At 44.2% G+C, this 144,179-nt stretch overlaps 1 protein-coding gene across 4 annotated transcripts; it reads left to right on the forward strand.

The window, feature by feature from the left end:
• The first annotated feature begins 15,692 nt into the window (after positions 1–15,692).
• On the forward strand, positions 15,693–100,228 carry BPIFB2 (BPI fold containing family B member 2). Of its 4 annotated transcripts, none has more exons than XM_029612623.1 (17): positions 15,693–16,097; positions 33,443–33,561; positions 34,219–34,395; positions 43,315–43,522; positions 50,600–50,704; positions 57,585–57,734; positions 60,905–60,965; positions 68,769–68,829; positions 78,347–78,438; positions 80,087–80,272; positions 90,150–90,197; positions 90,948–91,118; positions 91,439–91,506; positions 92,508–92,559; positions 96,271–96,334; positions 98,742–98,818; positions 99,871–100,228. In XM_029612623.1, exons 3-17 carry the CDS (start codon positions 34,281–34,283, stop codon positions 99,916–99,918), a joined length of 1,506 nt encoding a protein of 501 aa, XP_029468483.1. In that variant the 5' UTR covers positions 15,693–16,097; positions 33,443–33,561; positions 34,219–34,280; the 3' UTR covers positions 99,919–100,228. The 4 variants fall into 4 exon arrangements, with proteins under 4 accessions (XP_029468483.1, XP_029468485.1, XP_029468484.1 ...); XM_029612625.1 differs by having other exon boundaries at positions 33,493–33,561; XM_029612624.1 differs by having other exon boundaries at positions 15,693–16,063.
• The last annotated feature ends 43,951 nt before the right edge of the window (positions 100,229–144,179 follow it).

Below are 144,179 nucleotides of genomic sequence, written 5' to 3' on the forward strand. Positions count from 1 at the left end.
AAGCCCTTTCCGCAGGCATCAACACACTTTTTACCTGTGGAAGTGGGAGTTTTGAATATTGCCCAGCTTGCCAGTGAGTAAAAGTATTCATATTCATCCACATGAAGATTATTACCCACAGACTTTGGAGGCCTGGCTGGAGCTGAGCAGAGATGTGGAGGTGGGTGAGGAATTATGTGGTAGGGATGTGCATGGATTATGTTTCATTTTGTTGTTTTTTTTAGTCATGTTTTTTTTTTCATTTTGTTTGGTGTTTATTTTGATTCATTTTGCTTCAGAAAATGAAATGAACACCAGAGCAAAAAAAAAAATAGAAGTGAAAAACTAAAGGAAATGAAGGGTCTCTTCCCTTACAGAAAATCCCCTAGCACTGCTAACATTTGAGAACTGAGCCCCCTTCTATCTCCCAGACCCGTCTCCTGTCCCTCCACCCTCCTAAGATGCCTCTTTTCCCCTCCACAGGGTCTCTGAAGTCGAAATGGGGCAGGAAAGATCCTCAGTACTCCTGCTTCACTGGTCCTGTTTGCAAAATGGCACGAGCTAGCCCTAATGCTTGCACCATTTCGTTGCATGGAAGAAAATTATAACCTCAGTCTGCTGGTGTAATTTACAGTCATAACACTGGTGGGGCAGGAATGACGGGGGATCATTCCTGCCCCATGAAGAGGGAAGATAAGAAGATTTGGGGGGATGGAGGAAATGAGGGAAGACCTGGCCAAGGGTTTGTGGGAGGGGGGGGGGGTTCCCAGTGGAGTGCCCTGTCTTCAAAATGAAACAAATGAAAACAAATGGAATTTCATTGGGGTTTTTTTCTTTTCATTTTAAAACAAAATAGGAAATTTTATTAAAGTTGGCTACTTTTCTGAAGGGATCCTATTACACCCCTGCTAGGATTCAGTCAGGATATACCATTAAGTGGGGAGAAGAAATAATAGCAACATTGTGGGTATATAACTCCCCCAAGTGGAAGCTTGTAAATGGTAGGCTCCTCTGGCACTTAATGCCTTGCCACCATTTTACTGTGTGGATTCCCTTTTTTGCTTTGGAAGAGGCAGCGTGTCTTGACTGTCTTCTCATTTCCTATACTGAGTGGCTGAGTTTCTTTCCATCATAACAGTCCACCCTGTAGGCTTCAATTAATTTATTTAAGTTTGGAGTACCCAGTAATTTGAGATGCAGTTAAGCTAATGTAATCTCTGCCATGCCATCAAATGGGAAAGAGTCCCTTCATATGAGATACCTGTGATCATCAAGATCTTCATATGAGAAACCTGTGATCATCAAGATCAGCCATCCAAAGGAGGAAGAGGAGGAGATGAGGAAAGGAATTGGACCCCATCCAGGGCTCAAGGTAAACCTGTTGGAGAAGAGAAGAAAAACAACTACAAGAGTATCATCCTGATACTGTGAAAGGGAGAAAAGGAGAAGAACTTTTGCCATTCAGGTGTTGGGAGGAAACTAAGGAGCTCAGAGGAGAACACTACAAGAAGGAGGTAGGGGATAAATTACATCACCTACATTGGGAGGGAAGCCATCAATTTGCCATATACCAATGGGAGAGAAGAAATTTATCAGTTTAAAATTGATTCAATTGGCTTTAACATCTTAGATTTAAGTAAGGCTGTAGGAAGTCACAAGTTTATTTAAAAATCTCTTGTATGAGCTAAAAGTGAATTTATCAGCTGTAAAGAACTTTGAAATCATCACTTTGCTCATTATGGGTAATGAGTAATGTTGGAAACCCTCAAAGACTTTTAGTTGTTTCATTTCCTAATGACTACAATGCTAGTAATTTGTGCTATTATCATTTCTCTTATGTAAGGAAGTTTTGGTTCCCTACCCAGAAGAAATGTACTAACTAGCTGGAGAGATTCAGAGATATTTAGTAAACAGAGGGTTGGATTTTGCTCCCCCCATGAGGGAAACTTATATGGTGCTGCCTTACCCTTTTAGACCACTAGGAATCATCTTAGGGTGTGGGATTTTTAATTTTCCTGGAGACAGGACTTCTCTGCTTTCTGTCTGTACATTTTTGTAACTTACGAGAGACATTAGTGGGGTTTTTCCCCTTTTAAGCCAGCCAGACAGGCTGACTAATCTGTGTTTACTCTTTTGGTGCACATTTTGAGATTTTCCCTTTGAGAGCCTTGATACCCCCTTCACAGTGGATTGAAGTGTCCCTGTGCAAGGTTGGATCAAGGGGAAGGGAAGACTCTGGCAGTGTTCTACCGACTGCAGATGAGTTTCCTCCTTCAGCTGGTTTTCTATCATGTTTGAAGCTCTCTTATTTGTTTTCTCAATATTTGGAGTCAAAGAGAAGACTATTATTTTTCCACCTGGAACTAAGTGCACTTGGTACCAGGGAATCTTTCACCTAGAGAGAGCCTAAAAAGTGGAGATTTCATCAGAGCAGAAATGGAGATGAAAGTATTGTGTAAGAACTGTCTGGGAGATGCATCAAGCCATAATATTGCTCTAATGCACGTTAAGCATGACACAGCCGATTTAAATGGGTGAAAACCTCGGGAACGAAGATTTCCCGCGGTTTTTACCTGAACCCGATACCGGAAAAAAGTCCGGTACCGATTCACATCCCTAGTAAATATTCTTCAATCAGCTAAGCCAGGGGTGGGCCAACTTTTTTTTTAAATGGGGTCACATTATTGGTGTCTAGAACTCCATGAGCAGGGGGGGGGGCTGGCAGCGGTGGTGGGCAATCATAGTGGCAAATACACTGCACAGTGAAGACCAAAACAGCAACCATACCAATAAGAAGATTAATTCCAACCAGTTAAATAGAACTACATCTAGATAGTTCAAAACTCATATAAAAATGTTCCCAACACCCATAAAATATTTCAACACAGACACATCAAATCATACCTAATAATTACAACTAAGAGGGATTTTAAAAAATAACCCCACTCTCCATACCTGGGAACTTTTGATTGCCAGATGTCCCGAGTTTGTTGTGGATTAGCTGCTTTGACAGAGAGGAAGGAGGATTTGTTACAAACATACATGCTCTCTTTCTCTCACCCACACATACACACACACACACACACACACACATCCTCTCATACACTCAATGCTCTCTCTCACCCATACACACACAAACAATGCTCTCTCAGCCACCCAAACACACATATATGCTCTCTGTCACCCAACCATGCACATATGCTCTCACACATATATACACATGCTCTCTCGCCCATACACACACACACAATGTTCTCTTACCCATCCATAAACACACATGCTCTCTCTCATCCAGTCATACACACATATGCTCTCTCACCCACCTGTACACATGCATGCTCTCTCACTCTATCACCCACCCACCATACACACCCATGCTCTCATCCATCCCTATACATATGTTCTCATCCATCCATATATATATATTCATGCTTTCTCTTACACACCCATATACCCACAGCACAATGCTATCTCTCATCCACACTCACACATACACATGTTCTCTTTCCCCCCCTTCTGCAGCAAGTGATGCTCCTCTTTTAAGACCCCACAGGCCACACAGTCAATTCTGCTGGGTATCTGACGCTTCTCTTCTTCCTGTCACAATGCTCCTCTTGCTGTCCACCGGCTGCGATGCTCTTGCTAATGCTAAGAGGGATGTCACTGCTGGTCGCTGACATCCAGATTGATGCCATCAACAAAGGTCTGTGATGTCAGGCCATTGTTGATGACATCAATGTAAGGCGTCGGCAGGCCAGTTACAATGGGGAACTTTCATAGAAAGGGCCGAAAAAATTCTATCATTGGGCCAAGTTTGGCCCATGGGCTGTAGTTTGTCCACCCCTGATCTAAGCAAATATCAATAAAGAAGTTGGAAACCACATTGCTTCTCGGTGTGATTTTTGGATGTAAGAGACTGTGACTATTATCAGTGCAGTTTTCAGAGAAGGAAAAAGGGCTTATACAGTGTCTATAGCAAAAGGGTCTTGATGCTAAGCTTCCCCCCACAGGGAGCCTTGGAACTCAGATGTATAAAGCTATCCATGGAGAACTGTGTGCAGATAAGCTCTAACTTACTTTTTATGTACCCTGGGTTCAGTTTTAGGGAGCCACTTGTTTGCAAAGACTTTAATATGGAAGAAACTAATAGCAATGTGAAGGGCCTTGAAAGAAATCTTTTCCCCCGCACAGTAACAATATAGAAGTATTTCATCTGAAATATAAATTTAAGATGTGGCTTCTGGAACTACTATCCGGGTTCAGCCATTACAGGAGTTACATTTCCAATGAATGCAATCCCAAAGCAAAGTTTGAACTAACACTTGTAATTTTGATTATTGCCCCCATAGTAAAAGGTACCTGCGGACTTTGTAGCAATGCAGATAGTTTGAATATTGCCCTCTGTTGGGAAAGAATTGTTGTTGCTATCTTAATCTACTTGGCTGTGTGGATGTAAGGGTCAACAAAGAAGATATAGGTGTGTCCTTTTATTTGGACTAAATGAATACATCTATGACTAGCTTTCCAAGGTTGTCCTCTCATCAACTGTGTTTAAATAGTACGGCATCGTCTTCTAGGTCTTAGGCTATATGCATGTGCCATTACAGCAAAGGAAAAGGAAAAGGGAGAGACTGCCATAGGAGATGAAACAATTAAATTTTGCAGTTGAAAGGGCCTCTATCTGATAATGGGTTTAGAGAGCCAATGTCCTTAAGTCTTTTTGTGCATGTTTCAAAATGTTTGATCATCCTTATTTCAAATGTTTTCTTGTGCACTTCTAAAATTCCCTTTAAATACTGTGATTGTGAAGTTGTTAAGGGAATGGTCTTCTTTTGAGAAGTGTTCACCTACTGAGAGCTATCATTCTGTTTTTCTCTGTAATATTTTATGTTACATCTCCGGATTAATTATTTCCTTAATTTTTAGCTTTTTTTTTTTCACCAGTGTTCTTTGCATCGTTTGTTTTGTGTGGGCAGCCAAGTGAGAATGTCATACATGGCTCTATTTTCTTCATACAATTTAAGTACACCTCTTGGAAATCCTTTTGCAGTCTGGCTAAAAGAACACATGCAATGGAAGCCTGTTTCTACTTGTAAATGAGCAAAGGAAGGCAATATCCAGAAAATACATTTTACCAGGTGAACAATTTACCTGGGTGATTTGAAAAATGTCCTCTTATAGTATAAGTGTAATCTGCAAATACAGTACCATAAAACACTCCATTGCATGAAATGGTCCATTTGCCTTTTCAATATCAAATCTGCTTAATTTAAGCTCCATGCATAGTGTGATATTTATTTTAATTGACAAATTTGAGATATTAAACTGTCCAGAATGATTAACTAAAATGTATTCCTTTCAATGCACAAGGTGATGTAATATGTCTATTTGTCACATCAACAAATGTGATAACCAAAAATAAAAATGGTATAGCGCTAAATGTTCACAGATCCTTGTGATGAGCAAATCAATAAATGACAAGAAGAAAAGAGTAATTTAAGCGTTTCCACCTTTTATTCACAAATTGTTGGAAGAAGGTTTTGGTCTCCCGACATGGACCATGTTTTGCCACATGGGCTGCGTTGGGAGGGACAGAGGCTGAGAACATAAGAACATGCCATACTGGGTCAGACCAAGGGTCCAACAAGCCCAGCATACTTGCCAGGCCATAAGAACCTGGCAAGTACCCAGAAACTAACGGGCGGATTTTAAAAGCCTTGCTCGCGTAAATCCGCCCGGATTTACGCGAGCAGGGCCTTGCGTGCCGGCGCGCCTATTTTCCATAGGCCGCCGGCACGCACAGAGCCCCGGGACGCGCATAGGTCCCGGGGTTTTTGGAAGGGGGCGTGTCGGGGGCGTGTCGGGGGGCAGGATGCGATGACGCTGCATTTCGGGGGTGGGGCGCGGCGTTTCGGGGGTGGGACCGGGGGCATGGCGCCGGCCCGGGGGCGTGGTTCAGGCCTCCGGACCAGCCCCCGGGTCGGAGGACGGCGTGCCAGCAGTCTGCTGGCGCGCGTAGATTTACGTCTGCTTCTCGCAGGCGTAAATCTATGGACAAAGGTAAGGGGGGGTTTAGATAGGGCTGGGGGGGGTGGGTTAGGTAGAGGAAGGGAGGGGAAGGTGAGGGGAGGGTGAAAGAGAGTTCCCTCCGAGGCCGCTCCGATTTCGGAGCGGCCTCGGAGGGAACGGAGGCCATCCAGTGCTCCCTCCATGTGACAGGGGCCGGCCAATGGCACGGATACCCTGTCACATGGTAAGGGCAAAGGCCATCGGCGCCATTTTTATTAGTGGCAGCTGATTGCCCAAGAGCGGGAGATCGCTCCCGGGACCCCCACTGGACCACCAGGTACCCGTAAAATGTTTTTGGGGGGGGTCGGGAGGGTGGAGGAAGCAAAGGGATTAATTTTAAAGGGTCGGGGGTGGGTTTTTTGTTTATCGGCTCGGGTGCAGCCGATAAACAAAACTGCGATCAGGCCCGATGAAAAAAAACCCACATGTGAATCAGAACCGGAATCGGAACCGATTCCGGTTCCGATTCACATCTCTATTGAATAACGGAGCCTTGCGGAGGTTTTCCGAGAAGGGGTAATCTATAAGGGGGCGGAAAAAAGGGGACTGCAGTGAAGATGGTTGAACGTGTTGGATACGTAAAATATAATATATAATATAAAATATCACGGAGCAGAACCAGTAGGCAAAAAACAAAACCTACCGAGCACAGTAAAACACAACCTGCAAATGTTAAAGCAGTCACCATCGGTGTCTGTGCAAACAAGACATTTTTACCTGGTTATTCAAATTATAAAAAAAAAAAGGGAGGCGGGTTCCAAAGCAAACAGTCAGCATTAAGAGACATCTGTTGAAAGGGAGGACAGGGGCAAAAGTTTAACAATTTTTAAAAAGTTGTTGGAGAGAAAGAAGTGAGGGGGCAGGAAGCTTGCCTGAATAGGTAAATAGATATCGTCGCTGCAAGGCCTCTCAATGGTGGCATTACCGTGTTTAAATAAGGGGTGGGAATCGCTGAAAACACGTGAAAGAAGGAAGCCCAAGGAAAAAGTCTCATGGGGCTAAAGAAAGGCATCAATAAAAACTGGGCTAAAAGGAACAAAATTGAGAAATCTCAGTCATGATATTATAAAAGCAGAAAGGGGAACTAAAGAAAGTGAGAGAAAAGAGAGGAGGAAGGGGGAGGAAAGGGGAATGGAGGGGGAAGGGGAAAAAGAAGGGGGGGAAGGGGAGAGGAAGGAAGGGAATGGAAGTCAAAGGAGAAGGAAAGCAGAGGGGGGAGAGGGGGAAAGGGGAACTAAAGAAAGTGGGAGAAAAGAGAGGAAGAAGGGGGAGGAAAGGGAAATGGAGGGGGAATGGAGGGGGAAGGGTAAAAAAGAAGTGGGGGAAGGGGAGAGGAGGGAAGGGAATGGAAGTCAAAGGAGAAGGGGAGGGAAAGCAGAGGGGGAGAGGGGGAAAGGGAAGAAGAACCAGAAAGGATAAATAATTGAATGTCCCAGTTGAGGAAGTAGGGTGAGTAGTGTTGAAAGTGACACATCCACCATTGTTTTCGTTTAATTAACCATTCACCAAAATCACCTCCCCAAGAATATGGGGTAAGGACCTCAATCGCAAAGAAATGTAGATCTTCAAGTCGGTGATGGAGATCGAGCCAGTGTAGGATCAGCAGAGCGTCTTCACAGGTATTACCGATGCAACTCATATGCTTAAAAATGAGTTTATGCTTCAAGGCCTGTGGAAACCACCACTTGTTCCCACATATAATGTCATGCATAGGATTTTTTCCCTAAACCTATTGCAGAGGAAATACCTAGCCTCCAAAGAAAAGTTTGGTGTATGTGTGGTCTGCCAGAAGCTGTTTGGAGGCCAAACAGTTTATAGAAGAGAAATAAAATGTATCTGGTTGAAGTATAGAGAGTTGTGAAGAGGACCTGTGGTTCTAAATGAAATACAGAACACAGGGGGCCTGAGGCTCTAAAACAAAGTACAGAGTGCTGGGGTACACAAAGCATGGTGGCTTGAGAAAGGGTGTGGCTCAGAAGCTACACTGAATAAAAAACCCAAAGTTTAAAAGTTTCAGGTAGAAAGAAAACTGTAAGTGGGCCTGGTTGCAGGAACAGCCAGAAAATGGTAGGTTTGTACCAGCTAACGAGAGAAGCTCAGCTGGAGGTAGATAGGGATTAAAAGTGATTTGGTTATTGCTGGTTATCCAGGCTTTTTTTTTTTTACCTTGTTTTTTGCCTTGAAAAAGACAAGAAGAAACACTGGTGCAGCAAGGCTGTGCTGTGCAGAGTATGACCTTGGGAAAGCTGCCAGAGTGGGCTGTGCATGCGGAGAATGGGAATAGGGTGGGGCCCTCTTCCAGCAAGCAAGCCACTCTGCAAGTCAAGGTGTGCAGCCAAAAGGAACTCTATAATGGAGCAGTCAGGATACTGCAGCACCAGAACGCAGCAGTTTGAGAGCATGACTGAAGAAAGTTGGCAAGTGTTGTTCTAGAGTTTCCTGAAGTGGCAGAGGAAGTTACAGTAGAGCCTCATAAAGCACCAGCATGCCTTAGCTCAAGAGAAAAAGAACCTGGAAGCAAGCCAGGCTCTTGTTGATTCCTGTTTAGAGAGGAACATACATGGCCAGGGTGCTGAGGAAGCTACCTTAGAGAAGTCAGTGGAGGCCCAGAAGCTGAGTGTCACTACAGGGGGTCAGGATGAAGACCCTGTAGGTTGTCCAACACTACTGGGTGTCCAGAGACTGCTCCCATGAGAAGCCCAGAGAAGGGGGCTGTGAAGAACCCTGAGAGAGGAGTCACAGAGAGCCATGGGGAGAGCAACACAGACTGCCCAGGAGGAGGCAGTATGGCGTGACCAATAGGCTGCAGCATAAATAGGCCAGAAGGAGGTTCTGAGAAAGACACCGTAAGGTACCCATTGCTGCCGGGTGCTGAGAGCCAACTCCCATGAGAAGCCCAGTGAGGAAGGGCATGAGAGGTCCGGCGAGAGAGGACATGAGGTGCCAAATGAGAAGCATGGCAGAAAGTCCAGAGGGTGATGCTACAGAGACCCCAATGGAAGGAGCTGCAGTGATCATGGAGGTCAAAACTGCAGAGAGCCCATGGGGAGTTCCTGCAGAGTCTACAGAGGAAGAAACTATGGAGAACCAAGAGGGAGGTGCTGCGGAGACTCCAGCAACTGAGGATATAGAGGGGCTCTACATCAGAGTTACTCTACATCAGAGTTACCAGTTTCCAGGAAGTGGGCATAGCTAGTTATAGAGGAACCAGCACTTATGGTTCCCTAGTCAGTTCATAAAGCCCCATCGGGGTGGAATTCAGACCCGGAGCCAGCAAAGGACTCCGTTAAAGGATTGGGGATGAGCACTGCACAAATGGCATACTGGGTGGTGGTCATGATGCTGTTGAGGGTAACCCTAAGAGATCGGGGTGAGCATGTCACTAGGTCCCCATTCCTAAGCTTAGCTGGTGGGAAGCCAGAGGAAGGGAAATGGGGTGTCTTGGACTCTACTGTGGGATCCAGGAGGAAGTAGGAACTCTTGGCTCAACGGGTCCAAGCTGAGGGCAGGGATATGTGAGATAGTGCCCCTAGTGTTCCTGTCATTTACCTGTGCAGGACCAGGGTAGATGCCTGGTCCAACTTAAAACCCCTAAGGAGAATATGCTCTGTGGGTGGGATCATGCGAGCCAGAGGGAGCTCAGAGGGTGTGACCAGAAACTGGGGAATAAAAGCCTAACTAGGATCAGTAGACGAGGCCCAGGTCTCCAGGAGGAAGGCAGCTCCAGTAAAATATTGCTGTCCAAACACTGAGCTGAGATGAAGCTGAACTGTGAGTAACTTGTTGCGTGTGCTGCCCGCGGCAGGCCCATGTCCAGGCTCACTTACCCCCGACTGCCAGCTCCTGCTCCCGATTCAACCTTCCTCACGCTGTGGGCAGCCGCCTGCACACCCGAGCTTCCTCAATCATCCCCGGCTCCTCCGCAGACTCTCCAGCTCCGCGGCAGGCCTCCCTACGTGGTCTGCGGGGTGACGCCGTCATCCAGTGCCATGCCGCCCCTTAGGCGCACGCGCACCTGCTTAATTTTAAAGGGGCCGCGGCGGGAATCCACCCCGTGGCCCTAGATGATGACGTCACTGGGTCCCGGTATATAAGGCCGGGCCCAGCCAGTGCTTCTTGCCTTGGCAACAGGTCTCCATGCTTGTTGTGTGCACATTCCTGGTTCCTGTTCCTGTCTACGTTCCTGGTTCCTGCTCCTGTACTCGGTCCTTGTCCTCTACCTTCGGATTGACTTCTGGCTTGACCCCTGCTTTGCCTGACCATTCTCAGACTGACTCCTGGTTTTGACCCTAGCTCATTTGAACACCTGTCCCGACCACAGCCTGCTCTCCAATGCCTCTACTGGTTCTACCCTGGACTTGGCCTTTCAGGTTTCGGCCTTCTACAACTCGGCGCCACATGTCTTGCCTCCCGTACTCCATTGGCACTCAGGTCTCTGGAACCCTGCCTCATCTGGACTCCTTTTCTTCTTCCAGCTACCACTGCTGACCTCTGGTTGATTCCAACATCGTACTCTGGGAGTCCTCGGACAGAGGCCACCTAAGACCAGCCAGCCCCGGCACCCAAAGGGCTCAACCTGTGGGGAATGAGGGCTGGTATTGTCGAAGCTCGAGCTGGCCTCCGTCACTCAGCTAGCTCTGCCTACCAACGGTGGGGACCCGTAGGGCTTGCCGTGTGGGTAGCGTCAACTCCACCTCGGGCCAAGGGTCCACTTCCAGTGCAACCTAACTAAGCACACTGTTCTGAAGGGAAGACAGTCTATTGTTGCACAATTGTGAAGCTATAATAAAGATGTGTTTTAAGAAAGGCTGGAATCGGACAAGTTTATGCCTTCTCTTATGTTTTCTCTCTCTCTCTTTTTCATTCACAAAAAACTATGGAAACTATGGCTGAATTTTCCTAGCTGAATCCTGGAAAGTCTTTCTGGATTCAAATCAAAAAGGATCATGAGCAGAAAACCCGGTTATCTACTAGTCACAAGAATAACAAGGATAAGCCAAAAGTAAATTCCCTTTGTATAACGTTTTTGTATTTGTATTTATTAATATTTATATACTGCCTATGTATATGGCCCTAAGCAATGCAGTAGTCTATTCTGCACATCCTTTTAGAAAGCTCTTCTGTAGACTCATGGGATTAAAAAAAGGGAGAAACGCATTAATTAAGATTACTGAATTTAACTTGTCATGGTCATTGAAATAATTAAACAGAGTTGATGGATATTTGCATCCAGGGTTGGCATTCTTTCATCGGATAGACACTCCTAAGTTGAGGCCATTGTGTGATGAGATGTTTGCTATTTTATGTTTATAATATTATATTTAATTATGAGTGGGGCTGCTGTGGTATCCATCCAGCCATGACAATTTCTTTAGAGAACAATTTTTGAGCAGTTTTATCTGGTAGCTATGCAGTTACCTGGATAAACATTTTTCCATTGAAAATCACACCCCACCCAACCCCTTCAAGGAGGTAAAAGTATCTGCTTTGTTTCATGGAGTGAGTACTTTTAGAGATGCTGCAACACAGAGCCAGAGCAGGGAGATCAATAAGGAACAAGGGGGATTTTATTTTAAAATCTTCACGCATGATTCATGGCACCAACTTTGCACCTTTTGCAAAGCAGGTGCAAAGTCTGCAGGTGCTGAAATACCTGCCATATCACCCGCACCAGAGTTTTCAAAGGGAAATCAGCAGGGAGTTTTCCTTTGAAAATTTGCTTCCAGAGCTAATAGGGACAAATCACTTATTGGCCTAGAAGGTCTGCATACATTTTAAAAATTGATTCTTTCATACCTTTGCTGAACAACCCCTTGCAATATTTTTGGTCTCCTTGTCAAGCAATGCAACCAAGCTGGAAGACATCTTTCAGGAAGACATGCTGAATTTTGTCTCCTCTGGATGCTGTGAGAAAGAGATGAAAGAATCTCTTTCAACCCATTTCAAATCATGGTTTGGATATGCCAATATTTTACTCAAATGTATTAGACTAATGAAAATCTGCAATAAATCTGGCAGGCTTTTTATGAAAAAAAAAAAATAAAGCTTGCTTGGATTTATGTGAATATTTGTGTAACCTCCTCTTGGTTTCTGACCCTAATGCAGTGGTTACAATAGTCCCAGGGTCAAAGTTATTGTTCTGGACGTCTCACTCTCCTCATCCCTTTCTCTGCAGTAGTCAGCCGTTGGGAAGCCAGAGTCCAACCAGTGGGGATGGGAAATCTGTATAGTCTTTCACTTCTCTGTTCAACCTCTCACATTAGCAGTTCTCAGCAGGCTGGATCTTAACTTGAAGAAAACAGGCAGAGGCATGGAGTGGTGTTTAAAAAATAAAGTTTACTACAACTTTAAAAATAAGATCCAGGCAAAAATAGGAACACTTCTTCACCCATCCCATTAACATAGTAGTAGAATGATAACCCCTGCTCCCTTATCCACCTTGCAGCCTCTGAGCTCTGGGATGGGATAGAAAATTAAGTCTTTCTCTCTTTTCCAAAACAGGCAAGGAGATGGTGGTGGAAAAATATTTCCTTCCTTCCCAAGAAAAAAATCAGCTTCTTCCTGGGAAGATACAGGCCCCACTTTCTCAGAGCACAGGGAAGTACCACTGCCATTTACAAAGGACGGGACCATTAAAACTCTGTCTAGACAGGACACAAAGCACAGGAACCCCTGTTCTTTCCCCTCAGGCAGGGGTGGCAGCCCTCCTGAGCTGGGAGCAGGACAAAAAAAACCCACTGCAACTCTCTGAAAAGCCAAAATTCCTCTCTTCTGCTCTCTCTCGTGCTAAGGCAGTTCCCTCTAGGTCTGGGAGAGGTCGAGCAGAGCAATTATCTGTGCTTGTTCCACTGGTGCAGGCTGGGCCTACTGGGATCCACCAATAACAAAATCTTCCATTTTAACCAAAAGCTACATCCAATCATGCTTTGAGCATCCTCAACTCCAGTTTAAACAGGCGAGCACAGACCAATTCCAAAAACTGGGGGAATGGCCAACACCTGGGAAGCTGGAAACAGTAAAATATTTGGTAAGGAGGCAAAGCCCCAATGCACAAAAGGGAACAGTTAGTATCCAATTAAAGTTCATACAAAGCTAACTGTCTGAAAAGATCATAACTTACCTCATTTTTTAATCGCTGTTAAAATTTAACTTTATTCAGAATGCATGCAAATTTTAATTTTTAATTTTTGTAAATATTTATGATTCAGAGACAAAAACCTCAGAACTGGTGTAAAAGGGGTCTAAATGACCTCTAATTGTCAAACTAGTAAGTTCAATCACTGGTCTTTATTGTCTCCTGTTTTTTGAGTTAAAATAAAAATGCAATTATTCCAGACTGTTTTTAAGTCTTTATGTTGCAGGATATCCCATCTGAAAAAAACACCAGTATCTCGGCGAGTTGTGACAGAGTTGTATCACACTTTATAACATCCACAGATTTTTCTCCCACTCCCTTCAGGAAATGGTGCCAAAAGTCTTATATTGTCCGGTTGAGCAAAATGCCGATAGGACGGCAACTAACAACGATGTTATATGACAGCGATATTATCCAGCGACTTATGCTCTCATTGTAAGCCCTAAATCTTTATATCTTCTGGCTTCTGAATGAAATGTGTTGTAGTTTCAGAAAAATATTTGAAACTGAAACCTGCCCGACATAACTAAAAGGCAAAATTCTAAACTTGTTGCAATGTTCCTGTTTTGTCAACAAGTCTGTGCTACAAGTAACCACCAAAGCACTTATCTGAAACTTGTTGCGATTTTTTCTTTGCTGTAACAAGTCAGTGCCGCACATCACCGCTTCCTCAGGGCGGGTTCTGTGAAATAATGCAATGAGCACAACAGTAATATTAATCATTAATATCTGTAACATATAAGAATCATTTTGTATATGGTCTGTTCTCACGCTTCTCTCTCAACCTTTGAGAAAATCGGGCTCAATTGAGCCAGCAAACATTGCTACGGCTTTTAAAGTTCTCCTCAACTTTGAAAAGTGACCAATTTAGAATCATGTCTGAACGTGAAACGTGCTTACGTAAAGCGTTTTTTAGTTAATTGAATCTTCTTTAACCCAAAGAATCAAATGCATCTTTCTGCTGGTATATTGATTGATGTCATAAACGTCAAAAGAATGAACAATGGAATTATATAGAGTGACTAGTGAATCAAACTTGTCCACTTGATTTTGCTGTTAAGTCCATTAGGCTCTTCAGAGCGGAGTTTGTAAATCCATTCTTGTTCACGCCGATACAAAATTCTCTCCCGATTACCACCTCTTAAATCTGAAAGTATATGGTCAATTGCAAACCAACGCAATTCTTGTATTTTATGATCTTTAGAAATACAGTGCTCTACAATCGGTGCTGTCAATCTTTTATTTTTTAAGCAGCTCTTATGTTCACTAATACAAGAACTTAAATTTCTCTTAGTTTGACCTATATATATTTTGTTGCACAGACAGACGATTATGTAAACAACAAAATTAGTTTGACATGTGGTAAAATGTTGAAGCTTATATGTAAAGCCAGTCTGTGAACACGTGTATTTCTTTGTTTCAATAGTTTGATTGCAAATCTTACAATGGCCACATTTATAGTGGCCTTGTAAAATCTCCCCATAAACTGTGTTCTTTATCCCTGAAAGTTGATGGACATAAAATGTCTTTCAAGTTTTTTCCTCTCGAGAATGCCGCCCTAAATTCCAGTTCTTCAAAACCAGGAATCATTTGAATCAAATGCCAATGTTTACGCATACTCTGTGTAATTTTCTTGGACATAGCTGAGTATCTGGTGATACAAGTGACCATATTGCTGACTTCATTTTTAGATTGAGGGGATAATAAAGCTTCCCTATCATAATAAAGAGCTCTCTTAAAACCACTGCTTATACTTTTTTTTCGGATAACCTCTTTTCCTTAAATCTGTGCTTAGTTGTGTCGATTGCTGCCTGTAAATCTCATTATTTGAACAATTTCTTTTATATCTTAAAAATTGTGAGAAAGGTAAACTGGTTTTCAAAGGTAACGGATGTGCACTTTGAAAATGTAGCAAGGTGTTTCTATCAGTGCTTTTTTTTTTATAAACACTGGTAACAATATCTCCGCAACCTGGACTGCCCCTGGGATCCACACCCTCCTGGGGGATCTGACTCCACCTCATGGACTGCCACTGGGGTCCATACCCTTCTGGGTGATCTGACTCTGCCTCCCAGACTTCAGCTTGGGTCCACGCCCTCCTGGGGGATCTGACTCCACCTCATGGACTGCCACTGGTATCCATACCCTTCTGGGGGTGGGGGTGGTGTGTGTGAGAGAGTGAGAGAGAGAGAGAGACCATGTGCATGCCCCTCTATCCTGCCTGGTGAAGATAGAATGGCTAAAAAAATAAATAATAAAAAAGACCAATTCAGCAAAAATGGAGCACAAGTGAAAAACAGGCATTTCTGGGAGAAACATGAGCAGCCCAAGGCCAAGAAGCCAGTGAACAGAAAAAGTATCTCTCAGATAAGACACTTGGCAACCTGTAACATTAGCCATAGTTTTAGAGAAGATTCAGTATTTTTCCATCTCTTATATGGAAGTCCCGGAAAAGAAAAAAAATAGTAAAGCACTTTGCCGTCAATGATTGTATATAAGAAAGCTGTATGCCATGTATAATTTGAGTAGATTCTGGGGCAAGTCATTGTTGGAACTGTCTCAATCTACTCCTGAGAACTGACTGCATTTCTCGCATTCTTAAACTGTCTCTTATTTCCTACTGTTACTTAATAAAAAGATAATTGCTTAGTTACAAGGCTGAGAAATTTCTTTACCAGTTATACAAACCCGAGAGGAATGGTCCTCGGGAGGTAAGCGCAGAGAGAAAAGGTCCCCTGTGAAGGACTTTTACCTGGAGACACCTTCCCTGCAGATGAACATTTCTGGCGAGCCCGAGCCAGGAGCGCTGTAAGCCAGGAGTCCAGCACAAGGCGGTCAGCTGAACTCACGGACCCTGATAAGATTGCTGATGAGACATTGGTAAGCGATTGAACTTGTACCTTCCATCACTGGGGTGAGTCACAGCTTTTTTTTAACCTTTTATATTTTTGTACTAAATTTGTGTGTGTTAGTTATAGTTTTGTTGTTCTTTTTATTTTGTGAATTTCCTATCTTTTTCTATTGATAAGAATGCGGCAGTTTTGTAAGAAAGCTTTCATTTCCACACCAGAGGGTCATCAGTCTACACCCATAGCACAGGTGGTGAGTTATCACCGTCCTAATGAGAAGCAAATTTATAAGTGTCATAACAAGTGGACTGGATGGGCTACAAATGACGCTTTTCTTGTCTGGCCAGAAGAAGGCTCATTTGACGATAGCCACCTTTCCCAGATTATGGCATATATTCAACATAAGTATTCAGATAATGACTCAAAATTGAATTTTCATAGGCAAATACATAGTTGGTTTATTAAGACTACAATTTATTTGAAATGCATGCCAGCACCCAGACACTCACACTAACAGAGATTCCAGCCCCTACTGCTCCCCCTCCCCCTTATGTTTCAGCCTACCCCGCTGTTCAGACCCAGAAAAAGTCTTATGAGCCTACTTTCACAGCTCCAAAACAGTCTGACTCTAAATTAGAATTGGAAGTTAAGACTGATGAGTCCTCCTGAACTGCAGGGCACACCAGGGCTGAGACAGAGGAGTATCGTGAACAAGATATAGAGAAAAGATAGAAATATCAGGACAGGTGTTTAAAGAAACTTGATAAAACGATTAAAGAATGTTCTGTGACAATGGCAGAGGATCTTAGTACTCCTGTGGCACTTCGTACTAGAGCTAAGAAAGTTAGAATGTCCACTAGTGCCACATCACATTTAATTGCCTTCACCTTGGTTTTAAAGTCAAAAAAATTATGTGACAACCAAAGAGCAATCTTACAAATTTGTGGCCCCATGGATTATTAATGTAAATGAGCGATCCTCCTTGCTACTGAATGGATTGCCATTTCGAATCATTTACAAAACCTAATTAGTAATCTATCTTTTGTCACATGTTCTTGCAGACTCTGCCTGATAAGGTTAGGCAGCCAAAATATGCCATGGCCCGCTACCCCCGTTTGGTCATCCCTACTGAAAAGAAACCCTAATTTGATATGCGACTGCCGTAGTCTGCCTTACCAAGACAGGGAAGCCCCGCACCCCAAGAATGGGATCCAGATCAAGCTAGTCCTACCCCAGCCCAATACCCTGATCCAATGACTAAGGTATAAGCCTCAGCAATTCAAGCACAGTATCAGAAGTGTGAGTGCAAATTACGGGAATAATATTAGTTTGTGAAGTATTTCTGCATGAATGGAACAGTAGATTAGCACAAGGACAGATTCCTAAACTGCAGTTTCAGTTTTACGCTCCCATTCCCATCCTCCTTCGAGAGCTGAGAATCCAAGTTAACCCTTGGTTAGGCTATAGCACAGGAAGAGCCTCATCTCTTATACTAGTTGTTAGAAGTGAAAAAAAACAAAACATACTTTTTTTTACTTTTTCTATCTTCTTCAGCCTTTCCCTGAGTTTAAAGTGTTATAAATACTAGAGTTACTTCTGCGGTAAGAAAGTTCTTTCCCATCTTTCCCATTTGTCTTTGTACTGCTGAATTAGGTATGGCTATTAGACGATTACAATCTGTGTTACATGAAGTGACGCATGAGCTAGGAATTGCTTTAAGAGCTTTACAGCAAACTGTTGATGAACTTACCATAGTTTCTACATATAATTGACATGGCTTAGATTATATGCTTGCTGCTCAAGGTGGCTTATGCACTGTGTTAAATAGTTCAGAATGTTATACAGTTGTGGTAATTCGTTTTGACATTGTATGTAACGCTATGCAAAAGATACACGATTTAGCTAGACTTCAAGTTAGTGATTTTAAAGGAGGGTTGTCTATATCTTGGTGGGATTCTTTCTCTTCCTGGTTCTCTAGTTTGGCCATTCACCTGCAAGGCCTAGTCGGCTTTGCTATTGGATTCCTTGCCTTATGCCTACTGTTATGTTTCTGTCTCCCGTGCATTTGCTCATGCCTGCAACAACTTCGCCCTAAGATGCTTTATACTGCCAAGATTATGGTCTCTCAGAATAACTACGTGCCTACTCTATACGCTGAACCACGTGTTCTTGAAACTGAATCCCTTATGTAAAACCGATGGTAAGAATAGTATACTGGGCTATGACGGGTAAGATCTGGGTCTCCTATCACTAGGATTGGTGATACTGGGCAACCTAAGACAGCTGGATACGAGCCATCAGGTATGAAGAATTATTAGCTATAATTCTTCAAGAGGGGAATGAAGATAGAATGGCTAAAAAAATAAATAATAAAAAAGACTAATTCAGCAAAAATGGAGCACAAGTGAAAAACAGGCATTTCTGTGAGAAACATGAGCAGTTCAAGGCCAAGAAGCCAGTGAACAGAAAAAGTATATCTCAGATAAGACACTTGGCAACCTGTAACATTAGCCATAGTTTTAGAGAAGATTCAGTATTTTTCCATCTCTTATATGGAAGTCCCGGAAAAGAAAAAAATAGTAAAGCACTTTGCTGTCAATGATTGTATATAAGAAAGCTGTATGCCATGTATAATTTGAGTAGATTCTGGGACAAGTCATTATTGGAACTGTCTCAAACTACTCCTGAGAATCGACTGTATTTCTTATTTCCTACTGTTACTTAATAAAAAGATAATTGCTTAGTTACAAGGCTGAGAAATTTCTTTACCAGTTATACAAACCCGAGAGGAATGGTGCTCGGGAGGTAAGCGCAGAGAGAAAAGGTCCCCTGTGAAGTTATTATGTTAACATGTTGCCCCCTATTTATCCTTTAGGCCCTTATAAATAGCCTACAGTAATTGCAGCACCTTGTTGCACATGTTCCTCTTGTTATCCCATTCTGCCGCTCCTGTTCTTTGTATTTTCCACCTAGAGTTTTAATGTAAACCGATATGATGTGCCTATTAATGTCGGTATAGAAAAACTGTTAAATAAATAAATAAATAAATAAATAAATAGATAGATAGATAAAATCCCTTTCCCAGTCATAGTTCTGTAATTTAGGAGTTTCAATCCTTTGACCTTTTACTGATATTTCCTACAAAATTGCCAGCAGAAGTTCAGAAGGCTGAGATATACAAATCCTCTACCTGAATCTGTGACTCATCTATTCCATGGTCAGTTAAGCACCTTCACAGTAAGGGGTATTTTGGGTTTCTTGGGCTGACGGCTCAAGTTACATAACTGTATTGTTCCTTTTTGTTTTTTCCTCTGCTGCAGTTCACTCAAATGGTTGCATGCTCAAACCTCTGTCTCTTGTAAGTGGGGGTTTCACAAAGCAAAGAAGTATGTAAGTGAAACAACTGAGGATTGATGCAGGATGTGAAAAAGAGAAAAGATGAGATTCATAGAGGCATTCCTAAAGACAGGGTCTGGAACAGCTATGGAGCTCTAGAACAGAGGAGCTGAAATAGCCAGAGCAATGGGAGGAAGTAACTGCTAAGATACCAGTGAATGATAAGGGTACAACATAGGAGAATGAGAGCAATGTAAGACAGTCATGGAGGCAGGAAAGGAAGGAGAGAGGAAAAAAAATGGTGGAGATGTCAGTTGCGTTCCTGTCCTGGGTAGAGATGGATACATATGTTCTGGTCCAGGATAAGGAAAGACTAAGTTAAATCTGACACCCAAAGTATAAAGCAAGATAAGTAAGATCAACAAGGCCATAACCTGTATAAAGAGACCACCTATTAATATCACAGAAATAAATCAGAAACAATATTGTGCAGTGAAAATCATTACCATGAGAATTTTATAAACGAGAATGCAAAGCCAGAAGAAAAAATATAGAGAAAAAATTAAAATCATTGAGGTAGATTTTATAACATGCACATGTTATAAAATCCTGGGTTGACGCGCGCAAGGGGGTGCACAATTATGCACCTTGCGCGCACTGAGCTGCACTGCCTTCCCCCGTTCCCTTCCCCCGTTCCCTTCCCACTCCTCCCCCCCAGCCCTACTCTAACACCCCCCCCCGACCTTTATTTTACCTTTTGCTCCTGCCTCCAGGTAGGCGCAAGTTGTGCGTGCCGGCTAACTGCCAGCATGTGATCCTCCGACAGAGCTGCAATGGCTGCTCTGACGGAGGCCTCTGGCCCTGCCCCGCTCCCGGACCACCCCTTTTGTAAATCCCTGGGACTTACACACTTTCCAGAACTTTACGCGTGCTGCCGGGCCTTTTTAAAATAGGTCCAGCACGCGTAAGCCCTCTGGATTTATGCACGCAACCTTTTGAAAATCTGGCCCACTATGTGTGTAGATATCACTGGTAGACAAGTATTTCAAAGAATTGACACCAAAAATAATGAGAAAAATTCAAAACATGAAGCTGAAAAATGTTGTACTTATAAAAGATCTTTAACACCTTTTTTCAAGTAACTGTCATGGAGCGAGAGTCCTTCAGCTATAGTGGGATTGGTGCTGCCCAGTTAGTGAACCAGCTGGGCAAGGGTGGCTCAAAGCAATCTGCTACCTGAGTTAAGGGAGGAGATGGTGCCCCCTCCCCCCCCCCCACCTGCCCAGAATACCGGTCCCAGAATACCAATACACCACCTACCAGGTAAACAAAACAAACCCAATTGCTATAGATCCGTACACAGACCAAAAGCTAGCAGAATTACTAATCTTGGTCACATGCACAGAGCAGAGACATACCCTCACCAAATACAGAATAAAGGATCACAAATTACAGACAAACTAAAATGGAAACCCCAAGAAGCCAGACTCTGTGTGTAACAATGGAAAAACAGAATCATCATTCCTCATAAAACAAATAAAATCAAGAAACAAAAGCATCATGTATAATAGTAAAACCATACTAATAAAATAATATTTTCAAACTACTGATAAATAGAATAACTTCTATTAATTAAAATCATATACATTTTTTAAAAATTTCCCAAGCACCAATAAAACATTTCAAAACAGCACATATATCAAATAATACCCAATAATTAAAATTAACAAGGATTTTAAAAAAGCCCCTGCTGTCCATACTTGGGAACTCTTGATTTCCAATCAGCCTGAGTTTTTGTGGATTGGGGGGAGCCACTCACACTTCATTCTCTCTCACACTCACTACCATTCTCTCCCTCACACTCATGCTCTCTCACACACTAACTCTCATACACATGCAGACTTTCACACACATATATGCAAACTCGCATTCTCTTTTACACATGAAGGCTCTCTCTCTCTTATACTTGAAGACTCTCTCTCTCTTAAACATGCTGGCTCTCTCTCATATATGCACACAGGCTCTCACATACACACATGCAGGCTAACTCTCTCTCTCTCTCATATACAAATACAGACTTTCACACAAACATGCAGGCCTCGCTCTCTCTCATACATATATGCAAGCTGTCTATCTCTTTCTCTTTCCAGTGAAGAAACCAGAACTGTTTTTTTTTGGTAGGCTCAAGATTAACATGAATGGGTAGTACTAGTGGATAAATAATGCCTTAGGGGTAGATTTTAAAAGGAGCGCGCGCACCGTACATGTGCGCATGCTACCTGGTGCATGCACATGTACGCCCGAGTTTATAACATGCGCGTGCATGTTATAAAATCAGGGGTCGGCGCACATGCAAGGGGGTGCATAATTGTGTACCTTGCGCGCACCGACTCCGCTCCGAGCCGTGCTGCCTTCCCCCTTTCCCTCCCAGGCTGCTCTGAAATCAGAGCGGCCTTGGAGAAACTTCCCTACCCCACACCCACCTTCCCTTCCTCTACCTCCTCGTCCTTTCCCCCCTACCTCTGGCCATGCCCCCTCCCCATCCTTTTTTGCAAGCCCCGGGACTTACATGCGTCGCCGGGCCTTTTTAAAATAGGCCCGGCACGTGCAACCTTTTGAAAATCCGGCCCTTAGAGTGCATCTGACAATGGATTTCTATGTAGTTTGCAACAGCTATTATGCATCATGTGTGAACTTAAAAAAATGTTAACTCCTTATTTCAAGCACATACCAACAGTAAAAAAAATCTTTATTAACATATATTAACTTATTTTATATTTATTGCACTTTATAAATAAACAAGTAGAATATCATGTAAAAAGTAAACAAAGAACATAAAACATAATCAGATCCAGTCATTTAATAAAGCATATATCCAAGTATTCTTTCATGAATCCTCTCTCCAAAAAGGCAGAGATCATCATAACTACAATAAAACAGCAATATTCATAATCATAAGAATAGGTGCAGAACAGAATTAGGACGGTTCATATATATATATTTTTTTCAAATTCTGGTGTCATCTCAACAAAACAAATTCCCTCCTCTGCCAAATATTTTGTGAAGTATGTTGGTGTCCCGTCCATGGTAGGCCCACAACCGGGCCTATTCACCCTTGCAGCTCTGCTCCCGGATCTGAACCATCCTCGCTCATGGCTGTGGGCAGCCATCTATGCCCCCGAACACCTGCTGCCTCCTCGGCAATTCCTGGCTCCTCCGCGGACTTCCTCAGCTTTTGGCAGGTCTCCCCGCATGTGCCATGGGGAGATGCCGTCATCCAGCTTCCTGTGGGCTCTGGCTTAGGCACATGTGCACGCCTCTCACACCTTTAAAGGGGCCGCGGCGAGAAACTAGCCCACTCCCCTGGATGCTGACATCATCAGGCCCTGCTCTATAAGGCAGGACCTGCCACTAGTTCCTTGCCTTGGCAACAGGTCTCCACATTTGTTCATGTGCTCATTGCCCTTCATTCCTGGTTCCAGATCCTGGCTCCGTTCCTAGTTCCAGAGCCTGACTCCATTCCTGGTTCCAGATCCTGACCCGTACCTTGGTCCCTTCCTTGTCTTGCTGGACTGACCTTTGGCTTTGACCCTTGCTACATTGGACCATGCTCAGGATTGACCTTTGGCTTTGACCCTTGTTACATTGGACCATGCTCTGGATTGACCCTCTGGCTTTGACCCTCGCTATGTTTTATCATGCTCTGGATTGACCTTCTGACTTTGATCCTTGCTACATTGGACCATGCTCAGGATTGACTCTCTGGCTTTGACCCTTGCTACATTGGACCTCGCTCAGGATTGACCTTTGGCTTTGACCCTTGCTACGTTGGACCCCGTTTAGGATTGACCTTCTGGCTGTGACCCATGCTCTCTTAAACTCTGTACCTTGTCTTGCTCAGCTGCCTGCCCTGACATCAGCCTGCCTTTGACTATGCCTTCAGTATCTCCATGGCCTTGGCCTTTCAGGCTTCGGCCTTCTATTACCTAGGCGCCACCTGTCTCCGCCCTGTTACTTTTGGCGTCCAGGTCTCTGGATCCTTGCCTCGTCCAGATCTACATTGGTCCCTTGATACCTCTGCTGGTCCTCGGCACTCTTGTATCTCATCTACTGGGAGTCATTACACGGAGGCCCACCTATGACCAGCTGGCCCTAGCACCCAAGGGCTCAACCTGCGGGGAACGAGGGCTGGTATTGGCGAAGCTCCAGTTGGCCTCCGTTTCCTAGTCAGCTCCGCTTCCTGATGGTGGGGACCCGTGGGGCTTGCCCTACGGATAACTTCAACCCCACCTTGGGCCAAAGGTCCACCACTAGTGCAACAAAGTAACTCAAACACCTGCAAAAAAAAGATATCTAGAACTTTGCCATACCATACAATCACAGCATTAATTCTCAGGATTTAAACAGCAGCAACATTATCCAGGAAAAGGCAGCAATACACATATTACCCCAACCTGGAACACTAATATACCATCTATTGACCAAACAGAACAACCTGGATGGCTACAAATCTCTATAGAGAAACTATACCTTAGTCATATACAGGCAGAACACAGACTATCCCTTACCTAATACAGAAATAAGGGACTGCAAATTAGAAACAGAAACGTGTAGAGAAAACAAAAATAGAAATCCTAAGAAACCAGACTGAACAGTGGAACTTTAAAGAAAGAGCAAAATACAAAAAATATAATAATTCACATTCCCAAAGATGGCATATCATAATTGCTAAAAATTCAACATTTTTTTTTTTACCTTTGTTGTCTGATCTTATGTTTCCAATCATTTGGTCCTGGTCTCTTTTTTCACTTTCCCCATGTTGGTCTTCTAATTCCTTTATCACAGTCTCTTCTCTTTCTGATTCTTCACTCTTCTATCTTTCTTCTCTTCCTCTCTCCCCCCAGCACACATGCTACCTCTCTCTTACAAGCTGTTTCATACACACACAAGCTCTCACTCACACATGATCTCTAACACACGGACACAAGCTCTCACTCTCTCATGATCTCACACACACAAGCTCCCAATACACACACAGAGAAGCTCTCACATGCACTCCCCCACACACAAGCTCTCACATGCTTTCGCCCACCCTCCTCTGCCATACACACAAGCTCTCACATACACTTACTGGCCTCCGCAATGATCTCTAATTTAATTCACTTTTGTCGCACCTTGCATGTCGGCCTTGCTGCCTCCTGCCATCTTCAGCCAATGGCAATTTGGACTCTGCCGGCAGCCCTGCAGCTTTCTGCCATCTTCAGCCACCATGGTTTGGACTCCACCGGCGGCCTCCTCCTAACTTCATCCTCTGGCGGTTTGGACTCTGGCAGCGGCCCTGCCCTGCAAGCTCCTGCCTTCTTCAGCCACCAGCAGTTTGGACTCTGCCGATGATCCTGCAAGCTCTTGCCTTCTTCAGCCACCGGCAGGTTGGACTCTGCCGATGATCCTGCAAGCTCTTGCCTTCTTCAGCCACCGGCAGGTTGGACTCCAGTGGGCTGTCCCGCAGCCTGCTCCCTCTTTCGCCATCGGATTCTGAAGGAGGCAACTAGTGCCCTATTGGCTGGTGCACTGGGTGATTACCCGATTGGCCCACCCCTGCTCACATGCATGCTGCAGTCTGTAGCCTGTAGGCAGAGCAGGACTTGAACATCCAGACAATTTCCTGTGTGTTTTAGCGGGAATTCCGGATAGGCAGGCGCAGGCAGTGTGAGGCCGACACTCCAACAGTGTTCTGAGAGAGACATTTGCTGCCTCAAAATTCTGCCGCCTTAAGCAGCCGCCTCACCCTGCCTCATTATAGAACCACCCCTGCAGCTATGCCCCAACTGACAATAGGCAGACTCACTCAGACAGGGACAGAAATTAGGGCTTTATCTGTACCAACCTCTTCCACTGCACGTTGAGCCATTGGGTTCTGAAGCCAGCAGGACTTAGGCGAGGGTCCCGTGGAAAGTGATCAAGCAGAATCAATAGCCAGGCCAAGGTCAGGGCGGGCAGAGATCACGCAGCTTCAGAATCAGGGCAGGCGGCATCAGTAACCAGGTAGGAATCTGGGCAGGTGGAGATCAGGTGGTGTCAGTATCCAAAGAAGAGGTCAGGGCAGGCAGAAAACAGGCGGCATCAGAATCGAAAGCAGAGGTCAAAGTCCAAAGGCAATCAGAGAGAAGGCAAGGGCAGGAAGGAGCAGGGCCAGAACAGAGACAGGAGAGAGGCTAGGTTGGAGAAAAGGCAATTGGAAGGAAGGACTGGAACATGTGGCGACACAGAGCAGGACTGGAGAATGAAGAGACAAGGAGCAGTACTAGGTAAGCAATGCATATTGCAGGCAGTAAGACATGGCAGGATGACCATTTGCTGAAGCACTGGCTGGGATTTAAGTACTCCACCGTACTGATGTCATCACTAGGCACCACAAATCCTGTTCCCTCTGCAGGGCCTGTACAGCTGGGTGAGCAGCGGGGCCGTCCTGGGTTTCTGATAGCGGAGTCCGAGCTGCTTATTGCAGCCTCGGCGTCCTAGGGGCCATCCTGCAGCCAGCCAAACATTACAATAACAAATTGAAAATAAAAGCAGAAACACCAAAGTTGTGAATATACAAAGATAATAGAAATGAGAGACATAAAAATAAACATTTAAAGGTGAATTTTCAAATAGTTGCACATTTAAAAAATCAGCATGTGTAAATAGCATATAAACCTCAAAATACATGTGTAAGTAAGAGTATGTGAGGAAATCTGCCTGTGTGAAAAAGGGGTGGGCTGCAGTAAATTGCTGTTTATAAGTAATTTGCTCATATAAATTTGGCAATTTACTCGCATATATTTACACCTGCTCTATATCTGAAGTAAGTGATTGTAAAAGTCTTAAAAGTAAAATACTGACTGGGTGAGGATCTGGGTGAAATGGGGGAGTTGAGGCTGAAGAGCCAGGAGGATCTCGACCTGCAGATGGACTGGGCTAACTGGTAGACTAATTGATAAAACAAGTAATTTCTAGGGGTGTGCTTTCCAAGGGGTTTTTCGTGCCATTTTGTTTCGGATCATTATCTGTTTGATTTTGCTTTTAAAATGGTTTGAGAGTGTTTATTTTCGGGTTTCCCTAATTTCGGAATTAGTGCGCACTAAAGGAACTTAATGATCACTAACTGGATTTTAGCCCGACTAACTGAAAATGTTATTGAAATATTAAAATGTATCGATTGGGGGAGCAGTTCATTAGCTATTAGTATGGCTCTGCATTCCTACTGGCTGTCTCCTTAGTTACTTATCTGTGTTGCCAAAGTTGCAAGGTGGTATTTGTGGGGGATGGCCAGTGCCTGGTAACAAGTGTAAACAAACACGCGATGAAATAATGCCATCAACTTCTATCAGCAAAAGCATGTATTTTGAGTTATTTCCAGCACTAAATCCTGTGTTGCTGTATTGCATCGGGTGCCACCGACCCTCATTACCATTAACTCCGCACCAAACGTCTCCCATTGGAATACTCAATGTGGAATATGCATTTGCATTGCATTATTTTTCACGTGCATTAGGGCATTAACGCACACAATAATGCCTTAATGCATGCATTTAAGTCGGAACGCAAATTGATAAATGACCCAGTTAGCTTGATAAGTGGTGTTTTAAGAATTATCTGGCTAAGTACTTAGCCAGATAAATCAGGACTTCTCCTGATAAATGCCACTACTTAGCTAGATAAATAAAAAAGTGCAAACCATGTATTTGCACTTTTTTTTTTTTATGTGTGCACATATTGCTGGGAACATTTACATGTATTTTATAACCTGCACATATGTGTGCAGGTTATAAAATACAGCAGTAGACTTTCTCATGCATATATGGGCCGCATGCAGCTGTTTGAAAGTTATCCTCCCTGTGAGAACACTAAGCAGTTCTAGAGGGAGCTAGGAAGGAACATTAATGCTGCTCTTTGTGGGGTAGATTTTATAAATGTACGCACGGGCGTACTTTTGTTTGTGCACCAGGCGCGAACAAAAGTACGCTGGATTTTATAAGATACGCGCGTAGCCGCGCGTATCTTATAAAATCCGAGGTCGGCGCGTACATGGATCCCTTGCGCGCACAGTCCAGGGATCCTTGCAGAAAGCAGGCGTAAATCTGCGCGCGCCAGTGGGCTGCTGACGCACCATCACCCGACCTGGGGGCTGGTCCGGAGGCCTCGACCACACCCCTGGGCCGGCGCCACGCCCCCGGGCATGCCCCTGAAAAGCTGCGTCACTCGCGGCACGCCCCCGAAACGTCGCGTCACTTGTGGCACGCCCCCGACATGCCCCTCCATGCAAGCCCTGGGACTTACGCGCGTCCCGGGGCTTGCGCGCGCCGCCGAGCCTATGCAAAATAGGCTCGGCATGCGCAGGGGGGGTTTGGGGTAGGTTTTCGGGGGGTACGCGTGTATCGTACGCTCGTACCCCTTTGAAAATCTACCCCTGTGACTTTAGGCAAGTCCCTTCATTCTCCATTGCTTCAGGAATAAACTTTGGATGTCATTTCCTAAGAATTGTTCCCATAGATACAGAATGGGAAAAAAAAACCCTTTAGTAAATATAGACCCTTAATATGCCTTCTGAGGATAGGTAAATACCTATAGTGCCCGAATATTATTCACTATGAAGGCCAGAAAAGCAGAATATAAATCAAATAAATAAATATTACCAGCCAAAGCTGAAACAAAGATTCTGGAGAAATTTATATGGGGACCCATAGAGCACAGTAGAGAAGAATGGTGACCTAGCACGCAGAAGAATATGAACATGGCAAACATTGAAAGTATGTGTTATGACCGTCGGTCGCAGACGGCTGCAACCGATTCCACTCATGTCAGGTGTTGCCCTGCTCTCCTCTTCGGGTCAATTTGTGGCTCGGGTTAGCCACTACTGCCGCATACCTCCGGGTTCTTAAGCCTCCTCGTGGCAGCCAGGGCGCCGCCGCCATCCATGCCGACTCTGGGCCTTCCTAGGCACACGCGCGCCACTGGGCCTCCCTTTAAAGGCCCAATGGTGGGAACCTCAGGGGCGTCCCCGACTGATGACATCACAAGGTTAGGATTCATAAGCACTTCCCTCGCCCTTTGCTAGCTGACTTGGCAACAAGTTCTTTCGCTACTGGTGCTTGCTCCTGTCTCCTCGGACCCATGATTCCTGTTCGGATCTACCTGCAGTTATGGAATCTGGCTCGGGTACCTGCTGTTATGGTTTTGAGGTGTTTGAGTGAATTCTTGGGTACTGAGGTGATGACCACTCCCACAGGGAGGAGACCTGTGAGGAAGCACAGTACTAGGCTAGACTCGTGGCACGCAAACACAGAGATTTGTCTTTTATTATACAGCTGAGGTGTTCCACCAGAAGTGGCAGTAGTAAAGTGATCCAGAGGTAGCAGTCCAGGGATCCTCATCAGAGGAGACCCGTCTCACAGAGATGGTATAGGGAGATCCAGATGCAGGCTCCCAGTGCAGCAGAGCTGTAGATGAGACAGACTGAGAATGTTAGATTACTCACTAAGTTGGTAGCTGTATAGGTGAAGATCCCAGCAGGCAGAAGTAGTTGAATACAGGCACTGAGCCAGGGAGAGCAGGCCCTCTAGGAGCGAGTCCCTGATCCCAGATAGGTACCTAAAAGAAAGCAGAGGGCCCCCGAGGAGCGGGTACCCAGGTTAGAGAATACCCTGAAGGGCAGAGAGAGCTTCCAGCGGCAGCAAGGAAGCGGCAGAGTAGCTCACACCGGAGGCTTTTCATCCATTCACGATCCTTGCTAACTCGATGAGCTAGGAAACAAGGGCAGGCTAAATACCTGGATGGCGTGACATCACTCGAGGGGGACGCCTCCCAAGGGTTCCCGCCATGACGTGGATAAAGACATGGATGGCTGGCGCGCACGCTCCCTAGGAGGCCCTCAGGAGAAACATGACGTGAGGCTTTGCCATAGCTGTTCCGGGGATGCTGGAGAGAGCGGCATGCAGACGTGGCAGTAGCCATCTTCCTGAGGCTAGCAGGGAGAGCTCAGAGAAAGGTGAGGCACAAAGGTTGAAACTGTCTGAGACTGACGGACGCAACACCCGCTCCTTGGGGGCCTGCTCGTGCTCCAGTTAGAGACCTTGTTTCCAGGCTGCCCCTCTCCTTGGGGTAGCCCCTGCGCCTTCCAGAGGCCCTGCCTTCCGGCTTCCCTGCTCCTCAGGGTTGTCCCTCAAACTACCTTACTGCTTTGGAGACTCGACTCTGCGCTTTCTTGCTCCTCGGGGCATCGCCTACGCCAGTGACTGTACTCCGTGCTTCCCCACTCCTCAGGGCAGTGCCTACCTTCTACACCAGTGACTGTACCTTGCGATTCCCTGCTCCTCAGGGCAGTGCCTACGTTCTTCACCAGTGACTGTACTCAGCACCTCCCCGCTCCTCGGGGCAGTGCCTTGCTTCTCCACCAGAGATTCCTTCATGCGCAGCCCCGCTCCTCTTGGCAGCTTACGTCACTACTTTGGAGATTCAACTTAGGCTTCCGAACTCCTCGGGTCAGCCTACGTCATCACACCAGAGCCTCTCTCGCTATGCTGTCCCGCCCCTCAGGACAGTCTCTCCTGCATTCCTCCAGAAGTTCCTGTCTCGCGCTCCCTGCTCCTCGGGGCCTGCCTAGTGCTTCTCTGTTGGAGGCTCCTGTTCTGGCACTTGCAGCTCCAGTTCTGCCTGAGTACTGTGGGCTCCCTCAGAACTGTGTCTCTTACCCCGCTCCTTGGGACCCCTCACAGTAGTCTCTCTACAAGCTCCTGCAATCACATGGAAGTGACGCAGGATGCTCTACTTCTCTACCACTACTACTGTATCTCCTGCTGCAGCTGACCTCGCCTCCCGATGGTGAGGACCTGTGGGGCTCCTCCCCGCAGGTGGTATTAACCCTCACCTCAGGTCAAGAGTCCATGAAACCCACAAATCCTAACAGTATGGAATGGCCAGAGATAATAAAAGAGCTAGAAACCATGTTAGATGAGCCCATATTGGAAGATCCCTGGACTTGAGAGTGTGCCCAACTTTTGGCTCAGATATTTAACATCCCTCCATCAAGACCTGGCAAACTACAAAACTCAACTGATCAGACCGACAAAACTAATACTTCCAGGTTCTTGTGGCCTGGTTTTGCCTCTGTTGGAAATAGGATGCTGGGCTTGATGGACCCTTGGTCTGACCCAACATGGCAATTTCTTATGTTCTTATGTCCAAAGGGAGACCCAAGCAACATCCCCAAAAACTACCAACCAATAACATGCCTACCTACAATCTTCAAGGTTTTCACTGCAATAGATGTCAATAACATTATGGTGACAGAACAGAAGAGTGACAAAAGATGGAACCAAAAGTTGATGCTGAATAAAAGTGTACAAAAGATGCCGCTCTGTGTTGAAATCAAGAAGAAGTAATACACCTACAATTGAAAAACAAAGAGTTACATTGATTATAATCTGCTTAGAATGGCTTTTGTTGAAATGAACAAAATTTAAGAAATTGTAAATAAATAAGTATGTAACCCCCACCTAATTCGAGGGTGCACAAAACAGGCACTGAAAATATAAAAAGTCTTAAAATTAGTTAAAAGCCTGCTGAAACATCTTAGCCTTCAACTGTATTTGCTGGGATGGATCAAGGGTAGGGTGGATCAAGGGTAGGGATGGTATCTCCCCTTTTTTTCTAGCCCTGCAGTCATCGGGGTAAAGAAGATATTTTACTGGAAGGATGGGGAAAGTGGAGGAGGCTACGATGGCATGCATTGCCATGGGCTGGAAATGTATCTCTTAAAAATGGTTCCCCCTTGACAGCTCCAATATTGAATAGGGCTGTGGTCAGAGCTTGAATTGAAGGGGAATGGAGGGAACAACTTCCCACAGTTCCCCCCTTCCCCCCCAAAAAAATTCCCCATTATTTCCCCTAAAAGACATCAATTATCTCTGGCATTTCAAAGTGAGGGAAGGAAACACTATATGCAGCTTGGCCCAGGGACCTGGGGGCTAGGGAGGTGCAGACTGCTGAGCTGTTTGGGGTAGCAGGGTGTCTTATGTACTCTTCTGGCTTGGGACTGGCCTTGGCCTGCAGTCTGTGAATGCCAGGAGAAGTGCTGCAGGGGATGGGGGAGACAGGAGCAGTTCCAGAAAACAGAGATGTGTTTGGGCTCAGAATGGTGGAGCAGGGAAGCGACCCATGCCTGTGGAGAAAGGGGGAAGCCCAGTCTGAGAGGTGAGCTGAGTCTGCAAATTATGGGAAGAGAAACATGCTGAGGAGTGAGGAGCAGTGTAAGCGATGGCTGAACCAAGCCTGTAGAGGAGAGTGGCAGGCTAAGGAGGGGTGAGACAGAACCTGTAGGGAACGTGATGGGATAGAAAGAGGAATTGGGAGAGGAACAGAGAAGGATTGATAAAGGGGAAGTGGGGAGCAGAGCATAGTAACATAGTAATGATGGCAGATAAAGATCCAAAAGGTCCGTCATTGTTTTAAGTGGTATAGCATCACTAATTGTTTATTATTCTGACTGCTGGGGATACAGGGTTGGTGATGCAATAATAGAGCCCTTATATTTGAAGGATGAGGCTCCAATGGCATATGCATTAAACCTTGCTAGGGGAGGGGTGGGTCTTGAGATATTGCAAGACCTTACCTACAATAGAAGGGTTAAAGACTTTGATGATATGTGTAAAGATAAGTGCCTTGGGCTGCTCCAATGCTCACTGTTCCAAAGCACAATGAAATTTAGATCTCCCAAATGTTTAACTAGTTTTGTTTTATTGTTGCCTTCCTGTCCTCATATCATCCATGCTTGCTATGACTTAATGCACTTTAGGGTTTTACGGTAAAACTATCACTCCAACTTTCAAAACTCTACACCATTTCAGTGAATAAGTGAACATGTAAAATTTATGCTAGTATTTTATAAACTGTGTGGCAAACTCTGCACAGATTATAAAACAACATATATTTCTGCCACAAGTGCGTGCTTATATTGTAATATGTGTGTATATTTGTAATGCAGGAACATATATACTTTCTCTACCCATTGTAAGAGAATAGGTGAATATATTTGATGCATAAAATAATTGTAACCATTTTTCATAATAAGCCAGAATTTAACATAGAAGCAGGTAATGTGTATTTTAAAGAATGCATGTACATTATTTTGAAAATATTTACATGGCATCACTAGGAATGTGTAACTCAAATGTTTTTGGTATGGTTCGTTTTTTTCATTTTGGGCCTTTTTTTTTTTTTGCTTTTCAGTTTGTTTAATTTTTTTTTTTCAATTTGTTTTGTTTCCTTTTGGAACAAACCAAAAATGGCCTCATTTGTTGCATTTGTTAAAAACAAAAGCATGTCCCTAGGAATCACCAATTCACCAATATCTCCACCATTTCACCCAGACCTTCACCATTTCACCTAGTCTCTCTAGCACATAACCCTGAATCACCATCAGTTAACCCAGATGTCTACCCCAAAAATGCAGACAAGCTTTTCAATGGTATAACTTAATTAGCAGATATAAAAGTGTTTGGTAAGTTTGGTAATATATGAGGGTATATCTCTTACAAAATAGCAACTTGCATGTGTACTTAAGGACCTCACAAGGAACTCTCCTAGAGTGCCCCTTTTTTCCCTGTTAAAATGTATGTGCATTACTTGCAAGTACATGAGTACTCACAAGATTTATAAAATATATACTTGCATATGTGCTACTTATGCATGTATATATTTTTTATGCACATGACCCCTGCAAAACTCTGAAAATTCACCCATATATGTTTACTGCATTACTTTTTCTTATTGTGTGTAGTTATTTCTTGATGTTCATTAAAATTTCTCTTTTATGGAAAAACATTGCTTAGATATGAATCTCGTCACAAGGTGCTGCCCAACTGCACCAGCTCTGTGAAAATCCTGTTTTCATAGATGGAAATTTACATTAACCTTTCTTACTTGCCATATGTAACTATTTGCTTTCAAAATAATAAAACCACAAACCAGGGGACTGCACCCAGTCTTATTAATCTGACATCCTTATCTCTCATGTTTATTTTTCTCATTCCAGATATGGTTTGCTAAGTATATAAAGCTGCAAATTCCCAACTGTCTTTGCAGGGTGAAAAGGAGAGTGGAAAAGAACCACGCAGCAAGGAACCACCAATTACTTACCAGGAATCAACAAAGGTAACACAAAAAATATTGCCTGGGCACTTTCATACAGTTTGCATGTTTAGGTAAGATTTCAACAAAATGGGAAATGCACATGGAGGAAAGTTAATTTATATACAAAAAGTTTTATTATGGATACTAGCTTTGATGAAGACAAACTGCTTTAATTATATTTTGATTTATTATATTTATTTTTTTAAATTTGATGGCTTTTATATGGAATGTTTTTATTCAATTGTGTTTATTGAATTTATGTATATGTTTTATTTATTTTATATTTTGAGATTGTTGTCTAGATGTCAATTATATGCTAATTCGATATTGTACTCTGCCTTGAGTTTTCTTGGGAAAGGTGGAATAGAAATATAAAATAAATTAATAAACAAGAACGTGCAAGTATCCTGATGTAAAAAAAAAATCTATATTATAAGGTTATATGTAAAACTGGTTGTACTGTGTCATTTCAGTAATTGATTTAACATATCTCAGCTGAGGAACATTATCCTCAAAAAAATGAAATTTTTACTTTGGGCAAATAGTCAACTGTTTATTATGAGAACTTGGCATTAAAGAAAGTGTTACTTTCTGTGCACTGTTTGATATTCTAAAAGTAAACTTTATTTCCTCCCTATTTTTCTGAAAATAATGTAAATATTTTTTTTTTGTTTTTAGGTTTTCCCCCCATTATTCAAATCTGCAGACGGCTGAAAGTCTGTGTTACAGCAGAAATAAAGATGTTGAAATTGTGGTGTCTGGCTATTTTGTTGAGCCTGTTTCTTCAGTCTGATGGAAAAGCCCCGTGCTCATGTGGGACTGTGGTCAGAGTAAAGAAAGAAGGCATTCAGTATGGTAAGTCAAAAGCTACCTGAGGATATGAGGGGAGATACGATAGAGGTCTATAAATAGGAAGTGGAATAGAATGGCTAAATATGAATCGCTTATTTACTCTAAAAAAAAAAAAATACAAAGACTAGAGGACTCCATGAAGTTAGTAAGCAGCACATTTAAAACAAATTGGAGAAATTTTTTTTCACTCAATGAACAATTAGGCTCTAGAATTCATTGCCAGAGGAAGTAGTAAAGGAAGTTAGCATAACTGGATTTAAAAAAGGTTTGGACAAATTCTGGGAGGAGAAGTCCATAAACTGTTATTAACCAAGTAGAATTAAGGGCTGATTTTTAAAAGCATTTACATACATAAAGCTGAGTTTTGTACTTTAGTCAAGTAAGTGGTCTTTTGAAAATTGCTATAAAATATGCCATTGAATTGTCCATAGGATTTACTTACATAAGTCCACTTTACACACATAAATGTCTTTTGAAAATTGCTAAAATAGTATGTTACAATTACTTGTGTAACTCCTTTGAAAATTCACCTGTTAGGGAATAGGCACTAGTTATCACTGTGCGATAGCAGCTTGGGATCTATTTACTCTTTGGGATCTTGTTTCTTGTGATCTGCATTGGTCACTGTTGGTAACAGGATACTGAGCTTGATTGTCCCTCAGTCTGATCCAGTATGGCAAGTCTTATGTTCTGTACCTGCAGAAATAAATAAGAGTAAGCCATATTTACCATGACATTTCTTGCCCAGTCATAGCTTTTTCATAGCCGGCACTTAAAGACCACCAGGTCTTCAGTCTGGTCTTTCTCTTCTCCCACCGTAATATCACAGAACCCAATCAATCTCTAGTTTTTAATTAATTTCCTCTTAACTAAGAATCCTCTATGCTTATTCCTTGCTTTATTGAATTGTATTACTATTTTTTCCTTCTCCATTGTGGGGGGGGGGGGGGGCAGCTTTATTCATTTGCCATATTCTCTGTGAAGACATAATTAGTTCCTAATAATACTTCTAGACTACTCACTATGAGCTTCATGTCATGACCTTCAGAACTTCATTTCCACATCAAAAAATGCTTACTTCTCATGCATTATGTATTTCCTATTCCAAAGAACTGAAAGTTTAGCAGGGTCTTAATTAGAGATGTGAATCAGAACCGAAATCGGTTCGGTTCCGGTTCCGATTCAAATCTTATAATTTTTATCGCCCGGCCCGATTGGTTTTTTGTTTATTGGCTGCGCCCGATCCGATAAACAAAAAACCCACCCTGACCGTTTAAAACTGACCCCTTAGCCTCCCCCACCCTCCCGACCCCCCCAAAAAACATTTTAAAATTACCTGGTGGTCCAGTGGGGGCACGGGGAGTGATCTCCAGCTCTCGGGCTGTCGGCTGCACTAATAAAAATGGCGCCGATGGCCCTTTGCCCTTACCATGTGACAGGGTATCCATGCCATTGGCCGGTAGGAGCACTGGATGGCCGACGCCATCTTTAAAAATGATACCATGATAGTGGCAAGAATACCACAAGGAGTTAAGTGAGTCATCTGGTGTATGGCAGCAAGGCAGAGTGGCAGAAAGACAGGCTGGCAGAGTGGAGGTAGTCTGGTCCCTGTGGTTTTGATAGGGGAAAGACAGGCTGGCAGAGCTGAGGTAGTCATGTCCTTGTGGTTTTAAAAGGGGCAAGACAGGCTGGCCCAGGAGAGAGTTCCCTTTCCTTTGTGCAGGAAAGGACTCCCTAGAACGGGTTCGCCCCTAGAGTGGGGTGTTTCCGTTGGCGTCTATTGTGCTCTTGCTGGTCTTTTAAAATCTGGTGGACGTAGCAGATATACAAATGAGAATTTTGAAGGCAGAGGCGGAGGAGGTTTCCATGTGAACAGCGGTTCAACATGGGTCAGCAGATGTTAAGAGATAGGCTGACTACACCCGGGGATAGTTCCCTTTCCTTTGCACAGGAAAGGGCTCCCTAAAATGGATTGTTGGCCCCTAGAGTGGAGCACTACCTTCAAGCATGGAGAGTCGACGTGGAGGAGGTTTCCATGGGAACAGCAGTTCAACATGGGTCAGAGGGTGCTAAGAGATAGGCTGGCTACACCCAGGGAGAGTTTCATTTCCTTTGTGCAGGGACGGGCTCCCTAGAATGGGTTAGTCCCTAGAGTGTGGTGGTTCCGTTGGTGTCTAGTGAATACCCAGAAGCTACTGACTGTACTTATGCACTTCAGCTGATGACAAAGGAACTTGAAGAGCTCTCAGAAATAAGAAAACTGCTACTCAAGTCCAAATCTACAATATCAACCTATGTTGACTTTGTACCCTAGAGTGCCTCTGTAATCAATGGGAACACAGAGGATGAACTAGAGTACAACTACCACCAGTTTTCTATAGCACTAGAAACATTAATGTGGCAACTAAGAAACATCTAGGGAAAATGGCCCGTATTATGAAGGTCATGAAAACTATATCCTAGCTCCAAGCTGGACAAACAGGTACAGCGTTAGAGGTCAAGCCCTGGTAGGGACATAAGGCCTGGATGGACAGGCACAGCGTTAGAGGTCAAGCCCTTGTAGGGATGTAAGGCCTGCATGGACAGGTACAGCATTGGAGGTCAAGCTCTTGTAGGGATGTAAGGCCTGGATGGACAGGCACAGCAGTCAAGGACAGAGTTAAATCCCACCTAAGGACATAAGGCCTGGACGAACAGGCACAGCAATCAAGGTCAAACCCTTGTAGGAACATAAGTCCTGGACAGACAGGCAAAGCAGTCAAGGTCAAACCCTTGTAGGAATATAAGGCCTGGATGGACAGGCAAAGCAGTCGAGGTCAAACACTTGTAGGAACATAAGGCCTGGACTGACAGGCAAAGTAGTAGAGGACAGAGGTCAATCCTACCTAGGGACATAAGGCTTGGACAGACAGGCAAAGTAATCAAGGTCAAACACTTGTAGGAACATAAGGCCTGGATGGACAGGCAAAGCAATCGAGGACAGAGGTCAATCCCACCTAGGGACATAACGCCTGGACGAACAGGCAAAGCAGTTGAGGCCAAACCCTTGTAGGAACATAAGTCCTAGATGGATAGGCAAAGCAGTCGAGGTCAAACACTTGTAGGAACATAAGACCTGGACGGACAGGCAAAGCAATCGAGGTCAAACACTTGTAGGAACATAAGGCCTGGACTGACAGGCAAAGCAGTCGAGGACAGAGGTCAATCCCACCTAGGGACATAAGGCCTGGACGAACAGGCAAAGCAATCGAGGTCAAACACTTGTAGGAACATAAGGCCTGGACTGACAGGCAAAGCAGTCGAGGACAGAGGTCAATCCCACCTAGGGACATAAGGCCTGGACAAACAGGCAAAGCAGTCGAGGTCAAACACTTGCAGGAACGTAAGGCCTGGACAGACAGGCAAAGCAATCGAGGTCAAACACTTACAGGAACATAAGGCCTGGACTGACAAGAACAGTAATCGAGGACAGAGGTCAATCCCACCTTGGGACATAACACCTGGATGAACAGGCAAAGCAGTCGAGGATTTAATGTCACTGAGTAGTGCCTACCACTGCCCACTATCACGGTGCCTGGCTGTGCACTACTATGTGTGGTCTCTTTATTCTGTATTTGGTAAGGATCTGTCTGTGTTCTGCATGTGTGGCCAAAGTGAAGTATTCTACTATTGTGTAGTTTCTGAGTAGGGATCTATAGCAGCCTGGTTGTTCTGTTTTCTTAATAGGAGGTGTATTGATGTTTTAGAGCCTGGTGTCATATTTAAAGTGTTGCCTTTTCATCGGTAGGATTGAAACAGTTTGAGTACTGGTAGTTTGTGCTGTGTTCATATGAAAGGTTTACTCATGACTTTCTGAGGGCTACGCCCAAGCTCAACAGGCGTTACAATAGGCCTTAATATTTATGGATTCCAACAGTCATATTTGTTTTTGCAGGATTTTCTGGTTGGCACCAAAGCAATGTGCATAAATATAATACACATGTTGTTTTACCTCAGAAGACTATACTTTGAATTTCATATAAAATCTGTTATTATAAATGCATAATTTTTAATTGTGTTTGAGGAGGGCAAGACTGGGGGTGGAGGTGGGAGATGGAGAGGAATTCAAGGCTGTGAGACTTGCATTTGGTTCCTAATACAGTTACACCAGCCTTGGCTTTACTGGCACCAAATGGGAAAGCAGGGTTCCATCCAGAGCTGTGCTGCTATAGATCACTGACTCTCCCCAGTTTCGGCCAGAGCTTAATTTACTTTTTTTTGTTTTTAGTCCAGGGAACAGCATGAATAGCTTCTGGTCCTCTTCCCCACCCCCCTGGAGTAGGTATGCAGAGTAGTAGCCTGGGGAACCATAAAAGCAGCAGACTATTTAGTGGCACAATCAATGGGAATGTGCTGTGGTGCAGAGGGGAAGTCTGGTTAAGCCACAGGCACAGAAAGGAAGTGGGTGAGTCAGGAGGAAGTGCATGTGCAGTGCTGGAGAGCTTTACTATGAGGTGACTGGGCTGAGCTTTGAGAGGGGCAGCTGGTTGTGCAACTGTGGGTCTCCTGGACAGTGGGAGTGCTGAGAAAGGTTGGGAATGGGAAAGGGAAGGGCCTACTGTAGCAAGCAAGAACTTTACATATGGGCCGATACAGTACAGTGCGCTCCGATGGAGCGCACTGTTAACCCGCCATTGGACACGTGTTTTCTCTTACCCCTTATTCAGTAAGGGGCCAAAGGGTAAAAAAAGTAAAAAAAAAAAAAAAAATACATTTTGAAGTCGGCCTGCGGCTGTCGGGTCGAAAACCGGATGCTCAATTTTGTCGGCGTCCGGTTTCCGAGCCCATGGCTGTCAGCAGGCTCGAAAACCGACGGCGGCAAAATTGAGCGTCGGCTGTCAAACCCGCTAACAGCCGCCGCTCCGGGCCAAAAGGAGGTGCTAGGGACGCACTAGTGTCCCTAGTGTCTCCTTTTGCCTGTTTCTACTGCCGGGCCTAATTTAAATACTGAATCGCACGCACAGGCCCGCATTCGCCCGCTCTCCCGCAGACTTTACTGAATCGGCCCGATAGTGATGTAGAGGTGCTGGGGTGGGAGGAGGCTATGAAGAGAAGAGCCACAACAGCAGAGTGTGCATGTGTCTGAGAGAAAGAGAGACTGTGTGTGTGTGTGTCTCTTTCTGACACAAAGATGCACACTCTCTCTTTCTTGCTCTCAGTGTGTGGGTGTGTCTTTGTGACTGAGAGCAAGAGAGTGTATGTGTCTTCATGAGAGATACCCACACACTCACAGTATGTATGTGTCAGTGTGTATGTGCCAATAAAGTTTCCTCAATCTGAAAATATGTCTGAGTAACTCTGTGTGTATCTGTGTGTGTGTGTGTGTGTGTGTGTGTGTGTGCCTGACACTGATTGGCAGTGTGGTTGTTTAATTATTTGGCATCTGGTTCAAGATCTGATTGCTTGTCAAGAGATTTTAACACTGTACTTTAGAAACATATTGAAACATAGAAATGATGACAGAAAAGGACCAAATGCTCCCTCCAGTCTGCCCAGTAAGCTTATGGTGATATCGGCTGCGCCTTGTAGGTTACCCCATGCTTATCAGTTTCCCACACCATAAAGGTCAGGGCCCTCGTTGCTTGCTGTTTGAATCCAATTCCCTGTTATGCCTTGCTGTTCAAGCAGAAAGCAATGTTTAAATTACATCAACAGTATCAAGGCTTATTGGTTAAGGACAGTAACCACCACATCGGCAAATTACCCCCATGCTTGTTTCCTCAGACTGTAAAAGTTGGGGCCCTCATTGGTCCACGATATCTGTATACATATACATTTCCCTGTCTGGGGATGTGATGTCATTTAAAAATGACAGAAAAAAAAAGACATTTTCAGTTACATTTTGTGTCTTTTCCCTTCTGAAATGACAAAAAAGCAACACATTTTTTTTTCTCGCTTAGCATGCAAAGTGTCTTTTAAAATGAGTTAAATGGATTTAATGCACACTAAAATTATTTAGCATATGCTAAACCATTTAGCATGAACTAAATGAAACAAATCAAAATAGAAATATAGAGGTCAATATTCAATGCGTGTTCAGCACTGTTTAGCCAGATAAGTTTAACTTATGTGGCTAAGTAGCAGCTGCTGAATATGCGCCTACGTTCAGCAGCACCGCTTAGCTGCATAAGTTACTTATACGGTTAAAACGTTAGCTGCATAACTTGTGGGCGTATGGTGAGCAGATTGGGCACAGCGAGTTAGCCTTATAAGTTATGCGGCTATCTACCGATATTCAGAATTAGCCACATAAGTTATGCAATTGACTTAGGAATTCCATAGAGCAGGTCTAACTTTAGCCCTCTGTAACTTACATGGCTAAACACGAGATATATATACACAAATATTCAGTGACTTAGCCATACCGCTGAATGTACCTTGTAACTTAGCCAGATAAGTTATACCTAGATTCATTCATCTAGCCTCTATGTGTTTTCGCAGGAGGGGTCCCGTTATCACTGGAGCTGTCACTGCAATACTGGGGCCCCTTCTGCAAAAACCATTTTGGCTGTATAGCGCGTTCTTCTGTATCATGGCCAAACACCACGACACAAAAGAAGGCGGCGAGTGGCTCTTTAAAACGATGTCAGCACCAACTTCACAGGACCGCCATCGTCTTAAAGAGCTGCTGGCCCCCCCCCCAAAAAAAGCAGCCAAATGGGGAGGTGAGCAGGGGTCAGCACTGAGCCCTGATTCAACTCGGGGCTGCCGGTTGAGGCGGCCCCGACTCCCTCAAAATAAAAATAAAAAGTTATTTGTGTGCCCAGCGGCGGTAGCGGCCTCACCCAAAGTACATTCAACCTCACCCCCAGCCCCCCCCCACATACATTAACCACACCCCTAACACCCAGCCCTCCTGAAGTGCCTTAACCCCATCCCCCTAAAGTACATTTAACCCGATCCCTGCCCCTGGACCCACAAAATGCCTTAAGTACACCCCCACCCAACCCCTGATTTACATTAACTATACCCTCACCCTCACCACCCAGATCCCCAAAATGCCTTAATCACACCCCTGGTCCCCCGCTGATGTACATTAACCACATCCCCTACCTCCCCCCCCCCAAATGCCTTGAACAAATACCCCATCCCGCTAAAGTATAAACCCATCCCCTGCTCCCCCCTAGAGCCCACCTTACCTTAACGTGGATCCCATGTCAGGGACAGGTGCACCTCCACACCCATCCTGGTTGGTGCCATTTTTCAAAATGGCACCAACCTGACTTTGACCCAGCCTTGTGACTGCGGTAAGGTCCATTGAATGGACCCAAGCCACGTGAGATCTGGGGGGAGGCTGGGGAAGCAGAGAGTGGGTGGGTTTACACTTTGGGGGCGCCGAGAGGGAAAAGGTGTGTGTTAATATACATCGGGGGGGGGGGGGGCAGGGATGGTTAAGGCATTTTGGGGGGCTGGGGGATGGGGTTGAATATATTTTGGGGGGCTGCCGCCATGACCATAATTAAAACTTTTTTTTTCTATCTTGAGAAAGTTGGGGCCACTTCAATTGGTGACCCCGGATTGAAATGGGGTTCAGCACTGACGCCTCGCTCAAACTCCCTGTTTGTCCGCGTTTTTTTTTTCCAGCTGTTTTAAATGTGGATCGGGAGTCTTGGGACCCGTGTTAGGGTCCTGGGCATCTTGTCGCACATCTGAGGCTTACCAAGGTGGTAGTGTTATTTTATTACAGCTGAACACCTTCTCAGTTGGCGGCGATATATTAATGACCTTCTTTGCATACAGCTTGCATACAAAGAAGGTCATTGTAATAGGGGAGGATTTCTGGGCAGGAACATGCAAAATATTGCATGTTTCGCATGATATTCTCAATATAACGCGCGTTAGAACCCTAAGTGGCTTGATGAATGACCCAGTAAGTTACTTAAATGGCCAGCTTTGAATACTGACTTCATTAGAAATGAAAAAAATGAAGAAAAACTAATGAAACCTGATATAAAATGCTTATTTACATGCACACTCCTAGTATACTGGGTAAGATTTGAGATGAGTCACATTAAATCCTGAAGCATCTTGCTTGAAAGGATTTAATGCGCGCTACCGCACGCATGTTATAAAATCCAGGGTCAGCGTGCGCAGGGGGGTGCACAATTGTGCAACCTGCGCGCGTCGAGCCGAGCAGACTGCCTCCATTCCCTCCAAGACTGCTCCGAAATCGGAGTGGCCTCAGAGGGGATTTTTTTCCACCCCCCCACCACCTTCCCCTCCCTTCCCCTACCTAACCCACCCCCCAGCCCTAACTAAATCCCCCCCCCTACCTTTGTTGAGAAAGTTACGCCTGCCCGAAACACCCCCGGGCCGGCACCACGCCCACAGCCCCCGCCCCCGAAACGCCCCCGAATGCCACGCCGCCCCCACCACGCCCCCCCCCCCCCCCCGACACACCTACGACATGCGTCCCAGGGCTTTGCGCGCAGGGCTTTTAAAATCTGCCCCATAGTTTGCAGACCTATTGGAAATTCTGATTCCTTTCTGAGTTGGATGAAACACAACTCAGAAAAATAAAAAATGCCAAGCAGCAGTCAAATCAGATCATAGACAGTCAACATGTTCCTATTCTACGATCTTCTAGAGTGAATGGACGTGATCATTGACTGTGGAGCAACAATTCTGTTTCAAATTGAATCTGAAGACTCATATCTGATTAATATTTTTAACTCTTTTTTTAAACATCTTGAGCTGATATTTTGATAAATGAAATAGTGCCTCATATTTACTACTTCTATTTGTTTTAATGTTTGTCTATACTGTAGCTGAATACCTGATATTTGGCTAAGTATTATACAATATCATATTTATTCTGTGTGTGATGATATCTTTGTTTTAATCATGGTTAAAATAAAAGGCTATTTGTCTTTTATCCCACAGTCTCTCAGAGTCAAAGAGGTCGACTCCATAAGGAATTCACTCAAATAGCAATCCCAGAATATTCTCAAAAAGTGCAGAGTGGTGGGGGTTTGCTTGGCGGAGGATTGCTTGGCGGAGGTTTTCTTGGTGGAGGCATACTTGGAAGTGATGGCATACTTTCTGGGAAGCCTCTTGCAAACATAATTGGAGGTGTCCTAAAAATTGCAGGGTAAGTAAAGACCGTCTCCAACGGAGCAGTTCACCCCCATACAGCAACTGTACTCTTGCAGTCAACAGAAAGGGTTTTTAATAGAACAGAATGCTTGAGAATACCTGGCTCTAAGTTTTTGAAGATGAGATGAGCTAACAATATTACTTTAAATCTCATCCCAAAACATTCTGGCAAATACAGTTTTGATGTTCTCATTGAGGAAGACACTTAAGGGCACTTGTGTACCATAATATTGGATAAATGATAAATGTGCTCTCAACTGTGAAATGTAAAGCCTCAAAGATCCAACCAAAACCAAGACACCAACCAGCTTAAAAAATGCAAAATGCTACACATCTGGTGTATGAACCAAATATGAGGAAAATGACAGTCCAAGGCTTGTGCAAAATCCAATAGCGTTAGGTCCTGATGCACTAAGACCTTTCTCCCATTCTGTATATGCTGGAAAAATGTTTAGTGAATCAGGCCGGCCCTTAATTTCTTGCCATTAAAAGCTTTGTAAATAAAGTTATATCTATCGAAGCCTCTGCAGCCATGGCTCCCAAAATGTTGTACTTACTAGGGATGTGAATCGTTTTTTGACGATTTAAAATATCGTCCGATATATTTTAAATCGTCAAAAATCGTTAGGGCCACGATACAATACCAATTCCCCTGATTTATCGTTAAAAAATCGTAAATCGGGGGAAGGGGGAGGGCAGGAAAACCGGCACACTAAAACCCCCTAAAACCCACCCCCGACCCTTTAAATTAAATCCCCCACCCTCCCGAACCCCCCCCAAATGCTTTAAATTACCTGGGGATCCAGCGGTGGTCCAGAATGGCGGTGGTCCGGAACGGCCCCCTCAATTGAATCCTTTTGTCTTCAGCCGGCGCCACTGAACGACCTCCTGCAGTCGATCTCCTGCCGGCGCCATTTTCCGTACGGAAAACGATTCGCGGCAAGAAATCGCTTCCTGAACCCCGCTGGACTCCCAGAAACTTTTGGCCAGCTTGGGGGGGCCTCCTGACCCCCACAAGACTTGCCAAAAGTCCAGCGGGGGTCCGGAACGACCTCCTGCGTCGAATCATTTTTGTCTATGGCCGCCGCCATTTTGCGGCGGCCATTTTGCAAAATGGCGCCGGCTGAAGACAAAAGGATTCAATTGAGGGGGCCGTTCCGGACCACCGCCATTCTGGACCACCGCTGGATCCCCAGGTAATTTAAAGCATTTGGGGGGGGTTCGGGAGGGTGGGGGATTTAATTTAAAGGGTCGGGGGTGGGTTTTAGGGGGTTGGCTCACGATTTTAACGATTTTTCACGATATTTTTAAAACCCAAACGGCAACAATACGATTCCCTCCCCCTCCCAGCCGAAATCGATCGTTAAGACGATCGAGGACACGATTCACATCTCTAGTACTTACACATTTTCTGGGTCCATCAACCCATCAGCCTCTGAAGTAGATTCATTAAACTTTTCCTCCAGAACAAAAACTTGGAGCAGGTTTACAAGTGAGAATATCACATATAATTTCTCATGAGATCCACATTGCTGGATCAGTTTTCACACTAGAGCAAATTTGTAGGAGATCTTTGCTAAAGCTTCCTGAGGAGCTGAGCTGCAGGTGAGCTGAGCCAGATCCATGGAGTTAGCAATCTGTTATGGTTGAGCGGTGTTTGGGTGGATCCTTGGGTACTGTAGCAGATATCCACGCCCACGGGGAGGAGCCCCGTGAGGAGCCACAGTACTAGGCTAGACTCAGAACGCACAAACAGTGTTAGTTCTTTATTATACAGCTCGAAGAGTGAGGCAGTCTGGTAGTTGCAGTCTCAGGGACCTTGGCAGAGGGAGCCCTTCTCACCCTGTTGGTCTCTGCAGCAGGTTTCCCAGCAAGGTAGTACTGTGGATGAGATAGACTGAGAGTTAGAGTACTCACTAGGTGTTTTCTGTAAGTATGCGATTCCACCAGGTTGTAGAAGAAGGTACAGGCACCGAGGCAGGGCGAGCAGGCCCTCGAGGAGCGAGTACCTGTTCCCTGTAAGGCACCTGAAATAAAGCAGAGGACCCCTGAGGAGCGGGTACCCAGGTTAGCAGTTACCCTGTAGGGCAAAGAGAGAGCTTCCAGCGGCAGCACGGAAGTGGCAGAGTAGCGTAGACAGGAACGGATTTGAGTCCTTGCTAACTCAACGAGCTAGCAAATTAGAATAGGTTATATACCCGGATGGCGTGATGTCAGCAAGGGAGAACGCCCCCGAGGTTCGCGCCAAGGTTGGAATAAAGACATGGGTGGCGCGCATGCACCCTAATAGGTACCTGGAAGGAGCATGGCAGGAGGCTGCACCATAGCTGTTCCGGGGACGCCGGAGAGGTCGGCTTATAGACGCGGTGGTAGCCATCTTTCCTAGGTAAGTGGGAGGAGTCATGAACAAGGTGAGGCAAATGGGGCGAAGCCGTCTAGCACTGACAGACGCATCAGCAGTATTGCCCAGCCTCAAAGAATGCCCGAGCAGATGCCCTCTCCGTGAGTTTCGAAATGGAGGACACACCTGTTGTTCCCCAGTACATTCTGGACCCAGCTAAATTCCTTCTCTCTGCCACAGACATTATACCCCTGGGTAAGACTGTTGTTCCTCTCCGCCTTCGCAGGAAGGTCTTGTCGTGGGCGATGACTCTTTAACTGCCAGCCATCCCAGCAGGGCCCGCATTCTTGAGCTCCTTTCCCGCTACTACTGGTAGCCCCACATGGAATGTGATATCCAGGCATACGTCGCCTCTTGCCCAACCTGCGCCCAGCAAAAACCTTTGCCAGGTCACCCTTGGGGCCTTTTGCAACTGCTGCCTGAGCCCAAAGAATCATGGACCCACATCTTCACGGACTTTGGCCTGGATTTATCAAAATGCGGTAAGTATCGCATGCGATAGCAAAAGGGATGTGGTTTATGCAAATATTCAGTTTATCACAATTTGCACTAATTACCTATAGCAAATTGCAATAACATTATCAGACTTTGTGATAGGAACCAGGCCTGTTGTATTTCCCACATATAACCACTGTGGGGACCATGTTTAGTAGTGTGTGAGAGAGAGAGAGAGAGAGAGAGAGAGAGAGAGAGAGAGAGAGAGAGAGAGCACCTGACCATAATGTCATTTCCCAAGATAGGTATTTGTATCCCTATGGTAGGCCCACCTAGTAGCTCGAGGTGAGGTTTAGGTATCAGTGTAGGGGGTTAGGGGCCCCTTTGACATTCAATGTTAGATGTACGAACAGAACAGTGGTCTCTTATGAACATTTGGTCCATCAAGCTAGGTTGAGAGAACATTGCCCAAATCTCATCTTGGAGTGAGTTTCCTCACTCCGAGGGTCACCAAATGTTCACAAGAGACCACTGTTCTATTTGTACATCTAACATTGAATGTCAAAGGGACCCCTAACCCCCTACACTGATACCTAAACCTCACCTTGAGCTACTAGGTGGGCCTACCATAGGGATACAAATACCTATCTAGGGAGAGGATATTATGGCTAGTCTCTCTCTCTCTCTCTCTCTCTCTCTCTCTCTCTCTCTCTCTCTCTCTCTCTCCCCTCTTCTCTTAAAACTACTAAACATGGTCCCCCCAGTGGTTATATGTGGGAAATACAACAGGTCTGGCTCCTATCACAAAGTCTGATAATGTTATCACAATTTGCACTAACTTAGCTCTTCACATAGGTAATTAGTGCAAATTGTGATAAACTGAATATTTGCATAAACCACATCCTTTTTGCTATTGCATGCGATACTTACCGCATTTTGATAAATCCAGGCCTTAGTTCGGGATAGCAATTAAATCTAGATATCCCTTGCTAGTATGTTTGGAGGTATCCAGAGAATGTCTTTTTTTTATGTGCAAGAACCAACACTTTGGAGCACACTATCACAACTCCTCCAGAATGAAACAATATTGACAACATTCAGAAAGATGTTAAAGGCTTTCCTGGTTGCCCAAGTCTATAAAAAATATTTCAACTACTATTGCTATTTATGAAGTCAGCTGAATCCAATTTCCTTTGCTATTTATGGAGCCAGCTTAATCTAATTTTTATCAGACTTGATTTTTATGTATTTATTTTATCTGTATGACATTTATATATATAGATATATATATAGATATTTTAAATTCTTTATTATCAAATTTTTGAAAATTACCCAAGAATATAACTGTTGTACAGAAAATTAGATGTTGGTGCAAAGAATAAAACACAACATAGGCAATCTTTTTTTTTTAACAACAATATCAATACCATACTCAACATCAAAATTATAGGAATTTGTGAGGAGGCAGAAAAGGAGCGTGATATAAAGCAATAATTAATTATAAAGGAAAAAAGACTGTATCATCTAGTAGTGCTACAGCTATACTCAATTTATTTGAACTGAGTAAGGGCTTCTTGGGAGTGTGACTGCAAGAAGGCTCTGAGCTGCTCAGGCTTATGAAAAATATACTGAGCATTTGGATATCTTACAAAACATTTGCATGGGTATTTTAAAATATAAGTAGCCCCTAGCTGAAGGGCCTCTGAACACATTATAAGAAATTCTTTGCGTCTTAATTGAGTTACTTTAATTACATCGGGGTATATCCAAACTGGACTACCGAAGAAAAGTAACTGCCTATTTCTAAGAAATAACCTAAGAATATGATTACGTTCAGAAAAAAATGCAAAAGAAATAAGCAAAGGTTTTCTTTGAGTTATTTGTGTCCCAATGGATGATTCCAGTAAATTAGTTATATCCAAATTAGTAGCTGTTTGAGGTCCCACTGGCACCGGTTCTTCAGCTTGGGTACTTTGTTGCAAGTAGTATGCTTTAACAATAACTGGGGTAGCAGTCTCTGGAATTTTTAAGATCTGCTTGCGATACATTTTTTATTGTCTGACTTTTTTTTATTCTAGATTATGAGTGTTTTTTGTAACTCACTTAGGATTATTGATAAGCCATAAATAAATCTGTAAATAAATAAATAGACAGATATTCAGACTCCTGATTAAAACAGGTAAACATTTTTTACCTGCGTAAATCAATTAAAAAATCTATCTTCATACTTATCTTCATGAACAGTTTACTAATTTGCAAGCCTTGATGAGTTGTCACCTACAAACAGATCTCATCCTATTATACTGTGATTACTAAAGGCAAGAACCTCTGTCATGATAGCTCCTCCATCAATGGAGGAGAAAAGTAAGCAGTTTCAAGTAAGGCTCTGGTAAACTGGCAGAATCTACAGTAACATAGAAACATAGAAAAGACGGCAGAAGAAGACCAAACAGCCCATCCAGTCTGCCCAGCAAGTTTTGCACTTTTATTTTTTTTTCTCATTCTTATCTGTTACTCTTGGCTCTTAGTAACCTTTTGATTCTATTTCCCTAATCCCTTCCACCTCCACCATTAATGCAGAGAGCAGTGTTGGAGCTGCATCTATGTGACGGACCATCTCTTCCACAAGAGGATGTGTGGGTAATTTGAGTTTGAACCAGGTGAATTTCAGCCTGGATTGAGCTCAAGGGTATTTTGGGATTTTCCTCAGGTTCACTGGGGAAGCTTGCAAAAATTGTTCCTAACACATTTAGGGGCAATCTGACAAATCTGCTGCAGATTTGTGGGATTCCACATTGAATCAGACCATGGAGGAATCTGCTCAGGATTAAATTCATATTAAACAAATTGAGAAATCGACATAGGAATGTTTCAATAACAAATGTGTCTAAATAATTTGCTGATCCACAAACTTCCCTGGGAATATATCGAGCTAGTTAGCTATGCAAATTTTAATAAAATATTTTTGTGCATCCTAAAAAATATTTGCTTTCTGGATCTATATACAGACAACAACCAACAAGGACTGAATCACATAGTCTGGGTAAACAAATAAGCATGGGTGTAGCTTGCTTATTGCGGCAGTTACTACCCCTAACTAATTAAGCTAGATATTCCACTTAGATGCAGCTCCAACACTGCTCTTTGCATTAATGGTGGGGGTGGAAGGGAAATAGAACCAAAGGGTTACTAAGAGCCAAGAGTAACAGATAAGTATGAGGAAAAAATTGCGAAGCTTGCTGGGCAGACTGGATGGGCCGTTTGGTCTTCTTCTGCCGTCATTTCTATGTTTCTGTTAATGAGTAGTACAGGAAACAGCTCTACCTAGAAGAAATATAGCCTCTGCAGTTAGGGGTAGATTTTTAAAAAATGCATGCGTGTCCATGTGCACGCGCTACCTGGCATGCACACATGGACGCACAATTTTATAATATGCATGCTCCAGCGCACGCATGTTATAAAATTGGGGGCGGTGCACGCAAGAGGAGTCAAATTTGGGCACTTTCGAGCGGCAATACATCGGGCCTTCCCCATTTAGGAGAGGACTGGGAGGGAACTTTCCCTTCCCCTTCCCCTCTCCTCCCCACCCTCTAAAACCCATTTTTTAATTTTTTTAACTTTTGTTTCGCAAGTTGCTGTCCCGGGCCGCCCCAGCCTGCCCCCTTTTGAGGCCCTGACAGTTACATCCCGGGGTTTATGCGCATGGCCGGGCCTTCGCTCTCCGGGCCAATTTTCAAACACGCCGGGGTTTTAAAATCTGGTCGTTACTGTATTCTGTAAGATTGTTCTTGAGGTGTCTGTATTAGCAGATTGCTGTTCATATCAGAAATTTCTGCTGATATTCTAAGCTGAAGCAAGAGCATCTGGTAAAGTCAATACTATAAAAAAAAACCTGGGCAGATGGCAAAACTTAAATCTATCGGTCAGTTGTAAATTAAGAGCTAGGAAATCATAAAAGTTCATTAAATGTTGTTTGCAGAACCTTGATCACAATGGTGTCTCCTTTACAAAACATTGCTAAGCACCAAATTTGACAGTCAGACATTTTTTCTATAGAAGTGGGGAGATATGTTTCAGAAGTATGTTAACTGTAAGGAAAGTTAGGGATCATATTATATCAATAAAAATTGTTTTCTTTCTTTTGGAAAAGTAGGTTCCAAAGGAAAGGATGGAAGAAACAAGAATTTCACTTCTTTCATTTTCTTTCTATTTGCATCTTATTTTTCAATAATCTAGGATAAGCATTTTGAACGTTGACCTCCCACATATCGATGTGAAGCTTATGCCTTCAGTTGGATTGCAGATCACAATTGGCACTGGTCTGCACATCAAAGCCAGCATGTAAGTAATACTAATGAGCTCTAGATATGGTATCTTCTGGTAAGGCATTGTTAGTAGGAGTATTGAGCCATTTCAAGGACTTCCCAGGTGGTTTTTACATTGATTTTTAGGGGCAATATATTTTTTTTCATTTTAATAAACTTTGTAAATAGCATAAACTATTTACAAATTTACAGGGTCATTTTCAAAGGAAAATGTAAATGTAGGGTCGGTTCCAAGATGGCCGCTTGGTAGAGCTGTGCGTTTTTTGAGCTCCTGAGGCTGTTTAAAAACTTTTCTTGCTGTTCCTTTACCTTATGGGGAGGAAATGAAAACCACAGGGGGAGCCTTTCCCTGCAGCCCCCCTCGCATCGACGCCTGTCTCCGGTCCCATGGACGCTCACATCGTGCGCAGAGATTCGAATGGGGGAAGAATGCAGCCACTGGAGAGTGGGGGAGGGGAAGAGGAGCTCCCTTCTCTCCCAGGCTCGATGTCACCCTTTAGCCCTGCAGAAGGACCAACGCCGGGAAATCCTGCGAGGAGAGAGCTGCCCCCAAACCGATGGAAACGCTGATCAACCAAAGTGCCAAAGGGTGGATTCCAGCAGGGATTGGAGGGGCAATGACATCAGCAGGGAGCCCAGGAAACATCTAGGGGCAGACCGGTGTTGAAACAGGAACATCATTGGAAGGACAGGCTGCTACTGCTGTAATATTCCCTACTACTTCTATACCATAGGTGATAAGACCTTTAATCTTTACTTTAGAGACAATAGGGGGCGGATTTTAAAAGGGTTACGCACGTAGGTTACGCGCGTAACCCTTAAAAACCCCCCCCTGCAAAAAGGGTGGGGTGGGGGGGCAGGGCGGGGGCAGGGCAGGGCCTGAGCCTCCAGGCACAGCAGCCATTTGCCGCTGTGCCTGGGATCACGGGCTGGCTGTCAGCCGGCGCGTGTAAGTTACGCCTGCCGGGAGGCAGGCATAACTTCTTCAACCAAAGTAAGGGGGGTTCTAGGTAGGGCTGGGGGGCGTGTTAGGTAGGGAAAGGGAGGGGAAGGTATGGGGGGTGGAAGGAAAGTTCCCTCCGAGGCCGCTCCGATTTCGGAGCGGCCTCGGAGGGAACGGAGGCAGGCTGCGCGGCTCGGCACACGCAAGTTGCACAATTGTGCACCCCCTTGCGCGTGCCGACCCTGGATTTTATAACATGTGCGCACAGCTGTGCGCACATGTTATAAAATCGGGCGTAGATTTGTTCACGCAGGGTTGGGCGAACAAATCTGCGCCCGCACGCAGGTTTTAAAATCTTCCCCACCGGGAATCCATTGTTGAGATGAGATCCTCTATTTTGCAGCAACTTAACCCAATTAATGAAAAAAATTAAATAGAGGAAAAAGTGGCAGTGTTGAGCCACACTGCTATGGAACTGGAGCACCAAATAGTGACGAACAGACAACAGATATCTGAAATAAAAACAACTCAGGCAGCTATGATAAAAGAAAAAAACAGCACAGCAAGGAAAATGGAGAATTTGGTTAAAAACAGGAACCTACGGTTTATAAATTTCCCACAGGTTCCTTTAAATTCTCCAAGAGAATTATTCAAACATTATCTTTTGGACCCTTTGCAAATAGAAGAAAATGCTATACCCCCGATTACAAAAATATTTTATGTACCCAAGCCTAAAAGAGCAACGGCGCAGTCGGAGGAAGGAATTTCAACTGAGCCAATACAGAATCAGGTACTGAATATTTCAAATCTATTGGAGACTTCGGACGCAGAATTGGCAACTCCAGCGACATTAATAGTGACGCTCTCACTGGAGCATGATAAAGAATGGTTATTGCGACTATGCCTTCGTCATAGAAATGATTTATTTCTTGGCTGCAATATTAGAGTTTTTCCGGATGTATCGCGGGAGACACAGAAAAGAAGAAAGACTTTCCTTTTATTAAGACCTCAGGTACTGCAAATTGGAGGGGCGTTGTATTTAAAGTTTCCTTGTAAATGTACTATAAAGTATAGAGATAATAGTTATATTTTCTTTGATCCCTCTCAATTGATGCAGTTTTTAATAGGGAAATATACAGTGATAACAGCAAGTTCTAATATTAATGTTGTAAGTACCTCATACATGCCCCTCAAACAATGGTTCAACTGGTCAAACTCAATTTTACATAATCATATAGCCAAAATCAAAATTATATATGTAGGCCCCTTACTCTAAGGGTCCGTGATTGACCACAGACTCTAATACGGTATAGGGTCACCTTGCTTTTAATTATAACACCTTTTGTATATATTTTTTATATTTTTTGTCCATTTTATAAAATATTGTCCTCAACGTGCTGTTTACAAATTTAAACCTTTTACTCCAACTTTGGCTCCCAGTTTGCTATCTTTTAAAGGTTCAGATACAGAAAGAACTTGAACTTGAATACTCATCCATTAGAAGTTACAATCCCAACACGATCGTGTTTCGGACAGAGTCCTGCCTCAGGGGAATGACTTCTGTATCGACATAGCAACCATCCAAAGCACCATTCCTTGATTCAGCACTTCACACATCTGGCTTCTATCTTCTTTTTCATTATGCGAGGTCTATCTCCAGACCCGCTCTTTTCTCAACATGGCGGTTCCCCAGAGAGCTCTTGAAACGCCTTGTAACCAGAAGTGACATCATCCATCAGCAGTCTCCTATCACGTCGGATACATCTACTCATCAATGCGGCTACACAGAAGCTCACTGGCAGCCCTTAGATAAATTTCCCGGATGTCAATGTCATGTTGCATTTTTTGAAAAAATCTACACAAAAAATACGGTGAACTCTTCCTAGTAATTTCAACCGCAATACCACCGTCATCTGTCAGGTCCGCTTCTATATACATTCATGCACCCGCACATTATCACAGTCCTCTATCAGGTCCTCTTTTACCTACGGTGCAAATCCTATAGCCCGCGATCTTTCATTGGGTCCTCTGTTTATTTACAACGTGAATCCTGTAGCACTTGATCTTCCTTTAGATCCTTATTTCCACACCAATAGCTGTCCCAAACTCTTATTCGTATGTTTTCACCTAGACAGATCCAAACCTTTTTGATCTCTTAACACGTCAGATTCCTCTACTCTTCAGTATGGCTACACAGCACTTCACTGATGGCCCTTGAATATATTTCCCGAATATCCATGTAATAACTCATTTATGCACAAACGATGCGATGAACTCCTCTTCAGCCAACACAAATCCTTATTTTCCCACTAACTGTATGTTCCCACCTAGACCACTCGACATCATTAATAGATTAGTGAATACCAATTTATCTTTTCATTCAAACCTAGGGGATCTATTGTATGTAAAGTATATATCCAATAATGTTCGCGCTTATTCAGGCGCAATTGGATATCTCCCCCCCCCCCCCCCCCCCCCCCCCCGAGGACCAACCTGTACTTGTTCCAAAACCAACCACTGTAAATCGGTAAATGTATGATGTAATTGAATACAATGCTGCACTAATGGAGCTGTAAGTTTCAAAGTTTTTATACAGCTCCTGTGCTCTATTAACCTTGTTCTGATTTTCCTCTTAGTCCGTCCTATGTATAGCAGTTTACATGGACATTGTATGACATAAATCACACATTCCGAATCACAAGTGGTGACCGCATTCAATTTGATGACCCTATCCGAATTCGGCACATGCCACTGGTCACCCGTAAGGGTAAGAGCACACATGTCACAATGCCCACATTTCTGGTGGCCCCCCACCTCTGGGGCCCTCCCCATGGGAACAAAGGTGGATTTCACAACCATATCACGAATGTTTTTGCCCCTAAAAAATGCAAATCTGGGGCCTGTTTGACTTACCGAGTGAAGAGCTAGAACTTGCCAATGGGACCGGATAATGTCCACTACTGCGCTAATTTGTCTGGAATATTGTAATGTGCATGTCAAGTGTTGTGAAAACGGACGTTGCTGGTATTGCAGCAATAAAGATCTATTTGCATAGGGCTCTTTTGAACGCTTTCTTAATAATTGATTTGGGATATCCTCTCTGGGCAAATCTTACAGACAAAATAGATGATTGTGCAAGGAATTCTTCTACGGTGGAACAAATCCGCCATAATCTTAGAAATTGAGAAATAGGTAAACCATTTTTCAATCTCACAGGATGGTAACTCGAATACTGTAAATAATTATTACGGTCTGTATCTTTCCTATATAACGTAGTGCTAATACTCCCCCCATCTCGCTGTATTAAGATGTCCAAAAAAGCAATGGATCTCTGATCATATTGTGCTGTAAACTGTAAATGCATGTTCAAAGTATTCAACCATTCAAGGAATTGCTTCAGATTTTCTAAAGAGGATCCCCAAATGAAGAATATGTCATCTATGTACCGTTTGTATAACACTGCATGTTGGAACCAATGTGATACGTATAGTGATTGTTCCTCAAACTGGGCAACATATAGATTAGCAATGTCAGGGGCAACCGTCGCCCCATTGCTACTCCTTTTATTTGCAAATAAAACGTGTCGTCAAACTTAAAAAAGTTTTTAAACAACACTAATTCTAGCAGGGCAAGTAAGAAACCCGTAGGAATTGTGTGGGGGACGTGGATGGGCCTGAAAGATGTTTTTCAATAGCTGAAAAGCTTCCTGTTAGGGAATATTAGTATATAGCGAGGACACATCCAGAGTCACCAACCAACAATTTTCAGGCAAACCTGATACATCCTGCAGAAGCCGCAGCATATGGGATGTATCTTGAAGAAAAGATGGTGCTTCTTTAACATACAGTTTAAGGAAATAGTCCAAAAATACTGATAATGGTTCTAAAACTGAACCTCTACTTGATACAATGGGACGTCCTGGTGGGGTGACCATACTCTTATGGATTTTAGGCAGGGTATATAACACCGGAACCACCGGCTGCCTCACCCTCAACACCCGGGCTTCTCTTGATGTAATGAACCCTTCTTGCACCCCTCTTTCTACCAGCCCATCAATTGTATCTTGTAGGTCTGGTGTTGGATCCACTACCAATATTTGATAATAATCCTGTTGTTCTAATTGATGGTGAATTTCCAATACATAATCCTCGGTGTCTTGGATAACGATAGCACCGCCTTTATCGGCGAGTTTTACTATCACATCTGGATTCACAAATAACTGTTTTATAGCACAGTATTGATTGTATGACCAATCTGCAGCCACATTATTGCTATACATCCTCCCTTGTTCTTCCAACAAGGTAAGATCCTTCAGAACTAATTGCATAAACGTGGCAATTGCAGGGTCTACCGGGTCTGGGGGAACCCACGTCGAACGTTGAGTAATAATAGAATTGTCACTTCGTTCAGTATTTACATCTGTGAAAAATAGCTTTAATTGTAACCTTCTAAAAAAACGATATAAATCAATCCACGTTTGAAATGAATCATATCTACAAAAGGGCACGTACGATAACCCCCCTCGTTCGCAAAATCTAGCCCACATGTCTTTAGATTGAATTTTAAATTCATCCAAGGAACACAGCCTTCTGAGATGAAGGAATTGACTAATCAGCAAACTGTCCTTAAATTGTCTTGGATGACAACTGGAATATTTCAAAAACTGATTCTGATCTGTTTCTTTGTGATACAATGTCGTGGATAATCGGTCACCAATTTTCATGACAGTAATATCTAAGAATGCTAAGGAAAAAATACTATATTTCAAAGAAAATTTCAGATGGAGATTTTGATCATTTAACCACATCACAAAATTATGAAGATCTTCACAGGAGCCTAACCAAGTAAAAAAGATGTCATCGATGTAACATTGCCATAACTGGATTTTTTTAAACCACTCAGAGGAATATATTATGCTTTCCTCAAACCCCCTGAAGCAGAACGCTATCGAAACATGGCCATTTCAGGGTCACTCAAGATAAGTTTTGAAAGTTCTTTGCTCTCCTGCTTTGGTTGAAATTCTTGCAGAGTACCTGACCTGGGACCTTCATGATATATTTTTAAAAATTATAAAAAGAAAAACAAAAAATAATTTTTTTGAATTGTTGATAATAAAATAAAAGAAAGTTGGACCAGAGGTTTATGGCTTGCTGACATTTTCAAGTTGTATTCATGAAGGTCCTACAAACTCAATAATGGAAAAGTTATAAAAATCTACTGGGGAATTGGTGTTTTGTGTTTGGTGATAAACTCTATAACACTCTAAATTTATGCGGCAGTTAGCCCTATAAATTGAATGGCTAACTCATTCCATCCTGATCCACCCACAACTTATGCGGCTAACTTTATAGTCGTATAAAAGATTTATACAGCTAAACAGCGACTGCTGAGCATGGCCGCATATTCAGCAGCCTCTGCTTAGCTGCTTAAGTCTCACTTATCTGGCTAAATAGCACTGAATGCGCTTTGAATATCAGGCCCTGAATAATTTGTGTTCATTCAATTTTGCATTAGCACTACATTTAAGGTTTGTGTATATACTCACACAATTTCTATCACAATGCAAAGAAAACAATATAGAGAAAAATAAGCAATAATTAAATCATTTTGATGCACAATTGAAAGAGTGCAATTTTTGCTCAAGGCATTTGGTGCTAATATAAACTATTTCAAAATACAATATGTGCATGTTAAAAGATAAGTTAATAGAACTGTGAGGTTTTTATCCGATCCCTAAACCTGGCCCTAGATTGTAATCATCATGTAACAATGATTCCAGACACTGTTTTTTTAATCTTGTGTGTAAACCTGCGGGTTACAAGATCAGAAGTAGTATCAGGCAAAATTAACTCCCTTCAGATCACCTGGCAAGGCCTTGTTTCTAGCAAGAATTCAGTTATGCTGTTTTAGAGTAGTAAATGTCACACTTAAGATACACTTTCTTTTTGTGCAGCATACATCTAACCGATGTTGAACTGAAAGTAGCATCGTCCATACTCTTAGATGCTCGCATATCTCATACTCCCAAAGGCTTCCCTATAATCTCCGTAAGTGCATGTAAGACCATCCTGGGAGATATTGATGTAATACTTGGAGGACACAGGTGAGTGGTTTAACTTTTCACCCACAATTTTGTAGACAATATTTTGTTCATGTCTCACAGATAGAACTCTCAAGAAGACAGGCCCAGGAATTTTTTTGATTTGTTAGCATGTGAATTTCAGGTCCAGGTCCACAAAGAACTTAACTTTTCTGGAACATTAGCATAACCAGAACTCCTTTTTATATGCATGATCCAACTAAAGATGGGCAGAGTAATTTTTTAATCTTTTAATTCACATTAAGTATTTACCTGCATAAAAAGCATGCTTGAAAATTCCCCTCTTCACTCAGAGAGGGTACAAGTGCGCGTGCTTTGAACATTGGTTCCAAGCCTATTGGTAAAAGGACTTGCAGTCTTTGCACATCTGTGGCAGCTGGAAAATTGCCCTTGATATAAATATCCATTTCTAGAAATTCTACAACAATGTGGATGAAATCTGATTTCACCTTCACTGTACTAGTCTGATTTAAGACTGATCTCATTTTAACTAATCCGGATCCTCTAGACTGGGGACAGACAAACCCACTATACTGGGTTAATGATAATGCATCTATTATCACCCATTAAACATCTGCATTATCTATACAACTGCACTATTAATTTGTGCTTCAATAATTTACATGTTAAAATCTATGCTAATGAGATAATGAGATACAAAAAAGAAGAACTGCACCGCAGAGAGGTATTAACATTTGGGTTAAGGTCTGCATTGATATGCAGACTTTAATCAACATATATTTACACTTGGGTTAACAACCTCATTTACATCTCATTAACATTAGTCATTAACGCATGCCCAAAAAAGACTATAGGCCTGTTTTTCAAAAGCATTTTCAAGCTTAAAAACTGGATTTTACATGTATAAATGCACTTTGCACACATTAAGGGGCTTTTGAACTTTGCTGTAGGATTTATTCACGTTAAGTACACTTAAGGTGGTTAAATAACTTTTGAAAATTGCTAGGATAGTATGTTACATTTACATGCATAACTCCTTTGAAAATTCACCTGTAAGTTAATACACATGAATGTCCAAAGTCAACAAATTTTAGTATACTGACTTCTGAATTAGCAGAAAAAATGTTAGTGGCTAATTTGAAAAACTTGTGGAAATATCTGCAAGTTAATTAAATCAAATAATAATATTAATAATAACAATAACAATAATAAATTGTGAGAAGTAGCTCCAATTACTATCCATTCATGCATATTTCATATAAATTACTAATTATTATTATTTATTTGCTTAACTGTAATATTTTACCAAAATAAATCAAAGTGATGAACATAAAAATTGAAATTACAAATTAAAAATACAATCACAAAGATAATTCATAAAAATGTCAGTTAATGACATAACATATAAGCAAACATTAAAAATAAAACAAATCCTAAATATAATAAAAGTAAGTGAATATAAAATAACATAAGAAATACAATAAAACAGATCTTGATCAGAAAACCAAAGATACAACTTTTCATAAAAAATGAATTCACAATTTTCATAAGCTTTAACAAAGAGGAAAGTCTTCAGGACTATTCTAAATTTGATGTAATCTTTCTCCAGTCAAATGGCCAATGGTAGAGAATGCCATAAGCTAGGTGCAAGATAAGAAAAACTTCTTTCTCTGGTAATTTAAGCATGTGCAGAGGCAACATTTTTCTTTCAGTTTATTTATTTGTTTCATAGGTCACCTCAATTTGTTTCATTGGTTTCAAACAGAAAAAAAATGTTGTTTATTCATTTCATTCATTTACCATTAAAGGCAAAGGGGGAAACATTACAGCCTATTTTGAGCTTCAAAATTGGGCTTTTCTAATCAATTCTATAGAATCTTGTAGATAGACAACATCATAAGGGGAAAGAGAACTCCAAGGCACCAAAAGTGGCATGAACATCATAAGGCTCCATTAAGGGGGAACAACGTAGCAAAGGTAGAAGAAAAAACCCAAGCATTGACAGAGGGACAAAGCAACACAAAGAATAGCATGAAGACTCCAAGATTACATGAGAGGTGCAAAGCTGTCACACACAGTGGCAAGAACACCCCAAGATGTAGAGTTTGGGGTATGGCAGCAAGGCAGAGTAGCAGCAAGACCCCTAAGGTGTAAAGTCTTTGGTTTGGCAGCAATACTAAGTGGAAGGAAAGCCCCTAAGATGTAGGAGAAAGGGTATAGCAGCAAGGCAGAATGACATGGGAGATGCCTGGCTTCCTGTTGAAGCACTTGCCACTTGTCCGATTTAGAACTAGAGGATGATACGTCATCAGTATCATTTTTGTGGCATAAGCATTTATTAAATTCCCTATTTGATTTTCTTGTGTTTCTTGTGAAAGTTTCTTTATGATTGAAACTTTTCCCACAATCAGAGCCTGACAGTGGTCTCTCATCAGTGTAGCTTTCCTGGTGATTTGTGAGATTTGCTTTGATAAGAAAGATTTTCCCATATTCTTCAGCTGAACACAGTCTCTGCCCATTGTTGAATTTCTGGTGTCTCTATTCCTACTGAAATCTTCCCACATTCAGAATATGCAAAATGTCTCTCCTTTACAAGTTTTCTGTTGTGCCTGCATTTCTTTCTTCTACCAGATGCTTTTTTCTATAGTCTGCATAAGTATATTATCTGTCTTCAGTATGAGATCTCTCAAGGGCTGGTGCTTTGCTGATGAGGCCACAGAATGGCTTAAAATGAAACAGCCTCAAATCATTTGTTAGCCTGGAATATGGCGATGACCCCAAGCATTCAAATTGGTTCTTGGGAGGCTCAAGATGGGTTGCTGGGAAAGGCCCAGTATTTAGGAAACTAGATGGATGAGGGCTGCAGAATAGTTCAAAGTGGTACATCTGGAGCATGGCAGTTAGGCAGAGTAGCAACTATAGTTACTAGTTAGATCCTACCTGCACCTGCAGTTTGCTCATAGTCTATAGACTAGAATGGACCATAGACTTGAATGAAAAACATAAATGAATGAAACAAAACTTTAATTTCATTTGTGGGTACTTTCTATTCATTTTGGGGGTCCATGAACAGAACAAAAACGGAATCATTTCAAACAAATGTGCATCACTTTATATCATCTATATAAAGTGAAGAATATTTCTCTCACTTGGGTCAAAAATGGCTTTGAAACTTACATGTCTTTTTGCTTTTTTGTTTTACTGTCATCCAGCTTGATCCCAGATATATTAAAGATTCTAAAGCAACACATTCATAAAATGTTGGTTGACAAGGTGAGTAACCAGTGTATCTGCTTTCAATTTTTATGCCCCCTTTTAAATAGCAGACAATACAAAATAAGGGGATGTTGCATCAAGCCTCGATAGTGCTATAACACACTAAAGATAGGCATTCAGGAGAAATGAAATAGAAAATTAGACGAAATTTTCTATTTTGTTTCATTTCGTTATCAAAACGAAACGATTGAAAATCCGATAAAATTTTGTTGGTTTTCAAGTTTTGTTTTGAAAACAAAATTGATCTGTTGGGCCTAAGCCCAGGCCCAAAGTCAGGGCCTAACCTTTGGAATAGGCTGAGAACCAAAGCAAAGGCCTCTTCCTAGTCCCAGGTGTGACTCCGGGGTCTTAGTCGAGGCCTAGGCCTAACTCCGGGGCCTTTACCAAGACTCCAGAGAGTCTTGGTAAAGGCCCTCCAGAGATCCAGTGTCTTGAAACCAACTGACGCTGTCCTCTGAGGTCGCACCAGCACATTCACCACAGCAGAAGGCACCATCTCGAATACCTTGACATTTATCAGGATCCATGGTAAAGTCACGGTTGGAGATGATGTATCCCAGGAATGGAAGGTGGGTCTGCTCGAAAATGCACTTCTCTAACTTTGCGAAGAGGTGATTGTCTCTGAGGCATTGGAGGACGGTCTGAACGTGTGAGCAGTGGAACTTCAGGTCTTTGGAAAAGATCAGTATATCGTCCAGATATACCATGACAAATGTGTATAGTAGGTCCCAGAAGATCTCATTCATCAAATGCTGAAAGACTGCAGGGGCGATACAGAGTCTGAAAGGCATTACTATGTACTCGTAGTGGCCATCCCTCATACTGAAGGCGGTCTTCCAGATGTCCTCTGGCTGGATTCTTACAAGATTGTATGCCCCTCGGAGAGCTAACTTTGTAAAGATCTGGGCTCCTTGTAAACGATCAAAAAGTTCGCTGATGAGGGGCAGAGGGTAACGATCCTTGCGAGTCATGGCATTTAACCCATGGTAGTCTATGCAGGGACGTAGACTGCCATCTTTCTTCACGAAGAACAATCCGGCTCCTGCCGGGGAATCAGAGGGCCTTATGAATCCTTTATCTAGATTCTCCTTTTTGTGTTTGTGGCATTGTGGACCCTTGGTTGCAATTGAGATGACGCCGCCCATGGGGAGGGGCCCCGTGGGGAACCACTGCGATAGGCTGAAATCAGATAGCAGACACAGTATGGATAGAGGCTTTATTGTACTGCTTGTAGATAGATGGTAAAGCAGGAATGTAAGGCACTGATCCCAGAAGTGCCAGTACGTTCAACAGGCTCAAAAATGAAGTCTCACCCAGATGTTTCACGATGGCAGAAGCCCGCAGTGCGGGTAACGTCATAGCTGGTGGATGGAGCTGGAGCACCGGATCGTAGAGGTACTCACAGAAATGATGGCATCTTCCTGATGGTGGAAAGTTGGGACCGAAGGTCTGTGGTACAGGATATAATGGTTGGTAGGCCTTCCAGGAGCGAGTACCCGATGGTCTGATATCCTGAAATTTAGAAGAGAGAGAAAGACCCCCGAGGAGTGGTTGTCTAATTAGAGAGGACCCCGAAGAGTAGTTGGATGCAAGAGACCCCCGAGGAGCAGCTTCTACTGGAGCGAGGCCCTTGGAGAAAAGCAGCGTCTAAGCGTGCAGCTTAGAGCAGTCAGAGTAGCTTAAACCGAAGTCCTTGCTAACTCATGGTGGTAGTGAAAGTGGAGGCTAGATATACCTGGAGGTACTGATGTCATGCGGTGGGGCCGCCCCCGAGGTTCCCACCATGACGAGTATTTCAGCATAGGAGATGTGCGCACGTGCTCCCTAGGAGGCCACGGGAGTGAGCATGGTGGATGGGGACGCCCATGCTGCTTTGGAAACATCAAGGCCCTTGGCACCGGAGGCAGTCATCTTGCCCAAAGAGAGAAAAAGGGGAGAAAAAGAGGTAAGGCAGAGCGGTCGCATCTGTCTGCGACCAACGGACGCAACACTCCTTAATGTACTCTGACATTGCTTGGGTTTCCAAAAGCGAGAGGGGGTAGGTTCTGCCCTTGGGAGGCGTGGTGCCTGGTAGGAGCTCAATGGGACAATTGAATTTTCAGAGTGGAGGAAGGATGTCAGCATTTTGTTTGGAGAACACATCTTTGAAGTCAGAATACGGAGCAGGTAACCCGGAAAGGGTTGCAGAATTCAGAATTGTGACCGCTGGAGACAACTGTCGCAGACAGCGGTTCTTGCACTGGGGACACCACTGAATTAACTGCAGGGATTGCCAGTCGAAATGAGGTGTGTGTACTTAGAGCCACGGAAGTCCTAAGATTACCGGGTGTGTGGAACGCTTCAGGACAAATAGCGAAATTTCTTCTTCATGGAGAGTTCCCACAGTGAGGCGGAAGGCCACGGTGCGATGAGTAATGCATCCAGGGAGGTGCTCTCCTTGGATAGATGCGATGCGGAGAGGTACTTCCAGAGGTTGAAGTGGGATCTGGAGTAGAGTGACGATGTCCTCCAGAATAAAATTGCCACTCGCCCCAGTGTCCACGAGTGCAGTAGCGGCAAAAGAGTGAGATTCCCTAATGAGGGAGTAGTAATTGGGGGCCAGTAAAAGTAGCGCCAAAGCTCGGGACCCCCGCCGGGCTTAGGCTTTGTAGTTTCCCGGCCGCACGGGGCAGGATTGCAGAAGGTGTCCAGAACCACCACAGTATAGGCAAAGGCCTTCTTTCTTTTGTCAGAGGCGCTCCTCAGAGACAAGTGCCTGCGATTGATCTGCATCGGTTCCTCTGGTGAAGGAGGTGGTGCTGGTAAGGCCTTCAATTGGGGGCTTGCAGCATGAACTGGGCATACGCCAGTAGGTCGGAGGACCTTTACCTCTTGCTGTCGCTGGCGTAGGCGGTGGTCAATCTTGCCAACCAGGGAAATCAGGTCCTCAAGAGACGTGCGAATCTCACAAGCAGCCAGCTCATCCTTGAGGGCAGGAGACAGGCCCTCTAGATAGATTGCCCGTAGGCAGTCCTCTTCCCAGCCCAGTTCGGTAGCTAAAGTCCTGAATTCTACCGTGAATTCAGTGAGCGAATGCGAACCTTGACAGAGGTGAAAAAGATGGTGACCTGCAATCGCCAGTCGGCTGGGATCCTCGAAGGTCCGCTTGAAAATGGAAATGAAGTGGGAGAGATGATTGAGGATGTCATCAGAATGCTCCCAGAGTGGGGAATCCCATGCCAGAACTTTCCCTTCAAGGCGTGAGAGCATGAAGGTAATCTTGGTGGTCTCACTTGGAAACAATACAGGCTGCAGTGCGAATTGCATAAAGCACTGATTGAGGAAGCCTCGGCAGAGGCGCGGATCCCCATTGAAACGGAGTGGAGCTGGAAGGGCCAATGATGCCCACGGGGGCAGGGTTTGAGAAAAAACCCCTGAATTGGCCATAGCAAGATCCTGTAGTTGAGACCATAGTCTTTCCACAGATGAAGCCAAAGCTTCTAGGGTTTGCTGTTGTTCTCGGACATGGGCAGCTATGCCAGGAATGGCCTGCATGGCGGGAGACTCCACTGAGTCCATGGCCTTGGCAATCTGTTGCACTGGAGGTGGACCCTTGGCCTGGTGCAGGATTGGTACGGCCTTCTGGTCGGACCCGGAAAGTGCCTGCTACCAGGAGGTGGAGCACAGGAGGAGACAGAGGCTAGCTGGAGCTTCGCCAATAACAACCCGGGGTTCCCTCAGGTTGAGCTCTTGGTTACCCGGGCCGCCTGGTCTTAGGTGGGCCTCGCAGGGTCTCCTAGAGAGGAAGCGCAGGGGAGTGCCCACCATGGACAAGGGTTCAGGCAAGAATGTCCAGAGGTCGCAGGAGACCAGAAGAGAGTATCCAAGTGGATATCAAGGATCAAGGCCAGAGTATCAGTCCAGAATGGTTAGCCGAAGCAGGGTTCAGTACCTGTAGTCAGTCCGGGAGTAGTCAGACCAGGCAGAGGTCAAGATCCCGGCAGCGATCAGGAATAGTCAGTAGACAGGCAGAGGTCGGTTCCAGGCAGGAATCAGGAGTAGTTGGAGAACAGGCAGAGGTCAGATCCAGGCAGCTATCAGGAGTAGTCAGAGATCAGGCAGAGGTCAGTACCGTGAGATCAGTTCGAAGGGTACTACCAGGGATAGAGAGATGCTGGAACAGGAGACACTGGAACAGGAAAACTAGAGAACACCGGAGTGTACGACCCAATTGCCAAGGCAGGGATCATTGGTCTGAGCCCTGCCTTATATATGATGGTTCTGTGATGTCATCAGCGTGCGCTTCCCAGGGTTTCCCAGTGTTTGGCCCTTTAAAGGGCTGCAGGTTGGCCGTGCATGCTCCTAGGGACGGGGCTGAGGACACGGAGCCCCAATGGCAGCTCCGCTGTGAGGCCTGTATGGGAGACTGAGAGCGGGGGAGCCAGGGAAGCCGCGAACTGGCTGCAGCTGTGGAGGAGGAGAGCCCGGAGCTCGTGGATGGGAGAGCAAGGTGAGCAGGGCCGGCCGGGGAGCGGACGTGGCTGGACACGCAACATGATGAACCAGGAGAAGGACTGGGCAAATTGGTGAACTAATTGGTAAAACTGGTAATTTCACTCATGCATGTATGTTAGAAAATTTGCAGACATACATGCATAAAAAGTGACCTACCTGGGTAAATGCTACTTAAATTTTATGTGTATAAGCTCTACGTACATATTTTTAAAATATAAAGTAAAAAAATGCATGTATAGCAGTTCAGTGCCACTAAGCTGAATGTCTTAAAAGTGCTATTTATCCAGCTCAATAAAAAATCTGGATAAGTCTCAATGTTACTTATCTGGATACTTAGCTGGATAAGTAGCGCTTTGTAAGACTTATCTGGTTAACTTCAGTATCTACTGATGCTTATTTTTGAGATACACACAAATGTTGCAGTGAAAAATTAGGTGTATTTTATAACCCACGCATATATGATATGTTCTGAGTGACTTATAAAATATTGGGGTAGATCTGGATGTGGTCATATACACACATATATGGGTGTGTGCACAGGTCTTTTAAAGTTATCCTCCTTTTTATGGTATTAACTTAAACAAATCTTAAACTCAAAAAAGGAAGGCCTAGGCTCTGGAATATTTGTTGGGTGGGGATGATGAAGAGGCCTGGCTCAACTCAGCTGGGTAAGCCCAGGACCTGGCTTGCTGGTGGGGCTACATTTTTTTTTTATTTCTTAGCAAATAGTGTGCACTATTTCCTAATAACACATTGGGCCTCATTTTCCAAAGCTATCGCAGGCTTACACTGTTAGCGCAAGCCTGCGATAGCTAGCGAAAGTAGTGCAGGCCTGCGCTACTGAAATCGGGGCGGAGTCGGCCCCGGAAGAGGAGGAGTCGGAGGCGTCACCGGGGCCGACTCAGTGAGGATGGCTCGCAGAGCGGAAAGGTAAGGCCTTTTTCGCTCACTGTTTCGCGCCCAATAACTACACCTTCTATGGAGTAGATATTGGGCGCGATGCCGGAAGCGATTGCACCGCGGTGGTGCGATCGCTGCCGGCTAGCGCAGGACCACCCCCCCCGCCTGGCCCCCCGCCCCAGAGTAGCGCAATTTTCTAAAGTATCGCAGGCCTGCGATACTTTAGAAAATGAGGCCCATTGTTTGCTGAAATTAAAAACTTTTGACAATTTGGGGATTTGTCATTGGGTCTTGCATTTGTTTTAGGTAAAACAAACCAAAAGGGAAATGAGCTGTTTTCAGGTCGTATGACCCATTTATTTTAAACAAATGTACTTCCCTATTACCATTACCTGTTATTTACTATGGAAATGCAATCTGTGTATATTAAATGTTCTAGAAAGTGGAAAATAATTGTAGAAGTCATGAAGAATCTCCAAGGAGTTACTCCTGCCTTATTTTCCATAGAAAAACTACCTGAACAAAAAGTATGCAATCTCTTTGAAAACTGGGGCAAAGTCCATGGGTAAAAAGCACTCACATACTTTTCCACCAATGTAAAATGTTTGAAAACTGAAATTATGAAATTTTGAATTTCATAAGAACATAAGAAATTGCCATGCTGGGTCAGACCAAGGGTCCATCAAGCCCAGCATCCTGTTTTGAACAGAGGCCAAAACCAGGCCACAAGAACATGCCAATTACCCAAACACTAAGAAGAACCCATGCTACTGATGCAATTAATAGCAGTGGCTATTAGGGATGTGCAGAGCAAAATTTTATGTTCATATTTTTTATGTCCGAAAGGGGGTCCCACTTGCGGCCAATATGGACATAAAAAAAATCCAATGAGTTGGGTATATGTACATATGTGCAAAAAAAAAATGTAAACCCCCTCACCCTCCTTAATCCCCCCCCCAGACTTACCACAACTCCCTGGTGATCGAGCGAGGAGTGAGGACGTCATTTCTGCAATCCTTGGCGAGAAGCATGTGACGTCGGTGGCACGTCGAGTGACGCGGCGTCACGTGATTCCCGGCTCGTTCGCGCCGGACGGCTCGTTCGGCCCAAAAAGAACTTTTGGCCAGCTTGGGGGGGCCTCCTGACCCCCCCAAGCTGGCCAAAAGTTCTTTTTGGGCCGAACGAGCCGTCCGGCACGAACTCGCCGGGAATCACGTGGCGCCGCGTCACTCAGACGCGACGTCACGTGATTCCCGGCAAGTTCGCGCCGGACGGCTCGTTCGGCCCAAAAAGAACTTTTGGCCAGCTTGGGGGGGCCTCCTGACCCCCCCAAGCTGGCCAAAAGTTCTTTTTGGGCCGAACGAGCCATCCGGCGCGAACGAGCCGGGAATCACGTGACGCCGGCGTCACTCGACGTGCCGCCGACGTCACATGCTTCTCGCCAAGGATTGCAGAAATGGCGTCCTCACTCCTCGCTCCATCACCAGGGAGTTGTGGTAAGTCGGGGGGGGGGGGATTAAGGAGGGTGAGGGGGTTTATATTTTTATTTTGGCTCAACAATCGCGATTTCCCACATATCGAACATATCTATGTTCGATATGTGGGAAATCCGATCGTTTATGTCGAATCAATTTTTTAAGTAAAAAAAAAATATGAGTTGCGTTTTACTAATGCGGTCAATCCGAATGCACACCCCTAGTGGCTATTCCCTAAGTATAATTGATTAATAGCCATTAATGGACTTCTCCTCCAAGAACTTATCCAAACCTTTTTTGAACCCAGCTACACTAACTGCACTAACCACATTCTCTGGCAACAAATTCCAGAGCTTTATTGTGCGTTGAGTGAAAAAGAATTTTCTCCGATTAGTCTTAAATGTGCTACTTGCTAACTTCATGGAATGCCCCCTAGTCCTTCTATTATTCGAAAGTGTAAAGAACCGAGCCACATCTACTCGTTCAAGACCTCTCATGATCTTAAAGACCTCTATCATATTCCCCCTCAGCCGTCTCTTCTCCAAGCTGAACAGCCCTAACCTCTGCAGCCTTTCCTCATAGGGGAGCTGTTCCATCCCCTTTATCATTTTGGTTGCCCTTCTCTGTACCTTCTCCATCGCAACTATATCTTTTTTGAGATGTGGCGACCAGAATTGTACACAGTATTTAAGGTGCGGTCTCACCATGGAGCGATACAGAGGCATTATGACATTTTCCGTTCTATTAACCATTCCCTTCCTAAAAATTTCAGTCAGAAAGGTCTCACAGTAGCCTTTGTTAGTAAATAGGTTAGAAATACTGTATATGGAATTGAGTAAAGGATGAGAGGGAACACACACACATGAGTGTAGGATAAAAGTTATACATTTACCTGTTAGCATATTAATGCAATGTTATAACTTTATTGCAGTTGTGTCTTACCGTCTCCAATGTCTTCATCGGGATGAATGCAGAGCTGGGGCTGTTAGGTGGTAAGTATTGTTATGCAGATATAACTCTTTCCCCCCAGAGGGTCACATCAAAGTTCCAGGGCCACGCTTTCAATCCCAGACCTCTTACACTTTTCTCACACCAGACTTCAGGCCCTGGGAGCTGGGATTCATTGGTGAGGAGAAGAAAACCTCTAAGATCATCAGTGCAGCAGGGGAATAGATCCCCAGTTATTTCCCTCTCTAAAGTCCTTTTCCAGAAATTCCATGGTTACTCGCTGTCAGGCTGATACAGTACAGTGTGCTCCGATGGCGCGCACTGTTAACCCGCGTTTGGATGCGCATTTTCGACGCGCTAGCTTTACCCCTTATTCAGTAAGGGGTAATAGCGCGTCGAAAATAGCGCGTCCAACCCTCCCCCCAAAAAAAATATAATAGCGCCCGCAACATGTAAATGCATGTTGATGGCCCTATTAGTTATTCCTGCGCGATTCACTAAGTAAAATGTGCAGCCAAGCTGCACATTTTGCTTTCAGAAATTAGCGCCTACCCAAAGGTAGGCGTTAATTTCTGCCAGCACCGGGAAAGTGTACAGAAAAGCAGTAAAAACTGTTTTTCTGTACAGAAAAGCAGTAAAAACTGTTTTTCTGTACACCCTCTGACTTAATATCATGGAGAAATTAATTTGGAGGTCCCAAAGTAAAAAATAATAATAAAAAAAAAAGTGTCCCTAGCACCTCTTTTTACCGCGGTCCCTCATTTAAATACTGAATCACGCACACAGGAGAGTGGCCTGTGCGCATGCCGAGAGAGCAGGCGCTTGCCCGCTCTCCTGTGACTTTTACTGAATTGGCCTTTGTGACAACAACAGACAGGCTGAAAGAAATAATTCAAGAGTCATCTGACAATGTTCAACATTAAAAAAAAATAAAGTTTATTGTAGCTTAAAAAATAATATCCATGCCAATATGGCAAATCATGAAAAGAAACAGGAAGATAACAACTAAAAAAAACATCAGTGTTCTTAACCCATCACCACCTTTCCTCTTGTCTTCCTTTTCATAGCTGAATCAGTGTCCTTAGGACTCTCCCTGTGGCGGGAACTTCTGGCTCATCCACAATCATGAGCCACAAAAAATGGAATGGAAAAACATGACTCTTGCCCAAAATATCTCTCTCTACTGCTAATAGATGTAGAGGGTCAGATAGCTGGAATGTAATCCCTCCTGGAAGAATGATGTATTCTTCAGGTTGAGACCTGTCAGACTCCAAAAACTCTCTTCAATAAAACTCTCTCAGTTCTCAAAAAATTCTCCTCTATGGCAGTACTTGAGGCCTACCCCCAAAAAGAGCAAACTCCAGACCTCATGGGACAAGGCAGGACTCCGTTTACTCTACAACTCCCTCTGCTGCCTTCTGCTCAAACTCAGAAATGCCAACCACTTTTATAGGAAGGCTAAACCCATTCCCAAAAAGGGTTTTATCAAGCTTGTGGGAGGTTAAAAAATGCCGAAATTTCCCATAGTTGGAAAGTGAATGGCAAAAACTGTGCAATCATCTTAGTGTCACGGTAGCTCCCCTCCCCAATTGATCTGTTTTGGGCCTTGGTATAAATATCCTCATCATGTCCCCCTGCTTTGTTATATTCCTCATCAGCATTCCCATGTGACCGACATCCTTGTTAGATGTCGTCACCAGCTCGCCAACGCGTAGCACGTCGAAGAAGGCTAGTGTAAAAGCTAATCTAAATAACTGTGTCTCGAATGTTGAATGGCATACGTCACTCAACCTATGCCATATTAATATTAATAAATCATGGATTATGGGATGCCGCCCGACCCTCTGGGCCCCTAATCTCCTTAACCAACCGTTCAACATTTTTCAAATCAGAAATCCTTTGGTAGGGTCCCCCTAACCTTGGGCTCCTATGAAAAATGCCAGCCCAGCTAACTGCTTCACTACCATGCCCCTGGACAGTTCCGCATCCTTGGCCCACGATATGTATGCCACAATCTGTTCCTCTGCCACCGGTCTTTTTTTCCAACCATGTTGTCTCAGGAAGGAGCACACTCTCCCATATCCCCTGCAATAAGCATCCCACGTGGTGGGAGCCACAGATCGCCGCAACAGTTCTAACGTGGTTGGCGACCAATTGCCCATAAATGCTCCAGTACTGGAGGTGCCAGTTCATCAGTGTCGGGTACCTGTTTGTGGAACAAAGACCATTTAGCATGAGATAGCAAATCTGCCACATCATTACAAGCCCTTGGAACATGCCGTGCCTTTATAATGGTATTAATGCGCAAACTACTTAGGACTACCTGCCGAAACAGGTCCGCCACCCGTGGATATTTGGCTGACTGTCTGTTAATGACTGAAACCATGGCTTGGTTTTCACACCAGAATATAATGTGTTTGTTCCGCAAGTGCTCCCCCCAGATTATCAATGCCATCCATATGGGGAAAAGCTCCAGGAATGTTATATTTGCTGTTATTCCTTGATTCACCCATTCGGCCGGCCATTGCACACCCTGACAGTACACGCTGAATCCCCATCCCCCAGAAGCATCTGAATAAATGTCCAAGTCACAGCTTGGGATCGGGGGTTCCTGTCAGACTGATATGCCATTGTAACTGCTCAGGTACAAGACCCATATTGCCATGTCCTCACGTACAGGTTGTGATATCCTGATGAAATGGTGCAGATGTCATACTCCTGCTATTGCCGCAGCTAGTCTGCACAGGAAGGCTCTGCTCATAGGATTACTCGGCAGGTGAAATTAAATGCTCCCAACATTGTCTGCACTTCCCGGAGTGTCATCTTCTTCGCCTTGGATGCCTTGTCCAGTAGGTCACGCAATTTTTGCAGTTTGTCCATTGGCAGTCTGGATATCATCCTCTTAGAATCCAATTCCATGCCGAGGAAGCACGTGGTGGTAGTTGGCACCTCCGTCTTCTCTTGTACAAGCAGAATTCCAAAATCCTACGCTACCTCCTGAAAGGTCTGTAACAAGTGAGCCGCCGTCTCTGTTCCAGCCGGGCCGATGAACAGGAAGTCGTCTAAGTAGTGTATTATATTGTCTGACTGGGCCCTTTTTGCCGTCACCCAGCGTAAAAATGAACTGAAGGCCTCGAAATAGGTGCAGGACACGGAGCAACCCATGGGCATGCACTTGTCGAAGTAAAACATCCCAAGAAACTTGAAGTCCAGCAAAGGAAAACTAGATGGGTGGACTGGCAGCAGTCGAAATGCCGATTCTATGTCAGTTTTTGCCGACTGAAGACTCTCCTCACCTCTGAAGAAGAGTGATCGCACTGTCAATTGATGCATATTGTACGAAACATTCTTCCTGTGGCAGGTGGTCGTTGACCGAGAGCCCCGGTGGGAACGGTAGGTTTTGGATTAGTTTGTATTTGCCTGGCTCCTTCTTTGATACTACCACCAGGGGAGATAATGTCATATTTTGGAATGGGGGTGCCACAAAAGGGCCTGCCATTCTACCCAAAGACAGCTCAATGTTTAACTTGGCTTGTACTATTTCAGGATGGCTCATTGTTGACGCTACATTATTGGCTGTAAACTCCCTGATCTTTCCTTGGTAAAGAATTTGGAATCCTTCACTAAAACCACTGACAATCCTTCCAGCATCCTCTTTCTTTGGGTATTTCCCAAGCCATTCTAACATTCTGTCCAGTCGAATCGGTGAGGCTGCTTTTGCCATTGCCTTGTTTCATTTTCTTGGGGAAGAACTCCCCGTGGCCATCTTCTTTGTACATTTGTTGCTGGATGAGGTGCCGCACAAATCAAGCAAAAGTGCTTGAACCTGCAATCTTTGACCGTGCAAGATGATTTGTTGTATCTCCAGGAGGCGTTATTTTGATTGTTTGCCGATCCACCGTAGGCTGCTCCCATGTATGATGTCCTTGTTGCTGCTCTCCCGCGCCCCCCCTCCCCCGACTCGGTGGCCTTGTTCATCATTTGTTTTAACCATAAGTCAACATCGTGGGTCACCCATGACATCGTTCCGGAGTCCTCCATCTTGTCCCGGAAGCACTCGTCGTAATTTATCCACGCCCAGCCTTCATAATGCTCTTTTGCCTCCAAAATTGTGTCTGCGTACCTGAGTATTGGTCCCCATTGGGATGGATCGTCTTTTGTTATGACACTCATCAGTCTGAGATATGCTCTGGTCCAGGTCCATATGTGTGGTCTTGCTGTCCTCTGGCAGTGCATCTCTGCCTTTTTTCTTTTTTTTGTCTCTTGAGCTTCTCCTTCCTTCCATAAGTCGGAAGATGTCGATGTATTTTCTCTTTTTAATCCTTTTTCGCAGCTTCCTTGGCATGCTTAACCATAGAGGAGCTACGCTGTTCGCCGGCATCGAGGTTGTTGCCGCCTCTTCATGTGTCAACTGTGCTTAGGTTAAGCTGTCCTTGTCTGCGCTATTGGAGTCCGAAGATGAACTACTATCACTGGAACTTGAACTGTACCTTCTCCTTCGCTTTCCACTTCCTTTCTTTTTTGACGCATGTGCTATCGCCATGTTGGCAAGGGGCTGTGGAATTGAAACATTAGGCTCGGATAATTCACCCAGCTGTTGTTGCTTGAGCCCAGCTTCTGCTGCAACTGCATCCCCCGCACGCACCTCCGGTAGTATCATGTCCTCTCCGTCGCTATCGGTCATTGCACCGGATTGTCTCGCTGCGTTGGGGCTCTCCTTCGGATTGTCTATTGGCCGCAGTGTTACTACTATTTCTTCTTCTTGCCGCACACCCACTGTGCCCTGCTGCCGGTAAATTCTCATTGTCTCCCCCTTGGGCCTCTTGGTTGTTCCGCATGCCCTGCTGTCCCAGCCAATATCCCCATGGATATACTGGGTAGGGCATCCCTCCAGCATAGGCCATTTGTGACCATTGCGGGAATGTGTTAAGTCCTGGGCTGCTGCTACTGCCGTCAGTGCTGGCTGGCGGTATCCAAGGTCCGCAGGCCCAAGGTGGAGGGAACCCCGGTAAATAAGGGAAACCCATAGTCTGTGTCTGGTCCCCTGTGCCTGGGTTCGCGCCTGCAGTGCTATTCTTGCGGTTTACTGCCATCATACACCACCCCCTGTTTCATTGTGGGACCCGTGTCCTCAGCGCCACGATCCACGTTCCGCCTGTTTGTACGCTCGGTACCGCATTGCGGGGGGTCACTTCCACAACCTTTCCCCTCTTCCGTCCTCATTCCACTTTGGATCTGAGTGTCGAGTAGAGGCGGCTCTCTGCCCCACGTAGCGGGTTCTCGGTCCCCTTCTCATTGGGAACTCACTGTTCCGCTGATCTTGTTCTCTTGTGCTTGATAAGAACAGAAGAACATAAGAACATGCCATACTGGGTCAGACCAAGGGTCCATCAAGCCCAGCATCCTGTTTCCAACAGTGGCCAATCCAGGCCATAAGAACCTGGCAAGTACCCAAAAACTAAGTCTATTCCATGTTACCGTTGCTAGTAATAGCGGTGGTTATTATCTAAGTCAACTTAGAACTTATCCAATCCTTTTTTAAACACAGCTATACTAACTAGGGATGTGAATCGTTTTTTGACGATTTAAAAAAATCGTCAGATATTTTTTAAATCGTCAAAAATCATTAGAGTCGCGATACAATAGAAATTCCCCCGATTTATCATGAAAAATCGTAAATCAGGGGAGGGGGGGAGGGCGGGAAAACCGGCACACCAAAACAACCCCTAAACCCACCCCGACCCTTTAAAACGAATCCCTTACCTTCCCCCACCCTCCCAAACCCCCCCAAAATGTTTTAAATTACCTGGTGGTCCAGTGGGGGGGGGGGGGGGGGGGTTCCCGGCACGATCTACCGCTCTCGGGCCATTGGCGCCATTTTGGCTGCCACTAATAAAAATAGCGCCGATGGCCCGATAAAAAAAAAAACCCACCCGACCCTTTAAACTGACCCCTTTAGCCTCCCCCTCCCTCCCGACCCCCCCCCCCCCCAAAACCTTTTAAAATTACCTGGTGGTCCAGTGGGGGCGCGGGGAGCGATCTCCCACTCTCAGGCCATCGGCTGCCACTAATAAAAATGGCGCCGATGGCCCTTTGCCCTTACCATGTGACAGGGTATCCGTGCCATTGGCCGGCCCCTGTCACATGGTAGGAGCACTGGATGGCCGGAGCCATGTTTAAAGATGGCGCCGGCCATCCAGTGCTCCTACCATGTGACAGGGGCCGGCCAATGGCACGGATACCCTGTCACATGGTAAGGGCAAAGGACCATCGGCGCCATTTTTATTAACGCAGCCGATGGCCCGAGAGTGGGAGATCGCTCCCCGCGCCCCCACTGGACCACCAGGTAATTTTAAAACCTTTTTTGGGGGTTCGGGAGGTGGGGGAGGGTTTTTTGATTATCGGATCGGGCGCAGCCAATAATCAAAAATCCAATCGGGCCGGGCGATAAAAATTTTAAGATTTGGATCAGAACCGAAACCAATCAGATTCCGGTTCCGATTCACATCTCTAATACTAACTGCACTAACCACATCTTCTGGCAACAAATTCCAGAGTTTAATTGTGCGTTGAGTGAAAAAGAACTTTCTCCGATTAGTTTTAAATGTGCCACATGCTAACTTCATGGAGTGCCCCCTAGTCTTTCTAATCCCTTTGCTCCTGGGTGGGGGCAGCTGCCTGGCATGGAATGTTACCCTGCACTCTGGTGGCTTCCTTTTCTTCTCTTGATCAGGGTCACAGTTCTTTTAATGTTTACATTTTTTTTTTTTTGCCACTGTGTGAACTCTGTTTTTGAGTCACACATGACTGCTGTCCTGCTTGGCTGTTCCCGGGTCTTAGGCTGCGGTCTGCCTGGGTTTTTTATTTTTTAATTATTTTTATATTTTGTTCTCGACGAAATCGCCGCCTCCGTGAGCAATTTCGTCACGTGGTCGGCGATCCGGGTCACGCCGCAGCCATGCCTGTGTTGTTGGTCCCTGGGGACAGGAGAAAGAGGCCGGCTGCGGCGCAGCTTGCGCCTTAAGTACGCAGGCCGACATCATCAGGGCCGGCCTTGCCTGTCCCCGATGACACCAGCCCTTAGGAACGCCCCCCGATTGCGTGGCGATGTCACCGACGTCATCAGGACGCGCCGGAGTGCCGGCACAACCCGACGACACCAGCCCACGCCACCATCGAGTGCAGGAGCACTCCGAGGCCATTTAGCCAGCGCCGCTCCGCTCGCGAGTCGCCGCCCAACTTCGGCCCACGACCACAGGTAAGCCATGGGCCCTTTGCATACGTCGCGAGCCCACCTAGTAATTTTAAAGCCAAACCTCTTGCTGTTCCTTGGGTTCCTTAGGGAGCTCTGCCTGGCTCCTTACTTGTACAAACTGCACTGGCAAGTTACCACCAGCTCTGCTTAAACCTCTGATATCAGCCTCATTCAAGGCGATTAAAACTTCTCCGTCCTGGGGCTGCCCCATCAGACCTGCAAGAAGACCTCCCTCGAAGGCCATTTCCCCTCCAAACGTCGTTCGCCCGTGGGTTAAGGCCGGGCCTATTGCGCTGGAATGGGCAGGACGTGAAGGAGTAGCCGGTGCTCCGGGGCTAAGAGATGTTTCGCTGAGCAGTGTCAGAGCCTGCTCCTCCTCTGGTGCTGCAGCTGATTCTCCCGGAGCAATTTCCGCTGTGGCGTAGAACTCCTGTATCTTCGTTTGTTGTAAGGTAGGCTTCAGGGGGGTCAAGGTCCCATCCCTCATCTTGCCTTTTTCTTTTTGTATGCGGCATTTTCTTCAAAAAGGCAGAAAATCTTAACGAATCAGGAGCACCTTCTCACCGCGTCTTTCTCTCATGGCGCTATTTTGTTCTCACAACAATATCAGAAATCAATGGTACCACAAGTATATTTTAAACACCTCAGAAATTTGTGCAAACCAAATATATGTAGGCCCCTTACTTCAAGGGTCTGTATTGTGCAACAGACTCTACTATTGTACAGGGTCACCTTGCTTTAATTTAAATTTTACCAAATGTCCGTTTTTGTTGAAAATTTTTTTGTATTATTATAAAATCAATCAATTGTCACACATTCTCCGCAAGTACAGGAAAAGGGGACACGAATACTCATCTACTCCATCCTGGAGTAGATGAGTATTCATGTCCCCTTTTCCTGTACTTGCGGAGAATATGTGACAATTGATTGATTTTATAATACAAAAAAATTTTCAACAAAAACGGACATTTGGTAAAATTTAAATTAAAGCAAGGTGACCCTGTACAATAGTAGAGTCTGTGCACAATACAGACCCTTGAAGTAAGGGGCCTACATATATTTGGTTTGCACAAATTTCTGAGGTGTTTAAAATATACTTGTGGTACCATTGATTTCTGATATTGTTGTTAGACAGTTTGGTACACTGGAATACAGTGGTTTTTGGGCGATTAGGTTGCTATTTTGTTCTCTCCATAGTTTCCATTTTAACATCTCTGCTTGTTGTTTTCCTGAGAAAAAAAATAAAGCACCTGCTATAAAAGCAGGGGCCAAATGTCCATCGATACTTTGCCTCCATGGCGAGTTTTGAAGCAGGAGCAGGTACACCCATTCCCTTTGAAAACTGGTACAAAAGCCTGCATGTATTACAAAAAAGCACACATGGACTTTGTCCCAGGGTGGACACTTCAAAAATTGCATCTGCTTTTTGCCACCTAGGAAAAAGGGATATTGGGGGTCAATTCTGAGGCACGTTCGGAAACTAGGCAAGTACAATGAAGGGGGGGGTGTCAATGTTTTACAACTTCCTGCTCTGGTGCAATGTCTACGTGCACAAAGTGCACGTAGACATGCATTCTTTCCCTCTGGAAATGAAACCAGATAAAATAAGACCCGCATGCGTTTGCAACCTCATTTTGGTGGGTTTTGATTTTCCAAGAAAAACTCCAAGCACGCTTTGGAAAATTCAAAAGTAGGTGCCTAAAGCCCTTCCCGAACCCCGCCCTCCAGAAAGATCTCTTCCTAGTGTAAGTAAAAGTAAACACAGAGAGGCCCTACATGCAAACTTTTATCTGGATATGGACGGGTCATTTTCTAAAAGCCGCTGGTAAAGCATTGTTTAATCACAGAAATGGCTCTGAAAAGGACTCTTTTAGAGGTCCCTTTCAAAGGGATCCAGCTGGAGAGGTAGCTATTTACCCAGGGAGATTGTCTTAGCAGAAAACAGTCCACTCCCCTCTCCTTCTCCCCAAGACTGGCAAAAAAAAAAAAATATGGCAGCTACAGTGTACATACTTTTAGCTTCATTAAAACGTGGCATTCCCATGGGTACGTTTAGATTGGATAAGTCAAGTACACGCGCAGAATTACATTTTCAAATCCATGTACATGCTTTTCCTCCCTATTCCATTGGCTGAAGAAAAAAGAGATGCAAAGCATATGGGGAGGGTCTTTTGTGTCTGCATATCCATGTAAGCATATTTTGAAAATCAGTTCGTTTTTTGCCACTTTAAATGTCCATGTTTACCTCTTGCAGTTAGTCGCCTTATTGAAAATGTGCTCCTTTTATATATTGGATGTTTTTTTAGCTGTCACTCCAGTGGATGATCAGGTCAACCTTCAGTACACTGTGCCAAGTGAACCTGTAATAACAGACGACTATATGGACATAGATATGGACGTAAGTGTGGCTGGTAATTGTGTCATTTAATCTATGGCTTGAAGCACATCACAATACAGATAAATGAGGGGGACGGGAAGGTGCTGCCCAGTGGAACGTTTTGCTTTTCAGTACCTACTTGACCCACTGCCTCTTATTAATACAAAGCTAGAAGGCCTGATCTTCCTTAGTTCTCATACAATATGGTAGAGAGGGAAATTGTGATCTTTCCTGCAGTGCTTGCAAGCCTGCAAGCTCATTTTCAAAGGGAAGCTCCTTGTGGCGTTTCCTTTTGAAAATGCAGTTGGTGAGCATGCCCTGGGTACTTTTTCACCTACATTGAAGTGGGTGCAAGATACGCACCTGAAAGCACATGCTCTGATTCAAATTTGCAGCCACCGCATGTATGTTCCCTCTCCTGATCTAATTCTGCCTACATCTTTGTGCAGGTAAATGGAGGGAAGGACAATTCTTAAACTGCTTCTTTATGCAGATAAACATGTTTGCCTTTTGTAAAAAAAAAAACCTGATTGAATACTGCCCTATAACTTCTAAGTTTACCCTGTGTTGTATACTGTATATGGCGTCCCTTGTCAATGAAAGCAGAAATACGCCAATAAGAATTAGCAATAAACACTTGGGAATGTCATTTAGAGCTCGGGAAACTAGCAAGTTTGATATGGAATAGGATGGGAGTACTGAAGAATGGTAGGGAAGCATTTAGTAGGGGTGTGCATTCGTTTTGACCGCATATGTAAAACGCAACTTTTTTTTTTTAAAACTTAAAAAAGTGATGAGGCGAAAATGATCGCGATTTCCAACTTATTCAACATAGCTATGTTGAATAAGTTGGAAATCGCGATCGTTGATCCTAAATAAAAATTTAAACCCCTCACCCTCCTTAATCCTCCCCCCCCCCCAAGACTTACCAAAACTCCCTGGTGGTCCAGCGGGGAGTCAGGAAGCCATTCCTGTATTCATTTGCGAGGAGCACATGACGTCCGCGTCACTCCGACGTGACGCAGACGTCACGTGGTCCACCGCGGTTCTGCTCCCGGACTCCTCGTTGGACCCAAACGGAACTTTTGGCCAGCTTGGGGGGGTCAGGAGGCCACTTGGGGGGGTCAGCTTGGGGGGGGTCAGGAGGCCACCCCAAGCTGACCCCCCCAAGCTGGAACTTTTGGCCAGCTTGGGGGGGTCAGGAGGCCCCCCCAAGCTGGCCAAAAGTTCCGGTTGGATCCAACGAGGGGTCCGGGAGCGGAACCGCGGTGGACCACGTGACATCCGCAACACGTCGGAGTGACGCGGACGTCACGTGCTCCTCGCAAATGAATACAGGAATGGCTTACTGACTCCCCGCTGGACCACCAGGGAGTTTTGGTAAGTCTTGGGGGGGGATTAAGGAGGGTCAGGGGTTTAAATTTTTATTTAGGGAACCAGTGCACATATGGACATAGCCTCAACTTATGGAATTCTACATATGTCCATATTGACCGAAATTGACCCTCACCTTCGACTTATGGACATAAACTTTTTGTCTGCACATCCCTGGCATTTAGTAATGTCTACAAATAGCTCTTTGAGTTCTTTCAGTGCTGGTAATAGAACATGTAAATTTCTTTCATAGAACATGGTACAATAGTTTTTTTCCTGTGGTTTTTTTTCCCAGGCTCAGTACACATTGAATGATCAATTAATCGAGCTTCCCGTGAGCGAAGAACATTTCACCCTGCCATCAGATGCCGGCCAGAGTGACTCCATGGTCAACATGGGGTTTTCTGAAGATTATTTCCTCTCTGCGTTTACAGCCATGCAGAGCTCTGGAGCTTTGAACATGGACATCACAAGTCAAATGGTGCGTACTATAGCCATTCTTGCTATCCATGCATTTTCTGTTATTAATACTATTGTCTCCTCCCATAGCCACACCAGTAATCGCACCCCTACCAGTGATTCTCACATCTGTAGTGATCCTTATAGGAAGAGAGGTTGATTTGCAGGAATTCACAGAAACCTGCTTCCAAAGCACAGAAAAGACATGGCTCCTACATTTATTTATTTATTTATTTATTTTTAATTTTTATATACCGAGGTTCTTATAGAGACTATAAATCACTCCGGTTTACATATAACGATAAACTGCCCAACAGAGATAAGGGGGCTTTACATAGAACAGAGGTACATATGGAACATTATAACTGGATGACAATTTAACATAATGATAATAAATAATATAGAATAGTTTTACTTGTAATTAATAAAATTATGTAATATAAACTGTATAATTTAAATATTTAACTTGGATATAGTGACATATTAACCATGCCAAATATAAATAATAAGATAAAATGAATTTTGAACTTAGAAATTGTAGTCCAGTTGCAGAGGAAAATATAAATAAGATTAATTTTTAGAACTCAAAGATTGTTGTCCAGTTGCAGAGACCTGAAGGTAGGACTTGGTATGGTGACCATAATTAGGGGATACTTCTTATTTGTTATTTTTTTTATTATTTTTATTATTATTTTTATTTATTATTTATTTATTATTTATTTATTTATTTATTTATTTATTTATTATTATTTATTTATTATTATTTTTATTATTATTATTTACTTCTTATTTCCTACATTATCAGTTTCCACAGGAATTGCACAAAGGTCATGAAAGGCAATGGATAAGAAAGTGTCATGTAAATACTGAAAAACATTGAGGTGAATTTTCAAAAGATGTGTGCTTAAAGAATAGCACGTATGCCCGCAAAACAAGCGTCTACGCGAGGTATGCTAGCATCAAAGCCGCAAAATATGCACATAAATCAGGGTCTGTGAATAGCTTTGTGCGGATAAAAAAGAGTGCCAGTGCATTCTGGGAGGGGCTAACATTTACGCGCATAGGGGTAGATTTTAATAAAGTACGCCCGCTCGTACTTTTGTTCGCGCACCAGGCGCGAACAAGAGTACGCCGGATTTTAATAGATACGCGCGTAGCCTTTAAAATCCGGGGTCGGCGCGCGCAAGGCTGCCTAAAATCAGCAGCCTGCGCACTGAGCCGCGCAACCTGCCTCCATTCCATCCGAGGCCGCTCCGAAATCGGAGCGGCCTCGGAGGGAACTTTCCTTCCAACCCCCGCACCTTCCCCTCCTTTCCCCTACCTAACCCTCCTCCCCAGCCCTATCTAAACCCCCCCTACCTTTGTTAGAAAAGTTACGCCTGCCTGAGGCAGGCGTAACTTGCGAGCACCGGTTGGCCAGTGCGCGATTCCCCGGCCCGGAAGCGGTTTCGGAGGCCTTTGCCACGCCCCCCAAATGCTCCCGGGCCGGAACCACGCTCACGGCCCCGCCCCGGATGACGCGCCGCCACGACACGCCCCCGAAATGCCACCCAGGAAAGCCCCGGGATTTACGCGCGTCCCGAGGCTTGCGTGCGCAGCTGAGCCTATTCGAGATAAGCTCGGCGCGCACAGGGAGAGCTTGGGGCAGGTTTTCAGGGGGCACGCGTGTATCTTACCCGCATACCCCTTTGAAAATCTGCCCCATAAAGTGCTATTTTAAAACCTGACAAAGTGACATCGCTTAAGTCTTTTATTTGCGTTTATTCACACCTGCTCAGTTTCTGGTGCAAGTAATCGTAAATATCTCAACTGAAAAAGTGACTGGCTGGAGTCTGGGTGAAATGAGGGGACTTCAGACTGCTCTTCATGAGCTGCAGATGGACTGGGTGAACTGGGGAACCTATTGGTAAAGCTAGTAAGTTATTTGCCCTGACTTATGCATGTGAAAGCTGATTTATGTGGTAAATGCGCCTACATAAAATGCACATATAAAATCTATTTGCGTATCCCCTTAAAAATCGAAGTACAAATTTGCAGGTATATCACTTTCACACATTTTTCCGGCTAAGTTCTGACTTTTCTGGATAAGTAGCACCTTTACCACTGCTGAGACGGACAAATTTGAACTTATCCAGATAAAAAGTGCTTTTATTTTAGATTTTTTTCTGCTATCTTACATACCTGGATATTAGACATGCTTTTCACAAGGAGTGCTTTTCAGACTTAACCGGTTAAGTGCCGTTACTTAACTGCATAAATAGGAATTTACCCGGATAAATACCACTACTTTTCTAGATAAGTCTGAACTTGCGCAGCTCATGCTTTTTACACACATGAGCATATGTGTGCACAAACGTACTTGTATTTTATAGCCTGCACATATCATTCGCATGCAGGTTATAGAATACGGTCGCCAGAATACTCACCAACACTCATAGAAAAGACCCCATCACGCCCATCCTAAGAGACCTCCACTGGCTCCCCATCTCCTCTAGAATCCTCTTAGTCTTGGCTTCTCAACCATTCTCTTAAGGACAACTCTCAATGACTTTATACTATAATCCCATTAACTGCCAACTTTAAATATTCCATTTGGACAATCTCTACTGAATCAAGCCACTGATGCCTCCTTTTTGAAGAACCCAGTTATCTCTGCCAATCTATTCAGTGTATCTACCCTGTTTACACTATGTTCTTTGTTCATATCTCTTCTTTTGGTGCCATTTCCCACTATTGTTAAATTTAAAGTTTAAAATCTTTCAATGTAACAAGTTGTTCTATATGTAAACCGGAGTGAAGGCAACTATGCTATACCTCGGTATATAAAAAAATGCTAAATAAATAAATAAATAGAATTCTCTACAAAACCCTCTCCCTTATACCCAAGACCATATATAATTGCCTAAACCACTCACTCTACTTCAAAACATCCAACTGACCAACCAGATCTGCCTATAAAGGAACCCTTCATATACCCTCTCCTAAGATCACACAACGCTCCTCCACTAGGGACAGAGCACTCTCAATAGCAGGTCCCATAAACTGGCACTCAGTGCCACCTGACCTCCGCATGGAACCTTGCACACAGAAATTAAAAAAAACTAAACTAAAAACGTAGCTCTTCAAGCTAGCCTACCCCTAACAACCCCCTCAACCCCTCGCCCCTGGCACCGTCCCCCCTCTCCACTGCCTTCCCTCGTCCTCCAACCCACCCTACTCCACCCCCTTCTCTCCTCATGCTTTCCTCGCTCCCCCTCCATATCACTTCTTAATGTATTTGTACACTACTCCCATTCCCCCTCATGTAAACTGCTAATTCTCCGCTCTGAAAATTACCAATTCTTCCAATCTTATTTAGCACTATGTCCAAAGTTCCAGTTATTACTATGTTTTTAGTTACTACTATATTAACAGTTATTTACCTTTCTCTTATCATGTTATATACCTCTTCTTATCATGTTATGCAACCAAATTGTTCCATGTAACTGTTACTCATTGTTATTTAACTAAACTGTTCCATGCAAACCGATATGATGTGCAAATGGTTATCGGTATATAAAAACCTTTAAATAAATAAATACATTATTTATCTATCTATTTATTTATTTATTTTTTACTTTTATATACCGACGTTCCTGTATAGCATACACATCACACCGGTTTACATGGAAACTGAACGGTCGCTTGGGAGCGATACATGGAACAAGAGCTACAAGAGGAAAACATTAATAACAATGCAGCAATTCAGCTTGGCTGAATTCAATTAAAATGTAGCATAAATGGGAGAACTGTTTAATGCCAGTTCATCGACTAAGACGCAGGATAAATGAGTAATAACTACTTAAGGTACTATCAGTTAAATTACAGCAGAACTGGGAAAAATGTTGAATGCCAGATTCACCATTTAAAAAGCATGATAAATGAGTGCATTCGAAAAATAAGTGATCTGATAATTTACAGGGTTAATTAAATAGAAAGTTTGATGCAAATTAAGTGTCTAAGTATCCGGTCTGATAAACTGTGTAGGGTGAGCTGGACATGCTGGGTGGCAGCCAGGGAGGACTGATAGATAGCAAGGCGAGAACTGGTCCGAATAGATGGCTATAGAGGAGTGTTATCTTTCCGGTAAAGCTATGCTGAAGAGCCAAGTTTTAAGCTTTTTTTTGAATGCCAGAAGGCAGGGTTCTTGGCAGAGGTCCGGGGGAAGCGCATTCCAATGAGTGGAACCCGCATTAGATAGGGCTCGCTTCCTTAAGGAGGTTTTTGCAGGGGGCGTAAACAGTGTGCCTTTGTAGGTACTTCTGATGGGTCTGTCCGAGATGTGAGGTCGTAGTTGGAAGGTTAGATTGAGGGGGGAGATGTTGTAGATGGCCTTGTGAATCATCATGAGGACTTTAAAGAGAATCCTGGATTTGATGGGTAACCAGTGGAGTTTCTGAAGAATGGGAGTGATGTGTTCTCTATTATTAGAGTTGGTGAGGATCCTAGCTGCAGCATTCTGAACCATCTGCAGGGGTTTAGTGGTGATTGCTGGCAGACCCAGAAGAAGGGAGATGCAATAATCGATTTTAGACAGGATGATGGATTGGAGTACCAGACGGAAGTCTTTGAAGTGAAGTAGGGGTTTCAGTTTTCTAAGCACCTGCAGTTTGAAAAAGCATTCTTTTGTGGTGTTATTTACACATTTTTTTAGGTTTAGCTGGTTATCAAGCAGAACCCCTAAATCTCTTACAAATGGTGCGTGAATGATAGATGTTTTAGCAAAATGGGAGGAGCTTGGGGAGTTGAGGAGAACGTTGTTTTCAACTTGTGATATGATGTGAATCTCCGTCTTATTGGTATTGAGAACGAGGTTGAGGCTGGTGAGAAGACGGTTGATTTCTTGCAGGCAGCTGTTCCAGTGGAGCCAGGTCTTGTGAAGGGAGTCTTGGATTGGGATAAGAATCTGGACGTCGTCCACATATAGGTAGTGAGTAAGTTTTAGATTTGTAACTGGCAGAGTGGGAGAAGGTAGATGTTGAAGAGGGTCAGCGAAAGGGATGAGCCCTGTGGGAATCCCAAGTTGGATCTAACTGGGTGTGATTCTTTGTTGTTGATCCTGACTTTGAAGAACCTGTTGTCTAGGAAAGATTTGAACCAGCTGAGCACCAATCCCTTGATGCCTACATGTGCCAGCTGCTCTAAAAGGATTGTATGGTTCACAGTGTCAAAGGCTGCAGATAGATCTAGGAGAGCTAGGAGGTAAGGTTGTTTCTTTTCCAGGTTTAGGATGATGGTGTCCGAGAGTGATGATAGGAGAGATTCAGTGTTTAGAGTTTTTCGGAAGCCAAACTGCGATGGGGCTAGGATATTGTTTTACTCCAGATATTCAGCAAGTTGTTTGTTTACAATTTTTTCCATAATCTTAGCAATCAAAGGCAGGTTCGCTATGGGGTGGAAGTTTGCTGGATCCATTGGCGATAACTTAGGTTTTTTTAGTAGCGGTTTAAGCATTGCGAGCTTTAGTTGGTTTGGAACTAACCCTTGTGCGAGGGAGCAGGTTATGACCTCTGCTATGGGCTTGGCTATAATATTTGGTATGGAGAAGAATAGATTGGGGGGTATTGAGTCCGATGGATGTCAGGAAGGTTTTAGCTTCTTGAGAATATTTTCAATTTCCAGTGATGAGGTGGACTCAAAGGCCTCAAGAGAAGTATTAGGGCGAGGAACGGTTGCGAGCAGAGGAGGGGAACTAGGAATGGCAGTCGTGAGAGGTGTAATGAGCTTGGTAATTTTATTCTCGAAGTAGTAGGCCAATTCTGTGGCTTTGCTGAGGGCTAAGTCATCCGGTATGATAGGGGGGGATGGTTTGGTGAGCGCTGAGACATAGGAGAACAAAGCTTTGGAATAAAAAATGATGGATTTTTTTGGAGAGAAAATCTTTCTTGGTTCTGAGGATAGTGTTCCTATAGGTGTTCAGTAGGGATCTGTAAGCCTCTAGAGTCGAGGTGAAGGGATTTTTGCGCCATGTGTGTTCTTTTCTACGTAGATCTTGCTTAAGGGACTTCAGATCTGGTGTGAACCAAGGTTTCCTGTTGTCCCGTGCGGGATGTAGTGTTTTGGAGATCGTGGTGCAAGATAGTTCTGCAACTTTGTTTGTGATTGAGAACCAGGAGGTAGTCGCTGTGCTGGCATCTGTGAGGTCGAGTTGGGCTAATTCTTTGGTGAGCTGAGCGCTGAGGTGGTCTATAGGACAGGGTTTTCTGAATTGGATTGTGGTTTTTGGGAAGGAATGGGGTGGGTGTTTTTTAATCTCCAACACTGTGGAAATGGTCTGATGGTCTGACCAGGGGACCGGAGAACAAGTTGGGTTGGAGAATATGGAGATGCCCTGATTTATGAAAATGAGGTCCAGCGTGTGGCCCGCTTTGTGCGTCGGGCTGTTGATGATTTGTCTGAATCCCATGGGGCGGATTTTCAGAGCCCTGCTCGCGTAAATCCGCCCAAAACCGGGCAGATTTACGCGAGCAGGGCCCTGCGCGCCGGTGAGCCTATTTTACATAGGCTCACCGGCGCGCGCAGAACCCCGGGACTCGCGTAGGTCCCGGGGTTTTCGGAGTGGGCGTGTCGGGAGGCGTGTCGGGGGCGGGGCCGGAGCGTGCGGCGTTGCGGGGGGCGTGTCGGCAGCGTTTTGGGGGCGGGTACGGGGGCGTGGCTACGGCCCGGGGCGTGGCCGCGCCCTCCGTACCCGCCCCCAGGTCGCGGCCCGGCGCGCAGGAGGCCCGCTGGCGCGCGGGGATTTACGCCTCCCTCTGGGAGGCGTAAATCCCCTGACAAAGGTAGGATGGGGGTTTAGACAGGGCCGGGCGGGTGGGTTAGGTAGGGGCAGGGAGGGGAAGGTGAGGGGAGGGCAAAGGAAAGTTCCCTTCTAGGCCGCTCCGATTTCGGAGCGGCCTAGGAGGGAACGGGGGTAGGCTGCGCGGCTCGGCGCGCGCAGGCTATACGAAATCGATAGCCTTGCGCGCGCCGATCCAGGATTTTAGCCGATACGTGCGACTACGCGCGTATCTACTAAAATCCAGCGTACTTTTGTTTGCGCCTGGAGCGCAAACAAAAGTAGGCTGTTCGCGCTCGTCTGAAAATCTACCCCCATGTGGTTAAGTGCAGATAGTAAAGTTTCGCAGTTCGGGGATTGAGGTGAAACGTCCACGTGTAAGTTAAAGTCACCCATCATGATGGCTGGTTTGTCTGCGTTGAAGTGTTTGGTGATGAATTCGATCACAGGAGAGGGGTCCGAGTCAAGTTTTCCTGGAGGTGCATAGATTAGGCTGAGTTGAAGATGATCAGATTTGAAGAAGGCTAGTTCGAGATTGGTAGTGGAAATAGGTGTAATTTTAAGGCTAGACCTTTTTTTGCAGCTAAGAGAAGACCTTCTCCTCTTTTTTTGAGTCTGGGGATTACTGTGCGCACTTCATACACACGCATATTTATTTATTTATTTATTTATTTATTTCTAGATTTTTATATACCGCGGCACGTATTGCACATCACCTCGGTTTACAGCAAACAGTAATTCAGCCATAGGCTTTACAATGAACATAAGTGGAAAAAGCAAGATGCTTATTTAACAGAAAAACTAGGAGTATACATATCAAATACATATGTGTAACAATGTTAACTAAAGTCTGTCTTGAAGGGAGATATTTCTAGGGAATAAAACAGGTAGAGAAAGGGGGAATCATAGAGGTGGGAAGGGAGCAAGACCCACTCCGCTGGTCTGAATCCCTTACCCCCCCATCCCCCAATGTCAGAGGGGGAAGGGAGTTCGGGGGGAAGGGAAAGGCAAGGTAGAGTGGAGGAATCAGGAGTAGGTTGAGCAGCGAAGTATGTAATTTGCATGAGTCCCAACCTTCAATGGAAGGCTTTTCTATGGGTATACGCAAGCAGTTTTGAAAGTTGTCCTCTTGATTTCTAGCACTGTGGAATTCTAATGGCTCCTTAGCAAAAACAGAATTTGTCGTGGCTCCAGTGCATCTAGACCAGTGGTTGTCAAACTTTTTTCTGTCGGGACACAACTGACAGATGGTTCTCACATGTGTGACACACTGAACACATGATCATGATGGGGCTGAATGCCAACATACACTCTGCGTCCACAGGAACACCCCCCCCCCCCCCCACACACACACACACACACACGTCAATGGGTGGAGAGCAGAACTAGGACATTCCCCGTTCAATTCACCGTACAAAAAAATATATTTCTGGTGTCATCTCAGTAACAGCAACACAAACTCCCAACTATCAGGCGCAAAAGCCCTACTTATGAAAAGACAGCAATTTACCACCAATGCCTGTCCTATTGTGAAAACACAACAAATAAGACAGATACTAATACCTACATGCTAGTAAAATACCTCACCTCGGTCACACACACAGAATCGATCTTCATCAAGTACAGAAAGACCACAAATAACAAATATGGAGACAGAAACTGAAATGAAAACCCCAAAAAAGCCACTCTGCATGCAGTGAAACCTGGAAAAATGGAAACAGAAATATAGCATCTAACATATTCCCAGGAACGGCAATAATGCACACAAACTAATCCATAAAAGTTACACCTGCATTATGGAACACACTCAAACAGTAACAACCCTATCTATGAAAAGGTAACGCTACAAATATTAAACCAGGCCCCAAACACCAATATACCTGCTGTTAGGTAAACAGTACAAGCCAAGCTGCTATAGATCCCCAAACTGCAAGCTTGCAAAATACCCTTACCTGGGTCACACATGTTAGAACACAGACAGACCCTCACCAAATACAGAATAAAGTGACCATTAAGTTAATCGTTTTAATTTTTCATTGTTGCACTGCCTACAGAATATGGCTTTTTACTGTTTCCATTTCAGATTTTGTCTGTACATTTCTATTTATACATTCCTCAATAAATATAAAATAAAAATTCTAAAATTATACTAATAAACAGAATAAATGTATCAAAACAGCTGAATTGAATAAATTCCAATCATTAAAAACTCATAAAAATTATTTAAAATTCTCCAAACACCAATAAAATATTTCAAACAGCAGACACATCATATACCCAATAATTAAAATGGCAGTCAATCAAGAAAAATAAAAAAACTCAAAAAGTCACCTTTACTTACTATCTCTAGCAACTCTCCTACTCCTTTCCCTTGTAGGCCAGTAGCATCGAAACCAACAATGGCTGCAGAAGCTCTGTCTTCATGGTACTCTTCCTTAGAGCCCACAGCCACTCTCTCTGTCTCTCTCACACACACGGAAACAGACCAGTCACACACCCACAACCAGTTTCTGTCTCTGACATACCAGTAACCTCCCTGACCAGTCTCTCTCTCACACACACACCAGTAACCTCCCTGACCAGTCTCTCTCTCTCTCTCTCTTACACACACACACACACACACCAGTCACCTCCTTAACTAGTATCTCTCTCACACACAATCACCTCACTGACCAGTTTCTCTCTCACTTACACCAGTCACCTTCCTGGCCAGTCTCTTTCTCTCTCTCTCACACACACACACATGTGTAACAGGCATGCTTGATGCCATCATTTGACACTGCTTAAGTGTACATGTCACTTAGCAAGCAACTTTTCAAACCCAGTGGATGTGGGCATCTTGTGTTTGAGAATCGGGTGGTTTTGTGTAGGATGAAAAGTAGATACCTAGATTGAGAGTTCGGTGTCCTATTAAAAAATTGCCTTTAAATCTGCCCAGTGAAAAAGCACTAGATGAGCTCAATGGAGCACTAACTATAAGCCAGAAATTTACTAAATACTGACCATATGGGCAAAACATATTTTCTGAATTACAAGACACATAAGTCATCCATATTATATGACCACAATCTGTTCTATTTTACAGTTTGCTGATCAACTGACCACCTCTGCCCTGGGATCTTATATTCCTAAGGTTTGTAATATATAAGTTATTTCTTTCTGCATGAACATTAGCAATACAAACTCCCTCCCTCTCCCCTCCCCTCCACCAGGGATCCATCCGCTGTGACAGCGGAGGCAACGGACAGTGATGCTGACTGAAGATTCGCTTTTGACAAGAGCAGGGGAAGGGGGAGGCTGGACCCCAGACCCTTAGTTATTTTTATTGTAAAATGCGATCAGAGGGTAGCCTTTACCCGGAGGGCCCCACGCTTTACTGAATGGGTGGAGGAGGGGGAAATGTGCTTTGGGCTGTGAGGCCTCATGCCGGTCTTTTTTTTTTTTTTTTTTAAACAATAAAGCCAATAAATATATTCCTTTGAATATAGCTAGTTAAGTTTAAAGTTCTCCGGCCAGATAACTTTAAAACCTAACTGGTTATGTTTGAACATAGCCGGTTAGGTTTTAAATTTATCTTGCTACATGCAGCCGGTATAAGTTTAGATGAGTATATTCAGTGGGACGCTTATCCCTCTGAATATCTGGGAAAAGTTATCCAGCTAACTTTAGCTAGATAAATTGTCTGCTCGCCGTCTTACAGAAGAACATTGAACTCAATGTGTTTTTAGTGAAGACAAAAACTGTTTCTTATCAGAATGTATCTAGCATGGGGTATTTCTTAATTTCTGTTAGTCATATCTATTTATGTATGAACTCAGGGTTCCCAGCGTATGTATCTTAGAATCTTTCCATCAGCTTTTTTTTTTTCATTTAATTTACACAGGTTACTGCACTATACCCTCAGTCATCACCTTTGTTCATAAAGTTCTTAATCAGCAAGAAGCCAGTGGTCACTTTACAAACAAACAAGGTGGTCTTGGATCTCTTCCCTTCTCTTGAGATTTTCGTGATCTCTGGGAAGACTGCCAGAAAATCTCTTCTCGTTCTTGGAGCTGTGAGTATAACTGTGCAGCTATCAGGGCTTCTCACGCTATACAGTGTGCAGCAGTGAGAGACAACCTAACTCTGTAATGCATGAAGTAATAATCATCAACCAATGATATGCCAGAAGGTACAGTTACTGGCCATATCCGCATGGATCTTTTCACAATAAGGAGCACTCAGCTGTCTTAACTTATAAACCCACAAAATCTGCAGCATCTTATTGTACCTCCAGTCCTAGTAGCACCACTGCTGAACAGGGGGGGGCGGACATCATGGAAGACATAATGGAGGTTCTCCTTTTGTTGACTGACCTGATGTTTGTAATTTCAGGAAGTCACTTTGGCTCTCAAACTCGATGTGTCCGAAGCAAAAATCAAGGCAACTGCGACTCTGGATGGGTATGCAAACTTCTGGGAATCATTCAGAAGAATGTTCCTAGAAGCATGACCAGATCTATATTTATTTATTTATCTAGATGTTTTATATACTATGTATAATTTATCTGATTGTTGTTTTGATTCTGTAAACCGTTGTGATGGCTAAACCGAATGACGGTATATAAAAACAAACAAATAAATAAATAAATAAATAAATAAATAAATAAATATACTGTACCGTCGTTCCAAAAGGAAGATCACAATGGTTTACAAAATTAGTATTCATATTCTTGGTCGATATTCACATTCTGGTTGAAAATTCTTTCAGCATTGTAGCAAATACATATTCTAGTGCATATTCATACATCTTCTAGGTCAACATGACTAAATACAAATTCTAATTCTATCATTTCACAATACGTCGTTAAGTGCATATTATTCCTTATACTATCATGAATTCTGTTAGTGGTAGTGTGTTTATCGGCATATTGGTAATTTATGCTAAATCATATGCATATAGGCTCTCTCTCTCTTCACAAACCTGAGTTTCCTTCTCTGCCACAGGTTCTGCTGCTTTGCGTATATTCCCATAAATTCACAGAAGCCCGAAATGTTAGACTATGAGCAAGAGGGGATAAAAACAGTGTTAAATGATCCTATCTTTCATTTTAAGTCTCTGCCTTTACTTTGTGTGTCACTCACTGGAGGCTCTTTTTTTTTTAACTACTAGACCTTCATCTTTAGGCCAGGTGCAGACCATACAATAATGGCATGAGGTCTTACAAAATGAATTAGAAACAATTTCTAGCACTCATGGGTTTAAAATGTATGGCCTCAGAATAGAAGAAGTGAATAGGAAATTGTGATAAATGTGTGAGTCTTTATGTGGGAGAGAGATTCTGATTTAATTCTAATTTCTCATGCCTCGCATTCATCTGCTGGATCGCTTGATTAATTTGGAATTTGGAATTTTACCCTGTAAAATCAGGTCTGAGCTGACCTGAGCATGTTTCTCTTTCCAGTGCATTACAGCTGCAATTAGTTTCTTCCTCCATCAGCAACTGCCAGTGCAAAGTAAGTTAGCATTTTGTTCCTACTCAAACAACATATCCTAAAATGATGAGCTGGTAAGACAGGGAGTGCTATTGCTATGACTCAGGTGTTGCATTCCTTTTTCTTTGCCTCAGCAAGTCCTTCACATTGAGCTGGCCAGGTGCTAATGCATTAACTAGAGCAGGCAATTCCCCCCTTCTTTATACTGGAACATAGGCCACAAACAAAGCATTCAAAAATAAGGGCCCTCCTTACAATATTTCTCTAGCAAGCACCAATTCAGATTCCAAAAATAGCAGCAAAGACATGAGGCTTTTCTTATCCTAAATTCTTGATTAATTAATGCTAACAGCTCATGGGTATTGGGGATGGCAATAATCAAAGTCGTTTTCACACTTTTATCAGCAGGAAGAAATTGTTTGCTTATTGCCCATCCTCTACGCAGGCAAAGCTATGTGCACGACACCAAATGCATGTACAATTTTTATATATGTATTTTGTATCCATTCCCCGAAGGCAGGGTTGGGCGAGGAGAAGCAACTAGTACGTACCTAGTTGTGGATATTCAAAACTACACACATTAATTTGCTTTAAAAAAAAGTAGAAATGCACAATCATTTCATTCATTTTGTTTCCTGTATGCGCATTAGGGATGTGAATCATGTGATCGATCGTCTTAACAATCGATTTTGGCTGAGGGGGGGGGGGAAATCTGATCGTCATGGTTTTTTTGGTTAAAAAATCGTTTTATCGGGGGAGGGCGGGAAAACTGGCACACCAAAACAACCTTAAAACCCACCCCGACCCTTTAAAACAAATTCCCCACCCTCCCGAACCCCCCAAAATGTTTTAAATTACCTGGGGTCCAGTGGGGGGATCCCGGCGCGATCTCCCGCTCTCGGGCCACGGCTGTGTTAATAGAAATGGCGCGGTGGCCCTTTGCCCTTACCATGTGACAGGGCAAAGGTAGCGCCGGCGCCAGTTCCTGGCACCCGACATCACGAGTGCAGGAGATCGCTCCCGGACCCCTGCTGGACCCCCAGGGACTTTTGGCCAGCTTGGGGGGGCCTCCTGACCCCCACAAGACTTGCCAAAAGTCCAGTGGGGGTCCGGGAGCGACCTCCTGCACGCGGGCCGTATTGCCAATATTCAAAATGGCGCCGGCGCTACCTTTGCCCTGTCATATGATAAGGGCAAAGCGCCACCGGCGCCATTTCTATTAACGCAGCCGTGGCCAGAGAGCGGGAGATCGCGCCGGGACCCCTCCACTGGACCCCAGGTAATTTAAAACATTTTGGGGCGGTTTTGGGAGGGTGGGGGATTTGTTTTAAAGGGTCGGGGTGGGTTTTAGGGTTGTTTTGGTGTGCTGGTTTTCCCGCCCTCCCCCCTCACCCGATTTACGATTTTTTGATGAGAAATCGGCAGAATTACTATTGTATCGCGGCTCTAATGATTTTTGACGATTTAAAATATATCTGACGATTGTTTTAAATCATCAAAAAACGATTCACATCCCTAATGCGCATACATTTATTTACACACGAAGAATTTTACCAACATGCATAAAGCAAGACTTTACATCTGTAAAGCAATGAAAGGAAAGAAAGAAAGGAACAAAATGAATGAAATGAACCAAAAGTAAAATTTTTGCTTGAGCATAACCCTGTGGGATATTCAGCCGCATAGCCGTGCTGCTGAATATCTCATTTAAGTTAGCTGGATAAATCTTAACTGGCTAACTTACTAAGAATGCTGGTTTTGAATACTGAAGCCAACATGTTTATTTATTACTTACTTACTTTTGTTTATCACCTAACCATAAGGAGCTTGTGGACACACACATACATATGCTAATCTATTCTAAATATTTGACCAAGTTTCATTTCTTTGAAGCTTGTTTAATCCCATTTCAAAATTTAGCAGAACCTAGGCATAACATCACAACTCCGGTCATTTCTCTCTCTAACACACAAAAATTCTGCCTTCCTCCCCTATTCCCCTCTCTCTCACATGGTAGGAGCACTGGATGGCCCGCGCCATTTTTAAAGATGGCACCGGCCATCCAGTGCTCCCTCCATGTGACAGGGGCCGGCCAATGGCACGGATACCCTGTCACATGGTAAGGGCAAAGGCCCTCGGTTCCATTTTTATTAGTGGCAGCTGATGGCCCGAGAGCAGGAGATTGTTCCCGGGACCCCCACTGGACCACCAGATACCTGTAAAATGTTTTGGGGGGGGTCGGGAAGGTGGGGGAAGCTAAGGGATTCGTTTTAAAGGGTCGGGGTGGGTTTTTTGTTTATCGGCTCGGGCGCAGCCGATAAACAAAACCGCGATCGGTCCGGATGAAAAAAAAAACACGATGTGAATCGGAACCGGAATCCGAACCGATTCCAGTTACGATTCACATCTCTAGTGGTTGTTCCCTATTGATTAATAGAAGTTCATGGACTTCTCTTCCATGAACTTATCCAAACCTTTTTTAAACCCAGCTACATTAACTGCCTTAAGCACATCCTCTGGCAACAAATTCCAGAGCTTAATTGTGCATTAAGTGAAAAAGAATTTTCTCTGATTTGCTTTACATGTGCTGTTGTTAAGTTTATGGCATGCCCCCTAGTCCGTGTATTAACTGAAAGAGTAAATAACCATTTCACATTTACTCGGTCAAGTCCTTTCATGATTTTGTAGATCTCTATCATATCCCCCCTCAGCCGTCTCTTCTCCAAGCTGAACAGCCTTAACCTCTTTAGACTTTCCTCATAGAGAAGCCGTTCCATATCTTTTATCATTTTGGTCGCCCTTCTCTGTATATCTCCAGTGCAACTATATCTTTTTTGAGATGTGGTGACCAGAATTGTACACAGTATTCAAGGTATGGTCTAATCATTGAGCGATACAGAGGCATTATGACATCTTCCATTTTATTTGCCATTCCTTTCCTAATAATTCCTAACATTCTATTTGCTTTATTGACCGCCATAGCACACAGAGCTGATGATTTCAATGTAATATCAACTATGATGCCCAGATCTTTTTCTTTAGTGGTAACTCCTAAAGTGGAACCTAACATCGTGTAACTACAGCATGAGTTATTCTTCCCTATATGCATCACCTTGCACTTGTCCATGTTAAATTTCATCTGCCATATGAATACCTAATCTTCCAGTCTCGCAAGGTCATTCTGCAATTTATTACAATCCACTTGTGATTTAACTTCTCTGAATAACTTTGTGCCATCTGGAAATTTAATTACCTCACGCATCGTATTCCTTTCCAGATCATTTATAAATATATCAAAAAGCATTGGTCTAAGAATAGATCCCTGAGGCACTCCACTGTTTACCTTTTCCCACTGTGGAAACAGACCATTTAACCCTGTTTCCTGTCTTTTAACCAATTTGCAATCCACAAAAAGCATCCCCTCCTTTCCCATGACTTTTTAGTTTTCTTAGAAGCCTCTCATGAGGAACTTTGTCAAACGCCTTCTGAAAATCCAAATGTACCACGTCTACAGCTTCACCTTTATCCACATGGTTATTCACCCCTTCAGAAAAATGTAGAACATGATAGAAAAATTATATTGTGTATTCACAACACAAACTAGGTTGATACTGTAATAAGGAATTGTAAAACTCAAGGTATAATTAAATATGATAAAAAGTCATTGTTGTGTAGCTGTAACTAATAACTTAGAGTAATATTAATTTTACTCTCCCCAACTTTCTTTTGCAGGCCTCAGATCTTTCAGGTTACATGATGTCCATTTTTAACAAAATAATCATGGCAAACCTAAACGGTAAGACATTGTGAGAGATGCAAGTCATATACCAATTGATGCTACAGTACAAAAGAACATTTTATTATGCAATTTGGCCTTTCAGCCTTCAAACATCCCCTCGACTCTCTAACTGGGTTTTAGTATTGAGGGCTGTCAGCAAGATTCCCATGGAGGATTTATCTCAGAGACCTCCAAAGCATTGCTATCAAAGGGAGAGACCTTATAAAGACAGGATGATAGTTCTACTGGCAACTGAATACATTGAAACCTATAGCTTAACATGTTAGCATTATAAGACTCTAAAGCGCTATCTTTGAAAGTGACGCGCGCGCTCACATGTGCGTGCGTTTGCTGGCACGCGCACATGGACACACCGATTTTATAATGTGCGCATTTATGCAAGCATGATATAAAATCAGCTGCCCGTGTGTACGATTTTATATTGACGCGTACATGTGCGTGCGAATGCCATCTCAAGCGCGCAAGTTGGGGGGATTTTAGTAGATGCATGCGGCAACGCATGAAGCCTATTTCCCAGTTCGCCCCAGAAAAAGAGACGACTTCCTAAACCCCAATCCTAACGAGCATCCCTTTTCCCCTACTAATCCCGACCCTTAAAATCCCACCAACTACCCTTTTTTAAAAAAATTAAACCTACTTACACGCAGTCCATAGCAAAAGCAAATTACGTGGTTGTGGGATCCCGGCAGGCGCTAGTGCACGTAACTGACTGTATGGTGCAGTCCCAGCCTGCCCATGCCTCGCCCAGACAATGCCCACGTCCCATCCCCTTTTGCCAAAACTTTATTATCCACATATTGGGAGATATGCGCGTGGCCGGGGCATTTTAAAATCCGTGAGTCACACGCGTATCTCCCAGTTTTGCCACATGCAACCCTTTTAAGATCTACCTCTAAGCTAATCAAGTAATACCATAAAGCTGGGCGTCTGCTTCTCAGCTGTGAAGTGACCGGGGAATGAAGACAGAGAGAATGCTATTGACATTATCAGTAGTGGCATTGCAGATGTTCTAACCCATGAGATTTCCTGCAGATTACCAATGATTTCATGAGAAAGTTTGCTACCAATAGAAATGAACTAGATAGTAAACTTTCATGTAAACAATCTTATTGTTTTTGCAAAAACTGGCTCACGAGGATATGAACAAATGAATATGCCATACTGGGTCAAACCAAGGGTCCATCAAGCCCAGCATCCTGTTTCCAACAGTGGCCAATCCAGGCCATAAGAACCTAGCAAGTACCCAAAAACTAAGTCTAATCCATATTACCATTGCTAATAATAGCAGTGGTTATTATATAAGTCAACTTAATTAATAGCAGGTAATGGACTTATCATCCAGGAACTTATCCAATCCTTTTTTAAACACAGCTATACTAACTGCACAAACCACATCCTCTGGTAACAAATTCCAGAGCTTTATTGTGCGTTGAGTGAAAAAGAACTTTCTCCGATTAGTTTTAAATGTGCCCCATGCTAACTTCATGGAGTGCCCCCTAGTCTTTCTATTATCCGAAAGAGTAAAAAACCAATTCACATCTACCCATTCTAGACCTCTCATGTTTTGTGCACATCGGTTTCGCTGAACTTCAATGAAATTTTAAACATAGCAGAGTATGGGCCAGATTTTTAAACCTATGTGCGGGCGTAGATTTGTGCGCGCAACCCGGCACGCACAAATCTATGCCCAATTTTATAATATGCACGCGTAGCCGCGTGCATATTATAAAATCCGGGGTTGGCGCGCACAAGGGGTTGTACACTTGTGCACCTTGCGTGCGCCGAGCCCTAGGGGAGCCCCGATGGCTTTCCCTGTTCCCTCCAAGGGAACTTTCCTTCTGCCCCCCCCCCCCACCTTCCCCTACCTAACCCACCCCCCAGCCCTACCTAACCCCCCCCCCCCCAACCTTTGTTGACGAAGTTGCACCTGCCTTCGGGCAGGCGTAGGTTGCGCGTGCCGGCCAAGTGCCAGCGCGCCGGTGGCCTCGGTCCCACCCCAGGCCCACCCACTCCCCGCCCATTTTTTCAGGCCCCGGGACATACACGCGTCCCGGAGCTTGTGCGCGTGCAGGAGGGGTTTTAAAGGGTTTCGCGCGTTTGTTATGCACGTAGGCCTTTTAAAATCCGCCCCTATGTGTGCAACTTTACTATTGAAAGAGGAAAATCTGTAAAAACGTTGACTAAAGGGGCTTTATGCAGTATTTGGGGGATTTCCATTTGCTTTTCTATGCAAAGCAACTGTTTGCAGTAGTTTCTGCAGTTTAATGCATAAGCCTCTAGATGTCAGAATTAGCTGGGGCCCATTAGAAAGCCTCTCTATTGAGACATAATTCAAGTTGCTGTGAAGACTGGAGCACCAGTACCAAGTTCTAATGCCACTGATTTTAATTTGCTTCTATTTCAGCACAATTCGGGCTCGGTATCACCCTGCCAGCCATGCCTAACATGCACCTTGTTAAACCTGTCATGGATGTCACACCGGTGAGAATCTGAGCACTGTGCAGCAGCTATGGCTTACCATACAATACAAAGAACAATGAAGAGCCGTTGAATCCCAAAGACTCAATCAACAACAAAAGGGAGGGAAACAGATCACAATTTAGCATGTATCAAGGCGTCAGCAAGCTTATCAGTGTGCCCTTAAATACACAGTCCACTCATTCATCCATCTTGTGAGCAATTGTAGAAACAGAGGAGTTTTTTGAGGTTTCTTTATATATCAACTTAAAAAATGTCTGTACACAACCAGTCCCCGAATCAAACATAAACTCCAAGCCCAACACAATCAATGTTTCGCAGTGTAATGCTTCTTCAGGGACTATACTCAGTAATCCATGCATGATAGAGAATCATGTGACTTTGAATCATGTGACTGTAGTCATTCTGTGGACTACAATCACATGATTCTCTATCGTACATGGATTAATGAGTATATCTCCTGCTACATTACACTGTGAAACATGGGCCGTATTGGGCTTGGACTTTATGTTTGATTCGGAGACTGGTTGTCTATAGACAATTTTAAGTGCATACTGCATATATAAAAAAAAACTATCAAAGAAATCCTCTCTTTCTACAATCGCTCACAAGGTAAATGAACGAGTGGACTGGGTGGCCCATGTATTTAAGGGCACACTGACAGGCTTGCTGATGCCTTGATACATTCTAAGTTGTGATCTGTTTCCCTCTCTTTCGTTGCTATTTACTATGCAATACTCCATTTCATAGCAGATTCAAATCCAAAGGGATAATATGTTAATTGAGTCTGATCCTTTCCATTGCCTTCAAACTAGACTAGATGACCTCCAATTTTCACAGGCTCCCATGAATACCTCAATTTAGCAGATTTCCAGAGAAGCAGGAATGTGTCAGGAGATTCAGTATCATGTATTGCTACTTTTAAAAGACTGCAAGTAAAAACTATTGACAAAAAGCAAGAACATTTGGATTTCTGCAGGAAAAAATAGCAAACACGATACAGTACATTTTACAGAAGCCAGCATGCAGGTGTAATATATTTTCTCTCCTTCCAGGAATACGCTGTGATGTCCTGCGACCTTGACTACCAGCAGAAGATGTAAGAGATAAACCCATGTCAGAAATGATATTCAAAGGTGATGATTCAGAGAAGAAGAGAAGCTCTGGACAAGCTCATGGAGCACCAAATTATTCATGTGGCAATATCTGGTTAATATGAAGGAAACAAAAGCTGTTTTCAATGTAAATCTTTTCATACTTAGGGGAAACTTTGAAAATAGAATTGCATTGTGGGTAATTGTTTTTATTTTATTTTTTTTGCACATCTCATCAAAGATCTTGGCACTCAATGGGTTTTGACGGTGTAGAGGTTTGATTCTTGTCATTAAAATATTTTGCTACACTTGTGCTCTATAATATGTTTGGTGTCTTCTTACTTCATGTTAATCCTGGCAGATTTTCCCATTACATAAAGTTGCATTCTATTGTCTACCAAGAAAGAAAATAATTGTAACACTGAATCATTAAGAGCCCGGTAATTCTAATTAATTTTCCCACAGATAGAAAGGGGGTTGATATTCAAAAGCTTCATGTGGTTAAAAGTGTCTTTTAACCAGATACATCTAACAAAACAATCTGGCTGATTGCTGGACGTGAGGCAGCATGGAATCACCAGGGGTAGGTCCTGTCAGACAAATCTGATAGATTTATTTTGATTGGGTGACTAGAGAATTGGATCAAGGAAGAACACTCGATGTGATCTACTTGGATTTAAGCAAAGCTTTTGATACGGTCCCACATAGGAAGTTTGTGAATAAAATGAGAAGCTTGGGAGTGAATGCCAAGGTGGTGGCATGGATTACAAACTGGTTGACTGATAGGAGACAGAATGTAATGGTAAATGGAACCTACTGTGAAGAGAGAACTGTGTTGAGTGCCAGAGGGATCGGTGTTGGGATCAGCTTTGTTCAGTATCTTTGTGAGCAACATTGTGGAAGGGATAGAAGGTACATTCAAGATAAAAAACCTGCGAGGGAGTCATTTTGACCATTAGATGATCAATGGATAAAAGGGCACTTAGGGATGACAAAAGCCATAGCAGAGAGACTAAATTAATTCTTTGCTTTAGAAGATGTAAGAGATAAACCCATGTCAGAAATGATATTCAAAGGTGATGATTCAGAAGAGCTGAAACAAATCTCAGTGAACCTGGAACATGTACTAGGGCAAATTGACAAATCACCTGGACCAGATGGTATGCATCCCAGAGTGCTGAAAGAACTGAGAAATGAAATTGCAGACCTGCTATTGGTAATTTGTAAACTATCAGTAACATCATCTATGGTACCTGAAGACTGGAGGGTTGCCAATGTAATGCCAATTTTAAAAAGGGATCAAAGGGTGATCTAAGAAACTGCAGACCAGTGAGTCTGATGTCTGTACCAGGCAAAATGGTAGAAACTATCATAAAGATTAAAATGGATGAATATATAGATAAGCATAGTTTAATGGGACAAAGCCAACATGGATTTAGCCAAGGGAAGTCTTACTTCACAAATGTGCTACATTTTTTTGAGGGAGTAAATATGTGGATAAAGATGAGCCAGTTGATATAGTGTATCTGGATTTCCAGAAAGCATTTGACAAAGTTCCTCATGAGAGATTTCTTAGGAAATTAAAAAGTTATGGGATGGGGGCAGTGTCCTCTTGTAGATTGCTAACTGGTTAAAAGATAGAAAATAGAGAGTAGAGCTAAATGGTAAATTTTTCCAATGGAAAAAGGTGAATAGTGGAGGGCCCCAGGTGTTGCGCTGGAGGTGGAGCCTTGGCCTGGTGCAGGATTGGTACGGCCCTCCAGTCAGACCCAGAGAGCGCCTGCAATCAGGAGGAGACAGAGGCTAGCTGAAGCTTCACCAATAGAAACCTAGAGTTCCCTCAGGTTGAGCCCTTGGTTACCTGGGCTGCCTGGTCTTAGGTGGGCCTCGCAGGGTCTCTTAGAGAGGAAGCGCAGGGGAGTGCCCACCATGGACAAGGGTTCAGGCAAGAATGCCCAGAGGTCGCAGGACACCAGAAGAGAGTATCCGAGTGGATATCGAGAGAAAGTTCAAGGGCATGCCCACCACGAACAAGGGTGCACAGTCGGTGTGCAAACAGGGAAGTCCAGAGGTCACAGGAGGCCCAAAGAGAGTGTCCGAGTTTATACGAGGATCAAAGCCAGAGTATCAGTCCAGAATGGTCAGCCAAAGCAGGGTCAGTAACAGAAGTCAATCCGGGTGTAGTCAGGTCAGGCAAAGGTCAAGTTCCAGGCGGCGATCAAGAGTAGTCGGAGAACAGGCAAAGGTCAGTACCGTGAGATCAGTCCGTAGGGTACTACCAGGAATGGAGAGACGAAGGAACAGGAGACACTGGAACAGGAGACACAGGAGATGCTGGAACAGGAGACACTGGAACAAAGGAACTGGAACAGGAGACACAGGAGCAAAGACACTGGAACGCAGGAAGGCAAACTAGAAATACCGGAGTGAACAACCAGATTGCCAAGGCACCATTCAAGGGAACGGTCCTTCCCTTTTATACATAGGGAGTGTGATGTCATCAGGGAGTGCCGGGTTCGGGTTTCCCGCGATTGGCCTTTTAAGTAGATAGACTCGGCTGCGTGCGCACCTAGGGGCGGGGTCGAGGAGCAGGAAGATGTGGAGCCCCTCTGGGAGCTCCGCTGTGAGGCCAGCTTTGGAGACAGTGAGCGGCGGAACTGGGGACACTGCGAACTTGCTGCAGCAACAGAGGGAGTGAGCCTGAAGCTGGTAGACGGATGGGAGAGGTGAGCAGGACCGATCGTGGAGCAGATGCAGCCGGGAAGCACAACACCAGGGATCTGTTCTGAGACCACAGCCTTTTAATATACTTATAAATGACCTGGAAATTGAAACAAGTGAGGTGTTCAAATTTGCCAATGACACAAAATTATTAAAGTTGCTAAATCGCAAGAGGATTGTGAGAAATTGCAAGAGGACTTTGCAAAACTGGGAGTCTGGGCATGCAAATGGCAAATTAAATTTAATGTGGATAAGTGCTACAAATTATAGCTACATAGTGCAAGGATCCACATTAGGAGTCACCACTCACGAAAAGGATCCAGGTGTCATAACTGAAATTATGTTGAAATATTCTGCTCAGTCTGTAGCAGAAGCAAAGAAAGCAAATAAATTGCTAAGGATTATTAGGAAAGGAATGAAGAATAAAACAGAGAATATCATAATACCTCTGTATAACTCCATGGTGCGACCTCATCTTGCGTATTGTGTGCAGTTCTGGTCACTACATCTCAAAAAAGATATAGCAGAATTAGAAAAGGTACAGAGAAGGGCGACCAAAATGATAAAGGGGATGGAACAATTTCCCTATGAAGAAAAGATAACGAGATTAGGACTTTTCAGTTTGGAGAAGATACAGATGAATGGAGATGTGACAAAGGTCTATAAATTAAAAAATGGAAGGGAACAAGTTGTATACTCTTTCGAAAAGTACAAAGACCAGGGGAGACACAATGAAGTTAATAGGTAATATATTTAAAACTATATATTTAAAACTAATAAGAATTTTTTAATTCAACATATAATTAAGCTCTGGAATTTGTTACCAGAGTATATGGTGAAAGCTATTAGTGTAGCTACATTTTAAAAAGTTTGGACAAGTTACTGTAAAAAAAGTCCATGAACCATTATTAAGGAACAGTTGCAGAAATCCTTTACTTAGGCTGCTGTCTTTCTTCACTGCTTACCTGCTAGCCTGTGGGCATTTGTAAGTTTGTTTTTTTCTTCTGCTGGACTGTTTCTTGTTGCCCTCTTGGAGCCTGCGGGCTTTGCAGCTGACGGTGTTTCTCTGCATTCCCTTCCGGTTTCTGACGTCAGAGGGAGGAGCCCATTCAGACGCCCATAAGACCGGCGTCTGAACGGCGCGTTCGCCGTCGGCGCGTGGCTTTGCCGGGCTTAGCCGGAGCTCGCAGCAGATTGATGGACTATTTTGGAATTTTCTGAGAAATTGGAAAAGAATTGGTGTGTTGGAAGCAGCAGCCAACGGAACCTGGCAAATTGACATTGTGTTTCCAAAGGATCCTTCTTGTCTATGAGGTACAATTTCTTTTATCTTACTGTGGACCCCTTCCTCTGGGTAAATGCCACATACTAAGAGGAAGGGGAGAACGGTTACCTCAACACCGGTTGTAGGTAACAATCAACCACGGATTCAAGATCTGTTCAGTAGAACCATTATAATAACACCAGGAGCAGAAGTCGCTGGAGAGATAGTCCAGGAGCAGGGACTTAACTCCTTGACTTATGAAACATCTTTAAGCCCTGGTGCTCCCTTAACACCTGATCCACCAACGGGAAAAGTGGGAGGAGAGTTGTTACTTGAGGATTCCAACCTGAATTTTTTGTCATTGTTATCTTCTGATAATCAAGTTATTAAAAATCAGGAGCATAGTACCGTTATGGATTCTAAGGTAGGAGGGATGGAAGAAGGACAAAGGGGGGTAGTGGTTATGGAACATGTAATTGAACCTACTAAGTATACTCTGGAAGGCATTGGGGCCATGATTTTTGCAATGCAAAAATCAATTAGTGATTTAACTAAATTGGTTCAAGAAGGTCTGAGTAATAATAAAATCTTACAAACAAGAGTTGAAAAGTTAGAAGGGTCAGTCCAAAAATTAGATTCTAAAACCAGTGAGATGGAAAAAGTTCAATTAAATTTAATAAAATCAGATAAAATCCACTTAAATAAATTAGAGCAATTGGATAATCAAATAAGAAGAGTAAATTTAAGAATCCTAAATTTCCCTAGGACTCATTTACTGTCTCCTAGAGAATTATTTAGAAGTTATTTGGTAAAAGTTTTGAAATATCCTGATACAACATTACCTATAATTTCAAGGATATATTACATCACTCAAAAATCAGTAAGGGGTGATCTACCTGAACAATATCAGGAAGATCAGAAAGATGATACTAATCTATCAGAACTTCTTGAGAAATCATCTGATATGGAAATTAAAACCTGTGCCACTTTGATTGTCCAATTTGCAGAGATTTCTCAATGAGATTTAATTCTTAAACTCTATTTCAAATCTCAGAACCTTCCTTTTCATGGCTATCCAATTAGAATCTTCCCTGACGTTTCCTTTGACACACAATTAAGGAGAAAAGAGTTTTTGAAAATGAGAGAAAAGGTTATACAAAGAGGAGCTAAATTTATATTGCAATTCCCTTGTAAATGTGTTCTTCTACATCAGAATACAAGGTATATCTTTAATTATCCAGAACAACTACATACATACCTGGAATCCTAATTCCGTCCTACCCTTAGTTTGTTGGGAGGAATTGACAATTGATATGGTTCAAACACAATATTAGTTTTGATGTATTTTTGTTAATTACTGCTCTTTTTTCATTAGCCAGGATCTGAAATTTCTAATGTCAATTCTGTGGTTTTTCACAGAAAGTAAAGGTAAATTAATCTTGAATGTTATTTACAAAGTATTATTGTTTATATTTCTGTGTAATATCTGTTTGAAAACAAAAATTCAATAAATAAAAAATGGGGAAAAAAAAAGAAATCCTTTACTTATTCTTGGGATATGCAGCTTGGAATCTATCTACCCCTTTGGATCCTGCTAGGTACTTGTGACCTGGCTTGTCCACTGCTGGAAACAGAATACTGGGCTTGATGGAATCTTGGTCTGACCAAGTTTGACAAGTCTTATGTTCTAAAGTTTGTCTATTTGCAGATGATACTAAGATCTGCAAGAGAATGGAGAAGCCTGAAGGAGTAGAGAGAATGATCACGTGGTCTCCTCTGCTCCTGCTTGCATGAGGGCGTCGCAAAGCTGTGTCGCGGTGACGAGCCCTGCAGCACGAGCAGGATAGCTGCACAGCAGCAACGCGCCCCCCCCCCCCCCCCCAGAGTACCCTTGCAGGAAGTGAGGTGTGATTCATGGGCAAACCGCTAGGGCAGAAAGAGTGCATCCCACACCAGAGGCGCTAAGCGCTGGTGGGGAGGCCAGGTCCCACCAGTCAAACGAGCATCGGGGCTGACTTCGGAGTGGCCCCAATACTTGTTTGGCTGGCAGGTCCTGGCCTCCCCATCAGTGCTGAGTGCCTCTGGTGTTGGGGCTGCTCCAAAGAAGGCCACTGATGGGGAGGACAGGCCCTACTAATGAAAGAAAAGCATTAGGCCCAGCCCGGACAAGAGCCACTAGTGGGAAGGCCAGGCCCCGCCAGTGAAAGAAGACCCAAAGGAGGGGACCATGACCAGATGACAGAGAAAGCAAGGAAGTGAGGTTAAGGGAGAGAATGAGAGGATTGGGAGAATGCTGAAGAGTGGAGTGAATGAGGAAGGGAAAATAAGGCAGAAGGTATGGAATATGAGGCCTAAATGAAGGGAGGGGAGAGAATAAGAGGGAAGGTGGGAAGGGAGTGAATGTGAGGGAGGGAATATGAGGGGTGAGTGGAGGGAGAGAACTTAAAGAAGATCTGAGTGCAAGCAGGGTTCTCTCCTCCCTCCACAAAAAGACAACCTAAGAAGAGGAAGAACAGTGCATGAGTGGGAGGGGGGATAGGAAAGGGAAAGGTGATGTAGGTGAGAAGGGAAGACAGAATTAGGCCTGGCATTACCCGGGGCTCATAGCAGTAATGATAGAAGAGAGGGAGAGCCCTGGTGGGGCCATCACAGCCAAAGTAAGGAAGGAGAGAGAGAGAGGGCTGGTAGCCAAAGAAATAAAGCCCATCCAGCTGGTAGCGGAAGGAAGGTGAGAAGAGAGGCCCTGGTATGAATGTGTGTATGAGGGAGGTAGCATGTTTGTGTTTGTGTATAAAAGAGAAGGGAGTGCATGAAAGAGTGCCATATTTCTGAGTAGGAGAGAGAGGGTGATAGTGCTTGAGGGAGACTATGTATGTGAGTAGGAGGGAGTACATGAGAGAGGGAGGGGGTGCATAACAGAGAGCATACATATGAGTAGAAGAGGGAGGGAGTGCTTGAGAGAGAGCATGCATGTGAGTAGGAGAGAGAGGGAGGGAATGCAAGAGAGCATGCAAGTAAAAGTGAGAGGAAAGGAGTGTGCGTGAGAGAGAGCATGTCCATGTTAGAGTGTGTGCCTATGAGACAGAGGAGATAGTTTGTGGGTCTCTCTCCCCCCACAAGTCCATGACAATCTCAGGGTGACAGGAAACCAAATGTTCCCAGGTATGGAGAGTGAGCAATATATTTAATATTTATTAATTTGAATTATTGGGTGTTATTGTTTGGGTCTGCAGTTTTGAAATACTTTATTGATGTTTGGGAAATTTTTTAAATTGTTTAATTATTAGATGTTCCGTTTGTCACCTGTTTTAAAAATATGTATTCTTTTTATTAGTGTAGTTTTACTGTTATGATTGTTTTATATTTCTTGATTTTATTGTTTAATGTTTTGTGAGGAATGGTACTGTTTCAGTTTTTCCATTGATGCACTGCATACAGTGTCTGCCTTGTTGCAGTTTCCTTTTCAGTTTTTGTCTGCAGGCTTCTATTTATGCTTCATGGTCTCTTTTTATTCTGTATTTGGTGAAGATCTGTCTGCATTCTGCAAGTGTGCAGGGATCTACAGCAGGTTGGCTTGTTCCGTTTCCTAATAGCAGGTGTATTGGTATTTTAGGGCCTGTTGTAATATTTGCGGTATTGCCTTTTTCATAGGAAGGCAACACTGTTACTGTTTGAAGGCTGACGATTAGCGCTGTTTTAGTATAGGAGGTTTACCATATTGTAATTCAATTTACTTATGGCTGTCTAAGGGTTATGCCCACACCCAAAATGTATTACAGTAGGCCTAATACCATATGAATTCCAAGTGTCTTTTTTGAAGCATTTTTTGGCGGGTACCTAAATAGTGCATGTAAATACATACAAGTTTTTGTAAGTGATTTTTTCCTCAGAAGACTGTACTTTGATGTCCTTTTTCATGTAAGCTCTGTTATTAATGCATAATTTGTAATTGTGTGTGGGAAGGGCTGCGGGTGAGGGAACAAGGCTGTAAGGATCACCTAGGGCACCACACACATATCCCCCACCATTCACCCATCTCCCACTTTCCCGGTGCACAGATGCTCTGGAAACATGGGAGATAGGTGGTGGGCTTCCCGAGGGTGTGGCTGGATTGCTAGATTCCTAGAAATATTATCACTGACACTATCTGCGCTCCTCTGGGAACGTGGCTGTTCGAGGGTTGAGGTGGGAGCTAACCAGACGAGGACACTTTTTGCTGGTGCCGCCTTACTATTTTGTTCCATGCCTGGCTCAGGCCCTGCCTAATTGTGGAATTGCGTGGTTCGCAAGTATGGAGCATGGGATGGGAAATTTCTTTATCCTTATTAATTTTAAGGTGTGTGTGTGTGTGTGTGTGTGTGTGTGTGTGTGCGTGCATATATATGTAAATTATATTGTGTATGTAATTGGGTACCCATGGGCCAGTATGGAGAAAAATCCACCAGGCCAATATTTTCTCACAATCCACCCATTTGGAGGGGTATGGGTTAATGGGGGGAAATGCAAGCTAAAAACCAAGGGGATCTTGAGGACCTAGCTGTAGAATGGGCAAACTGATAGACAAATTGGTGAGACTAGTCATGGCCTCATCACGCTCCTGTTTAAATTCCCTTCACTGCACATCTCAAAGCTGACATTTCCCTGCTGTGCACGTACATTCCTAAAATTAGGGAACACATGCATGCACCCTCCCTATTTTATAAGACATGCCATACTGTGTCAGAGACCAAGGGTCCATCAAGCCCACTGTTCTGTCCCCATTAATGGGTACATATTTGTGTTTGTAAATAGTGCAGCTCACCTGTGTTTACCACAGCCCCTTCCTTCCTAGTAATGTGACACTTTCAGTAACCCAGCAGAGAAGTCTGAAAGCCCTGCCTTAAAAGGGAGTATGCCTTTAACAAAAGCCCCCCTCCCTTCATGTTTCCCCTCCTGAGTCACTGTGGTCCTGGGCTCTCCTGCTATGGCCTGCTCTCGCCCTTACCTCAGCTGAGGAGAGTTTTCTCCGGTATTCATTGCCGTGACGGTGGGTTGTCCCAGCCAAGCCAGCAGCAGACTTACGTGCCTGTAACCATTGTACAGAACAGCTTTTAAGTTTCCTCCTACCGCTTAAGTATAAGACTAATCAGCCTCAACACCACGTTATCTTTCCCTGCGCCCCAAAGAATCTTCACCTTCCTTCCCCTGCTTCACCCAGCTACAAGGATCTCTGCTAGTGGCACAGACGTTTGAAAGCAACTCTTGTAAGTAGTTTAAATTAGCTTTACAATAAAGATTTCAAACTTAAAGATCTTTGTTTGAGGAACTGATTGGGTGGAACGTTAACTGCTTTGAATGAGGGAACTTGGAAAGTTTCTGTGAAACAAAACAGTATAAAGCTGTACAGTGAAATACTGTACAGTTGAGAACTGTACACCCATATCCTGTTTTCCAACAGTAGCCAATCTAGGCCATAAGAACCTGACAGGTACCCAAAACTAAGTCTAACTACCCCATGCTACTGATGTTAGTAATAGCAGTGGCTATTTTCTAAGTCAACTTAATTAATAGCAGGTAATGGACTTCTCCTCCAGAACTTATCCAAACCTTTTTTAAACCCAGCTACATTAACTTCACTAACCACATCCATGGCAACAATTCCAGAGTTTAATTGTGCATTGAGTGAAAAAAGAACTTTCTCTGATTAGTTTTAAATGTGCTACATGCTAACTTCATGGAGTGCCCCCCTAGTCCTTCCTATGATCCGAAGAGGTAAACAACCGATTCACATTTACCCGTTTCTAGACCTCTCATGATTTTAAACACTCTAACATATCCCCCCTCAGCTGTCTCTTCTCCAAGCTGTACAGTCCTAACCTCTTTAGTCTTTCCTCATAGAGGAGCTGTTCCATCCCCTTTATCATTTTGGTCTCCCTTCTCTGTATTAGTTATTTATTTTTATATATCGATGTTTCATGAGGACATATCACATCTGTACTTTCTCCATCGCAACTATATCTTTTTTGAGACGTAGCAACCAGAATTGTACATAGTATTCAAGGTGCGGTCTCACCATGGAGCGATACAGAGGCATTATGACATTTTACGTTTTATTCACCATTCCCTTCCTAAAAATGCCGAACATTCTGTTTATTTTTTTGATTGCTGCAGCACACTGAGCTGACTATTGTTATGTATTTTCCATTATGACGCCTAGATCTCTTTCCTGGGTGGTAGCTCCTAATATGGAACCTAACATTGTGTAACTATAGCATGGGTTATTTTTCCTTATATGAACTTATCCATATTAAATTTCATCTGCCATTTGGATACCCAATTTTCCAGTCTCACAAGGACTTCCTTAATTTATCACAATCCGCTTGTGATTTAGCTACTCTGAATAATTTTGTATCATCTGCAAATTTGATTACCTCACTCGTTGTACAGATCCCTGAGGCACTCCACTGCCCATTCCCCTCCACTGAGAAAATTGTCCATTTAATCCTACTCTCTGTTTCCTGTCTTTTAACCAGTTTGTAATCCACGAAAGGACATCAGCACCTATCCCATGACTTTTTACATTTCCTAGAAGCTTCTCATAAGTAACTTTGTCCAATGCCCTCTGAAAATCCAAATACACTACATCTACTGGTTCACCTTTATCTACCTGTTTATTAAGCTCTTCAAAAAAGTGAAGATTTGTGAGGCAAGACTTGCCTTGGGTAAAGCCATGCTGACTTTGTTCCATTAAACCATGTCTTTCTATATGTTCTGTGATTTTGATATTAAAACACTTTCCACTATTTTTCCTGGCACAAAAGTCAGGCTAACTGGTCTGTAGTTTCCCAGGTCGCCTCAGGAGCCCTTTTTAAATATTGGGGTTACACTAGCCACCCTCCATTCTTCAGGTACAGTGGATGATTTTAATGATAGGATACAAATTTTTACTAATAGATCTGAAATTTCATTTTTGAGTTCCTTCAGAACCCTGGGGTGTATACCATCCAGTCCAGGTGATTTACTACTCTTCAGTTTGTCAATCAGGTGTACCACATCTTCTAGGTTCACCATGATTTGGTTCAGTCCATTTCAATAATTACTGATGAAAACCTTCTTCAGAATGGTTATCTCCCCAACATTCTCTTTAGTAAACACCGAAGCAAAGAAATTGTTTAATCTTTCCACGATGGCCTTATCTTCTCTAAGTGATCCTTTAACCCCTCGATCATCTAACGGTCCAACAGACATCCTCGCAGGCTTTCTGCTTTGGATATATTTTTAAAAGTTTTTACTGTGAGTTTTTGCATCTTCGGCCAACTTCTTTTCAAATTCTCTCTTATCCTGTCTTATCAATGTCTTACATTTAACTTGCCAAAGCTTATGCTTTTTCCTATTTTCTTCTGTTGGAATCTTCTTCCAATTTTTGAATGAAGATCTTTTGGCTAAAATCTTCCTCACATCCTGCTGAAACCATCCCATCTAAACTCCTTCTTTCCATTCCTAAAGCTATCTCCAAACCTCTGTCTGACATGTCCAACTGCTCCCTACTACAGGGCACGGTCCCCGACTTTCTCAAACAAGCTGTAGTCAAACCCATACTTAAGAAACCCAACCTTGACCCTTCCTCCCTCTCCAACATTCGACCCATTTCCAATCTCCCCATCCTGGCTAAAATCCTTGAAAAGCTTGTCAACGCTCGCCTCTCTGACTACCTTGAACTTCACAACATTCTACCCTCCACACAATATGGTTTTCGTAAACATCTGAGCACTGAGACCTTACTACTCTCCCTTTCTGACACCATAATCAAAGGAACTGATTCTGGTACCTCTTACCTCTTTGCTATGCTAGACATCTCTGCCACTTTCGACACTGTTAATCACACCATACTAATCAACATCCTCAGTAGCATCGGTATCACTGGTACTGTGCTCGCATGGCTCAAATCCTACCTACAAAATCGCCTTTTCACAGTCCTCTCTGATAACTATGAATCTGACCCTATTAGTTTAGATCAAGGTGTCCCTCAGGGCTCTTCCCTATCTTCAACCCTATTCAACATTTACATGCTTCCCCTCACCACCCTCCTAACTAACCTTAACATCAAACACTTCATCTATGCAGATGACGTGCAAATCCTCCTCCCCTTCTCTGACTCCCTCCAGTCCGCTCTCCTTACCTGGGACTCATGCCTTACCACTATCAACAAACTCCTCACTGACATGCATCTTTCCCTTAACCCTCAAAAAACAGAGCTTCTCATTATTTCCTCTAAACTCCCTCTTCCGCCTGTCCCCACATCTCACTCCTCTTTCACCTTCCACTCACACACCCGCAACCTTGGTTTTCTCCTTGATAACCAACTCTCCTGCAAACCCTACATCAAATCCCTCCTACATGACTGCTACTTCAAACTCCAAACTATAAAAAAACTCAGGCCCCTCCTACACCTCAGATTTTTGCACTGTTCTCCAGTCCATCATATTTTCCAAACTCGATTACTGTAATGCCCTACTCCTCGGCCTCCCCGCCAACCACACCAAACCTTTGTAACTTCTACAGAATGCTGCTGCCCTTATCCTCTGTAACACAAGAAAAAGAGACCACATCACACCAACCCTCATCGAACTCCACTGGCTACCAATTCAATCACGCATCCTGTACAAAACATTATCCCTCATCCACAAGAGCATCACCAACGATAACCTCCATTGGCTCTGCCCCCCTCTCCTTCCTCGCTCCTCCACCAGACCCTCCCGTCCTGCCCTTCAAGGAACCCTCCGCACTCCCTCTATCAAACCCTACAAACTTCTCTCCACAATGAATAGGGCTTTTTCCCTCACCGGCCCTACCATTTGGAATTCCCTCCCTCCTGAACTGCGCACAGAGACAACCACCCCGAATTTCAAAAAGAAACTCAAAACATGGCTTTTTCTTCATGCCTACCCGTCTGCCAATTCGTCCTCATAATTGCTAACAGATCCCATATGCATTTGTCTCTGATTATTTTGTAAATACATGTAAATTTATGTAAATTTAATCTCTGTACACTAGTTCTCCCTTATTTGACTACTGTTTCCTGTTCCAATGGTTTAAGTTCAGTTACTGTTCCTTGTAAAGGCCTTTGCCTATCAGTTCTAAGTTAATTGTAAACCGATACGAAGTGCAAACGGTTATTGGTATATAAAAATGCTAAATAAATAAATAAATAAAATAGCCTCTTTTACCTCAACTTTTAATCATGCCGGTAATCGTTTTGACTTCCTTCCACCTTTCTTAATGTGTGGAATACATCTGGACTGTGCTTCTTGGATGGTATTTTTTAACAATTTCCACGCCTCTTGCACACCTTTTACCTTTGTAGCTGCTCCTTTCAGTTTTTTTCTAACTATTTTTCTCATTTTATCAAAATTTCCCTTTTGAAAGTTTAACACTAGAGCCATGGATTTGCTTACTGTCCCCCTTTCAGTCATTAATTTAAATTTGATCATATTATGCTCACTATTGCCAGTGGTCCTACCACCTGTTATGGTTAAGCGGTGTTTGGGTGGATTCTTGGGTACTGTGGCAGATGACCACGCCCACTGGGAGGGACCCCATGGGGAGCCACAGTACTGGGCTAGACTCAGGACACACAAACACAGAATTAGATCTTTTATTGTACAGCTTGCTGTCTACCACCAGAGGTGGCAGTAGTGAGGTAGTCTGAATGTAGTAGTCTCGGGACCCTCGGCAGAGGGGACCCTTTTCACCCCGTTGGTATAGGGGAATTCTGGTGTAGGTTTCCCAGCAAGGCAGTGCTGTAGATGAGACAGACTGATAGTTAGATTACTCACTAGATGGTAGCTGTAGGTATGCGATTCCACCAGGCTGAAGTACCGAGGCAGGGAGAGCAAGCCCTCAAGGAGCATGTACTTGATCCCTGTAAGGCACCTTAAATAAAGCAGAGGGCCCCGAGGAGTGTGTACCCAGGTTAGTCAGTACCCCGAAGGGCAGAGAAAGAACTTCCAGTGGCAGCATGGAAGCGGCAGAGTATCATTGACCGGCCGAGACTAATCGTTGCTAACTCAACTAGCTAGCAAGATGGGACAGGCTAAATACCCAGATGGTGTGACATCACTTGAGGGGGATGCCCCCGAGGGGGATGCCCCCGAGGTTCACACCAATGTTGGAATAAAGATAGGGCTCACACGCACGCACCCTAGTAGGGTCTTGGGAGGAGCATGGCGAGAGGCAGCACCATAGTCATTCCGGGGATGCCGGAGAGGGCAGCTTGCAGACAAGGCGGTAGCCATTTTTCCAAGGTAAGCGGGAGGAGCCATGAACAAGGTGAAGAAAATGGGGTGAAGCCGTCTAGGACCGACAGATGCAACAGTTCCCCCCTTCAAAGATCGCCCTCCAGGCTTCCTACTGGGTCTTAGTTTCTGAGGATACATTCTGTGGAATTGTTGAAGCATCTCTTTATCCATGATATTAGCCAAAGGTTCCCAAGAGTTTTCTTCAGGTCCATAACCCTCCCATGATAGGAGGTATTTCTATACTCTGCCTCTTTTTCTTATGTCAAGGATTGCATCTACCTTGTATTTGATGTCTTCTTCTGCATCTACTGGAGTAGGTTCAGGTGTCTTGGTAGAGAACTCACTAAGGATCAATGGCTTCAATAGTGAGATGTGTAACGCATTATGAATCTTCAATGCTGGTGGTAGCTTCAGACTATAAGTGAGATTGCCTAATCGTCGGAGAATGGGAAAGGGTCCAACGAAGTGTTGAGCAAAGCGAGCTGAAGGTAGTTTAAGTCTTAAGTGCTTTGAGGATAGCCGGGCTTTGTCACCAGGCTGGAAATCTGGAGCGTTGCAGTGATGAGCATCGTATCCTTTCTTTGCTCGTTGTCCATAGTTGTTGAATATCTTTGGCAGTAGATTGAGCTGCCAGGGTCAACACTGACAGTGGAAGTGGTAGTGGTGGTAATGGTAGTCGTCCGTAGACCACTTCGAATGGTGTTGATCCAGTAGATGTTGCTGGATGAGAGTTGATGGCAAATTCAGACCAGGGCAACAGTTCAGCGCAATCATTCTGGCGAGTGCCCACATAGGCACGAATGAACTGCTTGAGTGTCCTATTCAGTCTCTCTGTTTGCCCATTAGACTGTGGATAGTATGCTGAGGTGAAGTTGAGAGAGATATCAAACATCTTGCACAATGTCTTCCAGACCTTAGCTGTGAATTGGTTTCCTCGATCGGAGACTATATGCTTAGGTATGCCATGTAGGCAGAAGATGTGCGTGATGAAGAGCTTAGTAAGCTCCATGGCTGTGGGTAAACCAGGGAGAGCCACAAAGTGAGCCATCTTTGAGAATCGATCAACAGTTACCCAAATCGTGTTTCCTCCTGAGAGTGGTAAGTCTACCACAAAGTCTGTAGCAATGTGTGTCCATGGCTCGTCTGGTACTTGCAAGGCTTGAAGTAGGCCCCAGGGATGACCGGATGGCTTTTTCTGTCTGGCACAATTAGTGCAGGAAGCAACATAGGAAAATGTATCTTCCTTCATGGTGGGCCAAGTAAAATTTTTGCAGTCGTTGACCATGGTGTCCAGCCAGTTTGGAGTCATGAGCCCAAGCTAGCAGCTTTTTCTCAGGTTCTGGGTACAATGATTTACCCGCAGGTACAGAATGAGTAGCTGCCAGGATAACTCTTTTCGGGTCGATGATGTGTTGCGGTGCATCTGGAATGTCCTCAGTGAGGAAGGAGCGAGATAGGGCATCTGCTCTGATGCTCTTCTCTCCAGGGCAGTATTTCAGCACAAAGTCAAATCTGTTGAAAAACAGAGACCATCTCACTTGCCTATGGTTTAGGTGCTGTGTGTGGCGGAGGTACTCCAGATTTTTATGCTCTGTAAAGACTGTGATCTGATGTTGTGCTCCTTCGAGCCAAGGGTGCCATTCCTCGAATGCCATCTTTATTGCCAGGAGCTCTTTATCTCCTATTCCGTAGTTCTTCTCTGCTGGTGAGAAGCGATGGAGAAGAATGAGCATGGGTGTAAGGCCTTGGAACCACCTGCCTGACTTAGCATGGCCCCTACACCAAAGTCTGAGGCATCAACCTCAACGATGAAGGGCTTAGTTGGATCCGGGTGTCGGAGGCACGGCTTGCTCGAGAAGGCGTCTTTTAGTTTCTGGAATGCTGTTATTGCCTCCGTAGACCAATTGGCAACATTGGCACCTTTCTTCGTCATGGCTGTAAGCGGAACAGTGAGTGAGGAGTAGTTCTTTATGAATGTTCTGTAATAGTGGTGAAACCCAGGAAACGTCTGACAGTCTTTAGACCAGTGGGTTGTGTCCATTTCTTAATGCTCTCTAGCTTCTGTGGGTCCATTTGGAAACCTTGGTTGGAAACAATTTACACCAAGAAAGGCACTGATTCCTTGTGAAACTCGCACTTAGACAACTTGGCGTATAGATTATTATCTTTTGACATCCTCCAGATGAGTGGTCATGTCATGGGAGAATATCAAGATGTCCCTCTAAGTATACAATGATTTATTTGTAGAGGAGGTCTCACAAGATGTCGTTCATTAAATTTTGGAAGACAGCCGGGGCGTTGCACAGACCAAATGGCATCACTAAATATTCAAAGTGACCGTCCCAGGTGTTGAAGGCTGTCTTCCATTCATTGCCAGCGTGGATGAGAACTAAATTGTAAGCTCCCTTAAGATCAAGCTTGGAGAATATCTTGGCTTCCTGTAGTCTGTCAAATAGCTCTGAGATGAGTGGTAAGGGGTAACGATCTTTCACAGTTATCTCGTTGAAACCCCTGTAATCTATACATGGATGCAATGTTCCGTCCTTCCCCACAGAGAAGAAGCCTGCACCAGAAAGAGACTTGGAGGGTCTTAGGAAGCCTTTTTGGAGGTTCTCCTGAATATATTCGGACATGGCTTTATTCTCTAAAACAGAGAAACGGTAAACCCGTCCTTTGGGTGGTTCAGTGTTAGGCTTCATAATGATGGCGCAGTCATAGGGTCTGTGTGGCGGTAGTACGTCTGCAGCTTCTTTTGAAAAGACATCTTGAAATGATGCATATTGAGGTGGCAACCCTGGCATCAATGGGGCAGTTGGCATGCAGGGTAAAGGAGAGACCTCCATCAGGCATTTACCATGGCAGTCTGGACCCCAACATGAAAGCTCCAGAGTGGCCCAATTGAATTGAGGCATATGCTGCTGCAGCCACGATAGCCCCAGTACTATAGAGTGCATGGCCTTCTCTAAAACAAAGAAGGAGATGGTTTCAGAATGGAGAGATTCAGGACGCACAAACACAGAATTAGATCTTTTATTGTACAGCTTGATGTCTACCACCAGAGGTGGAAGTAGTGAGGTAGTCTGGATGTAGCAGTCTTGGGACCCTCGGCAGAGGGGACCCTTCTCACCCCGTTAGTATAGGGGAATTCCAGTGTAGGTTTCCCAGCAAGGCAGTGATATAGATGAGACAGACTGATAAATTACTCACTAGATGGTAGCTGTAGGTATGCGATTCCATCAGACTGAAGTAGATGGTACTGGCACCGAGGCAGGGAGAGCAGGCCCTCGAGGAGCGAGTACCTGATCCCTGTAAGGCACCTGAAATAAAGCAGAGGGCCCCTGAGGAGCAGGTACCCAGGTTAGTCAGTACCCCGAAGGGCAGAGAAAGAGCTTCAAGTGGCAGCACAGAAGTGGCAGAGTAGAATTAACCGGCTGAGACCAATCATTGCTAACTCAACTAGCTAGCAAGTAAGAGCAAGCTAATACCCAGACGCCCCCGAGGTTTGCGCCAATGTTGGAATAAAGATGGGGGTCGCGTGCATGCGCACCCTAGTAGGGTCTTGGGAGGGGCATGGCGAGAGGGAGCACCATAGCCGTTCTGGGGATGCCAGAGAGGGTGGCTTGCAGACACGGCGGTAGCCATTTTCCCAAGGTAAGCGGGAGGAGCCGTGAACAAGGTGAGGCAAATGAGGCGAAGCCGTCTAGGACCAACTGATGCAATACCACCGTTATCTCTCTCCCCAAATCCTGTGCTCCACTGAGAATTAGATCTAAAATTACTCCCTCTCTCATCAGTTCCTGAACCAATTGCTCCATAAAACTGTCATTTATTCCATCCAGGAACTTTATCTCTCTAGCATGTCCTGATGATACATTTACCCAGTCAATATTGAGATAATTGAAATTTCCCATTAGAACATAAGAACATAAGAAAATGCCATACTGGGTCAGACCAAGGGTCCATCAAGCCCAGCATCCTGTTTCCAACAGTGGCCAATCCAGGCCATAAGAACCTGGCAAGTACCCAAAAACTAAGTATATTCCATGTAACCATTGCTAATGGCAGTGGCTATTCTCTAAGTGAACTTAATAGCAGGTAATGGACTTCTCCTCCAAGAACTTATCCAATCCTTTTTTAAACACAGCTATACTAACTGCACTAACCACATTCTCTGGCAACAAATTCCAGAGTTTAATTGTGCGTTGAGTAAAAAAGAACTTTCTCCGATTAGTTTTAAATGTGCCCCATGCTAACTTCATGGAATGCCCCCTAGTCTTTCTACTATCCGAAAGAGTAAATAACCGATTCACATCTACCCGTTCTAGACCTCTCATGATTTTAAACACCTCTATCATATCCCCCCTCAGTTGTCTCTTCTCCAAGCTGAAAAGTCCTAACCTCTTTAGTCTTTCCTCATAGGGGAGTTGTTCCATTCCCCTTATCATTTTGGTAGCCTTCTCTGTACCTTCTCCATCGCAATTATATCTTTTTTGAGATGCAGCGACCAGAATTGTACACAGTATTCAAGGTGCGGTCTCACCATAGAGCGATACAGAGGCATTATGACATTTTCCGTTTTATTCACCATTCCTTTTCTAATAATTCCCAACATTCTGTTTGCTTTTTTGACTGCCGCAGCACACTGCACCGACGATTTCAATGTGTTATCCATTATGACACCTAGATCTCTTTCTTGGGTTGTAGCACCTAATATGGAACCCAACATTGTGTAATTATAGCATGGGTTATTTTTCCCTATATGCATCACCTTGCACTTATCCACATTAAATTTCATCTGCCATTTGGATGCCCAATTTTCCAGTCTCACAAGGTCTTCCTGCAATTTATCACAATCTGCTTGTGATTTAACTACTCTGAACAATTTTGTGTCATCTGCAAATTTGATTATCTCACTCGTCGTATTTCTTTCCAGATCATTTATAAATATATTGAACAGTAAGGGTTCCAATACAGATCCCTGAGGCACTCCACTGTCCACTCCCTTCCACTGAGAAAATTGCCCATTTAATCCTACTCTCTGTATCCTGTCTTTTAGCCAGTTTGCAATCCACGAAAGGACATTGACACCTATCCCATGACTTTTACTTTTCCTAGAAGCCTCTCATGAGGAACTTTGTCAACGCCTTCTGAAAAGTCCAAGTATATATGTATCCCATTATTACTGTACTATCAATTTGGTTAGCTTCCCTAATTTCTCTTAGCATTTCACTGTCCACTCACGATCTTGGCCAGGTGGACGGTGGTATACTCCTATCACTATACTCTTCCTCAACACACAAGGGATTTACACCCATAAAGATTTGATTGCACATTTAGGCCGGGATTTTCCATTCTCGCAGAGAATGATGAATCCCGGTGGGGGTCGGGGGGGGGGGGGGGGCGAAGAGGGGGCCAGTCTGCGAAAGCCAGCAGTGATCGCATCACCGCGGTGTTATCCCTGCCGACTTTCGCACCCAATAGCTCCACCGTGAAAGGTGGTGCTATTGGGCACGCTACTGTTGGCGATAACGTGTCTTACCTTATCGCCGCCGTGTAGATAGCGCTGTGTCCACCTCCTCGCCGCCCTGACTCCGCCCCCGGCAAGCTATTGCACGCGAAAAGAGACTTTTCACATGTGAAAAGTCCCTTTTCGCGTGTGATAGCCTTAGAAAATAACCCCCTTAGTCTCATGCAGGATGTTTATCCTGTTGGATTCTATGCCATCCCAGACATAAAGCGCCACACCACCTCCCGGATGCTCCTCTCTGTTACTGCAATATAATTTATACCCAGGTATAGCACTGCCCCATTGGTTATCCTCCTTCCACCCATGTCTCTGAGATGCTAATTAAGTCTATGTCATCATTTACTGCTATACATTCTAATTCTCCCATCTTACTTCTTAGACTTCTGGCAGTAGCATACAAACATTTCAAAGTTTTTTGTTTGTATTTTCATTCTGCTTTTTAATTGATAGGGTTAAATTGGAATTTTTTAGCTCAGGTGAGTTTTTAGTTACAGGCACTTGGACTACTTTTCTTATTATTGGAACCTCACTGTCAGGATGCCCTAATTCTAATGCATCATTAGTATCCTTTGAAGATACCTCTCTTTAAACCATGTGCTGCTGAGTAACTGTCGGCTTTCTCCTTTGTGGTAGTTTAAAAACTGCTCTATCTCCTTTTTAAAGGTTAGCGCCAGCAGTCTGGTTCCACCCTGGTTAAGATGGAGCCCATCCTTTCGGAAAAGGCTTCCCCTTCCTCAAAAGGTTCCCCAGTTCCTTACAAAAGTGAATCCCTCTTCTTTGCACCATCGTCTCATCCACGCATTGAGATTCTGGAGCTCTGCATGCCTCTGGGGACCTGCACGTGGAACAGGGAGCATTTCAGAGAATGCTACCCTGGAGGTTCTGGATTTCAGTTTTCTACCTAAGAGCCTAAATTTGGCTTCCAGAACCTACCTTCCACATTTTCCTATGTCATTGATGCCCACATGTACCACAAGAGCCGATTCCTCCCCAGCACTGTCTAAAATCCTATCTAGGTGACGTGTGAGGTCTGCCACCTTTGCACAAGGTAGGCATGTTACCAGGTGATCCTCACGCCCACCAGCCACCCAGCTGTTTACATTCCTAATAATCGAATCACCAACTATGACGGCCATCCTAACCCTTTCCTCCTGGGCAGTAGCCCTGGGAGACACATTCTCAGTGCAAAAGGACAATGCACCACCTGGAGAGCAGGTCCTTGCTACAGGATCCTTTCCTGTTGCTCCAGGTTGATGCTCTCTGATCATGAGACCTTCTTCCTCCAAGGCAGCACCAGGGCTGCCAGTCTGAAGTTTGGACTTGGCTACAATGTGTTGCGTTCATGCCTGTTCTCGCCCTTGCCCCACCCTCTCTACCTTTGTGGAGACTCCCTTTGGGTCTGACGGACAGATGCTGCCGCGGCTTCTCCTTGCCGCTTCTCCCTGGAATCCCCAGGCTGGCCTGACGCTGCGGATCCACCAAGTTCCTGATGACGTAAAGGTGTGCACGCGCTCCAGAGTTCATACCGGCAAGTGCGTGAACCTCGGGGGCGTTCCCCCGTAGTGACGTCATCCACTTCCACCTTAAAGGTCTTTGTTTGCAACTACGAATCGAGTTAGCAAGGGGAATTCTTTCTCCGCTGCTCTGCATCCACAAACTTACCTAGGGTACCCGCTCCTCTGGGGCCCTGCTCCCTCTTCTTGATTTCAGATTGCTAAGACAGGATCCGGGACTCGCTCCTCGAGGGCCTACGTCCCTGAATGCTCAGAAGACTCCGTACTGCCTGGATGCGATTGCAGACGTGAACACTGTGAGTTCTTTTACAGATAGGAACCGGTACTCGCTCCACGAGGGCCTATGTTCCTAATCTTCGAAGACTCCCTTCTGTCTAAGACGTTATCGCAGGTACAGAGATCGTGAGTTATTATTGCAGATTGCAGATAGGAACCGATACTCGCTCCACGAGGGCCCATGTTCCTAAAACCCTACAAAAACTCTCTTCTATCTCAGAAGCTATCGCATACCTATATCTGGTAGATTACTATTTCATATTGCAGATAGGAACCGGTACTCACTCCACAAGGGCCCATGTTCCTAAACCCTTCACAGACTCTCTTCTATTTCAGAAGCTATCACATACCTATATCTTGTGAATTACTATTACAGATTGCAGATAGGAACCGGTACTCACTCTACGAGGGCCTATGTTCCTAAAACCCTCCAAAGACTCTCTTCTATTCCAGAAGCCATCTCATACACAGATATTGTGAGTTCTTATTCCAGACTGCATATGGGAACCAGTACTCACCTACGGTTCCTGTTCCTGAATATACTGAAGACTCTCTGTTGCATAGAAGCCATTACAGATCTCTACAATTGTGAGTGTATCATCTACTACTGGTTATGTATCCAGCATATTACCTATAGTCTCTCTCTACAGCTCAGCAACCCAGAGACCGCAATTCCAGTATCTGAGGGACTTCAGCCCTTCCGGGCACATCAGCTCACTACTGCCACCTCTGGTGGTAACCATTAGCAATGGTTACATGGAATAGACTTAGTTTTTGGGTACTTGCCAGGTTCTTATGGCCTGGATTAGCCACTGTTGGAAACAGGATGCTGGGCTTGATGGACCCTTGGTCTGACCCAGTATGGCATTTTCTTATGTTCTTATGTACTTCCTGTCTAATAAAGAACTATCTGTGTTTGTCTCCATACTCCAGCCTAGCCCGTGGTCCCTTTCGGGATATCCTCCTGGGGGCGCTGTCATCTGCCATCGGCCCAAGGATTCACCAATTTACATTAAGTGTTTATTCCTTACACTGCTGAGCAGTATCATACAGACTGCCACTCTGTGGGAGCCAACCCACAACAGCTCATTAACTCCGCCTACGGAGTATTACAAATTGCTAGCTCCTCCCCTTGAGGGAGCAGCATTGTACAGATTGCTAACTCCTCTCCTTGGTGGGGTGATCCATAATAGACTGCTAACTCCCTAGCGGATTTATAACAGATTGTTACTCCTCCCCTTTGGCGGGGTGATTTATAACAGATTTCTAACTCCACCTCTCTGGAGGAACTGATCTACAACAGATTGCTAACGCCACCCCTCGGGGGAGCAGATCTTCAACACTGTGTCCCTGAAGGTCTCATCTATATACCTCTCTGTCTGCCTCAGCTCCTCCAGGTCTGCCACTCTAGCCTCCAGAGATCAGACTTGTTCTCTGAGAGCCAGGAGCTCTTTGCATCGCATGCACATGTACAACTTCTCACCGGCGGGTAAAAAATCATACATGTGACACTCGATGCAAAAGACTGGGAGGCCCCCCTCTTGTTGCTGGACTGCTGCCTTCATCTCAAATTTGTTCAGTTCCTAGTTAAGTTTTAAGTTGCTAAGGGAGTAGGGATGTGTCTAATTAGCGACCTTTAAATGTATTAGTGTATTCACTATGGGCCAGATTTTAAAAGCCCTACGCACATAACTCCAGAGGATTTACGCATGTAGGGGGGATTACGCGCGCAGGGCCTATTTTAAAAAGGCCCAGCGACACGCATAAAGCCCCGGGATGCATGTAAGTCCTGAAGCTTTACTAAAGGTGTGGTCCGGGGGTGGGGCGGTCCGGGGGTGGGGCGGGGCCAGAGGCCTCCGACCACTGCGGCCATTCCACTGTGTCAGAGGATCGTGTATCGGCAGGCTGCCGGCGTGCGCAAAAGGTAAGATAAAAGTCGGGGGGGGAGGGTTCGAGTATGGCTGGTGGGGGGAAAGCTTAGGGGAAGGGGTGGGAAGGTCAGGCTAGGGGGAAGGGAATGGGGGAAGGCAGCGCGGCTCGGCGCATGCAAGGTGCACAATTGTGCACCCCATTGCGTGCGCCAACCCCCAATTTTATAACATGCGCATGCCTGCGCAGGCATGTTATAAAATCGCATGTCCATGTGTGCGCTCCGGGTAGCATGAGCACCTGGATGCGCTCGTGCAGCTTTTAAAATCTACCCCATATGTCTGGTAGTGGCCTACAGGGGAATGATCAAACTCTCAATAAGGTGTGGGGAATTCGTGAGGTGAAGTTAAAAGTGAAGTTAAAAGGCTGTTTTTTTTTTTTTAGTGTGAAAGTGGCACCTGCCTATAAATTAAAGGATGAGGTAGGGGTGGGTGGGAGGGTTGGGAAATACAAACACACTAACGTCTGCTTATTAACTGCCTTACTGACTGACTATTTAAAAATAAACACACTAACTTCGGTTTATTATCTGCCTTACTGACTATTAAAAGCACAAACACTTTAAATAATATACCACAATAGTTTACTTCTCCCCAATACTTTAAAAAAAAAATTCCCAAGCAAAACTTACTGATTCCTTTCAGCCACCAGCAAGGTGATCCTCTCCTCTTAGTGCTCCCATGCACAACATAAAATTTCAGCCAATCTGGCAGTGAGCCCATACACTTGTGTATATGGGCGCCTGCACGCCCATTTTAAAGTTACTGTGATATTTTTGTATTTTAAAAAGTATGTATGTAAATGAGCCTGCACAGGTTATGCTCTGTGAAAAGCAGTTAGCTTTTGTGCAAGCTAATTTGTGAATGTACCAGGCCACTTACTCACAAATTTGGTGTAAGAAGTACCTGCAAATTTTACCTGAACAGGTACAATTGTAGAATTGAATTACCTTCTAGATGTGGGAGGCTTAAGTCATCTGCTTCACTTACTATCTTTGCATACTGTATTAGATATAAATCTGGAAATGTGGAAAATAATGTGAAGCGTCAGATTATGTTCTTTTGAGAAATGTTTTCCTACTACTGTTTTTGTCCATGAAAAGGACCACCCAATGTGGCTACCAGCTCAAAGGTAATTGGGGTTGGTATCTGGCCCCTTGAAATATCTGGGGATCTTTCCCTTATTTTATATCTAGGAATTTCATTTTCAGTTTTTATTTTATTTTCTCTGGGAATTTCACAGTGGGTATTTATTACAATAACAAAAATAATATTTACCTGAAAAAATAAGTCATTTCTTTTCCCCATTGATTTCTCTCATGTTTGTTTTCCTTTAATAAACATTGATAAATTCCCAAGGAAAATTAAAATATCAACTGAAAATGAAAGCCCCTGTTTATACTCCATTCCAATTCACTTAGTCCAGTCATGACAGTGATGCACCAGGACTCCTGATATCCTGAATTGTAGGCCCTAAGTGTAACCACTAGGAATTACTGCTGGGTGATGATTGAGAATCCCTTCCCCCAAGATGCTGCTATTGCTGTGTCCCCAGCCCTCACTGACCCAGGGAGCAGACCTGGCCCCGGATCCAAACCCAGGTCCCTCTGAATCACAGTGAGACAATGGGCCAGCTCTCTATGAGATCTTTTCTTTTAATACCTGCCCTGGCATCTTCAGCACACGCACCACAGGGTAGGATTTTCATTTCTTCTTCTCACTAGAACTGCATGATTTCCTATGGGATTGCTAGCGGTATATTACATTTAATAAATAGTAATCCTCAAGAGAAAGGTAATATATTAGGACAAACAGGGAGACTGAAGAAGAAAACTTATCTTTGCTGCTCTTCTCCTTCAAAGGGTAGTGATTGCTATTTGCCATATTTAGGTAGAGACCCCCTGGGTCTCCTCTAGATGCCACTAGGTCAAGGCCTGGGTTAGGACTTGGGAGTGGAGGGGACAGACCATCCTTAACCAGCACCTCCAGTGAAGCTGCTGGAATGGTCAGCCAAGCCTCTATTTACTCAGGCAGAACAAGAAATCCCCCAGTCTCTAACATTAGGCCCCACAGCCTGATCCCATGGAGAGGGGGAGAGACATATTCCTGTCCAGTGCCCAACCAGTCTGAAAGGAGTTATCTTAGTATTCAACGACTCAAAAAATAGTCCAACCCTAATGCATACAATGCAGTGACCAAATACAAAAAGACATGTGCATGCCAATACTCAATATCTTATTGGTGAAAAAGGACCATCATACCACCCTGTGGTATCATACATTTGAAAGTTCCAGCATTCAAAAAGCTGCAACCGTCATTCCAGTTATTTATAAAGAATTTACATCGGGAGCCCCTGAAGCAGTCTACCGTGAAACATGATGTCATGTCGGGCGTTTCTTTGATGGACTGTTTAAACGAAGTATACACTTGGGTTCCTTTCTATTGGGTTCTCTTGGATTGTTCCATTTTAGACAACTGTGATAAGCATTTCTAAAACTTACTAAAATAAATCTCTTTATATGGACATTTACCATCTTAGGACCGATGATTATAAGTGACCCTGGTCAGGTATTACTATTGAACTAAAGTTTAAGTCCAAATACTGCAGGGTGGTATGACGGTCCTTTTTCACCAATAAGATATTGAATATTGGCATGCACACGTCTAAGAGTTATCTTAGTGCCATTGTTCCTCAGGGTCCACCTTCAAACTCAACTTCAGAGCAAGCATCAGCCTATAAAGATGTAGAGAAGATTTTGTGGAAGACGTGCCTAATCTAGAGGCATTTTAAAGTGAAGGAGGACCTGCATTTTGCTCAGTGTATTCACCGCAGTATAGATATATGTCGAAGAAAGAAAATGGGGCATCTGATAAATGCTGGTGTGCAGTATCACCTGAAGCAGAAGCACCCACTAGCGCTGGCATAATGGTAGTGTGGCAGTATTAACATGGGTCCCCTCGGGCCAGTCAAGTAAAAGCCAGAAGAAAGGGACTGAAAAGGGGAAGACTTTTCCCCAAGCTGATCCCTTGGCCCCTGCCAAGCATCTGCAGCAGCAACCCACCATAGAGGAAATAGAGTGGTGTCCTGGAGCAAGAGGCAGGCAGCATCTAAAGTAGTAATGAGCAGATAGGGATGTGAATCGTTTTTTGACGATTTAAAATATCGTCCGATATATTTTAAATCGTCAAAAATCGTTAGGGCCACGATACAATACCAATTCCCCCGATTTATCGTTAAAAAATCGTAAATCCGGGGAAGGGGGAGGGCAGGAAAACCGGCACACTAAAACCCCCTAAAACCCACCCCCGACCCTTTAAATTAAATCCCCCACCCTCCCGAACCCCCCCAAATGCTTTAAATTACCTGGGGATCCAGCGGTGGTCCAGAACGGCGGCGGTCCGGAACGGCCCCCTCAATTGAATCGTGTTGTCTTCAGCCGGCGCCATTTTGCAAAATGGCAAAATGGCGGCGACCATAGACCAAAACGATTCGACGCAGGAGGTCGTTCCGGACCCCTGCTGGACTTTTGGCAAGTCTTGTGGGGGTCAGGAGGCCCCCCCCAAGCTGGCCAAAAGTTCCTGGGAGTCCAGCGGGGTTCCGGGAGCGATTTCTTGCCGCGAATCGTTTTCCGTACGGAAAATGGCGCCGGCAGGAGATCGACTGCAGGAGGTCATTCAGCGGTGGTCCGGAACCCTGTCTGAAGAACAAACCAGATGTTCCAGATTTAATCTGTGTGCTCCCACACACACAACTCACTACACAAATAAGGAATGTGCTTATAAAATACTGGCATGTCCTTAGTCCCTACCCAGAGTTTAATCATGTACCTATGTTCTCATATTCAAGAGGTCGTAATATACGACAGCATGTCATTAGGGCAGCACTTCCGGAACCAGTGAAACCAGTTACCACCGGACAAACCATCTGTGGTAAATGCATTTTCTGCCCACAAGCACATCTGGGCACCACTTGGAATCATCCCAGCACAGGACAAGTAGTCAAATTAAACAGTGATGTTGACTGTAATACTGATCATGTCATTTATGCATTACAGTGCCCCTGTCCCAAGGTTTATATAGGTAGAACAAAAAGGAAAATAAGGATCAGGCTGACGGAGCATAAATGCCGTATTAACAACCAGGATATTAAAGCTCCTATGGTGCAGCACTGTATTGATTTGGGACACACATTTGGAGATTTAATATGGACAGTATTGGAGCATGTTCGATCCTCATGGCGAGGTGGTGATCGAGACAACATCCTCAACAGAAAGGAAAACGAATGGATCTACCGTCGCAACACCTTGGAACCAGACGGGTTGAATGACAAAATAGAGTGGTTCACAATGATCTGAAATATGACAGCAACGATACTAGCACCACTCCCACGTCATCAGCATTGTCTCCGAACCGCGTTAGCATCATTTCTACGTCATTAGGACAGCCTCCAAACGTCACGATGTAGCTTCGGAGGAATCCCTTTAAAAATGGCAACTTCAGAGCGGGTTCCCGCATTAGTAAAAGGAGCCGCTCAGAACCAGCCGTCAAAAACACAGTAAGTACTATATACCCAAACAGGCCGACAACGTCCCACTCATTAATCTATCAGGAAGCACTGCTTTTAATAATGAAAAGGATCATCATGCATTTTCTGTATGCATTTTTTAGCGGAGCATTTCTGATCGCACAACTAACGTCAAGTCCACAATATTGAAACTGCCGCGATTGCAAGTATGTATCGGTCCGGACGTATAGTGACCACATTAAGTGACACTAAAAAGTCATTAATTTTAGGATGAATGCTATGGTATGTTCTTTATGTTATACAGAATTCCACAGTGCCTTAGCAGTCTCTCGCCACAAAGTCCCGCCCTTGAAGAAGGAGCCTCCGCTCCGAAACACCTCGGTGTCGGCAGCACGAGACAGACTGTGTCAACAGGAGATAAGTGCAATACTCGTGGACTATAACATAATTTAACCATCTTGTAGAGGTACCTAATGATTAGAAGCCATTCACAGGCTCATAGACACGATAGCAGAACCCCTAGGGGTTCGCATCGTATGAAGATACACTCTATTCTCATCCATACATGACATGTATTAATTTATTGTATTTATTATCATGTTATAGATATTGGGTCCATATTCTAGTACAGTTTCCCTAAATACAGCATTCCATTATGGTAGCTGGCTCTTCCTCCTTCTTCTTTGGCAAACCATTCAGGACCACAGACTGAAATGCTTGCAAAATCTCCCGCAGTGTGCTATATGATCCGATGCAGTTTTTGGTCAGTGACAATCATATAACCTACTTGATTGATTTGTGCAGTGCCTGTTGCTGTTGCACCCAGCAAACTCTGAGTCGTTCAGGCCTTACACTGGACTACTAATGCTTTTTTGGTATTTCTCTGCCAAGTGCTTTGGGGCCTGGCTTGTAAACAACATTGAGGTTGTAATACTGAAATGTAAGCAGCAGGCTCCGAAGACATTTGGGAGAACACGATAGGGGCTTCCTGAAAATTGCTATCAGTGGCTTATGGTCAGATTCTATTATAATTATATTGTGGCCTTAGAGGTAATGAGGAAAATGTTGGCAGGCAAGACACAATGCTCAAACTTTCCTTTTCGATTTGCTCATGATTCTGCTCACCTGGGGTGAGCACCCTAGCAGCAAAGACCACCAGCTGACCTTCTTTCATGAAACAACATCCGTCCATTTTTCCTAGCATCATTCTGTATCACTACAGGTTTGGTGATACAGAATGGTGCAGACAGGGGCATCCATGACCCAAGCGCTTTGTTTTCCACATGGAGAGGTCATGATTTGGAAGCCATTGCTAAACGGTATCCATCCAGAAGTCTTCTCAAGGGCTCACAGACCTCTGGCAGGAGTGGCATGGATTTTGTTAGGTAAAGTCACAAATTCAATGATCTGAAAAAATGCTAGTGAAAAGGTGCCAAGTTGTGTTGTATCTCCCAGCAAGCAACACAAACATTTAAAGAAACAACAGAAACAAGAAGTGGAACAACACACTGAGATATAACAATCAGCCACAAGGTGGCATCAATCTATAAGCTAACATCTGTAATTTGGGCCCGAGCATTGGCATACTAAGCAACCTTTTAGAACAGAACTAATTATTGTTTTGCATAAACCCTTATGCTTTTCACCTGGAGCTGATTTTCACCAGAATAAACAAAGCATAAAAATGTCTTGGATCAGTTTCATATGCAAAGCTTTTAAGAATCCACAATAGAGATATGTGGATTAAGTGAGATGATAGCTGATAGCACTATAAGAATCATTGTACATTGTTTAAAAGTATAGTTTGTCCTCTTGTACAAATCTGTACCTGTTTTAAGAAGGAATAAAACAGGTTTTATCGTATAGGTTTAAGGACTGATTAAGTTACTTCCACAAATACAGCTTTGTGGCATGACCTGCACTTAAGTTGTTATTCACTGCAATGGATGGACAGTTAAGTGACGTTGAATTGCAAATCTTTATTTCCCGTTTGATATACTCCATTGTTGAAGAATGGAATTAATAATGTCTGACAAAGCATCAAACTGAAGATTTTGGCAAAAAAATATCCACAGGAAAGGATTCTGTTCTGTGAGAGGCCTCTGGGAAGACACATGCTCTCTAAAATTAAGGAAAAAGCTCAGGGCCAATGCAAGAGTGTTTGGTGCCCTAAGCAAACCTTTGGGCAGCCCATCCCCTCTTCCAACTTACCTGCTGGTGGCAGTTCTAACATATAATGCTCCTTCCTATCAGCGGTACTGGCTCCAGCACAGCACTCCATTCTTTGACAGTAGGCTCCGGCACAGCACCCCTCTGGGTCCTGTGCTCGTGGGAGTTTGCCACTCCCAAAATTCTGGCACTCTAGGCAATTGCCTAGTTTTCCCAATGGAAGCACCGCCCCTGGGAAAGCTTTGGTGTTTGGATAAAATGGTGATAATCCACATTCAAGTATCAAATGATGCCATCAGAGACGACATAGATGTGGCAGAAAGAAATATTTTATTTATTTATTTAAAAAATTTTCTATACCGTCGTTTAGTAATATACCATCACAACGGTTTACATTTCGGCACGAAATAGGTTGGTTAGGTTTCTAAGTTATCCATGGTGTGCCAATATTTTACGGTTACATAGTTCAGTAATATACTCTAAATTGTTCTGATTGTATCCGGTGCTGCTGGCCTGATTAAAAAGAACTTCCAGGTGCATCTAGACACGTTGCTTGTGAATATAATGCCCTATGAATGCTCTTTAGCACAATGCAAGTATGCAGTAAATCTGAAGACTCGGATGAGACTCAGCCTACCTTGGCTTACGAGTGAAATTCATTATTGAAGCATGAGCAAAATCAACTCATTTGTAAACATTGCCACACTGTGTAATTGTGTGTGTGAACAGTTTTGTTGCGATAATATGCAAAGCAGACTTATGTGCGCAAGTCTGCCTTGAAAACTTATGCACATTTTTGCCAGCTAACCTATGCATGATGTTACAAATTTACCCCCAAAGACAGACATTTTCAAAGGGACTTCTGTGGTTAAATATGCGGCTAAACTTATGTGCCTACAGTGTGTATTTATTTATATATTTATATATTTATGAACTTTTAATATACCGACATTGGTATAACACATCACGCCGGTTTACATTTAACTATTAGAAAGGAAAATTAAATCGAACAGGGGAGGGGCAAGGGGGAGCAGGAAGGAAAAGGGATAGAGAAGAGGTTCTGGGAGCGAGAAAAGATGGAGGGAAGAGCAAAGGAAAGAATAGAGGAGGAGAGAAGGGAGTAACCATAATAACTTATGAAACATTACATCAACGGATGTGAATATACAATGATTAGGTTAGCTATACACATAGATATAAATACAAGGTGCTTTCTGCAAGGCAGGGGGGCAGGGGGGAGGGGTACTGTCTATGTTTGGTTGGCATCTGGGTAGGCCTGCTTGAAAAGCCATGTCTTGATGCCTTTTTTGAAAGTGTGTAAGGAGGGTTCAAGACGGAGTTCAGTGGGAAGGGAATTCCAGAGGGAGGGGTCAGCAATAGAGAAGGCTCTTTCTCTGGTGAGGGTAAGGTGTGCAGTTTTAAGGGATGGGGTGTGAAGGGTGCCCGCCAGGGAAATTCTGGTGGGGCGGTTGGAGGAACGGAGGCGTGGCATTTCCTCAAGCCAGGACTGATTGTTTTTATGGAGTGTATTGTGTAAGATGGTGAGAGTTTTGTATTGAATACAGAAGTGGATGGGTAGCCAGTGAAGGTCCTTTAGTATGGGGGTGAAGTGGTCCCTTTTACGGGTGTTGGTTATGATTCTTGCCATAGCATTCTGAAGGATTTGTAGTGGTTTAATGGTGGAGGACGGGAGGCCTAGGAGAAGGGAGTTGTAGTAGTCCAGTTTAGATAGGATGGTCATCTGCAGAACTAGGCGGAAGGGGCTTAAGTTTTTTAAGTATGTGGAGTTTGTAGAAGCTCCCCTTTAGTAGAGAATTGATGTGAGGTTTGAAGTTTAGATGTTGATCTAGGGAGACGCCTAGGTCTCTTACAGAGTGCAGTGAGGTATGGGCTATGGTAGAGTTAGGAGGGGTGTTTTGAGAAGTGTGGACCTGTTGCTTAGAGATGATGAGGATTTCTGTTTTAGATGCGTTTAGCGCAAGATGTAGGTTGGACAGTAGTGTATTGATGGAGGCAAGGCAAGATTCCCAGAATAGAAGGGTTTCCTGGAGTGTTTTTTGCATAGGGATAAGGATTTGCACATCATCGGCGTACATGAAAAACTTCAGGCATAGGTCGGAGAGTAAGTGCAAAGTGGCAGAATATAGATATTGAATAGGGTCGAGGAAAGGGAGGATCCTTGAGGAATATGTGAGGACTCAGATTTGTCGATTTTTACTAAGTATTCTCTGTTAGTAATGTAGGAGCAGAACCATGAAAGGCAGTGCCAGAGAAGCCTATCTCTGCCAGGCGGGAAATGAGGATATGGTGGTTGACAGTATCAAAGGCTGCCGAGATGTCTAGGAGGGCTAGTAGAAATGATTTGCCTCGGTCCATACCTTTGAGGATGGTGTCTGTGATTGCTAGTAAGAGAGTTTCAGTGTTGCGACCTTTACAGAAACCGTATTGTGATGGATGTAGGATGCAATGGTCTTCGAGGAAGTCAGCGAGTTGAGTGTTATCTACCCTTTCAAGGATTTTTGAGATGAAAGGCAGGTTGGATATTGGCCAGTAGTTTGGGGGTCGAGTGTGGGGTTTTTTAGGAGAGGCTTAACAACAGCAAGTTTAAGAGAGTCTGGGACTTTACCAGCTGTTAGGGAGCAATTTATTATGTCAGCAATAGGTTTAGCAATGGCAGTAGGTATAGAGAGGAAGGCTTTCGAGGGGATTGTGTCTGAGATATGCGTGGCTGGTTTAATCTTTTTCAGGATGGTTTCAATTTCAAATGTCGTTGTGAGGACAAGGGACCCGACATTGATTCTGTTATAGGGGAGTGGAGAAGTGGGGGCAAGGTTGGTGGGGAAGCAAAGGAGAATGTTGGTGATTTTGTTCTGGAAATACTTTGCTAATTCTTCACATTTTTCATTGGTATTTCCTTCTTGGGATGTTGGGGGGGGGGGGCGGAATTAGTAAGCTGTGCAACATATAAGAATAGAGCATTGGAGTTAAAATGGTAATCATGGATTTTAGATGAGTAGAAATTTCATTTGGCTTGGACGGTGGCTTGTCAGTAGGTGTGCAGTGTCTGTTTGTAGGCTGCTTTGTGTGTGTGTGGGAGGGTTGTTTACGCCAAGAACGTTCTTTAGATCTAAGGTCCTGTTATAGCTGTTTTAATTCGGTGGTGTACCATGGTTTCCTTTCTGTACACAAGGGGGGTATTTTCTTATGTACTATGGGGCATGTTTCATCAGCTATATCGGTAGTGATATTATTCCAAGAGGAAAGAGCATCAACTGGATTGGAAAGGTCAAGGTTCTTGGTAACTTTGTCAAATGCTAGAGCAAGGTCCTCAGAGAAACGAGGTCTATGGAAGGAAATGGACTTACTATAAGTTTGTGAAACCGGGAGGTAGTGAGGTTGGCATTGATGAGGTAGTGGTCGGACCAAGGGATAGGGGTGGCTACAGGGGTATTGGTTGCTATTATGTAGTAGTTAGCGAAGAGGAGGTCAAGGGTATGACCTGCTTTGTGAGTTGGAGTGTTGATGAGCTGCCTGAAGCCCAAGGCCTTGAATGTGTCAAGAAGGATTTCACAGGCAGGTATAGCGGGGTGGGCATCCACACGGAGATTGAAGTCTCCGAGTAAAACTGCTGGGAAGTCTAGCTTAATATTGTCTGAAATAAATTCGATGATAGGGGATGGGTCATGTTCCAGTAGGCCTGGGGGGGCATAAATGAGGCATACCTGCAAAGTGTTGGATTTAAATAACCCAATTTCTAATCTGGGAGGTGGGTGGGTGGTTTGTAGTTTGAGGTTGAGTTGTTTTCTGGCAGCCAAGAGTAGCCCTTCACCTCTTTTTTTAGGTCTTGGGATGGAGAAGATGTCATACGTCTGTAGGGGGAGCTGATTAATGAAAACTTGATCTGTGTCTTTTAGCCAGGATTCGGTGATGGCACAGATATCGGGATTAGAGTCCATAAGCAGGTCATAAAGGATGGGGGCTTTTTTCAGGATGGATTGTGCATTTAATAAGGTGATGGCTAGGCCTAGAAATTGTGTGAGGGGTGAGATCATGATAGGCACTAAGGAATTGAGAAGTTGGAGGGGTGCGGGTGTGCTGGGAGGGTTTTATGCATGGAGGGGTGGTGCAAGATGGGTATAGTCAGGCAGCACATTTCAGTAAAGTAGCGTTGAAAGTGGAGCGAGGGAGAGGGAGCAAAGTCTGCACAGTGTATAAGATAATAAGACAAAAGGCAGAGCTATCTGAAATCGGCAGTGAACAAAGCTGTGATATGCAAATGATGAATGAGGCGTCTACCACTAGGTGGGCGGATAACAGAAATTAAGTATACTGACAGGCAAATTGGCGATTAATGGAGTAGTATGTGATGCAGTAAGTAGACATAACAGTCAATGGTGAATACTGAGAAATACTTGTTGCAAGATCGCTTAAATTAGAAGTGGGCAGAGGTAGTTGGAGCCAACTCTGGGGTCCGAAGTGCCAGGAGGTGTGGAGGGTGGGAGGTCGGGCGTCTGAATGGCAAGGCGGTTTAAAGGCGTCAGAGGAAGAAGAAGAGGGTTAATGCATGGTCGCACGAAGGGGCGCACAAAGGGGCCTGCCCCTTTGGCGCGCGACACCGGATGTCTGTGTAGGGTTTTAAAGCCCTACCTTGGCGCTGCAGGTGACGTCGGAGCCGGAGGCGGGCCTCGGGGCGACTTGTGGCTCGGGCCTCGGGACGGCTCAAACATTGTGGAGGTTCGATCTGGAGCAGGCGATCTGGCAGTGGGCCACTTGTGCCGCTGAAGAGGAGGATGCCAGATGTCTGTGTAGAGTAGTTTTTATAGCTCACTGGCTGGGTATGACATAGAGCGCAATAAATAAATATATACGTTTTGCTGGACCGAGCAGAGATGTTTCTGTGGGTGAATTTTTTTGGGGGGGAGGGCTGGACTTGTATGCATACTTTGGTATTTTAAATAATATGCACATAAATGTTCATGAAAAGTTTGTGCAAACGACTGGTGGACTTACATGCAGAAGTCCACTTTGAAAATTTGTGTAACTTTTGTATTTGCTGATTTTTCTTTGTGTGCAAAGCTAAAAAATTATCCCCAAAATGTCTGAAAAAAGACACATGATGAAGTAAACATATTCTGCTTTTTAAAATCAGAATAAATTGTCTCTCATAAAAGAGTAGAGTGCCTCAAATCAATATTTGCCATTCCCTCGCAATTTAGTTTCATACAATTTTTGGACCTTCATGGACATGAAGGCTCAGAAACAATCAGGCACTATAGTAGCATTATTAGGGTCTGATTTTCAAAAGCATTGATGCACTTAAAACTGGGTTTTACATGTGTAAATGCACCTTACCTGTGTAACTGGACTTTTGAAAATTGCTATGATAGTATGTTATATTTACATGAGTAACTCCTTTGAAAATTCACCTGATAAGCTTTACTTTAAGAGTGTAATTTTCAAAGTTAGCTACTTATGTGCATTTAACCAATTTTTTTCCATGTAAATGTCTATTATAAATCAACTGGGGCTCTGTTTATGTAAAAGTATCCGAGCCCCCCTCCCCCGTGGGAGCAATCACTTACCTGATCCAACAGGCATCCAATGGCCAAGCCAGGTCCTGACGCCTGGCCCTTGGCCTAGGCCAGAGCCCGACACTGCAGCCAAGCCAGGTGCAAACACCGGGGCCTTGACCCGGACTCAGAACCGACACAAGAGCCTGGCCCAGAGCCCGGGTCACGATGCCTGGGCCTCAGCCTAGGGTCAGGCCCAGGTCTAAAGCCCAGGCTTCGGAGCTCCCATGGAGTGGCCCTCTTCTTTCTTCTTTCTTTGTAAATTGACGCTGTGTGCTGGGGTTAACTCCGACGCATTCACTCCAGTGAACGGCACCATTTTGATGTATGGCAATGCCGTACAATTACATACATCAAAATGGTGCCATCTTCTGGGGTAAATGCGCTGGAGTTAATTAACTCTGGCCAACCCCAGTGCACAACATCAGTTTACAAACAAAAAGACAGAAGATTACCGCTTCGTGGGAGCTCCAAAGCCTGGGCTCCGGGCCTGGGTCTGACCCTAGGTCGAGGCCTAGGCATTGGGATCCAGCCTCTGGGCCAGACCACAGTGTCAGGCCTGGGTCTGAGCTGAGGTCCCGGTGTTGGGACCTGGCCTCCGGGTCCAGAGGTCAGGATCTGGCCTGGCCATCAGATACCCAACAGATAAAGTAAGCGATTGTTCCCGGGAGGGGTGGGCTTGGGCCTCAGCAAAACCTCGACATCACACTTGATCTTAGGTTGCAGCCCCTGCTTTGGGCCTCGGCCTATGCCTTAGGTGAGGCCCCGGCTGAATCCATCCTCAATTACTGGGGGATCCAATGCACTATAATCCCCAAGAGAAGGGGAAAAAAGAATTAACAATACACAAGGAGACTAAACAAGCAGACCTAAATTACAAAAATGCATTGGTTATTAGGAGGCCTTGAGCTGTCAGCTGCCATCTTATCACAGAGAAATAATGAGAGCCGAGATAGCTCAGAAAACACAAAATTTGCACCTTAATTTACAAGTATATTCTTAAATAAAAGGAACCTTTAATCTATAAGACTTTAGACCTAAATAACAAACAAGCGTGCCTTCTTTCCTCCTTTGCTACATAAGGCAATGTCATAATTTTAGAATTATAAAAGAGGACACCTCTATTTCTAAGTTAACTCCGCGTCTCATTCCAAAGCAAAATCTACAACTGAAGTTATATGAGAAACCACTTAAGTTTCTGTCTTAGGGCCCTATTTATTAAGCATATTTCCCATAGGCACACAATGGTAAAAAACATTTTGTAAATAAAACCCTTAGGGGTGAATTTTAAAATCCCAGTGCGTGCCAAAGCCAGGACATACATGCAAAAGTCGGTCCAGCACGCACCGTGTGGATTTTAAAAGATGCCCGTGTATGCGTGTATCTCCCAGCACGTGCACAAACGTTTTTTTACGGAAAAGGGGCAGGGCGTGGGTGTTCTCAATTTATGAATGAAAGCAGCGTGTAAATACTTACACGCCCAAGCGTGCACCAGGATCCTCTACCGTGTAACTTTACTTCTGTTATGGATGGCATGTAAGCCCTAAAACAATAAAAACTAGGCTAGTCAGTAAGGGCCGGATTTTCAAAAGGTTACGCGCGCCAGGCCTATTTTAAAAAGGCCCGGCGACACAAGTAAAGCCCCGGAACGCGTGTAAGTCCCGGGGTTTTACAAAAGGGGCAGTCCAGGGGAGGTGGCAGGGCGGGTAGTCTGGGAGCGGGATGGGGCCAGAGGCCTCCGCACAGCCGCTGGGCCGGGGATCACGCACCGGCAGTCGGCCAGCCCGTGCAACTTATTTCAGTCCCAGGGCTGAAGTAAGTTTTAAAACAAAAAAAAAAGAAGTCATCAAAGGTAGGGGGAAAAGGGCGGGGGAGGTAGGGGAAAGGAAGGTGGGGTGGGGGGTAGGAATGTTCCCTCCGAGGCCGCACCAATTTTGGAGCGGTCTCGGAGGGAATGGGTGGAAGGCAGTGTGGCTCGGAGTGGGCTCGGTGTGCGCAAGGTGCACAATTGTGCACCCCCTTGCGCACGTCGACCCCGGATTTTATAACATGTATGTTATAAAATGTATGTTATAAAATGACTGTGTCCTTTGGCTTGAGCCAGCATACACACATACATTTGCACCCGCGCACCGGTATCAAATTTACCATCCCCTATTAGTGTCTAAATATCAAAGGATAGCCCTATCAGATCAGGATCTTCAATAGCGGGCCAATCTTCCGGAATGATGTACCGTAAATAGTAAATCTTATATTTAAGGGGAAGGGATTCTCGAGGAACTGATAGACAATCATTCATATAACAAAAGATATCACAATTGAAGTCAAAGATGCCACCTTAGGAAAATAAAAAATCTTAAGGTCCACTTCCTAACCATATTTTCTACATTTTCCAACTTCCAGTGTAGAACATGATAGCACTTCCATGTTCATCATTTTTCTTACAACATTGTTCTACATGAATCATTAAAGATTCATGATCTCCAAGTCTTTGTAAGCCCTCTCCTTTAGCCTTGATATCAGATAAACATGTAGGGGTCAATATTCAAAGTTGGCTGTTTAAGTAACTTAGCCAGATATAACTTATGCAGCTAAGTTACACGGTATATTTACTGGCACAGCTAAGCTACTGAATATATATGTACATATCCCTGGTTAGCCATATAAGTTATAAGTTTAGACCTGCACTATGGCTCGTCTAAACTTAGCTGCATAACTTCTGCAACTAAGACTAAATATCGGTAGATAGATTAACTGCATAACTTGTACAGCTAACTTGCTCCAACACGATTCAATCACTGCACACCTACAAGTTATGTGGCTAACTTTTTAGCCGTATTAGTGACTTATTCGACTAAGCAGTAGCCACTGAATGTAGGCGCTTATTCAGCTGCCATTATTTAAGCTGCATAAGTTACACTTATCTGGCTAAATAGCGCTGAACATGCTTTGAATATTGACCCTGTAGTTACTAGGGATGTGAATCGTTTTTTGACGATTTAAAATATCGTCCGATATATTTTAAATCGTCAAAAATCATTAGGGCCACGATACAATACCAATTCTCCCGATTTATCGTCAAAAAATCGTAAATCGGGGGAAGGGGGAGGGCAGGAAAACCGGCACACTAAAACCCCCTAAAACCCACCCCCGACCCTTTAAATTAAATCCCCACCCTCCCGAACCCCCCCCCCCAAATGCCTTAAATTACCCTGGGGTCCAGCGGCGGTCCATAGCTAAATCGGGGGAAGGGGGAGGGCAGGAAAACCGGCACACTAAGTCCCCCTAAAACCCACCCCCGACCCTTTAAATTAAATCCCCCCCCAAATGCCTTAAAGTACCCTGGGGTCCAGCGGCGGTCCGAAATGGGCCGAAAACCGGCACACTAAATCCCCCTAAAACCCACCCCCGACCCTTTAAATTAAATCCCCCCCCCGAACCCCCCCAAATGCCTTAAAGTACCCTGGTGTCCAGCGGCGGTCCGAAACGGGCTCCTGCTGTTGAAGCGTGTTGTCTTCAGCCGGCGCCATTTTGCAAAATGGCCGCCGCAAAATGGCGGCGGCCATAGACCAACACGATTCGACCGCAGGAGGTCGCTTCCGGACCCCCACTGGACTTTTGGCAAGTCTTGTGGGGGTCAGGAGGCCCCCCAAGCTGGCCAAAAGTCTCTGGGGGTCCAGCGGGCGTCCGGGAGCGATCTCCTGCCGCGAATCGTTTTCCGTACGGAAAATGGCGCCGGCAGGAGATCGACTGCAGGAGGTCGTTCAGCGAAGGTCTGGAACCCTCACTGAATGACCTCCTGCAATCGATCTCCTGCCGGCGCCATTATCTGTACGGAAAACGATTCGCGGCAGGAGATCGCTCCCGGACGCCCGCTGGACCCCCAGAGACTTTTGGCCAGCTTGGTGGGGCCTCCTGACCCCCACAAGACTTGCCAAAAGCCCAGCGGGGGTCCGGAAGCGACCTCCTGCGGTCGAATTGTGTTGGTCTATGGCCGCCGCCATTTTGCGGCGGCCATTTTGCAAAATGGCGCCGGCTGAAGACAACACGCTTCAACAGCAGGAGCCCGTTTCGGACCGCCGCTGGACACCAGGGTACTTTAAGGCATTTGGGGGGTTCGGGGGGGGGGATTTAATTTAAAGGGTCGGGGGTGGGTTTTAGGGGGTTTTAGTGTGCCGGTTCATGATTTTAACGATTTTCACGATATTCTAAACACCCAAACGGCAACGATACGATTCCCTCCCCCTCCCAGCCGAAATCGATCGTTAAGACGATCGAGGAAACGATTCACATCTCTAGTAGTTACTTGTAAAATTTGACCAGAAAATGTCTTCCGTAAATCGAAGTCAGTGTTTCATAGCTCTTCCATAGCAACCACTGGTGAATTTTTGAGTTCAAGAATCTCACCCTCAGTACAAGAGATTTGAAACATACCAGCAGGAAGCAGACAATCCAGGTCCCAATAAGTTCAGCTCCCTTCTTACTCTGCAACCCATTCTCCATCACAAAGCCCCTCATCTTCCACATCTACAGCAAGCCATTCCTCTGCAGGTGCTGAACAATCCCCATGTGATCTCCTTTGCATAGCTTTACTCGACCTGCATCATCAGTTAGGCCAAGGCACTGAGAACTCATGATCCTCTTATACCCCATTCAGCCAATGAAAAAAAGAAAAATTGTCAAAACAAAGTAATACATGGAGCGACAGCAGCATTTCGCCATCTTGGATCTCCTCTTGACTCTTCTTTTGACCTAATGGTTTTAAATATAGTAACATAAGTTAGTAGTCACTGAACCATCCAGTCAGCTCCTTGCATTGTTCATGTTAATCTTACATTTTCAAGCAAGTTCAATGTGGTCAGATAGAATGTCACATGTTGGCAGACTAGAATGTTCATTAACAGTGCTGGCTTTCAACAAATGTGTTTATGGGATACCTGATACTGCATTTTTCAGCCAGATTTTCTGTTTTATCACTTATGATTTATACTGGAAGAGATCATAAACCACAAATGGGTTTTCGTACATCTGAAGTAATATCCTGGCTTTCAGGAATCACTTTAGTTTCCACATTCCCCAGCAGCTTCCAGGTGCTGTATATAAAGAGAGTACACCAGTCCCCCATCTGCAAAAGAGGAAGGTGGGAATAGTAATATACTGGGCAGTTACTGAAAATAATATACTCTTTCAGCAGCAGAACTGGTCGAGGTAAGGATTTATGTTTAAGAAAACTTCGGTACTTTCGTGCAAGAGAGAAGGGAGAGGCAGCATTAGGGAAATTCCCAGCCAGATTGAATCTGGCTGAATACTTTTAGCATAGACTGAACCTTTTAAAACTGAGTTAATTGGATGCATGGTTTTATCTTTTTTCCATGGCGATCTTCCATTTTGTTATCCCATATGAGTGCATTTAATGCTTCTTGGAATGCAGAGATCTCTAGTGCACCTTCGGTTCTGCAGCCGATTTTTATACCAGTAAGTCCCATTTGGGAGGGGTGGACAAACTATGACCTGGGGGTGATTCCCTCGGCCTTTGGAGGCCCCATGTGTCCTCGCTTATGGTATTTCCTCCTCCTTCTGCCCCCGCCCTTCCCTCACCACCTTTCTGTGGCTCTGTTGAACAGCTGATCATGGGGCCAGAAGAGGAACAGAGGGTGGGGCAGTGGGATGGAGCAGGCACATGGCATCTGGGACATCCACAGGCTGGGAGATACATGGGAGTGCTCTCTGCAGGGACAACTTGGGTGGAGGCAGTCTCGGGCAGGATCTCAGCAGCAATGGATGGATGTGGGGGTGCTGACTCTGAGGATGGGCTCGGCAGTAGTGGATGAAGAAGTGCTATTAATGGAGACTTCTCCAAAGCTAAAGGAACAGTCTCTAGGGCAACTTCTCCCCCTGCCCTCCAATCATCACTCCAAGATGGGCTCAATCCCCCCATCCCCATGGTGCGCAAAAGAGCCACTAATGTGGCCCTGTATAAAAAAATGTTTGCTCACCCCTGCTGTATGGGAATTCATTTCATGCCATTCACATGTTCAGTTTTTATTCAGTCTAAACTGTAATTCATTAATGGACTCAATTTTCTATGTCCAGGTTTGTCCAAACATCTATTTATTTATTTATTAGTGTTGTATATTTAGCTCAAGCCTTTCAATTGGTAGCTTGAGGAAAGTTACATTCCAGTACTGTACTTGTCAGTCGTGCTTCATAGTACTGGGTAGGGAAAGTTAACTAAGTCAGCTTTCTAGCCAAACATCACAAATTTGTCAGATTCAAACCTACAAATTCTTTCTAGATATCAGCCCTATTCCACTATGAAAGTACGTGTGACATAATTTGTATGGCATCCGTGATAGCAGATATTTCACAATCTGCTTGAAGCAAGTACAGAGTAGGAGGTTCTATATCTTTCTGCTGTCTTGTCCTTCACTCACTCAATCTCTACCTCTAATACAATTTACTAAATAGTGTTAATGCTAATGTAGGTGTTAATGCATGTTAAATTACCATGTTACCATATAACCAACATCAACGTGGTGTTAATGCACATACCTGGAGGCTTCTAAGTTGGGAGGGGTCACCCTAAGGTTGTTGTTAATTATAGGGGTTGGGGAGAGTAAGGAATAATCCATCTACTTTCTCTCTTCCACCCCTCCCTGCTAATCCACACTCTCTCTCTCCACCACCAGTTTTTCCCCCCTCCAGGGATGACCTCATCATTCTTCACCTTCCTCCCTCTCTCCCTGACTCAAGCATTCCATTTGTTCCCACCCCACTATAACTTACAGCTCACTCTACCTTCAGCTGAGTCCCAAGTCCTGAAATCACAGCGGCAGGCTGAACTGTGTGTGTTCCAGCCCTCTCCATTTTCTCCTCACATGCTGCCTATAGTATATGTGTGCTCCAGGCTCAACCCTATCCTGCTCCCTGCAGGCTTACTGAGGAAGGGGATTGGGTGGAGCTGTAAACAGAGGGGGCCTGGAGCTTTCTAGTGTTTTCCTGGAGACCCCAAATTCCCTCAATCACCAGATAAAATTCAGAGAGCTCCCAGGAATGCAACTGCATTAACAGAAATGCATTCTTTTCTCATTAATGCAGAATTTTGCTCTAAGTTTAATGAACTTATTGATATGCAAATTTATGCTAATCAACTCACATAAAATGAAGAAAGATCAAGTTATTGCAAATATCCACATCAATGCTGGGTCAAAGTGAAACCTTACACCTTTAGAAGTGTAGTTAAAAGTTGATTGTTGAAACTATGTGTTAATGTGTGTTTTAGTTAGCTAGTCACCAAAGGGCATAGAGCCTTTACAGGGTAATTTTCAAAGGCATTTTCAAAAGTATGTGCATTAATTTCCTCGAAAAAATGCAGTGTACAAATTAGCAGGTGTAGATATGTGCGCATAGTTTTGATGTGGTAATTTTCATAGGGAATGTATTTACCTACCTTCCCTTTAAAAATCGGTGTCACTTATGCATCCATTTGCTGACTTTCTCATGTAGGCTGATACTAGGCTTGCCAACTGGCTCCAGATTTTCAGGACAGGTTGATCCAGTCCTGGTTTTACTCCCCTGTATGCATGTACTTACAGTCTTGTCTTAAGGAATGCAATAGAGAAATCATAGGTCCCAGCATGCAATGGGGTAAAACCAGAACTGGATCAACCTGTCCTGAAAATCTGGAGTCAGTTGGCAACCTTAGCTGTAACAAAATGACCCCATAAATGCACAGCAATAATACACATTAAAAGCACATTAGCACATGTTTTTAGGAAATAAATCCCCTCCATACGACTGAAACAGCTGCTTCTAAAGAACCTCTGCAAATTTTTTGCAAACAATGGAATCCTATGGTATCCTAGGGAAAGTTTGTACAAATGTTTTACTATCCTTTCCACAAGCTTCTGTCAAATTTTCTCCCTGTGTGCAAGCTGTTCCTTCACCATTTCATGTGCCTCTGCATAAAATGTTCCTTTCACTGCCTGCTATGAAACTGACAGGAAATGCTCTCAGCAGGTTATCCTCACTCACGATGTTCATGTTTTGGGCGGCTGTCCTCCTCTTTGGTCTGCTGGACCCTTCTCAAGGTCTTCATTCTGCAGCAATACTTAGGCTTGACTCCTGCACATTGGAAGAAAGTAAGTTTGACATAAAAGTCAGAAGGGACGCAGGGAGGGTGGTTTTCAAGGTTTTTACACAGTTCATTCCTTCATTTTGTTGTTGTTGTTGTTGTTGTTATTTGGTATGTTGAATTTTTTTTTTTTCAGTTTGAATCAGTTGTCAAGCCAAAAAAACAAAACAAAACACATTAAACTGGAAAAAAAATAACCCAAATAAACAAACTAAAGGCTTCTTGCAGTTCTGGAAGTACCGTCTCACCCTCCAAAATTTGAATCCAGGGCCTGGGCTTGCCCAACTGGGCCTCTCTGGAACCTCTAACCCCTACTCTTGTCACTAAAATTACAATGAGCTTGGGGCCTGGGGCCTGGGCTAACA

The sequence above is a fragment of the Rhinatrema bivittatum genome, chromosome 8 (genome assembly GCF_901001135.1).
Source record: "Rhinatrema bivittatum chromosome 8, aRhiBiv1.1, whole genome shotgun sequence".
Classification (NCBI taxonomy): Eukaryota; Metazoa; Chordata; class Amphibia; order Gymnophiona; family Rhinatrematidae; genus Rhinatrema; species Rhinatrema bivittatum.

Bases quoted from the DNA above. Each gene is read 5' to 3' on its own strand.
- BPIFB2 (XM_029612623.1), top strand. From the start codon at position 34,281: ATGTTGAAATTGTGGTGTCTGGCTATTTTGTTGAGCCTGTTTCTTCAG. The intron at 91,507-92,507 runs GTATGCAAACTT...TTCTCTTTCCAG, and splicing joins GCAACTGCGACTCTGGATGG to TGCATTACAGCTGCAATTAG. The intron at 98,819-99,870 runs GTGAGAATCTGA...CTCTCCTTCCAG, and splicing joins CTGTCATGGATGTCACACCG to GAATACGCTGTGATGTCCTG.